At 44.6% G+C, this 141,225-nt stretch overlaps 4 protein-coding genes across 5 annotated transcripts; 2 read left to right on the forward strand and 2 right to left on the reverse strand.

Annotated features, from left to right (window-relative positions):
* Positions 1 to 11,380: 11,380 nt before the first annotated feature.
* LOC139407296 (MAX gene-associated protein-like) lies at positions 11,381 to 36,265 on the reverse strand. The gene is made up of 24 exons (XM_071150959.1): positions 36,179 to 36,265; positions 33,504 to 34,873; positions 32,600 to 33,344; positions 32,351 to 32,429; positions 32,009 to 32,143; positions 31,724 to 31,840; positions 29,971 to 30,547; positions 29,499 to 29,724; positions 29,181 to 29,409; positions 28,869 to 29,059; positions 26,876 to 27,037; positions 24,310 to 24,349; positions 23,948 to 24,189; positions 23,504 to 23,740; positions 22,970 to 23,261; positions 22,442 to 22,768; positions 21,455 to 22,356; positions 21,228 to 21,322; positions 21,087 to 21,126; positions 16,778 to 16,954; positions 16,461 to 16,572; positions 16,173 to 16,307; positions 14,898 to 15,050; positions 11,381 to 14,658 (listed from the first exon to the last, which is right to left on the reverse strand). Exons 2-24 carry the CDS (start codon positions 34,769 to 34,771, stop codon positions 13,076 to 13,078), a joined length of 8,064 nt encoding a protein of 2,687 aa, XP_071007060.1. The 5' UTR covers positions 34,772 to 34,873; positions 36,179 to 36,265; the 3' UTR covers positions 11,381 to 13,075.
* A 6,049-nt stretch (positions 36,266 to 42,314) lies between these two features.
* Positions 42,315 to 43,994, reverse strand: LOC139408053 (olfactory receptor class A related 6). Its single transcript, XM_071151877.1, is given in 7 exon segments — positions 42,315 to 42,488; positions 42,491 to 42,580; positions 42,838 to 43,094; positions 43,097 to 43,154; positions 43,197 to 43,224; positions 43,541 to 43,806; positions 43,977 to 43,994. Coding segments are annotated over 7 exon segments (891 nt in total).
* An 8,778-nt stretch (positions 43,995 to 52,772) lies between these two features.
* On the forward strand, positions 52,773 to 87,715 carry LOC139407297 (bromo adjacent homology domain-containing 1 protein-like). 2 transcript variants are annotated; one of them, XM_071150960.1, is made up of 7 exons: positions 52,773 to 53,171; positions 76,289 to 78,085; positions 79,173 to 79,531; positions 79,739 to 79,898; positions 80,999 to 81,078; positions 81,452 to 81,543; positions 83,256 to 87,715. In XM_071150960.1, the coding sequence occupies exons 2-7, from the start codon at positions 76,309 to 76,311 to the stop codon at positions 83,443 to 83,445; spliced, it is 2,658 nt and encodes an 885-aa protein (XP_071007061.1). In that variant the 5' UTR covers positions 52,773 to 53,171; positions 76,289 to 76,308; the 3' UTR covers positions 83,446 to 87,715. The 2 variants fall into 2 exon arrangements, with proteins under 2 accessions (XP_071007061.1, XP_071007062.1); XM_071150961.1 differs by lacking the exon at positions 52,773 to 53,171 and adding an exon at positions 63,587 to 63,703.
* Positions 87,716 to 91,364: 3,649 nt separating this feature from the next.
* On the forward strand, positions 91,365 to 107,087 carry LOC139407843 (echinoderm microtubule-associated protein-like 1). Its single transcript, XM_071151713.1, has 7 exons — positions 91,365 to 91,530; positions 96,912 to 97,097; positions 103,651 to 103,792; positions 103,953 to 104,066; positions 104,598 to 104,626; positions 105,483 to 105,509; positions 106,131 to 107,087. The coding sequence occupies exons 1-7, from the start codon at positions 91,380 to 91,382 to the stop codon at positions 106,421 to 106,423; spliced, it is 942 nt and encodes a 313-aa protein (XP_071007814.1). The 5' UTR covers positions 91,365 to 91,379; the 3' UTR covers positions 106,424 to 107,087.
* Positions 107,088 to 141,225: the final 34,138 nt, after the last annotated feature.

Genomic DNA, 141,225 nt, shown 5'->3' on the forward strand with positions numbered 1-141,225 from the left:
TGTGTGTTTGTTTCTCCGTCCTGGTCCACCCAGGCCGTAGGCGAGGTCAAGGATAGCAGGGTTTGGTACACGAATCGGGTTCTCGGTAGGTCCAGGTCCAAACGCCAACAGATAAGTCCAAAACAATCCAGCTCATACACGGTAAATCCAGCCAATCTCTATTGTCTACTTCTCTATTGTTCATAGATCCTTCCAGCACTCTCTCTCCCTCTTCCTGGTTTTTCTTGACCCTTTATCTGTGGGTCGGCTCCACCTTCTGAGGGTTCCCCTTGCTTCTGGGACTTGTAGTTTTGGCGGTCGGCCATTTTGTGATCTGTAGTTCTGACAGGGGTGGCCATTTTAGTGATCGGGCAGAGCACGTTTATTAGTTCTGCTCTCACATATCTGCCATTTATCACTCGACCCCCTTCTTTGCCACACATCTCTCCCCCTAGATCCGACCCCTAGGTCGGGCTACCGCAGCAAAATATGCGTGCATGCGGGATAACCCATCCACGTTTCCCATTTCCTTCCCTGCTCTGTGTTTCAAGTCAAAATGAAACGGTTGGAGACTCAAAAACCACCGCATCACCCGAGCGTTCTTCTCTTTAGCCCTATGCATCCAGGTGAGTGGGGCATGGTCACTGATGAGGGTGAAGTGGCGCCCGAGCAGGTAGTATTTCAGGCTTTCTAGAGCCCACTTTACTGCCAGCGCCTCTTTCTCAACGACTGAGTAGTTGGTTTCCCGTGGTTCCAGCTTCCTGCTTAAAAACAGGATGGGGTGTTCCACCCCTTCTACCTCTTGGGATAGCACTGCTCCCAAGCCGACCTTTGAGGCATCCGTCTGAACCACAAACTCTCTCTCAAAGTCTGGTACCACCAGCACTGGATTACAGCAGAGAGCCTCCTGTAATGTCCTAAATGCTTTGGTGGCCCTTTCATCCCATTTGACCATGTTTGGCCCTCTGGCTCTAGTCATGTCGGTAAGTGGGGCGGCCACTGTGGCATAACTTGGGATGAACTTTCGGTAGTAACCGGTCAGCCCTAGGAAGGCTCGAACCTGCTTCTTATTTACTGGTTTCGGCCATTCTCTAATTGCCTTCACCTTCTTACGTTGAGGTTTGATTAACCCTCTTCCCACAGTGTATCCCAGATACTCTGTTTCCTCTAACCCCACATAGCCCTGCCTTTCTAAGGGCGTCTAACACTGCCTGTACCCGGTGTAAGTGGGATTCCCAATCTGGGCTGTAGATCCCCACGTCATCTAAATAAGCTGCGGCGTATTCTTTGTACGGTTTTAGGACTTTGTCCATGAGCCGTTGAAAGGTGGCTGGGGCCCCGTGTAAGCCGAATGGCATGACGGTGTATTGAAACAAACCGTCAGGTGTTGCAAAGGCTGTCTTTTCTTTGGCCCTGGGGGTCAGAGGAATTTGCCAGTACCCTTTTGTCAGATCAAGGGTCGTAATGTACCGAGCATTACCAATTTTCTCCAGTAGTGCATCTACTCGGGGCATGGGGTAGGCATCAAACTTGGAGATTTCATTTACCTTCCAAAAGTCGTTACAGAACCGCAAAGACCCATCGGGCTTGGAGACCATCACAATTGGGCTAGACCACTCACTATGTGACTCTTCGATCACTCCAGCTGTCAACATTTTCTCTGTCTCTGCTCTAATTGCGGCCTGTCGAGCCTCGTGTACCCGATATGGCCTCATGCTCACTTTTCTCCCTGGTAGGGAAACGATATCATGAGCCATAACCTCAGTTCGGCCAGGTACCTCTGAAAACACATCTCTGTTTTTCTGGATCAGGGTCTTTACTTCCTGTACTTGTGCTGGAGACAGAGTGGGTGATATATTTACTTTGGCTGTCTCCTGAGTGTGTGTGGGGTATGTGACCATTAGTGTTTCTCTCTCTCTCCATGCTTTTAACAGGTTTATGTGATAAATCTGTTCCTGGGGCCGTCGACCTGGCTGTCGGATCCGATAATTGACTTCTCCTATTCTCTCCAGTACTTCATATGGTCCTTTCTATGTGGCTAGTAGTTTACACTCTACCGTGGTACTTAATGTTAGATCCTTTACTTCAAAGGCAATTATAGTCAATGAACTAATCACTGATCATAATCTTGATGTGATTGGCCTGACTGAAACATGGCTTAAGCCTGATGAATTTACTGTGTTAAATGAGGCCTCACCTCCTGGTTACACTAGTGACCATATCCCCCGAGCATCCCGCAAAGGCAGAGGTGTTGCTAACATTTACGATAGCAAATTTCAATTTACAAAAAAAAAAATGACATTTTCGTATTTTGAGCTTCTAGTCATGAAATCGATGCAGCCTACTCAATCACCTTTTATGGCTACTGTTTACAGGCCTCCTGGGCCATATACAGCATTCCTCATTGAGGTCCCTGAATTCCTATTGGACCTTGTAGTCATAGCAGATAATATTCAAATTTTTGGTGACTTTAATATTCACATGGAAAAGTCCACAGACCAACTCCAAAAGGCTTTCGGAGCCATCATCGACTCAGTGGGTATTTGTCCAACATGTCTCTGGACCTACTCAATGTGACCGTCACCGTCATACTCTGGACCTAGTTTTGTCCCATGGAATAAATATTGTGGATCTTAATGTTTTTCCTCATAATCCTATGAGGACCACCATTTTATTACTTTTGCAATTGCAACAAATACTCTGCTCAGACCCCAACCAAGGAGCATCAAAAGTCGTGCTAGAAATTCACAGACAACACAAAGATTCCTTGATGCCCTTTCAGACTCCCTTCGCCTATCCAAGGACGTCAGAGGACAAAAATCCGTTAACCACCTAACTGAGGAACTCAATTTAACCTTGCGCAATACCCTAGATGCAGTTGCACCTCTAAAAACTAAAAACATTTCTCATAAGAAACTAGCTCCCTGGTACACAGAAAATACCCGAGCTCTGAAGCAAGCTTCCAGAAAATTGGAACGGAAATGGCGCCAAACCAAACTGGCAGTCTTCCGACTAGCTTAGAAAGACAGTACCGTGCAGTATCGAAGAGCCCTCACTGCTGCTCGATCATCCTATTTTTTCCAAGGAAAATAAGAACAATCCGAAATTTATTTTTGATACTGTCACAAAGCTAACTAAAAAGCAGGATTCCCCAAGAGAGGATGGCTTTCACTTCAGCAGTAATAAATTCATGAACTTCTTTGAGAAAAAGATCATGATTATTAGAAAGCAAATTACGGACTCCTCTTTAAATCTGCGTATTCCTCCAAAGCTCAGTTGTCCTGAGTCTGCACAACTCTGCCAGGACCTAGGATTAAGAGAGACACTCAAGTGTTTTAGTACTATATCTCTTGACACAATGATGAAAATAATCATGGCCTCTAAACCTTCAAGCTGCATACTGGACCCTATTCCAACTAAACTACTGAAAGAGCTGCTTCCTGTGCTTGGCCCTCCTATGTTGAACATAATAAACTGCTCTCTATCCACCGGCTGTGTACCATACGCACTAAAAGTGGCAGTAGTAAAGCCTCTCTTGAAAAAGCCAAACCTTGACCCAGAAAATATAAAAAACTATCGGCCTATATCGAATCTTCCATTCCTCTCAAAAATTTTAGAAAAGGCTGTGGCACAGCAACTCACTGCCTTCCTGAAGACAAACAATGTATACAAAATGCTTCAGTCTGGTTTTAGACCCCATCATAGCACTGAGACTGCACTTGTGAAGGTGGTAAATGACCTTTTAATGGCATCAGACCAAGGCCCTGCATCTGTCCTCGTGCTCCTAGACCTTAGTGCTGCTTTTGATACCATTGATCCCCACATTATTTTGGAGAGATTGGAAACCCAAAATGGTCGACACGGACAAGTTCTGGCCTGGTTTAGATCTTATCTGTCGGAAAGATATCAGTTTGTCTCTGTGAATGGTTTGTCCTCTGACAAATCAACTGTACATTTCGGTGTTCCTCAAGGTTCCGTTTTAGGACCACTATTGTTTCCACTATATATTTTACCTCTTGGGGATGTCATTCGAAAACATCATGTTAACTTTCACTGCTATGCGGATGACACACAGCTGTACATTTCAATGAAACATGGTGAAGCCCCAAAATTGCCCTCGCTAGAAGCCTGTGTTTCAGACATAAGGAAGTGGATGGCTGCAAACTTTCTACTTTTAAACTCGGACAAAACAGAGATGCTTGTTCTAGGTCCCAAGAAACAAAGAGATCTTCTGTTGAATCTGACAATTAATCTTAATGGTTGTACAGTCGTCTCAAATAAAACTGTGAAGGACCTCGTCGTTACTCTAGACCCTGATCTCTCTTTTGACGAACATATCAAGACTGTTTCAAGGACAGCTTTTTTCCATCTACGTAACATTGCAAAAATCTGAAACTTTCTGTCCAAAAATGATGCAGAAAAATGAATCCATGCTTTTGTCACTTCTAGGTTAGACTACTGCAATGCTCTACTTTCCGGCTACCCGGATAAAGCACTAAATAAACGTCAGTTAGTGCTAAATACGGCTGCTAGAATCCTGACTAGAACAAAAAGATTTGATCATATTACTCCAGTGCTAGCCTCCCTACACTAGCTTCCTGTCAAGGCAAGGGCTGATTTCAAGGTTTTACTGCTAACCTACAAAGCATTACATGGGCTTGCTCCTACCTATCTCTCTGATTTGGTCCTGCCGTACATACCTACAATTAGACGCAGGCCTCCTAATTGTCCCTAGAATTTCTAAGCAAACAGCTGGAGGCAGGGCTTTCTCCTATAGAGCTCCATTTTTATGGAATGGTCTGCCTACCTATGTGAGAGACGCAAACTTGGTCTCAACCTTTAAGACTTTACTGAAGACTCATCTCTTCAGTGGGTCATATGATTGAGTGTGAAGGTGGCCCAGGAGTGTGAAGGTGAACGGAAAGGCTCTGGAGCAACGAACCGCCCTTGCTGTCTCTGCCTGGCCGGTTTCCCTCTTTCCACTGGGATTCTCTGCATCTAACCCTATTACAGGGGCTGAGTCACTGGCTTACTGGTGCTCTTTCATGCCGTCCCTAGGAGGGGTGCGTCACTTGAGTGGGTTGAGTCACTGATGTGATCTTTCTGTCTGGGTTGGCGCCCCCCCTTGGGTTGTGCCATGGTGGAGATCTTTGTGGGCACGTGACGGCCTTGTCTCAGGATGGTAAGTTGGTGGTTGAAGATATCCCTCTAGTGGTGTGGGGGCTGTGCTTTGGCAAAGTGGGTGGGGTTATATCCTTCCTGTTTGGCCCTGTCCGCGGGTATCATCGGATGGGGCCACAGTGTTTCCTGACCCCTCCTGTCTCAGCCTCCAGTATTTATGCTGCAGTAGTTTATATGTCTGGGGGCTAGGGTCCATTTGTTATATCTGGAGTACTTCTCCTGTCTTATCCGGTGTCCTGTGTGAATTTAAGTATGCTCTCTCTAATCCTCTCTTTCTTTCTCTCACTCGGAGACCCTGAGCCCTAGGACCATGCCTGGCATGATGACTCCCTGCTGTCCCCAGTCCACCTGGCCGTGCTGCTGCTCCAGTTTCAACTGTTCTGCCTGCGGCTATGGAATCCTGACCTGTTCACCAGACGTGCTACCTGTCCCAGACCTATTATTTGACCATGCTGGTCATTTATGAACATTTGAACATCTTGGCCATGTTCTGTTATAATCTCCACCCGGCACAGCCAGAAGAGGACTGGCCACCCCTCATAGCCTGGTTCCTCTCTAGGTTTCTTCCTAGGTTCTGGCCTTTCTAGGGAGTTTTTCCTAGCCAACGTGCTTCAACACCTGCATTGCTTGCTGTTTGGGGTTTTAGGCTGGTTTTCTGTACAGCACTTTGAGATATCAGCTGATGTACGAAGGGCTATATAAATACATTTGATTTTGATTTGATTTTGGAGTCGTCACTCCTCAACAAGCCAGGCTTGGTCCTGTTTGTGGGTGAGTCCCAGAAAGAGGGCCAATTATCTACAAATTCTATCTTTTGGGAGGGGCAGAAAACAGTTTTCAACCAGCGATTGAGTTGTGAGAATGCTGCAGAGCTCATCACTCTCCCTAACTGGGAGGGGGCCAGAGACAATTACTCGATGCCGACATCTTTCTATCTGATTTACAGGCTGAAGCTATGTTGCGCTTGGTGTCCTCCGACTATGTCATACGAACATCGTTGGTGGCGACGTGGATAACAATATCCCTATACTCGCCAGTTTTAGCTTTAGCCAGCACCATCTTCAGATTAGATTTAACGTCAGTAGCCCTGCCCCCTGGTAAACAGTGTACAGTTGTGGCCAAAAGTTTTGAGAATGACACAAATATTAATTTCCACAAAGTTTGCTGCTTCAGTGTCTTTAGATATTTTTGTCAGATGTTACTGTGGAATACTGAAGTATAATTACAAGCATTTCATAAGTTTCAAATAATTTTATTGACAATTACATGAAGTTGATGCAGAGTCAATATTTGCTTTGTTGACCCTTCTTTTTCAAGACCTCTACAATCCGCCCTGGCATGCTGTCAATTATCTTCTGGGTCACATCCTGATGGCAGCCAATTCTTGCATAATCAATGCTTGGAGTTTGTCAGAATGTATTTTTTGTTTGTTTGTCCACCCGCCTCTTGAGGATTGACCACAAGTTCTCAATGGGATTAAGGTCTTGGGAGTTTCCTGACCATGGACCCAAAATATCTGTTTTGTTCCCAGAGCCAAAAAAGTATGGCAAGGTGCTCCATCATGCTGGAAAAGGCATTGTTCATCACCAAACTGTTCCTGGATGGTTGGGAGAAGTTGCTCTAGGAGGATGTGTTGGTACCATTATTTATTCATGGCTGTGTTCTTTGGCAAAATTGTGAGTGAGCTCACTCCCTTGGCTGAGAAGCAACCCCACACATGAATGGTCTCAGGATGCTTTACTGTTGGCATGACACAGGACTGATGGTAGCGTGCACATTGTCTTCTCCGGACAAGCTTTATACCGGATGCCCCAAACAATCGGAAAGAGGATTCATCAGAGAAAATGACTTTACCCCAGTCCTCAGCAGTCCAATCCCTGTACCTTTTGCAGAATATCAGTCTGTCCCTGATGTTTTTCCTGGAGAGAAGTGGCTTCTTTACTGCCCTTCTTGACACCAGGCCATCCTCCAAAAGTCTTCGCCTCACTGTGCGTTCAGATGCACGCACACCTGCCTGCTGCCATTCCTGACCAAACTCTGTACTGGTGGTGCCCCGATTCCGCAGCTGAATCAACTTTAGGAGACGGTCGGTCCTGGCGCTTGCTGGACTTTCTTGAGTGCCCTGAAGCCTTCTTCACAACAATTGAACCGCTCTCCTTGAAGTTCTTGATGATCCGATAAATGGTTGATTTAGGTGAAATCTTACTGGCAACAATATCCTTGCCTGTGAAGCCCTTTTGGTGCAAAGCAATGATGACGGCACATGTTCCCTTGCAGGTAACCATGGTTGACAGAGGAAGAACAATGATTCCAAGCACCACCCTTCTTTTGAAGCTTCCAGTCTATTATTCGAACTCAATCAGTATGACAGAGTGATCTCCAGCCGTGTCCTCATCAACACTCACACCTGTGTTAACGAGAGAATCACTGACATGATGTCAGACAGTCCTTTTGTGGCAGGGCTGAAATGCAGTGGAAATGTTTTTTGGGGGATTCAGTTCATTTGCATGGCAAAGAGGGACTTTGCAATTAATTGCAATTCATCTGATCACTCTTCATAACATTCGGGAGTATATGCAAATTGCCATCATACAAACTGAGGCAGCAGACTTTGAAAATTAATATTTGTGTCATTCTCAAAACTTTTGGCCACGACTGTATGAGTGCTGGATGATTCGTGTTAAGTCTAATACTGCATGTAATGGAGTCGCCAATGACTAGTGTTTTCAATTTGTCAGAGCTACTGGTGGGAGGCTTCGGCATCTCAGACCCCGTAACGGGAGGAGTAGAGTCCAGAGAAGGCTCGGCCTCAGACTCGCTGCTTAATGAGGAAAACCGTTTGAAAGTTTCTGTCGGCTGAATCCTTCCAGAAGCCATGAGAAAATTGTCCGGCTGCGGTGACTGTGCGAGGTCATTTATACTACTATCTGTACTTACTGGTGGCACAGACGCTGTTTCATCCTTTCCTACTCTTAAATTACCCTTGCCTAAAGATAGTGTCTGAAGCTGAGCTATCCTCGCCGTAAGGCGATCGTTCTCCTGTATATTATGAGTACAGCGACTGCAATTAGAAGGCATCATGTTAATGTTACTACTTAGCTTCGGCTGTTGGAGGTCCTGACGAATCTAGAAGAAAAAGAAACGCACACCTATTTAGGCGAGGTGCTGGCTAGCGGAGTAGAAAACTTGAAAATAAAAGAGAGCCGCACACTCTAGGAGCTCAGATGCAAAAATGTAATTACCAACGTTTCGACAGCCAAGCTGTCTTCATCAGGGTATAATCACAAACACTGCGGGATGACTCGTTTTATATAGTGTCAAAAGACACAGGTGTCTGTAATCACGGCCAAGAGTGGCCTAATATCATTGGTTATTTATCAAATATTAAAATGGCATACAAAGAACAGCATACAAACAACAAATGGATAGCATACGATCATAAATTAATTTTCGACTACACAAGCTTACAAACAATTACAATGGCAAAGTCACAATAATCACAAGAATGGCTTCAGATCAAAGTCTACATTGAGACCGAAGGGAGCAAGGGTCTTTAAGTTAAAGATCCAGGCTGCCTCGCAGACCCCGTTTTGTAGGCCTGCGGACCAATTTCACTCAGGTCTCAATTTACTGTTGACTTAGAATAATAGAATACACATGGTGCAATTTCACTCAGTGGGGGTCTCAATTTACTGTTGACTTAAAATACACATGGTGCAATTTCACTCAGTGGGGGTCTCAATTTACTGTTGACTTAAAATACACATGGTGCAATTTCACTCAGTGGGGGTCTCAATTTACTGTTGACTTAAAATACACATGGTGCAATTTCACTCAGTGGGGGTCTCAATTTACTGTTGACTTAAAATACACATGGTGCAATTTCACTCAGTGGGGGTCTCAATTTACTGTTGACTTAAAATACACATGGTGCAATTTCACTCAGTGGGGGTCTCAATTTACTGTTGACTTAGAATACACATGGTGCAATTTCACTCAGTGGGGGTCTCAATTTACTGTTGACTTAGAATACACATGGTGCAATTTCACTCAGTGGGGGTCTCAATTTACTGTTGACTTAGAATACACATGGTGCAATTTCACTCAGTGGGGGTCTCAATTTACTGTTGACTTAAAATACACATGGTGCAATTTCACTCAGTGGGGGTCTCAATTTACTGTTGACTAAGAATACACATTGTGCAATTTCGACATTTGTTTGTTCAACAGTAGTCACTCAGTTAGCCCATGTCAGCAATTATTTTTAACATTTGATTGGTAAGTTAGTCTAGCGGCCAGCTATGTAAACTTTAGTAAAACCGACTGAATTGAGGCCCATTGATCATCAGTTATCATATTCAAAACTGCAAACATTTTCTTCCACCTTATGGCAATATGTGTAGAATTGCAATAAATGTTCTGTAAAACAGCACATTTGTCTTTCCTTTCCATAGCTAAATAAGTAGAATTGCAACATTCTCTATCCACCCCAAGGCAAAATGTGTAGAATTTCAGGAAATTAACTTTAAAACTCAAATGTTTTGTTCGCAAGTTGGGCATGGTGTGGGTACGCAGACCCACTGCGGCCCCCCATGATGAATTATGTTTTTTCGTGGCCCCCACCCCTATCAGTTGCCCGTCTCTGGCTTAGGCTGTTACGAGTGTACTGATATAAATAGGACACATGACAACTTTGAGAAAAACACTTTATACCCAAGTTGTGCACCCACGTATCTGACCTCTCATTAGACATTGTGTTAACTAACCTCCAGACGAGCTTCAATGCTATACAACTCTCCTTCCGTGGCCTCCAACTGCTCTTAAATGCAAGTAAAACTAAACGCATTCAACGGTTTGCTGCCCACCCACCTAGCATCACTACTCTGGATGGTTCTGACTTAGAATATGTGGGCAACTACAAATATCTAGGTGTCTGGTAAGACTGCAAACTCTCCTTCCAGACTCACATTAAGCATCTCCAATCCAAAATTAAATCTAGAATCGGCCTCCTATTTCACAACAAAGCATCCTTCACTAATGCTGCCAAACATCCCCTCGTAAAACTGACTATTCTACCGATCCTTGACTTCGGCGATGTCATTTACAAAATAGCCTCCAACACTCTACTCAGCAAATCGGATGCAGTCTATCACAGTGCCATCCATTTCGTCACCAAAGCCCCATATACTACCCACCACTGCGACCTGTATGCTCTCGTTGGCTGGCCCTTGCTTCATATTCGTCGCCAAACCCACTTGCTCCAGGTCATCTATAAGTCTTTGCTAGGTAAAGCTCTGCCTTTTCTCAGATCAATGGTCACCATAGCAGCACCCACCCGTAGCACGCGCTCCAGCAGGTATATTTCACTGGTCACCCCCAAAGCCAATTCCTCGTTTGGCAGCCTTTCCTTTTCTGCTGCCAATGACTGGAACGAATTTCAAAAATCACTGAAGCCTCATATCTCCCTCACTAACTGGAAGCATCAGCTATCATGGCAGCTTACAGATCATTGCACCTGTACATAGCCCATCTGTAAATAGCCCATCCAACTACCTCATCCCCATATTGTTATTTATTTTTTTGCTCCTTTGCACCCCAATATCTATACTTGCACATCTATCACTCCAGTGTTTATTTGCTAAATTGTAATTATTTCACCACTACGCTTATTTATTGCCTTACCTCCCTAATCTTACTTCATTTGCACACACTGTAGACTTTTCTATTGTGTTATTGACTGTACGTTTGTTTATTCCATGTGTAACTCCTTTTGTGTCGCACTGCTTTGCTTTATCTTGGCCCGGTCGCAGTTGTAAATTATAACTTTTTTTCAACTGGCCTACCTGGTTAAATAAAGGTGAAATAAAAAATTGGCTAGAATGGTCCCACCTGATCTTGCCTCCTCCTGACTGATTTTCATTTTTTAAGACATTACTTGTCATTGTTAGAGCCACTTGAGTATCTGGTCAATATAATGGATAATCTGTGCTATAATGCAATCATTACCCGTATTCGCCAGTGTAACATCAGTTTAAGCTTTGTGCCATTAGAACCAATAACAAAACCACAATAATTAATTCCTATGATAGCTGCAATAATTACTTGCCAATTACAGCTAGAATGACTAGTCAAATTATGATTCTTCTATAATATTCTACACCATCACATTGTGAATTGGTTGAGTTTCATGGAGGTTAAGACAACTGCCACAGCAAAGAAATGCATGTACAGGTTTATTTATTTTCAAGGCCACAGTATCTTGCCAGCACATCTGAGTGACTGAAGTAAAACGGTCATTTCTTTACAAAAAAGGAAAGAGGAACATTATACAACAAGACAGACTTATAAAAAATAAAACACATTTTACAAAGGTTATTTTCATAGATTACAGTATAGCTTAGATTGAGTCATGATGAGTCACACACGAGGTTGAAATACAAATGTCTCGACTACAAATAATGTTTTTTTTTGTGTGTTTTTTTTTACATGTTATGCATAAGTTCCTCAAAAATCAGACATAGGAATCATTGAAAAACAGATGGGGAAACAATCCATAAGGCAAACCTAAATATTCAACATGGTTGTGACAGTGTAGAAGTTACAGAAGATTTAAAGTGCTGATTCAGATGGTTTTTTAATTCATAGGCCTGGGAACCAAGAGTGTATTTGAAAGACTGGACGCACCAACCACAGCTAAAATACAAAAAGTCTTTACAGTGGCATAGAAAGAACATTTACAGTGTTTGACATGAACAAACATGAATGCTGTACATCTCAAATTAATGATTTTCAGGGCCTATTGATAATGTCTAATTGGGCCAGAAAGTAATTGATCAGTTTTGTTGTCATGTTCATGCATGTCCATTATTTTGTAGGTTAAATCGAAGACAACACACCCCTATATTAATAAAGACACAGGGAGTGAAGTCATGAACAAACCGTGAAAAAATACAGACCTTCCCTATACCGTAATCTTCAAAAAGTAGTGGTTTGATGATTAAATAACAAGAAATCAACTTTCTAGAACATAATAATAGTCTTCATCAAAAATGCATGACGTGTCACATTCACCCCAATATGGGGCTAACGTCCTATGTACCTGTACAACGGCTCAAACGGCAGTCAAACCTGCAGTACATTCATACAGTACATTCATTTAATGTTTTGCTCAAAGATTTAGGATGTTGGGAAAAGGGACTGTCCCTTAGGTGTAAGTTATTGTCTACTTTGTTGTGTTCCAGAGAAGGCAGATGAGTGCTAAAGCTAAGAGAGGGTCAACTCACACAGGCATAACTGTCCAGGGTCCTTTGGATTTGTGAACAGGCACATGCGGTGGTCTCAATGGGATTTCAGGACCTCTTTCCACAAATTAAAGCTTGAATCCTTAATTGAAACAATAACAAAGCGATTCCCCGCCTCTTTTTTTTTACAAAAACAAAACACAAAAAAGCAGCTGAGGGACAGGCCTGGAGAAATGTAACCACTCAAATTCTTTAAAAAAACTATGGATGTAATGACTAACCATCCAAGACATAAAAAATGTTAACCGTGTTGAGGCTATACAGGGTTTGTTTACATTTTACTTTGTTTACAAACATTGGAGTAAAACAAGCTTATATTTGGGGTTCTGATGAGGTACGACAGTTGAACTAAGCTCATGAGGCATTTAATTATAAAGTTATATTCTTCAAGAATCAATGGATGCAGCAACTAAGGATTCTAGCTTTAAATGACAGTTAATGGCACGTCTGTCAGGAGTACGATTCTCTTGATCCTCTGATTAGAGCTAGGCTGAAATGCAGCATCATTGGAGTAGAAGGAGAGAAAACAAGTTGTGGACGCCAATTTAGACTACTACAGTATTGAGATGCACCAATGGAAACAGTGTGGAAAAGCAGCCTTAGTCTCAGTTTCACTAGGCCTTATCAGACCTTGTTGTCCTCTTCCCACTGACAAGGCCCTTCACCGATACAGCGCGGGTCACATGTCGAGTTCCAGGCCGACCCACAGCCTGTGGCGTTTTACCTGGGCTTCCTTTAGTCGTCGCTCCAGGGCTAGTAACCTCAGCCCCTCCTCGTGGAGGTTTGGTTGGGTTGCCCTCAGTCTTCACCACAGGGATACCCCCCCCAGCACGAGTCCATCTCGCCGGGTTTAACCCAGCCCGAGTTACAGGGCTAGTAACCGCATCCCTAGTCACCTTGGCCGGACTAGAACTATCTCCAGCTCTCCGCACCTTTGGTGCCCTACCCCAAGTTGCAGGGCTACCGGCAGCACTCTTCACAGGCCTACCCCCAGCCAGAGTCACTGGGGTAGGGGTACTATCCCCAGCCTGAGTCACCCTGGCTGGGCTACCCCCAGGCCCAGTCGTCACCACAGGGCTAGTAGTAACCCCTACCTGTGATACTTTAGGCCTTCTACCCCGCCTCGTAGGGCTTAGGCTACGTTCCCTTGGTGTTAGTTGGATTTCACCACCCCCAGTATTAGTGTCTCGACCTGGGGGTATTCTTGTGACTAAGGTAGGGTTACAAGCACTACCTGCGGTTTGTGTCACGTTGGCCTGGTCGTTGCCACCGGTCGTTACCACAGGGATATTCACCCCAATCCGTGATACTTTACGGGGCCGACCCCGCGGCGCAGGGTTAGTAGTGGTATCTCCAGTTGGTGGTGTTTTGATGTCAGTTTGTGGTGTTTTTATGTCCAAGCGAGGCCTTCCACGTTTTCTCTTCAGTAGTTGAGCCTCTGAGCTGTCTGTCGAGCCTCCCTCTCCCTTTTGTGTCAACAAACAATCCTTTTCCTTTGATGTCACCAAGCCAACCTCTGCCTTTTCCTTTGGTGTGACTGAGCTATCCTCTCCTTTTTGTGGGACCAAGCTATCAGTTTCTTTCTGTGACACCGTGCTATCCTGTTCTTTTTGTAGTTCTGAGCTATCCTTGCCCTTTAGTGTCACAGAGCTCTTCTTTCCATTGTGTTGTACCAGGCTATCCTTGCCCTTCCGCCCCACTACTATGCCCTGGTGTTCAGAGAGCGCCTTCACCAGTATGGCTGCCTCTCCCTTGGTCAGAGACAGGCCCCAGCCTCCAGCATCACTCTCACCCCCCATCTGTGGTTCCTCCAACGGCCTCCAGATGGCACTGTTTAGGGGAGCGATCTCCACAAGGGGACACTTCATACCAGAAAGCCTCTTGATTGAGTTTTTATTGATTAGTGACTTCTTCTTTTTGGGAGATGAGCCGTTATCATTCTCTGTGGAAGTCTCTTCTTCCATGGATCCATTACAGACAGGGGCCTGTGGTTCCTCCTTACCTAGTTCTGGCCTCTCGGCTGCTGGGCTGTCGGAGGGCTGCTCAGCCTCCCCAGTCACTCTCTCCTGGTCCTTCTCAGGTCCAGAGGCAGCTCTCTCCTTCTCCACAACCTCCATGGCTGCTGAGGAGGTGGGGGTTAAGAGGGAGGTGACTGTTGGTCTCTTCATAACTTTCACTGTGTAGACCGATCTTCCTGCTGTGGATAAAGGAAATACTCAACCGTTAGAATGAGACTCACAACAACATATTCTAGTCAGAATGCCAGCCTAACGATCATAACCCGTGGCACATTTTACCCATATAGTGGACCTCAAGAGTTTTACGCTTTTCCAAATCAGCATCGTTGATATTTCATATCGAGATATAGAACTTGCATAACCAATTAAACAAGAGTGTGAGACCAAATATGGGTGTCCTGTTCCTGTATGAACTCACCTGGTTTGGAAGCACGAAACATGGAAGGGGGAAGCATGGAAGCAGGAAGTATAATCTTGCCGCTCTTGGTGCGTAAAACAGCAGCCACTGGTTTCACAGAGCCACTAGCTGCTCCTGCCTGACCCAGAGAGCTAGCTTGAGACACCTGGGACACTGGGATATACAGATAAATATACTCATGAATAAGAGCTGTATCTAAATGGTTTATCAAAGTTAGCTGGCTAACCCATTGATCCTGCTTAGTGTCCATACTCCCTTGGGACACTGGGACACAGAAAAAGGTGAATCAGGTGCATAGGTGTAGGGATGGTACAAAAGCATGCAGACTGGCATGGCCATACGTCATAGCCTTTCTTGCAGTCAAATGACCAAATTGCCCTCTAGTTGCCTCATGGGTGGAACATTATTAATCAACATTATTTTTAAAAATGTGCAGAAAATCTGGTGTTTCTATGTCAACCGGTTTTGTTATATTTTGTATTCTGTGATGTATAGAAAGTGTAATATTGGGCCTCCCGGGTGGCGCAGTGGTTAAGGGCGCTGTACTGCAGCGCCAGCTGTGCCATCAGAGTCCTGGGTTCGCGCCCAGGCTCTGTCGTAACCGGCCGCGACCGGGAGGTCCGTGGGGCGACGCACAATTGGCCTAGCGTCGCCCGGGTTAGGGAGGGCTTGGTCGGTAGGGGTGTCCTTGTCTCATCGCGCACCAGCGACTCCTGTGGCGGGCTGGGCGCAGTGTACGCTAGCCAAGGTGGCCAGGTGCACGGTGTTTCCTCCGGCGCATTGGTGCGGCTGGCTTCCGGGTTGGATGTGCGCTGTGTTAAAGAAGCAGCGGCTTGGTTGGTTGTGTATCGGAGGACGCATGACTTTCAACCTTCGTCTCTCCCGAGCCAGTACGGGAGTTGTAGCGATGAGACAAGATAGTAGCTACTACAACAATTGGATACTACGAAATTGGGGAGAAAAAGGGGTAAATTTTTTTTTAAAAAATAAATAAATAAAAAATAAAAAAAATAAAGTGTAATATTGGGATGAAACCTATAAAGGTGCCTTCTTTGTTTTAAGACCATTAAGTGTGTGTGTGATGTGTATACTTTAGTTTCAAAGTAGATTTGTTTAAGACTACCAAGAAGCACTCTGTGTGACCCTGATTTAGCCCACTGCAGTAAAAGGATCATTATTAAAAGGTGTCACATCTGAATGTTTATTTAAGTGAGCATTGATCCAGCTTAGTGCTATACCTCCTGTTGTCAGACATAAGAAGCAGGTTATAATTACCCGTCATGGTGTTGGGACTAGGGGTGGAAGTAGAGGAGGTGGGGCTAGAGGTAGGGGCTCTCCTCTGGGCAGCTAGAGTCCGTTTCTTCTCCCAGATCTCCTTCAGCTTGGCCTTGATCAGCTCCTCTGGCTTTCCTACAATACAAATTAAAAAACACACCAGAGTTCACATTAATATGCTTCTTGCAATCACATAATAAAAGTATCTCAAGTAAGTCCGTGTGAAGTAAGTAATGTTTAAGTAAGAAAGGGATTAAATAAGTGATAAGTAGCTACAGTCAGACACACCAGACATGTATGCGATCTCCTTGACATAGACAGTCTGGATCTCAGTCAGCATCCTCTTCTTCTCCTCCAGTGACTCAGAGTCCACCGACAGGGTACGAATCTCCTTCAGAGCCTGACGAAATAATACATGTTAAAATCCCTTTTATATACCTGTATTTTTAACCATCTATACCAAAAAATGTGACCATGAAAAAGTTGACTTCATTCATTAAAAGGATATGAAAATAACGTATAGTTCTTGTGTCTACCACAGTACAGCACAAAGTTAACCATAACATATAGCTGGTTACACAGCCACATAACATACTGTCCCATACCTGTGAGAGGAGGTGTAGCTTGGAGACCTTGGGGTCCAGTTCTTCCATGAACAGCACCTGTTTGAGTCTGGTGAAGAGCTTCTGGTGCTCGCCGCGACGCAGCCTCTCCGTCAGGGTGCGGTTCTTACGACCCCCTCCCTCACCAGACCCCTCCTCCTCTCTCATATCCCTCTGATGCTGCAGGGAACAGGAGTCAAAGGTTAAGGGTTGAGAGTTATTGAGCATTCTATTGGGTATTCCAAGGTATTCTTAGACCTCTTAAAGGGGAATGGAAACACTTTAGGAAGTAAAACTAAGAAAATAGATTTATTCCATCCACTAATATTAAACATGTGCATTTAACATATACACCTCTATTTTTAGCATTTAGATATTGAACAACATTTATTAGAGTTATGGGTAGCGCCATCTTGAATTGCCATAGTAGCGACTGATGCCAATGCGTCATTGGAGCAAATTGTGAGTTTTGGCATGGGACTGAAAGTGAATGTTGCCACCAGGAGGCGACTCGCCCCACTGGACCTGAAAGGTTTCTCACAACTTTTGACAGATTTGTCATTGAGATCAGGACAACAATATTAAGGTAAGAAACTATGTGATAATTTGTACATTTTAGATAATTTTTTCCCCAATTAATGAGTATGTGACTTGCCAACAAGCCAAGTAGACAGTCAGCTAAAATGAAGCAAGGTAGCAAGCTAGTTGATTTAGCTCCTATCTTGTCTTGTCGTTTTGATGTAACTGTACAAAATTAAATTATCATATTGACAATTTGTAACCACGCCAGCCCAGGACCTCCACATTCGGCTTTGTCACCTGTGGGATCGTGTGAGACCAGCCACCCGGACAGCTGATGAAACTGGGTTTGCACAAATGAAGAATTTCTGCACAAACTTTCAGAAACCGTCTCAGGGATGCTCACCAGGGTCTTGACCTGTAGTTTGGCGTTGTAACTGACTTCAGTGGGCAAATGCTTACCTGCGATGGCCACTGGCACGCTGGAGAAGTGTGTTCTTCACGGATTCATCCCTTTTTCAACAATACCAGGCTGAAAGCGTGTATGGTGTCGTGTGGGCGAGCGGTTTGCTGGTGTCAACGTTTTGAACAGAGTGCCCCATGGTGGCGGTGGGGTTATGGTATGGGCAGGCATAAGCTACGGACAACGAACACATCTGCATTTTATCAATGGCAATTTGAATGCACAGAGATACTGTGATGAGATCCTGAAGCCCATTGTCGTGCCATTCATCCACCACCATCACCTCATGTTTCAGCATGATAATGCATGGTCCCATGTCTACATCTGTACACAATTACTGGAAACTGAGAATGTCCCCAGTTCTTCCATAGCCTGCATACTCAGACATGTCACCCATTGAGCATGTTTGGGATGCTCTGGACCGACAGGTTATTCCAGTTCCCGCCAATATCCAGCAACTTCGCACAGCCATTGAAGAGTGGGACAGCATTCCACAGGCCACAATCAACAGCCTGATCAACTATGTGAAGGAGATGTGTTACGCTGCATGAGGCAAATGGTGGTCACACCAGATACTGACTGGTTTTCTGATCCACGTCTCTACTTTAACAAAAAAAGTTCTGTGACCAACAGATGCATATCTGTATTCCCGTTCATGTGAAATCCATAGATTAGGGCCTAATGAATATACACTGCTCCAAAACATAAAGGAAACACATCCTAGATCTGAATGAATGAAATATTCTTATTAAATACTTTTTTCTTTACATAGTTGAATGTGCTGACAACAAAATCACACAAAAATTATCAATGGAAATGACATTTATCAACCCATGGAGGTCTGGATTTGGAGTCACACTCAAAATTAAAGTGGAAAACCACACTACAGGCTGATCCAACTTTGATGTAATGTCCTGAAAACAAGTCAAAATGAGGCTCAGTAGTGTGTGTGGCCTCCACGTGCCTGTATGACCTCCCTACAACGCCTGGGCATGCTCCTGATGAGATGGCGGATGGTCTCCTGAGGGATCTCCTCCCAGACCTGGACTAAAGCATCCGCCAACTCCTGGACAGTCTGTGGTGCAACGTGGCGTTGGTGGATGGAGCGAGACATGATGTCCCAGATGTGCTCAATTGGATTCAGGTCTGGGGAACGGGCGGGCCAGTCCATAGCATCAATGCCTTCCTCTTGCAGGAACTGCTGACACACTCCAGCCACATGAGGTCTACCATTGTCTTGCATTAGGAGGAACCCAGGGCCAACCGCACCAGCATATGGTCTCACAAGGGGTCTGAGGATCTCATCTCATTACCTAACGGCAGTCAGGCTACCTCTGGCGAGCACACGGAGGGCTGTGCGGCCCCCCAAAGAAATGCCACCCCACACCATGACTGACCCACCGCAAAACCGGTCATGCTGGAGGATGTTGCAGGCAGCAGAACGTTCTCCACGGCGTCTCCAGACTGTCATGTCTGTCACATGTGCTCAGTGTGAACCTGCTTTCATCTGTGAAGAGCACAGGGCGCCAGTGGCGAATTTGCCAATCTTGGTGTTCTCTGGCAAATGCCAAACGTCCTGCACGGTGTTGGGCTGTAAGCACAACCCCCACCTGTGGACGTCGGGCCCTCATACCACCCTCATGGAGTCTGTTTCTGACCGTTTGAGCAGACACATGCACATTTGTGGCCTGCTGGAGGTCATTTTGCAGGGCTCTGGCAGTGCTCCTCCTTGCACAAAGGCGGAGGTAGCGGTCCTGCTGCTGGGTTGTTGCCCTCCTACGGCCTCCTCCATGTCTCCTGATGTACTGGCCTGTCACCTGGTAGCGCCTCCATGCTCTGGACACTACGCTGACAGACACAGCAAACCTTCTTGCCACAGCTCGCATTGATGTGCCATCCTGGATGAGCTGCACTACCTGAGCCACTTGTGTGGGTTGTAGACTCCGTCTCATGCTACCACTAGAGTGAAAGCATCGCCAGCATTCAAAAGTGACCAAAACATCAGCCAGGAAGCATAGGAACTGAGAAGTGGTCACCACCTGCAGAACCACTCCTTTATTGGGGGTGTCTTGCTAATTGCCTATAATTTCCACCTGTTGTCTATTCCATTTGCACAACAGCATGTGAAATTCATTGTCAATCAGTGTTGCTTCCTAAGTGGACAATTTGATTTCACAGAAGTGTGATTGACTTGGAGTTACATTGTGTTGTTTAAGTGTTCCCTTTATTTTTTTGAGCAGTGTATTTCAATTGACTGATTTCCTTATATGAACTGTAACTCAGTACAATCTTTGACACTGACATTCTTTTGTGAGCTGGCTGCTCGTTCTAAATAGTATAATCTAATCTCTTCAAAACCGTGGCAGCATGTGCAGCACTGGTCATTTGGTTTTCAACATGCAAAAGTGAAACAGGTGTATTTATGCTGTTAAACGGCAACTGCTCCGCCCACAACCGTAAGGCTCTCCAGAGGGTAGTGAGATCTGCACAACGCATCACCGGGGGAAAACTACCTGCCATCCGGGACACCTACACCACCCGATGTCACAGGAAGGCCACCCCGCTATCATCCAGAAGGTGAGGTCAGTACAGGTGCATCAAAGTGGGGACCAAGAGACTGAAAAACAGCTTCTATCTCAAGGCCATCAGACTGTTAAACAGCCACCACTAAAATTGAGTGGCTGCTGCCAACACACTGACTCAACTCCAGCCACTTTAATAATGGAAATGTATGTAATAAATGTATCACTATTCACTTTAAACAATGCCACTTGTTAGATTACTTGTTAGATATTACTGCATGGTTGGAACTAGAAGCACAAGCATTTCGCTACACACGCATTAACATCTGCTAACCATGTGTATGTGACCAATCATATTTGATTTGAAAAATGCACAGATTGCATTACATATCTTAAAGAAACTATCAGTAGTTTGAAAACTTGGCATCATATTTTCTGTCATGCTGCTTTGTTGACAACTCCAACCAACTTCCACCCCAGACATTCAGCCACCGTCGCTGTGATGTTTTCATTTATGGTTGGAAACCAGTCAATTTTGCTCATTAACGCACGCAGTGTTCATGGTCTTTCAGACAGTTTTGGGATTCAGCCATTTTAGGAAAATCCTGCCAGTGATGCAACAATGCCAATTTACAATTCCAGTTAGCTGGTGTTCTAAAGCCTAGTGCTTTCATTCCCTTTTAAACTATGTTTTTTGCAATACATGAGAGCTAAGACCTTAACTAGACAGCTCCGTAAGAGGGCCTAAGAACACTACAAAACAAGATGTTGCTCTGCAGTTATAATGGACAGATGGGAGAAGTCTTACCTTCTCTTTTGGTGCCGTTTCCCCATCCTGACTAGTTTTTCTGTTAGGACAAAATATTAATTTTATTAACCCCAGCTTCCTTGAGACAGTCATACAAAATCATACAGCTAAATAGCCTACACACACACACTCCAGTCTTACTGTGTGTGTTTGACAGCGGCCCTCATCTGAGCGATGGTGATTCCCTGTCTCCTCTCCTCCACCGTCTCGATGTCCACTGCTTCCTCCTCGTCCTCCTGGGGTGAGAGACAACAATCTGGCTTTACAAAACACTACACCACAACCCAACCATGTGCAACTGCAGTGAACGTTACACACAGAATACAAAAATTACTAAAATTAAACCATCAAAAATCAAGCTTGCTTACGTTGGCATATTCATCACTGTCGGAATCCGAGTCATCCGAGGAGTCGTCCGAGGAGTTGTCCGAATCAGAGTCCTCAACCTTAAAATCAGGATGTCCGTTCTCATGCATTCTTAGAGTGGTAAACCGACTGAACTCAGTGTCTTTCTTCCATGATTCTGGGCTCCATAGTCCCGAGCCCTCCCCCACCTCCCCTCTCTCTGCATCACTCTCGTCCGACAGCATCTTCTCATCACAGGTCAGCTCATTGGGCTCCACGGGACAAGAGGTGTTGGCTTTGGCTGATCTACGGTTAGATTTAAGGTATTTTGACTGAGTCTTAAGGTCCTTTTTCTGGGCTAGAGCTGATCTGGAGTCAGATGTATTGGTATTTAACCCTGGGGTGTAGGAGTGGTCTTCGGTTTTAACTGGTGTCAATGCCAGAGGCAAGGGAGAGGAAGAAGAGGTTCCTCTTGGGTTCTTCTGTGCCTTTACCTCTCCAGGTCCAGCAGAACCCACACCTGTGGTTCTGATTAGTTCAGGTAGCCTGGGAGCACCTCCCCCAGTACCTCCAGGCTTAGGGAGCTGGATGAGGGTGAAGCCCCCAGGCAAGGACACTCCAGCTGGGCCTCCCACGGTGCCCTGGCCTGGACCCCTAGAGCCCTGGTCCCCTGCAGTCGGAGGACAGATCCTGAAGGAGTAGGTCCCAGTCTGGCCCAGGAAGCTGGGGGTCTTCAGGGAGGAGGAGACAGTGAGAGACAAGGGGGAGGAAGAGGAAGAGGTCTGGGATGGGGTGATGGCACCCAACTGGCCCATGATGAATTTGATGAGGGGAGCGTGGGGAGGGGGGCTGCGAGGGGGGTGGATGGAGGTGAGAGGGGGGGGAGGTGGGAATGTCTTGGGAGTGGACGGCTTGGTAGCAAAACCTGTTGGGACAACACAAGACATTAGAGGGTGTTGAGGATGTGGTTGTGCATGTGCGTGTGTACATTCATCAGTACATGAACTCACGAGTGAGCTTGTCTTGATTCTTGGCCTTTATGTGACGCATACGATTCAGAGGTACCAGCTTGATCAACTGTCCGTTGGGCTGACGATACATTTTACAGCCCTGGGAGGAGGAGACTGTCTGTAGTAGCATCTTTCCAGCAGGGGGCGATACAGGGGGCGAGCCTTGGGAGGTGCCTGGGGCAGGAGGAGGGGCCATGGGTACCAGGAGCAGGGGAGAGACGACTGGGTCTTTAGGGTTTGTGGTGCTTTGACTGGTAGAGGTTTTGCCTTTAGATTTGGTGACACCTAGGGACCATGGTGGTCTGTACGGAGGAGGCCTGTTCTTCCCTGGAAACAGACCACAGTGACAGTGTAAGAAAGAGAGGCCTTTTCTGAGAGAATACAGAACTATCGCCATCCTTGAACCATCAGGCTTCGGTTACTCAACTGTCTAATTACATCATAACTAATACAGTACAACAAAATGTAAAGGTTAAGTTGATAACTTCTACTTCAAGCCTGTATTGAGGAGCAGTGAAAGGATCTTACCTGCTGGTGTCTGGAATACTTTCTGGGCCAAAGCTCCTTTCTTAGCCATAGCTGTAACGCTACTACTGCCTTGAGGAGCAACAGCAGTGACTGCGGTCTTCAAGTGCCCAGCACCCACAGATGTTTTCTTTGCCCTGGGGAAGCAGTTTAGAGGCTTCTGAGGGGCCTTCTGAGGGGCCTTGGCGACAGAGCGCAACCTGCCGGTGACGAACGCAGCTAGCCGATTGGCCGGGTGCAGAGCTCCCATCTGCCCCAGCAGCAATCTGGCCTGGGAGTAGGATTTACCGTTCACCTGGGGAGGAAGAAAAATAAAGAAGAGAAAGAATGGAGATATAGGCAGAACAGATTAACATAAAGAACAGGTTCCCTGTGGATGATAGAGCTTTTCACAAAATCTAGGTATAATTGTTAAATTAGAAATAACTCGGAGTTCCTCAATATAAAAAAAAACCCACTTTATGGCTAGGTCTCTTTTCAAAAATGGATTTTAAAAACATTTCCAAAATGGAGATAAAGTGAACCTAATAAACCCACCTGGATTAGTCCTACAGCTGGGCAGGTTGGTTGTTTCTTCCTGGCTTTTAGTCTGCCTGCTGGCACTACTCCTGTCAGGAAGGGAGTCACTCCAACCTGCATCTCTGGCTCCTCAGGCTTAGGGATGCCCTCTTCCTCCTCGTCTTCATCACTGTCGTCACTACTGTTGTCTGTGACTTCACTATCGGATTCATCACTATCATCGGTATCACCGTCTTCAGCCTTACTGATGCAGACCTTGAAGTAAGGAAGTGGATGATAATAAATCACACTCATGAGCATTCATTTGTCACTGATCAAGTTATGCATTTTAAATCTGAAACATGGAGCAATTCTGAACATTATGTATGACAGCATGAGTTGGTCCAAATAACTGCTTCTTTAAGACAGGAACGGAAATGGCATGTTTATTGCTTAATTCTAAATGGTTATTATCCCCCCTACCTTGAATATGATGATGGTGCTCTCAGCCTTGCGTTTGTGTGTGTTTGAGAGGAGGCGGATGTGGTAGGGGCCAATGTTGAAGGGTTCGGACAGACGGTTCTGGGTCATGCGTCGGCACAGAACCCCCAGGACCAGTTTCCGGTGCTGGTCCCAGTTACACTCTGACTGGATCTCCAGCTGCCTAGTGGGTTCAGGAACTTTAGGCTTCTTGGCCTGGGTGGAGGGACTTTTCACTCGTACTACTACAGGGGGAAAGGTCAGATGTCACAGGTTAAGGGTTTAGGGGTAAACAGATTAAAACATAACATATTGAACAGCCTCTTAAGAACTGTGGTGAGCAGTGATTCTATGTTCCATCTTACCTGGTTTATTTGGAGGTGACAGGATGGCAGCGATCATTTTCTGCAAAGACAAGAACATTTATAAATGACATTAACTGAGAGGGACTCAGTCTTACATCACCAAGATAGACTAGCTTGGTTACTCCTCTTCCATAGCCATTGAAAAATGTTTGTCTGCCCCTAGTGGCTAGATTAACTTCCTAAATCAGTGATCACCAACCTTTTCTGAGTCACGATAATTTTCGCAGTCAAAAAGCAAGCCGAGATCTACCGCTCAGAATTGATTTTATACATGACTTTAAAAAATGTAAGCCTGTGCAACATTAACCTAATAAAACACTTAGGTAGGAATGAGGTTTGTGCAGTAGGTCTAATACATTATCACAGCATATCAGCTTTATGCCTGGCCTGCCAATACTGTTCTTCTCAAACATATTATATTTCAAAACGCAAGCTTTGATAACAAAATAGATCGGTTGGTGAGGCACAGCGGAGCAAATAATACGCCTTTTTATTTTACTGGACTGATGGTACCTGCATCTGATGGTCAGTCTCAGTGGAGGTAGAGAGAGAGAGCAGTAGAGGGTCCACCTCTCACAGTCCCTGCTCTCCTCTTTCCTCCAGTGAGATTGACCAGACAGAGGGTCCACCTCTCACAGTCCCTGCTCTCCTCTTTCCTCCAGTGAGACTGACCAGACAGAGGGGACACCTCTCACGGTCCCTGCTCTCCTCTTTCCTCCAGTGAGACTGACCAGACAGAGGGTCCACCTCTCACAGTCCCTGCTCTCCTCTTTCCTCCAGTGAGACTGACCAGACAGAGGGTCCACCTCTCACGGTCCCTGCTCTCCTCTTTCCTCCAGTGAGACTGACCAGACAGAGGGGACACCTCTCACGGTCCCTGCTCTCCTCTTTCCTCCAGTGAGACTGACCAGACAGAGGGTCCACCTCTCACGGTCCCTGCTCTCCTCTTTCCTCCAGTGAGACTGACCAGACAGAGGGTCCACCTCTCACGGTCCCTGCTCTCCTCTTTCCTCCAGTGAGACTGACCAGACAGAGGGTCCACCTCTCAGTCCCTGCTCTCCTCTTTCCTCCAGTGAGACTGACCAGACAGAGTCACAGTCCCTGCTCTCCTCTTTCCTCCAGTGAGACTGACCAGACAGAGGGTCTACCTCTCACGGTCCCTGCTCTCCTCTTTCCTCCAGTGAGACTGACCAGACAGAGGGGACACCTCTCACGGTCCCTGCTCTCCTCTTTCCTCCAGTGAGACTGACCAGACAGAGGGGACACCTCTCACAGTCCCTGCTCTCCTCTTTCCTCCAGTGAGACTGACCAGACAGAGGGGACACCTCTCAGTCCCTGCTCTCCTCTTTCCTCCAGTGAGACTGACCAGACAGAGGGGACACCTCTCACGGTCCCTGCTCTCCTCTTTCCTCCAGTGAGACTGACCAGACAGAGGGTCCACCTCTCAGTCCCTGCTCTCCTCTTTCCTCCAGTGAGACTGACCAGACAGAGTCACAGTCCCTGCTCTCCTCTTTCCTCCAGTGAGACTGACCAGACAGAGGGTCTACCTCTCACGGTCCCTGCTCTCCTCTTTCCTCCAGTGAGACTGACCAGACAGAGGGGACACCTCTCACGGTCCCTGCTCTCCTCTTTCCTCCAGTGAGACTGACCAGACAGAGGGGACACCTCTCACAGTCCCTGCTCTCCTCTTTCCTCCAGTGAGACTGACCAGACAGAGGGGACACCTCTCAGTCCCTGCTCTCCTCTTTCCTCCAGTGAGACTGACCAGACAGAGGGTCCACCTCTCACGGTCCCTGCTCTCCTCTTTCCTCCAGTGAGACTGACCAGACAAGAGGGGATACCGTCTTCCACCTGATGATCGAGTCTCACGGCATCTGTCTCATGCACAAATTCATGTTGTTCCTATGACCAGAGAAAGTGAAATATTCCTCAATATTTAAATAGACACAACGAGCTGCTAATAATAAAAATGCAGTCCTATCGATACACTTGGCTGCAGCGCGAGTAGAAGTAGGGAGAAGCGCGTTTTATGTTTTATAATAGTGTTCAATAAAAACAGTGTTGACAGAGCTGAATAAAAACATGAACTCACACAAAAAACAGCAGCTGTTTGCTGTATTCTTTGACAATCTCTCTCTGGTCATGGTTTTACAAGTTCTGAAATCTCACGTAGGCTAGTATCAAACTTCGGTGTGGGGTCATGGAAGCTGTAGGCATGATGATTTGAGCTATATGATTGGCCAGCACAGTAGGCACACTTGAATTAGTCACAGTGCTCCTGGTCTGCCGGGTAGGCGGAGTTTGTTCCTTCAGACAAATTAAAATGGTTCACAATGGGAACACTTTGCCTACCCAGCTCACAGGGCTTCTGAATCAAGTCCACCTACGGCCAACAGCGCAAGACAGGAAAACAAATTATAGGAGCACAAGGCTTTATCATTGGCTTTTTCTACAGAAATGTTCGATGGCTGACTAGGAATGGCTTGAAGATTGACCAGTTGATCGCACTCCTTAATGCATCTACTCTGACAATAAATATTTAGTGTGTGTGTGTCCTGTGCCTCACCTTTCTGCTGCTGGGGATGATGGAACTATTATTGTCCTTAAAGAGGTGGACCTGTGGCGGCAGCACTTGGGGCGGCGGTTTACTGTTAAACTCTCTGACACGGGCGCACGTCATCATGCTCTCAAAGTACTTGTAGACTGGGTCCTTGTCCTCCTCTCGCAGCTGCACGCACACACGCACACACACAATCCCTCATAACTTTTTCATATACAATTTTTGTCAAATCGAGGTTTCCATCATATCACTACAGTTGAGTAATTTGGGGTGGTAGTTTGACAACATACAGTGCCTTGCGAAAGTATTCGGCCCCCTTGAACTTTGCGACCTTTTGCCACATTTCAGGCTTCAAACATAAAGATATAAAACTGTATTTTTTTGTGAAGAATCAACATCAAGTGGGACACAATCATGAAGTGGAACGACATTTATTGGATATTTCAAACTTTTTTAACAAATCAAAAACTGAAAAATTGGGCGTGCAAAATTATTCAGCCCCCTTAAGGTAATACTTTGTAGAGCCACCTTTTGCTGCGATTACATCTGTAAGTCGCTTGGGGTATGTCTCTATCAGTTTTGCACATCGAGAGACTGACATTTTTCCCATTCCTCCTTGCAAAACAGCTCGAGCTCAGTGAGGTTGGATGGAGAGCATTTGTGAACAGCAGTTTTCAGTTCTTTCCACAGATTCTCGATTGGATTCAGGTCTGGACTTTGACTTGGCCATTCTAACACCTGGATATGTTTATTTTTGAACCATTCCATTGTAGATTTTGCTTTATGTTTTGGATCATTGTCTTGTTGGAAGACAAATCTCCGTCCCAGTCTCAGGTCTTTTGCAGACTCCATCAGGTTTTCTTCCAGAATGGTCCTGTATTTGGCTCCATCCATCTTCCCATCAATTTTAACCATCTTCCCTGTCCCTGCTGAAGAAAAGCAGGCCCAAACCATGATGCTGCCACCACTATGTTTGACAGTGGGGATGGTGTGTTCAGTGTGATGAGCTGTGTTGCTTTTACGCCAAACATAACGTTTTGCATTGTTGCCAAAAAGTTCAATTTTGGTTTCATCTGACCAGAGCACCTTCTTCCACATGTTTGGTGTGTCTCCCAGGTGGCTTGTGGCAAACTTTAAACGACACTTTTTATGGATATCTTTAAGAAATGGCTTTCTTCTTGCCACTCTTCCATAAAGGCCAGATTTGTGCAATATACGACTGATTGTTGTCCTATGGACAGAGTCTCCCACCTCAGCTGTAGATCTCTGCAGTTCATCCAGAGTGATCATGGGCCTCTTGGCTGCATCTCTGATCAGTCTTCTCCTTGTATGAGCTGAAAGTTTAGAGGGACGGCCAGGTCTTGGTAGATTTGCAGTGGTCTGATACTCCTTCCATTTCAATATTATCGCTTGCACAGTGCTCCTTGGGATGTTTAAAGCTTGGGAAATCTTTTTGTATCCAAATCCGGCTTTAAACTTCTTCACAACAGTATCTCGGACCTGCCTGGTGTGTTCCTTGTTCTTCATGATGCTCTCTGCGCTTTTAACGGACCTCTGAGACTATCACAGTGCAGGTGCATTTATACGGAGACTTGATTACACACAGGTGGATTGTATTTATCATCATTAGTCATTTAGGTCAACATTGGATCATTCAGAGATCCTCACTGAACTTCTGGAGAGAGTTTGCTGCACTGAAAGTAAAGGGGCTGAATAATTTTGCACGCCCAATTTTTCAGTTTTTGATTTGTTAAAAAAGTTTGAAATATCCAATAAATGTTGTTCCACTTCATGATTGTGTCCCACTTGCTGTTGATTCTTCACAAAAAAATACAGTTTTATATCTTTATGTTTGAAGCCTGAAATGTGGCAAAAGGTCGCAAAGTTTAAGGGGGCCGAATACTTTCGCAAGGCACTGTAGGATGTGTCTCAAATGTTCCCCCATTCCCTGCATAGTGCACTACCAGGGCCCACAGTATACTATCACAGAGGAAATTACCTCGGGGGTGAGACGAGGTACGTAGCGCTTTGGACCAGGGTTGTAGATCCTGGTTAGCGGCTTGATGGGTATGTTTGGGGCAGGTTTCGGGCTGAAGAGGGGCTCGGGGTCCACCCCTGAGGTGCAGTCCCACAGGGTTGAGACACGGACTCCTCGATTGGGCTGAACCTCATGCTCCACGTTAGACACAGCTGGGCAGGGAGAGAAGACACGTTCATTAGCTTGTTCAAGTTGATGTGTCATTCATTTGGTCAATATAGAATATAATACAACTCTCACATGTACCCAAATGCACCCTGGGTATGAACTTACTGTAAACAGGCAGTGTCTGGTGCTGGCCGTTCTCTGCTGCTGTGGTCTGTTTGGTGATCCTGCGTTTAAAGCAGGAGCAGCCCAGCATACAGTCAGGCCTGTAACAGTGGAGCGGACCCCTGGACACCCGGGCCAAGCTGGAACACACACACCCCAGCCTGCAGAACTCAGAACCACACTCTGGACTGTCCACTGGACTGGCCTGGGGGGCACGGCTCTTAGGGAGACCCTGGAGGGCACAGACAACAGAGAAGAGATAGACCATCAGAAAATGTGTGTGCGCATTATGTGTGTGTGTGTCTATAATCTAAGTCCTACCTGCGCAGTGAGCAGTGCCATCAGGGCTCTCTCCACCCTCTCAGTAGTGATGTGTGTTCTATCGTGTCCTTGGTAGAAGGTGGCATCTTCCATCTCCATCATTCTCAGCTGGATCTTAGAGAGACCGACCAGTCTGAGCTGGTTCTTAGAGAGGCCAGTCAACCCGCTGGAGAGGCCTCTCCCTGGGCTGGAGTCCCTCCTCACGACCCCCTGGCCTGGAGGAGACCTGGAGGTACGAGTAAAATGTTTAATGAAAGGCTTTATTGTCCATTTTAGGGTAAAAAAAAGGAAACTTGTTGTAGGCTTGACAGGCTCAATCCCAAATATCTACATAACATCCAAACTATGAAAACAATTGACATTACTGGCATTTCAGACCCATTTCATATTGCTTTGGGACAACAACAAGTATAGATGTGTAAACTATATGCTTTGGCATGGGTATAGCATGTCTTTAGCAGCATTTCCTTACCGCTGTGCAGTAGGAGGGCTGGTGACTTTAACCCCAGCTGTAGCTTTAGCAGCAGTAGTTTTGTTACTGTTGGTGACCTGGATGGGCCGTAGCACAGAGGCAGATCTGGCTTTGCCCTGGGCTGGTGTTATATGGTGCTGTTTGCCCTGTGCTGGTGTGGGTTTGGGTTTGGCTGCTTTAGGAGGGGTCCTGTGGTTGTTGATGGGTGGAGGGGGTTTCTTTAGAGCTGCGTAGAGGAGGGGTTTCCGAGAGAGGGGGCAGGGTCTACAGAATGCGGGGGGCGGGGGGGCACGTGTCTTCAGAACACTGTCGAGGGTCCGCACATAGCTGGTGCTGGTCACAGGCAGCTGATAGGCCACTGAGCCCAGGGGGTTGTGGGAGAAGGCAGCCGCGCGGTCGCTGATTCGCTGGGCCTCGCTCTCCAGGTATTGGTCGAGCATTTCGCTGCAGAAGGCCGAGCGGTTGGGGTTGTGGTTCTTAGAGGTCTCTTTGGTCCTGATGAACTTGTCCCTCCAGCCCTTGATCTTGGTCAGGTCACTGGTCTTCCCCGTCCTGGAGACAAAGGACCTGCTTCCATCTGCACAGAGAAGAGACAAGGCCGTTTGAGAAGAGATACGGGCCCAATTCCAAATCAACCTCTAGACCCTTCAACTAGCCTCTACCTCTCTGTTGTTTGGAGACTAAGTAGAGCCATCATTATATTGCACTTATCCAGTCCCTTCAGATTTGCAAATACTGACAGGATTGGGGCTTATGGGTTATCATCAGACCAAATAATAACCTCGCCCATTACCACTCCCCCATTCTACCACAGTGGTGGGAGTCACATTACTAGGGCTAATTCTGAGTGTTTAAGTTGGTGTAAATCCCATAATTGCCTTGCCTTATTATCTGCCTGACTGACGAGGGGGTTCAATGTGGATGATGACAGTAAACTGGGTATGAAGTGCTCAGTGACTCTGATGTATTAAACTAGCTGAGCCATGCAATTGAAAAAGCGCTATCATCTTTCAAGTGTAATTAATTTACTACTAGGCAGTCACATTTCTCAATCAGGAAATAATAACATGTCTATTAATACGTCCCCTTGTTGGCAACCACGACAACATGCCTACGGCCGCCACGACAACATGCCTACGGCCGCCACGACAACATCCCTACGGCCTCCACGACAACATCCCTACGGCCTCCACGACAACATCCCTACGGCCGCCACGACAACATCCCTACGGCCTCCACGACAACATCCCTACGGCCTCCACGACAACATCCCTACGGCCTCCACGACAACATCCCTACGGCCGCCACGACAACATCCCTACGGCCTCCACGACAACATCCCTACGGCCTCCACGACAACATCCCTACGGCCGCCACGACAACATCCCTACGGCCTCCACGACAACATCCCTACGGCCTCCACGACAACATCCCTACGGCCTCCACGACAACATCCCTACGGCCTCCACGACAACATCCCTACGGCCTCCACGACAACATCCCTACGGCCTCCACGACAACATCCCTACGGCCTCTACCTATGGCTCTACTCAAAAACCAATAATAAAGCAGTGAAAGTAAAGAATACGTATTGTGTTGGTGTCCCATATAAGGATCACTGGAGAGCTTTGAGATATGAGTTTCAACCATTTTTAGAAACAACCAGTAATCTCACTGCTGTTTTGCTGGTCTTATTGCTACTGTATGTGGCCTACATTGCTAGTAAATTACCCATCACTTAAGTGTAACTCACCAGTGGAGGTAGCGCTGCCCAGCCCAGTGAACACAGGCGGAGACAGCGGTAGACGCACCCCCAGATACTGTAGATCGATGGCCAGGCCTTGGTCCAGGGAGCTCAACTTCAGCCCAACTATAGGTAGGGGAATAACACACACGTTAGGGTTATCAATGGTGAACATTACTGTGAAATATCTAACTCTCTTAGGGCAGAGACTGGTAGGTTTGTGTGGTGAGAGATGGAGAGGGAGGAAGAGAGAGAAATACAGAGAGTGCATGCGTGAGTGTGTTGTCCACTCACCCTCCTGTAGGACAGGGTGGATGACCTGTCTGTGTTTGAGTGTGTTCAGGTCTTGCAGTAAGATAGTCTGCAGACCTGCAATCTTCTCCTCAACACTCTCCAGTACTGCAATCTTCTCCTCAACACTCTCCAGTACTGCACACACACACACACACACTTAGGTTAGAAAATAATAGAATAGACCAGTGTCATCATTATTGGAGACTTTCAGAAATGCATGTGGTATTGTGAAAACACATAGTGGGTGTTGATGTTCTATTTTGTGTCTCCAGCAGGTCTTGTTGCCAAGTACACTGTAATTGACAAGCCCCAGTAGAATATAACTTCTTCGCTCCCACTTACCAGTTTTCTCTGGCTGTTCCTGAGTGACTGGTGATGTGTTATTGGATGGCATGTCCTCCACATGGACACCAAGAGCTTCCTGTGACACAGAGGAAGAGATAACCGTGTCAATACTGTCTGCACCTTCAGCAAAGTTAAACAAAGTTTCCCTCCTATATTTCAGACTCTGGGGTTTCTAAATGAACATTTCCGGATGTCTGAAATTCCTATTTCCCATAACTCTGACCGCACACAAGTGTCGTGCTTTACCTTGGAAGTGAAGGACACAAAAAGTAGACCTTCCACATCATCCAGTTCCGGTTGCATAGCAACCGGTATCGGGCTGCTAGTTGGAGTGACAGCCGCTGTCGCCGCCTTGGTACCCTTAGAGACTTTTCCGACACTGCCCCACCGATTGCCCCCCGGTTTACGCCCCTTCTTCCATGGCCTAGGAACGGCAAAAGGGGACGCAGTGGGGGTCAGAGGTGAGGGGGTAGGAGAAGGCTTGGGTGCAATCTTTTGAGGTTTGGATGTTTTAGGGGTTAAGCTCGCAGCCTTGTCCTCCTGAGTTTCTGTAAGCGAAATGGGTGCGGTCATGGTTGGCTCTACAAGCGGAACCTTCTGTGAAGGCGGAACCTCAGAGTCCATTGGTTCTACAGTGGAACGTTTTAAAGGCTTTGAACATCTGTTTGTGTATAACACAGTAGACTGTGTAGTATTCTGAGGGTTAGCAGTCAGGCTGGCCTGTCTGGAGTGGTCCATCCCAGCACCCAGTCTCTCCCCCCCAGCCCCCGGGCTGTTCTCTGGCCTGGAGGCTCCTGAGGGCAGGGCTAGCTGGGCTCGGAGGTACTGCCTGTGGAAGACATGGTCACTGTAGTCCAGATACATCCCCTCTTCACTGGCAGACACATCAGTCTGATTGGCGTCTGAATCTGCTGTACCAGGAGCTACTTTCCTCAACTTCCCTGAGACTTCCCCCACAGGGTGAGTTGTAGGGAGAGAACGTTTCTTCATGCTACAAGACAATGAGGGGTGCAGGTGAAAAAAAAAATATTAGCGGTGTATCAAGAACAAATGGAAAACTGAATAGCAACAGTAAAACACTAACATTCAGTGAATTGTAAGGAAAACACTGGAATTATAGTACAACACGATAACAGAAAGCTTCACTCACCTGATATCAGCCACAACATCGTTTACAGTAACAATATGCTCAGTCCCCTCACCACCATTGGACCTAGCAGTGCTACGACCAGGTGAGCGGATATCTCCCTTCCCCGCCTGAGGGTGCTCCGGCCTGGGCTTTGCGAGGCGCGGGCTGCCGCTGTCCTCCCGGAAGCCCTTAGCAAAGGGGTTATAATCTATCTTCAGCTGGGTGATCCTGGTGTTCTGGTACGACGTCACTGCATAGAACTCGGTCTGCGGGAACGTGAAGGTCATGACCTCCGGGCCGAGGAGCTGGAGGTCAAGCAGCTTAGGGTCAAAGCCAAGGTCGTCTCCATCTGCGACGGGGATCACGTGTAAACTGGGCCTGTAGCGGTGCATGGAGTGCAGCAACACATGTCCCTCCTGGTCCAGGCAGTGGTTAGTCAGTTTGAGTTTATAGAAGGAGACCAGGCTGGCCATCCAGACCTTCCCCAGGGCTGATGAGTCCTGGTGGGGAAAGAGTCGGCATGAGGCCTGGGTGTGTGGTTCTCCAGGACCACTGGGTTCCCACTCCTTCAGGTTCCAGCGATGGCGGTACGTGTCGACGGGGGTGATTGACAGGACCAAGCAGTAACGACGTGTTGGTTCCAAACCCGTCAGGCGGTAGCGGCAGTAGGGAAACATGCGCCGGCCCTGTTTGGTGAGGATCATCTCGGTTCCACAGCAGTGGAACTCCCTCCAGACATTGCTGTTCTCCAGAGTGACCCCCACACTACCACATGAGCTTATCGCTGAGAGGCCTTCCTCCTCGGGATGCAGGCCTCCGGGGGCTGGGCCACTGGCAGCAGATGATGAAAATGGTGAGGGGAGGGCTGGGTTGGCACCAGTGTTTGTCACAGTGGCAGCTGGTGATAAAGATGCTGATACTATGGGTGTGTTAGCTGGCTTAGCATCAGAGTTTATCCCACTATCCATGGGTACGGCTATGGTTCCACTCGCTTCTTTGTTTGTAATGACATCAGTGGATAAAGCTATCGCTAAGTTCACTTCACTGTGTGTGGATGATGCCATAGCTAGGTTGACTTCAGTGTTTGTTATGGTGTCAGTGGATGAAGCCATGGCTCTGATGGTTAAGCTTGCATCCTTGTCTGTCATGGCTACAGCTTGGTCCTCCACCACATCCTTGTTGGCCAGGCCTGGCTCCATGGTGACGCTGTCAAATGGGATTGATGTGGTGATAGAGGTAGTAATGGCCGAGTCCTCTACCCTCTCCTCCATTACAGTAGGATCCTCCATAGATGGGACAGAGTAAACGTTGTATACTATTCTTCTTCACTTAAAAAAAATAAAAATAAAAAAAGCACCTCAAGTTGAACTATGGTTATTTCCGTTGACATCCTGGAATAATGAAAAAATAATGTTATGTTAGAAAAATGTCTCATGTGAATGGCCAGATAGTGAACCAACTAACAACATGTAAGGACATGTCTAAATGACTTATTACAGCATAATATATACATTGTGAAAATTGTAAGAAAAACATGGAGATTAAATAAGATTTTAATTTATCAAAAATACATTGCTTTCAGATGTGTGACCTTTCATGTGAAGTTTAGTGTCACCCAAAAGCAGTAGGCAGATCCCTAAAGCTTGGACTTTATCGGAGACAACACGTTACATCAATTTTATGTTTATCAGCTCTTAGTTGTTTTTGGAATTTTCTTGAACAATGGCATTGTATTCATGTAATGTGTCATTCAAGTGTAGCAGATGAGGTTGGTCAGCTCACTAGGCTCTCTTTATTGGTAAGTTGCCATAAGGCTTTAGTTCAGATGGATAACACAATCTTGAGTTGGGTCCTATGGAACTAAATTGATTAGCCTAGTTACTAGCTTAAGTTACATAGATGCTAGGCCTATTTTACAAAACCTTAACTGATTAGGTTAAATTAGCCTAGCTAAACGTTTAGGCTAACGTTACAACAATATTTTCCTGTGCAGGTTAAAATGCAATTATGACATTAACTGGAATGTCCTTGTCAATTTAAGTTCAGAAACAATACAAATACCACGACTTCCTTTCATGTAGCCTATAGAAGTGCTTATTGGAGGTGTTACCGTTATTATTTGTTAAATATGGTTATTCCAAATTATATTTCCATCTCAACTATCAAACCAGTATTATTTTTCCATGAGCTTTAAATCGTGTATTTCTTCAAAAACACATGCCAGTGTCGAGTATAAAAGTTGCTTGACAACACCCCTCGTCCTCTCCTCCCCAAGCCTTGTTGTAGGCCTCCAGATATTTAGCCAGCAAGTTAAAAAGTTGGACATTCACTGACGCCTACCTTCCACCACCGTATGGCGTGTTGCGCTTTTTGGAGAGCAATAATAACAGAGCAAACTCCAACTGTTGCGTGCCGTCGTCGAAACAAAAGGCCTCGAAATAATCTTCGAGCGTGCACATAAATTCGCAAATGGAGGCCGCCGAAGCCACGCAATGTAGCCTAGCATCGACCATGCACACAGGCTACCAAGGCGCATGCACAACATCAACCCTCAATGGCGCGTGATTTCCCACGCCAGCGCGAGGAAAAGCGGGAGTCCATCCCGGGGATCTCTGCCACCTCGAGTCTAATTCGTGGCCTCGAACAACTCCGGCGAAAAGTCTGCAATAAATAACAAATACACAAATTGACTCTACCTTTGTGAATCGTGCAGGAATCGGATAGCGAACTGTCTGTTGTGACTCTCTTCGAATCTTGTGCATGTCCGTCCACTTCCAGGCTATCTCTCACTCCTTTCGAACATCTATCTACACATTCTCACTCCACGGAGACACACACACACATCCGTGCTCGGGGTGTGACGTAAGTCACCATGGCGGCACACACACTCAGGTTCGGTCGGTGTGTGTTGCGCAGGCTCCCTCCAGAGGTTTAGCGGGCAGTTATTTCTTCCGTGCTGCTGCCACAAAAAAAGCATAAAATACGATTCAATCTTTAGTACGGCTGATAACGCGGAAAAAAACGTTTAGCCTATCTGCTCTGTTTGAACACCTCCATTGGGGAAATGGAAATGTTAGCCTGTATTCCTGCTGTAGCCTATCTGTGTGTGAAATGTGCGTTTATCTGCCTGTCTTTCTGATGGTTGGACGTCTGCCTGAGTTTTGGTCTGCCTGTCTGACTTATGATCTCTGTCTTGATCTGTCTGTCTGATGATGGTATGTCTGTCTGTCAACAGCTGAGTTACAAGTTATATTTTCACTAACAGTAGTACGCTATAGTCTGTCTGTCTGTCAACAGCTGAGTTACAAGTTATATTTTCACTAACAGTAGTACGCTATAGTCTGTCTGTCTGTCAACAGCTGAGTTACAAGTTATATTTTCACTAACAGTAGTACGCTATAGTCTACCCACAACTTGATAGGCCTATAGGCTGTAGTTATAACCATAAACCATAGACTATGCCATCAATACACTGAATAATACATATAAACATATTTACCATATGGGACAGGAGCCAATAGACAGCCTATGCTATTATTTTCCCATGTAAAAGTGTTTAAGTTGTTACATTGTTGCAGCCAAACTGCAATGTCAGAAAGTTCCAAATGTAGCCAAATACAATGTTACAGTAGGCTAGGCAAGTGTGATAGAAATGATGCGATTTGTAAAATAGCCTAGTTATTAAAAGTCAATATTGACCATCCAGTCTATCAATCATGTCCATGGTTACTGCTGTGAAATATAAAAGCTCACAGCGCAAATTGTTACAACTTAAACCACCCAAACTGTTGTAGCCCAATTGTAGCCCTATGTAAACGCGTTAGTCTGCATGGTTTATATCAGTACCATATAGGACATTTTGTTAATGTTATTTCAGCGCGAGTGACAATTGTTCATATTTTGTGTTCAATTTGTAACTTCTGTCCTATAAATGGCCAAATTTCCTATGCTCTTATATGCGCCATTGTTGTCATTTTTTCGCACTGGAATAACATCAGCAACGTGATTCCTGACTCCTCAGCCCACCTCGGGGGGAGAGTGAAGGACAAGGAGCCCAGATACAGGACTCCAGGGCCAGCAGAGTATTGCAACCTATTGCCGCCTTCGACAGGCTGTGAGGGCCGCAACAATTTTCTTTCTAGGTTAGAACACTAAAATGAATTAGAGACAAAATCCTGCCACAAACATCTACATCCCGTCATCCTAAAATAAATAGCCGGCAAACACTTTTCGGGCTATTTTGTGAATGCTTCGAATAGTCAATCGTTTATAACATTTCGAGTGTCGGTATAAGCATGCTTAAACACTTCCCTAATGATGTTCCGTTGTCTCGCTGTTTCTACCCAGTCAGGAGTTAGACTCACATACAGGCCTCACCCGCACGTTTGATTAATGTTTTAAAAGACAAAAACGACATTTCAGATCTACGAAATATCAAAATAATATTTGCATCTAAATTATATCGTGAATGAGTAATCATGAGAAGCAAAAACGAATGAGTGGTCTTATAATAGTGGCGACTTGTGTATGGCATAAATCTCACAACAACAATAACAGCATCAAGACGCATTTGGGAAATACAAGTAGACTAGGCTAGTCTATTCTATTGTAATTCGGCATTGAACTAATTACATTTGTCAATTGAAATCCATCGTTCATGATTATCAATCAATAATCATCACTACTATTGATGATTAATCACTGATTATTTCAACAGGATTTGACCAGTTATTTTGAGTTAAAACGAGTCTGAAGCCGACATGCGTTTTTTTTTGTTAATTAAAATTCCCTGTCTGACAATAGATCTTATATGACTGTGATGTGGTTTAGATTATCATGTTGAGTTGAACACCTATTGTGAGTGGAGTGAGAAATTAGATGACTTGAGCCTTTACCATTTCTGCACATTGCAACCTGTAACTATTGACAGATCAATGAATCTAAATCACTCTATTCCTTATTTATTTGAGATGCAATTCAATACCAGTTGCTTAGAATGTAACAACATGCATGTCAAATATTTATATTTACACAATGAGTATGGTCAGTTGTTCCTCCAAGTGTGCTACTGATCAGATTTGGTTTCAAACAAACATAAAAATGTGTTGCTAGTAAGCTATCCTCTTACAAACATTTTGACCCTGGTTTCCACACAAACAATTTGAAAGATCCATTTCCTAAATACTTGAAAATGTTTTAGAGAAGTATAGAATATTCCCTATTCCATACAGTTATTGTACTCCTAACACACCATGGTGGATAGTTCCCAGTATGATTTTATTTGACAATTTAAAATACACAAAATGTTGCACCAGGCAATAGATACATATACCAAACCTGTTGAGGTTACATAAACAAAAAGTCAAGACTTATTTTCATTGTTGTCAAGTGTCATGGGCACATTCAATCATAGACAGAGTTCAATGTTATATATACAGTTGAAGTCGGAAGTTTACATACACTTAGGTTGGAGTCATTAAAACTCATTTTTCAACCACTCCATAAATTTCTTGTTAAGAAACTATAGTTTTGGCAAGTCGGTTAGGACATCTACTTTGTGCATGACACAAGTCACTTTTCTAACAATTGTTTACAGACAGATTATTTCACTTATAATTCACTGTATCACAATTCCAGTGAGTCAGAAGTTTACATACACGAAGTTGACTGTGCTTATAAACAGCTTGGAAAATTCCTGAAAATTATGTCATGGCTTTAGAAGCTTCTGATAGGCTAATTGACATCATTTGAGTCAATTGGAGGTGTACCTGTGGATGTATTTCAAGGCCTACCTTCAAACTCAGTGCCTCTTTGCTTGACATCATGGGAAAATAAAAACAAATCAGCTAAATTGTGGACCTCCACAAGTCTGGTTCATCCTTGGGAGAAATTTCCAAACGCCTGAAGGTACCACGTTCATCTGTACAAACAATAGTATGCAAGTATAAACACCATGGGGCCACGCAGCCGTTATACCACTCAGGAAGGAGACGCGTTCTGTCTCCTAGAGATTAACGTACTTTGGTGCGAAAGGTACAAATCAATCCCGGAACAACAGCAAAGGACCTTGTGAAGATGCTGGAGGAAACAGGTACAAAAGTATCTATATCCACAGTAAAACGAGTCCTATATCGACATAACCTGAAAGGCCGCTCAACAAGGAAGAAGCCACTGCTCCAAAACCTCCATAGAAAAAGCCAGACTACGGTTTGCAGCTGCACATGGGGACAAAGATTGTACCTATGGAGAAATGTCCTCTGGTCTGATGAAACAAAAATAGAACTGTTTGGCCACAATGACCATCGTTATGTTTGGAGGAAAAAAGGGGAGGCTTGCCAGCCGAAGAACACCATCCCAACCATGAAGCACAGGGGTGGCAGCATCATGTTGTGGGCGTGTTTTGCTGCAGGAAGTTCTGGAGCCCTTCACAAAATAGATAGCTGCATGAGGAAGGAAAATTATGTGGATATATTCAAGCAACATATCTAGACATCAGTCAGGAAGTTAACGCTTAGATCTTCCAAATGGACAATGACCCCAAGCATACTTCCAAAGTTGTGGCAAAATGGCTTAAGGACAACAAAGTCAAGGTATTGGAGTGGCCATCACAAAGCCCTGACCCTATAGAACATTTGTGGGCAAAACTGAAAAAGCGTGTGCGAGCAAGGAGGACTACAAACCTGACTCAGTTACACCAGCTCTGTCAGGAGGAATGGGCCAAAATTAATCAAATTTATGGTGGGAAACTTGTGGAAGGCTACCCAAAACGTTTGACCCAAGTTAAACAATTTAAAGGCAATGCTACCAAATACTAATTGAGTGTATGTAAACTTCAGACCAACTAGGAATGTGATGAATGAAATAAAAGCTGAATTAAAATCATTCTCTCTACTATTATTCTGACATTTCACATTCTTAAAATAAAGTGGTGATCCTAACTGACCTAAGACAAGGAATTTTTACTAGGATTAAATGTCAGGAATTGCAAAAAACAGAATTTAAATGTATTTGGATGAGGTGTATGTAAACTTAAGACTTCAACTGTACACACACACACACACACAGTACCAGTCAAAAGTTTGGACACACCTACTCATTCAAGGGTTTTTTATTTATTTTCACTATTTTCTACATTGTAGAATAATAGTGGAGACATCAAAACTATGAAATAACACATACGGAATCATGTAGTAACAAAAAAATGTGTTAAACAAATCAAAATATATTTTAGATTCTTCAAAGTAGCCACCTTTTGCCTTGATGACAGCTTTGCACACTCTTGGCATTCTCTCAACCAACTTCATGAGGAATGCTTTTCCAGCAGTTTTGAAGGAGTTCTCACATATGCGGAGTACTTGTTGGCTGCTTTTCTTTCACTCTGTGGTCCAACTCATCCCAAACCATCTCAATTGGGTTGAGGTCAGATGATTGTGGAGGCCAGGTCATCTGATGCAGCACTCCATCACTCTCCATCTTGGTCAAATAGCCCTTACACACCCCCCGGATGTTTGTTTTGGGTCATTGTTCTTTTGGAGAAAAAAAATGATAGTCCCACTAAGCGCAAACCAGATGGGATGACGTATCACTGCAGAATGCTGTGGTAGCCATGCTGGTTAAGTGTGCCTTGAATAAATCACAGGCAGTGTCACCAGCAAAGCACCTCCACACCATCACACCTCCTCCTCCATGCTTCACACATGCGGAGATCATCCGTTCACTCTGTGTCTCAAAAGACACAGCGGTTTGAACCAAAAATCTCCAATTTGGATTCATCAGACCAAAAGACAGATTTCCACTGGTCTAATGTCCATTGCTCGTGTTTCTTGACCCAAGCAAGTCTTTTCTTCTTATTGTTGTCCTTTAGTCGTTGTTTCTTTGCAGTAATTCGACCATGAGGACAGGATTCATGCAGTCTCCTCTGAACAGTTAATGTTGAGATGTGTCTGTTACTTGAACTCTGCAAACCATTTATTTGGGCTGCCATTTCTGAGGCTGGTAACTCTAATGAACTTATCCTCTGCCACAGAGGTAACTCTGGGTCTTCCTTTCCTGTGGCAGTCCTCGTGAGAGCCAGTTTCATCAAAGCGCTTGATGATTTTTGCAACAGCACTTTAAGACATTTTAAAAGTTCTTGAAAGTTTCCGGATTGACTGATCTTCCTGTCTTAAATTAACGGACTGTCGTTTCTCTGCTTATTTCAGCTGTTCTTGCAATATTATGGACTTGGTATTTTACCAAATAGGGTTATCTTCTGTATACCACCCCTACCTCACAACACAATTGATTGGCTCAAATGCATTAAGAAGGAAATACATTTCACAAATTCACTTTTAAGGCACACCTGTTAATTGAAATACATTCAATGTAACTGTTACCTCATGAAGCTGGTTGAGAATGCCAAGAGTTTGCAAAGCTTTCATCAAGGCAAAGGGTGGCTATTTGAAGAATCTCAAATATAAAATACATTTTGATTTGTTTAACACTTTTGGTTACTACATTATTCCATATGTTTTATTTAATAGTTTTGATGTCTTCACTATTATTCCACAATGTAGAAAATAGTAAAAAATAAAGAAAAACCCTGGAATCAGTAGGATTTCTAAAACTTTTGACCGGTAGTTTACGTCTAAAAACCGTGCTTTGACTTCTTAAAATTACTTCTGAGAAAATAGAGAATCACCTACATCTAACACAGAGGGTTTATAAATATACCACAATTACTTCGTTACATGTTTCAGAGAAGAGGTATCCTTATCCCATAATCATACTGCACAGAAAATTGCAGAAAATTGCTTACACCTGACACCTAAGGCCTAGGAATTATTTATTCTATTACTTCTTAAAGTGTTTCACAGAAAATAGGTTACTCCCTATCCCATACACATAAGGGCTGATTGTGGTATAGGACGTTGTGATGAAGAACTCCACCTCAGTCCAAAAGGGGATCCATTCCACCTGGAACACCCCCATGGCAGCCAGGATGCCCACTGTGTTCCTTTCGATCCCCAGGTAGAGACCTTCTTCCTGGGAGGCTGCTCCACTGGCGCCCCTGCTGTACTCAGCGCTGGCACCACCACCCTCCTCTGAACCAGCAGCACCTGGTTCACCAACATTTTAGTCATTCAGTAAAACTTCTATACATAATGAGTTATAATACGGTAGGTATGTTCAACTAATGTTGTTGACAATGTGTCTGTCAACTGGACAACCCTAAGCAAACAAGTGGTCACAGACAGAGCATTGCCACTATCCACAGATCTAGAATCCGATCACTCCACCCTCAAATATAACCTTATTAACTATTAGAGGGATGTGGTTAGGGGCAACCTCTACCGACTCCAAGGTGGTTACAGACCTTTACAATGAGACAGCTGGTGACGATGACGATGAATAGAGGCAGCAGGTTGCAGAGCAGGATGAAAATATACCTCAAGACACAGTTAATGGTCGGGCAGTTCTCCTTGGGACACTAGATGAAGTCTGGAGGGCAGCCTCCGTCTTGCGTATAGTTATCCATATGACCATCTACGTTCATGAGATAGGTAGGAGCTCCCAGGAACATGGCTAGCATCACACACAGCCCACTCACAGCCCAGGCCAACCAGATGTTGTCTGGTACCAGAAGATGCTGATGAGGAATGTGAAGAGGATGCTGCCGATTTCGCCGAACACCTACATTCCAAACAAATAGATCAATACATTATCACATTATACAATTATCTCAGCTGCTGTCAACTTGTTTCTGACAGGAATGATTTATAAGTACATTTGTACTTATGAGACTGTGTAAATTCCGCCTGACCATTGCACAAACTCATATAACCCTCCACACTGTAACACAACAAAAAGCACTGTCAATAGCCTACCACTGAGCCAGAAAAGCAATTTCGAGATCCAGGGTGACAGTATTTCTAGGTCTTTGGAAGGCAGTAGCACTTTAGCCATCCACTGCTACATATACTGTACTCTACTTTACTCTCACCATGAAGAACTTGAGCGTCCGGCAGGACAAGGGGGTGAGGACAGATACAGAACATGATGATGTTGCAGATGTTTACGACAAGGGCTCTTACAGGTTGGAGGCAGCGAGGCCCAGGAGAAACACCACAAAGGTTTTCAGATGGGAGATCTGGTTCTTTATTAAAGACAGGATCAGGACTACATTACCCATAATGCCCAAGATGGTGATCTGTTGGAAACTTGGCCAATGTGCTTGTAAGAACCCCTTGCCTTGGCAAGCCAGAAGAAGATGGACTGCCTCTCGAGCCTGGTGCCTCTGCAGGTTTTTCCTTGCCACTGTCGCCTCTGCTTGCTTGTTGGGAATCTATAGGCTCAGATTATTTGCAAAAATAAATATACACATCACATTTGATTGATTGAAGAACCATTGTTCTGTCCTTCTCCACACACCAATACACTTCTTGTGCGTGTGTGTGTGTGTGAGCTTATAGTTGATCTGTTCTCCATTTCTTTCTACTTTTCCGCCTCAGTGACCTCAAGCTCTGTTGTCATGCCTTCAAAGGCATCTGAACCCAGACTGCTGATTGGTTGAGCTCATTAGGTGACAAGGAAGCAGAGGATGCTGGAAAAGCGGAGGCCTGGGACTGGGAGTCTCTTAAATTGCACCTTGGAGCTTCGTTTGGACAGCCTCAACTTTCAACATTTATACCACTGCATGGCACAAATAAATTAGCTGGCATAATTAAATTGGGTTGTTGCGGAAGGAGGTAGAGGTTGATTTCTACCCATTGAACTCAACTCACACAATCTTCCTCTGAGTTATTACTTCCATTGCAAACATGTGTCACCTAAAATCACATGGAAGCAAAAAATCAGTACCTCTAAGAATTTAATTTAATTCAATTCTGACGATCATAATATGGGTTTAATTCAGACATAGGATGTAAAAGTGCCTAAACAAAACCTCTCCTCCCACTTAGAATTACTCCGAAGTCAGACAAGTTCCATATAAGGCCCTTCCTGTAAGGACAACAAATAGAAAATTGGTTACATTTCTAGGTTGTCAGCGGTTACACAGTGTGGATTAGTAGAGAGATTAACAGGAAATGGAGCGAGAGCATAAAATGTAGGTACAATTATAATTAGTACAGCATACAGGTATTTGGTGCACGTAAAGCACACCTATTTCAAAATCACTGAACGTTCACTCATCCTTTCACACTCTTCCGCGTTCCTCTCATCAATCTTTCAATCCCTCAAACTCTCACCCTTTCTATCTCACCATCTCTCTTTATTCTTTCCTTTAATACCTCATGCTCACTCCCTCAAGTCTTTGTCCTCAATCTCTCATCCCTTCATTCCATCTCCCTGTCCTAATTCTCATTCCCTTACTTTCACTCTCTTACTGTAATACTCTCTCCATCTTTCACTCCTCTAACCCCTCACCCTCTCTATCTCATCTCTTCACCCCCTCTCTCATTTCTCTTGTTTGTAAGGAAGCCTTCATGAAGCAAGACACACTCAGCAAAATAGGACAGCGAGTAAAGATGTGGGGATTGATTCTCAGTGGATAGTACAGAGTGCGGAAATCTGTAATAACACAATATCACTACACTGGTGGATTGTGAGGGAGGAGTGTAAAATCGTGATGAAAAGCTTTTGCCAATTTCAGCAGGCAGTCTATGATTCACAGGTAGACAGTGTTATTTCACGGCACATCTCTTTTCCTCCATCAGCACTGACAAGTCTGTCTTTAACACTTACCCGGTCTCATTTGAGATCTGCAAAGGGGAGTGAACGAGAGCAGAAGGGAAGGGTCAATTTACTAGAATGAGATTGAGATGCAGTCAGACCAGAGAGAGAGAAAAAGAGAGAAAGAGAGAGAGAGAGAGAGAGAGAGAGAGAGAGAGTGCCTAGTGGTTATGAGTGTGGACAAGGGCCAAGGAGAGGAAACAATTTGTGGATTGAGATGCATACAGAGAGTGAGCGAGTGCCTGGTGGTGAGGACAGGAGATGATGGGAGGAATGCCTGCTGTAATTTCTGTATTTTGAAAGTTATAAACTGTATCTTGAATACTTGATTTCTGTCATGCAAAGCATTTTGGGACTATATCAACAATGGACTAATCCCAAACAAATACCAAAAGATAGTTTTTTGGTGGAGTTTTCCTTTAAGTGGCCTTAAAATGTAACTGAGGAAAAGAAGACAAGGAAAGGAAACCACTTTAGACTATTGAGATGTATCCCCAGCAATCCAGAATGGTAAGTGAGTGTCTGCTGGTGCGTGAGTGAAGAGATAAAATGTCCTCAGCCCTGCTGTTCTAACACCATAGCACATTAGATCATGTCCCATCTTGTCTGTTTGTTCCAACAGTCTCCAAACGAGGTCTCCAGCTACCACCACACAGCCTTGTTTAAACCCGTTACTTCTCCTCTACTCTCTTACAAACAGACCCACTTCCCTCCTGCATCAGCTTTTAATCATCAATTGCATTATGTGTCTACTGTGGAAACCATGTCAAAATGGAATAGAAATGTTTATCCTGAAATGGACAATAACGCTTTGGAACATTGAATTCCCCCTTCGTCCTCCAAGTGTGTGCTTTTATTTTATCTGAATAAAACTGGTTGCTTCCAAGGGGCTTTTAATGCCTTCAAATACAGTACCTCAAACAAGAATCATAAAGACGAGTCATTCGTTGCGTAATAGAGACTACTATGCTATGCTTCTTGTGCCCTCGCTGTTGGCCATTTGCCATTATCTTTTTTGACCTAAACAGGACAAAATGGCCACTTGACTGACCGCCACATATAGTAAGTGTTCTAACAGTAGCACGCCAGACTGCATGGGCCAAAAATCTGAACATGCTCCAGTGGCTTTACCTAATGCTGCTGTTAGAACTGAATGTTTTAATAGAGATATGATATGGCTTCATACAAATTCTACAAAGGATTTTGGTTAGCTTTTTACAGTGCCTTCAGAGAGTATGAAAACCCTTGACTTTTCCCACATTTAGTTGTGTTACAAAGTGGGATTAAAATGAATTTAATTGTCAGTTTTTTTGTCAACAATCTACAAAAAATACTCTGTCAAAGTGGAAGAAAAAGTATTACATTTGAAAAATGTATGAAAAATACAACATATCATAAAACATAACATAATATATCTTGATTAGATAAGTATTCACTCCATCAATATGTTAGAATCACCTTTGGCAGAGATTACAGCTGTGAGTCTTTCTGGGTAAGAAAGACTTTTCCACACCTGGATTGTGCAACATTTGCCCATGATTCTTTTAAAATGTCTTCAAGCTCTGTCAAATTGGTTGATGATCATTGCTAGACAACCATTTGCAGGTCTTGATATAGATTTTCAAGAAAAACTGTAACTCTGCCACTCAGGAACATTTACTGTCTTCATGCTAAGCAACTCCAGTGTAGATTAAGCCTTGCGTTTTAGATTTTGCCTGTGCTTAGTTTCATTTAGTTTATTTATTTTTTATCCTGAAAAGCTCCCCAGTCCTTGATGATTACAAGCATACCTATAACATGATGCAGCCACCACTATGCTTGGAAATATTGAGAGTGGTACTCAGTATTGTGTTGTATTGGATTTGCCCCAAACATAACACTTTGTATTCAGGCCAAAACGTGAATTTTTTCAGTATTACTTCAGTGCCTTATTGCAAACAGGATGCATGTTTTGGAATATTTTTATTCTGTAAAGGCTTCCTTCTTTTCACTCTGTCAATTATGTTAGTATTGTGGAGTAACTAAAATGTTGTTGATCGATCCTCAGTTTTCTCCTATCATAGCAATTAAATTCAGTAACTGATTTAAAGTCACAATTGGCCTCATGGTGAAATCCCTGAGCTGTTTCCAACTGAGTTAGGAAGGACACCTGTATCTTTTTAGTGACTGGGTGTATTGATACACCATCCAAAGTATAGTTAATAATTTCACCATGCTCAAAGGGATATTCAATGTCTGCTTTTACATTTGTATCCATTTACCAATAGGTGCCTTTCTTTGCGAGGCATTGCAAAACCTCCCTGGTCTTTGTGTTTGAAATTCACTGCTCGACTGAGGGATCTTACAAATAATTGTATGTTAGTGGTACAGAGATGAGGTAGTCATTGAAAAATCATGCTAAACACTATTATTGCACACAGAGTGAGTCAATGCAACTTATTGTCCGACTTGTTAAGCAAATGTTTACTCCTGAATTTATTTAGGCTTGCCATAACAAAGGGGTTAAATACTTATTGACTCAAGAAATTTTGGATTTACATTTTTTATTAATTTGTCAAATAAAATAAAAACTGACATTATGGGGTATTGTGTGTAGGCCAGTGACAAACATCTCAATTTAATCTAATTTAAATGCAGGCTGTAACACAACAACATTTGGTGTGAATGCTTTCTGAAGGCACTGTATGTATAAAGTCATCGTGGAATGCTATGCCACCAGAGATTACTAAGGCAAAAAGCAAGTTTAGCTTTAAAAAAAAACATTGGCCCAAGGCAACTTCCTTGAGGGATACCGTAAACACAATTTTCACCATCAGTTTACGAAGAACAGGCAGCAAACTGATTGGGTGGCTGTTTGATCCAGGAAAGGGTGCTTTACTATTTTTAGGAAGTGGAATTACTTTAGCTTCCTTCCACACCTGTGGACATACACACTCCTTTAGGCTTTGGTTAAAGACATGGCAAATAGGGGTGGCAATACAGTCTGCTACCATTCTCAATAGTTTCCCATCTAGGTTGTCTATACTTGTTGGTAAATCATTGGATTTGATTAATTCATTTGCAATTGCATCTTTGAGAACTACAATTTAGTATCTATTTGAAATGTTATGGTTATTTTTCAAAAACGTATTTGGTTGCAAATGGAACTGGGGCCATGTAAATAATTGTAAGGCTACTCATTTTGAATCCACAGATGGCACCTTGTGTGACCATAAAAGCCTGTGTGCGATTGGACAAAGTAATATAATTTGGTTGCAAAGGTCACTGGCCTGCCATACAGCATATAAATATAATTAGTATTGTGACACATAATTGCCATGATAATTGGAATTACAATGGAATGTTAAGTCAATAAGCATTATGAGTAATTAAGTAATTTTCCATCATATGCATTGTGACATTGTTGTTGCTCTGGTTACCAAGATAAAAAAAATAAAACGGACAAATAAACAAAAATACAAAACATAGTGGAATATAAAGTGGCCTATGGCATGTATCCGGACAATGCACTTCTTATGAGCCTTAGATAAAGAAAATCAACCATTACAGATGGTAAATAATTGGAAATGTATCATTTGATTCCCTCAAAAATATGTTGATCTGTTAAGTTTTTTGGTCTCTGAATATGATGCTAATATTCTTAAATCTGGAGCATTTAAAAAAACTCCCATATTTCATGTGGGATCATGGCACTTGCATTTGAAAGAAAAAGTAACGTTTCTAATCAATTTTCCACCAGTTTATGTTTGTGGCTTATGTTTTTGGCCTAGTGCTTATTTGACTCATTATGAACATGGCTTTATTCGTAGGATTTGATTTCCTGTGTTTTGTATAATATTGTACAAAAGTGGAAAACAATAGATCAGCGTTATTTCCTGATAGTTGCTGGTTGAAAATACAATCTACACAGGACCTTCTAATCAGCAGGTTTGGCATGGTTTAAGTGGGATATGCAGTTGTTGATATAGGAGTGGAAACCTTTTCCCTCCAACACCTGTTTTGCAGAGTCATACAGTTTGGTCATTGAGGTTTTTACCAAAGCATTAGGATGCATCCACTATGATGCATTTAAATGACATCACATAATGACATGGAAGCAGATGGAATTGTGGGTAATGTAGACATTCTACAGTTTCCAAATTGGCCTACAAAGGCCTACATCATATGCATTGTGACATTGTTGTTGCTCCGGGTAAAGAGGATACCGAAAACACGAAAAAATTGAAAATAAACCAACATTAAAATCACAGCAGAATATAAAGTGACCAGGGGCTTGTCACTGTGTAACGAAGACAAGGTCTTTTCGGGTCCAAAAGTTGGTCCGAACAGACCCGAGGACAATCAGACCCGGATATGAACGGACCCGATATTTTTTATTAAATGGGGACCCAAACCCGAATGGACTGGAGGACAACCAGACCTAGACCTAACCCGTACCCTAATTGGTCTGTGTCTAGATCAAAACCGATTGGACCCGAGTGACAAAAAAATTATGTTTATCAACCAAGTTGCTCTTCTGATAAACAAATAGGTCTTTATATGTGTGCTCGGCCTTCTATAAGTCAGTAAATTCACCTTATTAGAAAATAAATATGCTATAGGCTATGCAGAGCCGTGGTCAGGTCCATTCGAGTCCACTCAGGTCTATCAGCTTAGGTTACATAGACCTGATGACAATAAAACAGGACCCGACCCAGACCTGAGGGAAAAGTTTGAGTTTTGGACTCAAACCCAATGGGGTCCGGGTCGGGTCCCGGGTAATTACATCCCACCAGGACCCGTGAAAAGCTCTACTCCACAGCTAGCTGGAAATGTTGCCAATGTAGCGGCTGAATTGGATCCTTTTCCATAGCTCAACTGGTTAGTATGTTGTCAAGGAGGGCAGTCACCTGTTTTAGTGAGGGAGAGGGCACTGGGTTTGAACTGTGGTACAGACCGTTTACCCCAAGTTGTATTCGTGGAGAGGGAGGAAGCTAATACTGCTAAGCTAGCACACTGATATTGATTTCATTCTATAATATAGAATGCATCATAACTCCACCTATTAAATCAAATGCTGCTGGAGAGTAACACATTTAGGCTACAGTCTCACGCTCCTTACTGCTAGGGAAAGAAAGCATTTTCTTGTATTCAGGGAGGTTTGTGCCACTTTGCTGAGTTAAGGGTCACTAATGATTTTTCAATACCCAATCTTGATTTAGGTGATTAGGGTTGGTTAGGGGTGGTTGAAAACCATGGCAACCAATGCATTTCACATTCTCACATTCTGCAACAACAGTTGCTGACTAAGGGCGCTCAACACCCGTTGAATATGGTGGGTGTTGTAAAAATCGGCAAAAAAGCTTAATTAAATTGTTGCCGGCAGCACAGTTACAGTCACCAACGCTCTGGATAACATGAAAACTTATAAACAGCTCTGTTAGGGCGAGTAAAATGGTCAGAGTGAGGAGTTCTCTCGTTAATATCTGGAAATAGCTAGCAAGCTAGTTAACTTTAGCCAGTTAGCTTGGGTGCTTGACTGCCATTGTGAGAAACGCTCTGAATTTACGAACGTCCAGAGCTCACTCTGAGCGCTCTCTGGCACTCCAGATTGAATTTACGAACGCACCCAATATCAAAGGCAATATTAGAGCGAAGTCCAGCCTCTATTTGCCCCAAAAAGGATTGTGAAGACAATTGAGTAGGTAGCCGAGCATGAATTAACTAATTGAAATGCTGTTGGGCCATTTAAATCAAATCAAATTTTATTTGTCACATACACATGGTTAGCAGATGTTAATGCGAGTGTAGCGAAATGCTTGTGCTTCTAGTTCCGACAATGCAGTAATAACCAACAAGTAATCTAACTAACAATTCCAAAACTACTGTCTTGTACACAGTGTGAGGGGATAAAGAATATGTACATAAGGATATATGAATGAGTGATGGTACAGAGCAGCATAGGCAAGATACAGTAGATTGTATCGAGTACAGTATATACATATGAGATGAGTATGTAAACAAAGTGGCATAGTTAAAGTGGCTAGTGATACATGTATTACATAAGGATACAGTCGATGATATAGAGTAGAGTATATACGTATGCATATGAGATGAATAATGTAGGGTAAGTAACATATAAGGTAGCATTGTTTAAAGTGGCTAGTGATATATTTACATCATTTCCCATCAATTCCCATTATTAAAGTGGCTGGAGTTGAGTCAGTGTCAGTGTGTTGGCAGCAGCCACTCAATGTTAGTGGTGGCTGTTTAACAGTCTGATAGCCTTGAGATAGAAGCTGTTTTTCAGTCTCTCGGTCCCAGCTTTGATGCACCTGTACTGACCTCGCCTTCTGGATGATAGCGGGGTGAACAGGCAGTGGCTCGGGTGGTTGATGTCCTTGATGATCTTTATGGCCTTCCTGTGACATCGGGTGGTGTAGGTGTCCTGGAGGGCAGGTAGTTTGCCCCCGGTGATGCGTTGTGCAGACCTCACTACCCTCTGGAGAGCCTTACGGTTGAGGGCGGAGCAGTTGCCGTACCAGGCGGTGATACAGCCCGCCAGGATGCTCTCGATTGTGCATCTGTAGAAGTTTGTGAGTGCTTTTGGTGACAAGCCGAATTTCTTCAGCCTCCTGAGGTTGAAGAGGCGCTGCTGCGCCTTCTTCACAATGCTGTCTGTGTGAGTGGACCAATTCAGTTTGTCTGTGATGTGTATGCCGAGGAACTTAAAACTTGCTACCCTCTCCACTACTGTTCCATCGATGTGGATAGGGGGGTGTTCCCTCTGCTGTTTCCTGAAGTCCACAATCATCTCCTTAGTTTTGTTGACGTTGAGTGTGAGGTTATTTTCCTGACACCACACTCCGAGGGCCCTCACCTCCTCCCTGTAGGCCGTCTCGTCGTTGTTGGTAATCAAGCCTACCACTGTTGTGTCTTCCGCAAACTTGATGATTTACTATGTCGTCTGCAGTGGTAGTCTCCAGATCTCATATACAAAGATGCTCAGATCCGTGGTTATTTAGGCCTGGGATTCCTCAAATATGCTAAATAATAGAAACATTTGCAGGAGGATAGCCTGTGTTTGAGTGTCTCCACCTGTTAATTTTGTGGTAGCCTTGTCTAAAATGGATGCATGTTCATGAACTCAAGTTTAGGCTATGCTAAATAAAGTTGCATCCTGGAGGAAGAACCCGTAAAGGCCCAATACATATATATTGCTGTTGAAAGATTGCCGACCAAGAGCTGGATGCCCCTTTTAAAAGCATCTCCATGTTGTCCTCAAATGTGATCGGACAAACACCCCTCCTGGGTGATGCTGTTATGTAAAATACGCTACACTGCCAAAAAATGTATATATATATTTATTTATTTTTACATGCGAAGAAAACAGTTCTGAGATGTTTTACCTGCTTTGAAGCCCGGGTCTGCTGAGGATTGGTACACTTTTCACAGCCAGTGCAACAGAGTAGCTTAGCTACAGCACTTGGGTTTCTGGCGAGCAGCCTTATTTGTCACTGGTGCGCAACTGAAACTGCCACACAGTGCAGTTAGGTTGTACAGTGCCATAACGGATAAAGCGACGTGTATCTCTACACTTTAGCCCGCCCCAATCAACGGTATCAACTCGTGTGTGGAAATAGGTCCGTGTTTGAGTTGAATGTAGCTAACACTAGGGAGTACCTTTCGGCGAATAGGATGATGCTTGGAGTTGTTTACTTCTTTCGTCGATTGTTTTTGGGGGGTCCTCGAAAAGAGTGTGGAAAGGCTAGAGGAAGCCACATCTAATTCGGCGACATTGACGTTCGCTGAGACAAGCACTTCAAGTAAAGAGCAGAATCCAGCAGCCCCAGCATCGGACAACTAGCTAGCTAGATAGTTCGTAGTTGTTAGCTATCCACCTCTGTTAAACAACACGGTGTCCTGGAGAGTATTATACCAAGATTGCAGATTGTTAGCGTGCCAATTAGGACAGGAGTGCCACGGAGACCCATACGGGTGAGTAGCTTGCGTTGCTGCCTCTTTTCTCATGGGTTCGTTCGTGGAGTAGCTAGGTAGCTAGCTAGCTAGATAATGCCACTAAACTAGCCCACACTATTTCTCTGTTCTTCCAGTGATGGTGATTGCGTTTGCTGTGTTTGTTTCGAGTCGTGTGTGTGTGCATTAATGAGTCAAGTAGCCATGAAAATAGGAAATTGTTTAGGGGAGTGGTACTTGGCTGTGCTGCTAGCCTAAAAGCATGCGCAATGTATAGTGGTCATCCACTCCAGCCCGTGTATGCTACTGCAGTGGTTCCCAACCCTTTTCGGTTACTGAACTTTGCTCTGCTCGGAGTACCCCTGAAGTAACCACTCATGTGCATTTTACCAGTAAGTCTATGGTCTCATGAGTCTACTCAAGTACCCCCTGTGGCTAGGCCAAGTACCCCCAGGAGTCCTAGTACCCCTGGTTGGAGACCACTATGCTACTGTGTCACTGCTACTCGTGCTAGCCAAGAAGTGAGCATTCGGAGCAATAGAGTCGATGTTGTGATTCAAAAGCGTGCAATTAGTTCTGAAATCTGGTGTAGTTACCAATAAATTGATGTTTAGCCTTCAATAAATACAACAATTAGGCAATGTTACAGCCTAATATATTATTTTATATGGTGACAGGTAGACTAGCAGTTAGAGCGTTGGGCCAGTAAACGAAATGTCGCTAGTTCGAATCCCCGATCCGACAAGGTGAAAAATGTCGACGTGCGCTTGAGCAAGGCACTAAACCCTAATTGCTCCAGGGTCGTCATTGATAGAACCTGGCCGTGACCCCACTCTGGCTAGGGAGAGTGGGATATGCACAAAGACATATTTCAAATTCATCACATGCTTGTGAATACAAACATGCACATATGTGCTTATTTGTCCTATTTCACACATCAAATTATTATTAGCTTGCTAAGCCACCTAGATGCATGACTCAACAACGAGCATAACATTTAGTTTTGTTTAAAACTATATCCTTCTTACGATCCCTTATAACACATGTATTAAGCTTTGTGCTTCTTTAACTTATATTGTTATTATGTTCTTTGTTGCATGTTTCTCTCAGAGTCAGTATCATGGTGTGTGTGCATATGACACCGAACATCTCATTTCAAAATCATGGGCATTAATATGGAGTTGGTCCCTCCTTTGCAGCTATAACTGCCTCCACTCTTCTGGGAAGGCTTTCCACTAGATGTTGGAACATTGTTGCAGGGGAATTACTTCCATTCAGCCACAAGAGCATTAGTGAGGGAGGGCACTGATGTTGTGTGATTAGGCCTGGCTCGCAGTTGGTGTTCCAATTCATCCCAAAGATGTTCGATGGGGTTGAGGTTAGTGCTCTGTGCAGGACAGTCAAGTTCCTCCACACTGATCTCGACAAACAATTTCTGTATGGACCTCGCTGTGTGCATGGGGGCATTGTCATTATGAAACAGGAAAGCGCCTTCCCCAAACTGTTGCCAGAAAGTTGGAAGCACAGAATCGTCTACAATGTCATTGTATGTTGTAGCGTTAAGATTTCCCTTCACTGGAACTAAGGGGCCTTGCCCGAACCATGAAAAACAGCCCCAGACCATTATTCCTCCTCCACCAAACTTTAGTTGGCACTATGCATTTGGGTAGGTAGTGTTCCCCTAACATCCGCCAAACCCACATTCATCTGTCGGACTGCCAGATGGTGAAGCGTGATTCATCACTCCAGAGAATGCATTTCCACTGTTCCAGAGTCCAATGGTGGCAAGCTTTATACCACTCCAGTCGACGCTTGGCATTGCGCATGGTGATCTTAGGCTTGTGTGCGGCTGCTCGGCCGTGGAAACCCATTTCATGAGGATCCTGACGAACAGTTCTTGTGCTGACGTTGCTTCCAGAGCCCGTTTGAAACTTGGTAGTGAGTGTTGCAACCGAGAACAGACGATATTTATGCGCTACGCGTTTCAGCACTCTGTGGTCCTGTTCTGTGAACTTGTGTGGCCTACCACTTCGTGGCTGAGAGGTTGTTGCTCCTAGACATTTCCACTTCACAATAACAGCACTTACAGTTGACCGGGGCAGCTCTAGCAGGGCAAACATTTGATGAACTGACTTGTTAGAAAGGTGGCATCCTATGACGGTGCAACGTTGAAAGTCACTGAGCTCTTGAGTAAGACCATTCTACTGCCCATGTTTCTCTATGGAGATTACACCTGTCAGCAATGGGTGTGGCTGAAATATCTGAATCCACTCCTTTGAAGGGTTGTCCGCATACTTTTGTGTGTATATATAGTGCATATCATATAGGCCTTACATGTGCCTATACTGCCAATCTGCTTTAATAGACACTGGATAAAGTCATTATATTTTGGGGGACTTTCATTTGAAAAATACTCCAGAGGCCTAATTTATCAACTGTGTCAATTTTTCACAAAATTCTTGCATATTTGGAGATTCTTGGATTTGCGTGCGCAATAAATTATTGGGATTTATCAAACTGTCACATGCGCATGTGTTCATTAATAGATCAGAGCCATAGTATATTTCTACACTCGTGAACAAGCGTAACAACCAATGATATAAACCCTGGATGGCTGCTGCTGTGTTTTGGCCAGTGAGAGGCTTTGAAGCCACCGATAGGCCTTACTGGCGCTCCCCAGAAGGAGCAGTCCTCCATAAGAATGAATTGAATTCTACAGTATTTCAATTAAATGTTTCAAGGACAAAATGACATGTATTTCTGTTGTTGTGGTGGGGGAAGGTAACATTAGAACTTTTAAAAAAAAGTACAATTCAAGGAAAATGTTTTATACGTTTATATTTTTTCTTTGTATGTTTAGCTCACATAATTTAAAAGTATGCATTTAAGGTTTCTGTAATAGAATAAACGTGGCAAAAACAAATGTAGATATTCATAATAAAGCGCCCCCTGTCAGTGATCTAGTGTATATTTAAATCATTGGTTACAACCCAGCCTGGAAAACGCCCTCTATTCACCTTGCATGCTAACAACAACGCTCTCATTTGCTGTATGATTTTGGATGTTGGAACTGGGCCATGATGGTTTCTAAAGCGCAATGGCAAAAATGTATTACAGTTCTGTAGTGGTATTTTGCAGTGACTTTTTCCAATTTAAAATGCATGCCGCCTATAGCGAGTGCTAAAACCTGGCCGGGCATTCTGCAAGATTGTCTTTTCAACTATTTAAAAGTAAATGCTTCAGCCCACACTTCTATGCAAAAGACAAATTGTTGTTAAATATTTTGTTTCAGGACATGATTGTGTTTCTATCTCCTGCCTTTGGGCGGCAGGTAGCCTAGTGGTTAGAGTGTTGGACTAGCAACTGTAAGGTTGCAAGATCAAATCCCTGAGCTGACAAGATAAAAATCTGTCGTTCTGCCCCTGAACAAGGCAGGTAACCCATTGTTCCTAGGCCATCATTGAAAATAAGAACGAGTTCTTAACTGACTTGCCTAGTTAAATAACGGTCAAATAAAATAAAAATAGGCTCTGAGATTAAATAGGCTATGATTTCGTGCTCCTACCACACAGCAATACTAGCCTATACTGTCAAAAGGCTACCGGTTTATTTACTTTCGCGCATACTTGGCTATTGAATGAGCAATGGATAAATAGTAGCCTAATATTTGTTGTGCCCAGTCATGTCAGAAAATGAGAGACGTGCTGCAGCATATGATTTAGGCCTATAAATTAAAATAAGCACATTAGGCTACATGCTGCTACTGTTTTATCATGCTTTTCCCATGTTTTGAAGTTTTTGTTAGCCTACCGTAATTATAATTCCTGTGCATCAAACACTTCAAATTCCCCGTAAGAACAATATTTGCTTGCAATACAACTGATCAACTACCAGAAATTGTGTACGCGTGGTCTGAGCTGTACCTTGAGGTATGCGCATGCACCTTTGATAAATGCATTTCGGCATACATTTGACAAAAGAATCTTAGCTAGAACACAATGTTAGAGATATCGGCAATTGCATAATGACAAAGAAAAAACAAGTTTGTAGACATTTTTGCAAATGTATACACTACCGTTCAAAAGTTAGTGGTCACTTAGAAATGTCCTTGTGTTTGAAATTTAAAAAAAGTGTCCATTAAAATAACATTAAATTGATCAGAAATATAGTGTAGACATTGTTAATGTTGTAAATGACTAGCGTAGCTGGAAACGGCATAGATGTACAGAGGCCCATTATCAGCAACAATCACTCCTGTGTTCCAATTGCAGTTGTGTTAGATTAGCTAAGTTTATAATTTTAAAAGGCTAATTGATCATTACAAAAACTCTTTTGCAATTGTTAGCACAGCTGAAAACTGTTGTTCTGATTAAAGAAGCAATAAAACTGGCTTTCTTTAGACTAGTTGAGTATCTGGAGCATCAACATTTGTGGGTTCGATTACAGGCTCAAAATGGCCAGAAACAAGAAACTTTCTGAAACTTGTCAGTCTATTCTTGCTCTGAGAAATGAAGGCTATTCCATGCAATAAATTGCCAAGAAACTGAAGATCTCGTACAATGCTGTGCACTAGTCCCTTCACAGAACAGCGCAAACTGCCTCTAACCAGAATAGAAAGAGTGGGAGGCCCCGGTGCACAACTGAGCAAGAGGACAGGTATATTAGTGTCTACTTTGAGAAACAGAAGCTTCACAAGTCCTCAACTAGCAGCTTCATTAAATCGTACCCGCAAAACACCAATCTCAAAGTCAACAGTGAAGAGGCGACTCCGGGATGCTGGCCTTCTAGGCAGATTTGCAAAGAAAAAGCCATATCGCAGACTGCCCAATAAAAATAAAATATTTAGATGGGCAAAATAACACAGATTGGAAAAAAGTGCTATGGTCAGACAAATCTAAGTTTGAGGTGTTTGGATCACAAAGAAGAACATTTGTGAGACGCAGAAAAAATGAAAAGATGCTGGAGGAGTGCTTGACGCCATCTGTCAAGTATGGTGGAGGCAATGTGATGGTCTGGGGGGGGCTTTGGTGGTGGTAAAGTGGGAGATTTGTACAGGGTTAAAGGGATCTTGAAGAAGGAAGGCTATCACTCAATTTTGCAACTCCATGCCATACCCTGTGAACGGCACTTAATTTGAGCCAATTTCCTCCAACAACAGGACAATGACCCTAAGCACAGCTCTAAACTATGCAAGAACTATTTAGGTAAGAAGCAGTCAGCTGGTATTCTGTCTACAATGGAGTGGCCAGCACAGTCACAGGATCTTAACCCTATTGAGCTGTTGTGGGAGCAGCTTGACCGTATGGTATGTAAGAAGTGCCCATCAAGCCAATCCAACTTGTGGGAGGTGCTTCAGGAAGCATGGGGTGAAATCTCTTCAGATTACCTCAAAAAATGGACAACTAGAATGCTAAAGGTCTACAAGGTTGAAATTGCTGCAAATGGAGGATTATTTGACGTAAGCAAAGTTTGAAGGACACAATTATTATTTAAATTACAAATCATTATTTATAACCTTGTCAACATTTTTACTATATTTCCAATTATTTTGCAACTAATTACATGCATGTTTTTCATGGAAAACAAGGACATTTCTAAGTGAACAACTTTTGAATGGTAGTGTGTATATAAAAAACAGAAATATTACATTTACATAAGTATTCAGACCCTTTACTCAGTTCTTTGTTGAAGCACCTTTGGCAGTGATTACAGCCTCAAGTCTTCATGGGTATGATGCTACAAGCTTGGCACACTTGTATTTGGGGAGTTTCTCCCATTCTTCTCTTCTGATCCTCTCAAGCTCTGTCAGGTTAAATGAGGAGCGTCTCTGCACAGCTATTTTCAGGTCTCTCCAGAGATGTTTGATTGGGTTCAAGTCCGGGCTCTGGCTGGGCCACTCAAGGACATTCAGAGACTTGTCCCGAAGCCACTTCTGCATTGTTGGCTGTGTGCTTAGGGTTGTTGTCCTTCGCCCCAGTCTGAAGTCCTGAGCACTCTAGAGCAGGTTTTCATCAAGGATATCTCTGTACTTAGCTCTGTTCATCTTTCCCTCGATCCTGACTAGTCTTCCAGTCCCTGCCACTGAAAAACATCCCCACAGCATGATGCTGCCACCACTATGCTTCACCGTAGGGATGGTGCCAGTTTTCCTCCAGACGTGACACTTGGCATTCAGGCCAAAGAGTTCAATCTTGGTTTCATCAGACCAGATAATCTTGTTTCTCATGGTCTGAGTCTTTAGGTGCCTTTTGGCAAACTCCAAGTGGGCTGTCATGTGCCTTCTACTGAGGAGTGGCGTCCGTCTGGCTTCTCTACCATAAAGACCTGATTGGTGGAGTGCTGCAGAGATGGTTGTCCTTCTGGTTGTCCTTCCTTCCAAAAGGCACTTAAAGGAATTTCAGACCATTCAGAAACAATATTGAACTTTTTGGCTGGAATACCAAGCGTCACGTCTGGAGGAAACCTGGCACCATCCCTACGGTGAAGCATGGTGGTGGTAGCATCATGCTGTGGGGATGTTTTTCAGTGGCAGGGACTGATTTACTAATCAGGATCAAGGGAAAGATGAATGAAGCTAAGTACAGAGATCCTTGATGAAAACCTGCTCCAGAGCGCTCAGGACCTCAGAACGGGGTGAAGGTTCACCTTCCAACAGGACAATGACACAAAGCACATAGCTAAGACAACGCAGAAGTGGCTTCGGGACAAGTCTCTGGATGTCCTTCAGTGGCCAAGCCAGAGCCCGTACTTGAACCCGATCTAACATCTCTGGAGAGACCTGAAAATAGCTGTGCAGCGACGCTCCCCATCCAACCTGACAGAGTTTGAGAGGATCTGCAAAGAAGAATGGGAGAAACTCCCCAAATACAGGTGTGCCAAGCTTGCAGCGTCATACCCAAGAAGACTCGAGGCTGTAATCGCTGCCAAAGGTGTTTCAACAAAGTACTGAGTAAAGGGTCTGAATACTTACGTTTTTTTATTTTTAATAAATTAGCAAAAAATGCAAAACCTGTTTTTGCTATGTCATTATGGGGTATTGTGTGTAGATTGATTAAATTGCTTTTTCCCCCATCAATTTTAGAATAGGGTTGTAACGCAACAAAATGTGGAAAAGGTCAAGGGGTCTGAATACTTTCCGAATGCACTGTGTGTATGATATGTGTGTAATATATGTATCTCAATAGCCATCACATCCACAGCTGTTACGGGTGTTACAGATATCAACATGCTGAAAAAGGATACTGACAATGAAAAGGGAGTAACCAATTATAGACCATATATAACCTTGACGAAAGTTAGCTTCACAGAGAACATTTCAAGATCTGATGTAAGGTGCATGTTTTACCCCAAAAAATCATACAAATGTTTTGTAACATTGCCTGTCCCAGTCACCTGCTATCTTTATAAGACTAGAATGCACAAAAAAACTCAAGACACTTCAATTTGGTTTGTATTGCTTCATTAACATCTCATCTTCATAACTAACACTGGGGGGCAGCTGTGAGTGGAAAAACAAGCTATTTGAGCCCATTCTAATAGCCTTGGACACCTACTCTGTAATGGTTAAAATTTAGTAAAATTCATCCTTTTCAAATAAAGCCTGAACTCCAACATATACAGTAGACCTTAAGGATAATTAAAGCCTGAACTCCTACATATACTGTAGACCTTAAGGATAATTATGGAAATTACTAACTTTAATGTGCATGTGTAAAAGACGTCACACTTCTTGCTTAGTCAGTACCGCTTCCTCCTGATTCGGCTCAAAACGAGGCTCGGACCCAGGACCCCTGCCTTGCTAGCACACGTAGCCGCCCTCCTGAAGCATGTTACCAGTCGGCGCCACACAAAAAGCTAGCTATTTGCTGGCGCAGGTGGCGACACATGCTCAGGTTGACTTTTACACAAAACCGCCCTTCTACAGATGTTCCCCTCACACAGTAGAGCCCATCTCTCACAGGTGTAGATGAAGTTTGGGGTGCAACATCATTACAACAAGTCCAGTCAGATCTGTATGGAGGACAGGAGAATGGGAAGTATTTGTCATTCTAAACTAAAGGGTGTCACTGACTGTGATAAAACTCCCCTGGAAACAACATCACATAAATGTTCCCTTGCCATTAGGTGGGGAAGATGGTACAGCATGGAAGTGTCATCAGATAAATGGTTTGGGAAATTACCACTTTGTATTAGTCACTCTGCTCTTTCTCTCCTTCCTGCTACATATTACCATAGCTGAAAAACAATTCCATGACTTTATGTTGTTTGTGAACAGCCCACGGATAGAGTTTGTGATTAATATATCACCTTAAAACAGTGTAGTTTAAATTTAGTCAATGCAAGGATTTTTGGTTCTATGTTTTTGTTTGAATATTATTAAAGTGATGTTTGTCTCCATTTTGCAGGATTATAAGGCTTTGGGTGAACAGATAAAGTTACTCTTTGACATCCTGGTTTGTTGCCGATTAGACATTAATCTCTGGGGTAGAGGGTACTGTAGTTGGCTATAGTATATAAAAGTTATTCAGTCACTAGCTGTAGTTTTGTAGGGAAGCAGCCGGTATCCTAGTGGTTAAGGTGAAAAATCAAATAACCCTAATTTGCTCCAGGGTTGCAGTACTACTATGACTGACCCTGTAAAACAACACATTTCACTGCATCTCTCTGTGTATGTGACAATAAGATATTTGTTCTTGTTTGCATTATACTTAATTTGGTTGTGTCACAGAGGTGTCATCAGCCTATAATGCAGTGGACTCCCGATAGGCTACTGGCTTGGGACTGTTGTGACAGTGCAGTGTGAAACTGAAAAACGGTAGTGCGTTTAGCTTAGCTGAAGTGACTACTGATTGTGCCCTCAGTTATTGACATATCATTGAAATATGTCAAATTGTCAGTCATATGAGCGGCTGTGTAAAATGTTTATGAACTGGTTATTATTATCCATGTATGGCTGCTGTGTAATTTAAAGTTACATTTTTAACTTGTATATAGGACAGATGTTGCACATATCGAGATGGCTCTATCTATAGAAATGGCATACAGAAACAATGTCAGTTGTCTCAGTTGAAGCCTTCAAGTCATCTGATAATTTACATTCTGTTCAGTCTGCAGCCCAAATCCTTTTCCTCAACCGATTTTCTGACCGAAATGATGCAATTGACAGACATTCAACTACATTTTTTAACAAAGATTACCATGGCTTCGATATGGATAGTCTGGAAACAGCCTACATCTGAAAGAGCGAACATTGGTGGTCGCGTGGCCAGATGTCTCGGCCTTGAAATCACACATTTTTCACCTTAATGCACATGGTGTTGTGGGGGATTTAAAATCGTATAGAGTTAATCTTAATAGTGTTCAACAGCTTCCTCTACTTGTCTCCTCTCCTTAATCTCGATAGTCTAAAGGAGCTTCCTCTCATTCATCTGCTTATATCTGAAAACCCATACCAAGGAAAAGCAATATGGTGGATACCCACTGGGGATTTGCTTTCAGCTGTCCAGTTCCTTCATATCTGTGCTGCTGAAGGAAAGGAGACAATGAGAGGAAGCAACTCCAGACTATTGAGAATGGCTGCCTATGCATTATTACATTGTAATCACCTGACACCTACACAAAACTAGGACCTGATAACTATAATTTATCATATTAATTTGCCCGTTGTTACACGGAGTGTGGAGGCCCGCATATTATTAATGCGCTCGATTCATTTCCTCTGCAATGTGACTGAGTGGTGTTTGCATGTACCTATAATACAGCAATAGATACTGTAATAAAGCGATTCATAAAACCGGTAATAGCGGTAGCCTAATGCACATGAAACAGCTTATGCCTGGTCCAAAGGTTCAATCATTTGGACCCTATACTAGTGAGAGGTTTGTAATATATTGATTGAAATTATAATTATTTCCATATCCAATTAACTGTTTGGGCACGCTAAGAAATCAATTAGGCCAATGAAATGGAGGGTTATTATTTGAAAAGCATTCTCATTTTATTCCACCACAGGCAATGAGAATGAACTGGTGTTTCCCTGCATGTTTTACATTCTCTTGGGTGTACATTACAATGTTGTGATAGCTGTACACACCAGAAGACGTGTGGAAATATAGCTATTGGTTTACTCAATGTGGTCTGGTCACGACAAAATGACAGGGTGAGGCTGGCGTTGAGGGCGGACAACATCGCTCCATAGCCGGTGCAATTAACCGAGTTGAATCAAGTTAATCCGAGACACTTCGCAGGGGGACGCATATTCGACAAATATTTTGGGTTTTAGTCTTGAAATTAACCGCCAGGCCTTTTCGCTATTGGAAGACTGGGATGTCAGCGAGGCTTGTCTGTATAGCAATTGGTTAAAATGAAGTTTTCTGCAAATCCGTGAAGCCGAACCAGGAAGAGCAAAGCACATCGCGCAGGCAGCCACCGTCCTCTCGCTCTCCACTCCCCAGCTCTCCCCCAGTCAGTACAGAGATCAGTTCAGCCATCACACCAGTCCAGCACTATTTCGACGCTTCTCCAGACATAGTATGACGGAGTCGTCGGAGTGTGTAAGTTAATATCTCTCAAATATTTCTTCCGAAACGATTTTCGAGTGCCGAGTGTTGAAGTTGCGTTCGGAGCCCGTCCAAAAAGGAGTGCAGAACCGATTTTCGCTTCGGAGAACGAAACCCCTTCTGCCATGCAAAATCGATAGCTGTAGCTTGCTAGCATACGATATCCTTGGGGTTTCAGACTAAGTAATGGTATAAAAGCTAATTATTTCGATGTTAATTTCATAAATAGCATGGAAAAAGTGTTTGTGGCACCATTATTTTGGCTGCGGTTTGTGTTCGGGTCGCCCACAGCCCCGTAGATAGCAGTTACTTCAGATGGCAGGCTACTCACAGACGTCTAGCGAGCGAGGCGCAGCCTGCCTACTGTAACGTTATGTCGGCCCCGATGTCCTCAAGTAGGCTATAGGACGTTGTGTATGTTTGAGCAAGTCAAATAGGTCACCAGGGCGAAACTCAGGTGTTACATGTAGCGCTTGAATCGATTTAGATGGATTGTAGAGTAGACCCTCTGAAAACCATTTCATGACAAACAAGCCGACGCCTCGTGTTTATTGTTTTTGTTCGGGCATCGAAAGTGTTCAAAATACCCCCCTGTATCAGTTCAAAACACCTTACCCTGTGGGTTATTTTGGGGAAGTTCTCGGTCCCCTTGTCATTGTCCCCATATCTCACACGGTGTTAAGGTGTAATTACATAGATTAATGTCAGCGTGAATGCCTGGTTATGGAAATAATTGTGTCTAAATGTGGAGTAGCTTGCACTGAGAAATGGTAGGCAAGATAGATACATACTTATTAGGTGTCTGTATAGCCTGTAGGCTAGGCAACACAGGACATGACTGTTTGTTTTCTAACTTGTTTACCGAATGAAACCAGTGGCTCTACAGTCATGTAACAATTATTTCATACAAATAATATGTAATTGCCTAATTGGTTTCTGCTGATTTCAGAATGTTTGCTGAAATGTAATGTCTGCTGGATTAGAATGTCTGGTGAATTTCATTCTGTTTAAAATGCCCAGATGTGTCAGATTGTCTTCATGCATATGGAAATCTCCCCGACCTCTCACGTACTCGATAACGGTCCAATCATGTTTTGACTATTTTCATCTCTTCAATATTGTTTGCTTTGAGTGCGTCGGCATGCGCTTCGATTTTGCTGCAATCCTTTTATTAAGTATTGTTTAGCATCTCCGCATTTTCATTTTAACAGAGAATCAGAAATTCCAGAACGTTCTTTCAGAAGAAGCATATGGAATAGACTACATTGTGGAAAGTTTACTGCTTCTTGGTAGTAAATGAAAAAGAAACCCACCAAGAGCAACATTTTCTCAAGCGGGTGTGAAGTGCAGTTCGACCCAATTATACATGATCGTGCTGTGGAAGGGTCAATGATCTCTGCTGAAGATGTAAAGTGAATTTCAAGGAATCCTTTTTTTATGACTACTTAAGGCCAAATTGATATCATTCGCAGCTCAGCATAAATAGATTAGTCATATTTTGACACACCTCTATTTTCATGATTTATTGGATTATTTTGTAGATTAGTGTTGATGTTATTGACTAAAATATACATTTGTGAATTAAAAGGTAGTGCTGTGACAGTCATGGAACATTGGTCTTGGCCGTGGTCTCGGTCATAACCGTTTTGAATCACATTGGTTATCTACATTTTTAAAAATGAACACATTTAAAAATAAATGCATGTACTGCCATAGAAATATAATGAATAGAACAGGAATCCTCATTCAAATGAATGATGGCATAATGGGTGGCGGCCATTGTGAGTGTTCCCAGTTTAAGCAGGAAGTGTACCCATCAATATTAAAAAAAAAAATAAAAAAAAAAAAAAATGTTTATTTTTTTAACCTTTATCTAACTAGGCAAGTCAGTTATGAACAAATTCTTATTTTCAATGACGGCCTAGGAACAGTGGGTTAACTGCCTGTTCAAGGGCAGAAGGACAGATTTGTACCTTGTCAGCTCAGGGGTTTGAACTTGCAACCTTCCGGTTACTCTAACCACTAGGCTACCCTGCCGCCCCAATATGGGCTGTGATTAGTTGATTCAGCTCAATTGGCATAAAAAAAATACATTCCATTGCATGAGCTACATCAGTTAACATAATTTAAATGAACATTCTACATTATGGTGGCAAGTAGCCTAGTGGTTAGAGTGTTGGGCCAGTAACCGAAAGGTTGCTAAATCGATTCCCCGAGCTGACAAAGTAAAAATCTGTTGTTCTGTCCCTGAACAAGGCAGTAAACCCACTGTTCCTAGGCTGTCATTGTAAATAAGAATGTGTTCCTAACTGACTTGCCTAGTTAAATAAAGGTTACACACACACTGACCAAAGTTATTTTGTTGGCATGTATGTATGTCCCCATTACCAGTAAAATATAATCGGAACCTATTTTCCATTTACTTGCTGTTTCATTGTTAATTTGTTCAGTTGTTTCATTCTCAACCAGGATTTCATCATACATGTCAAGCAGTGAAGTTTCAACTCTGTCTGTCCGTGGCCTCTCTTCCTCGGAGCTTCACTGTCACTGTGTCCGTTTCCATCTTGTCCAGCTGTGTCTAACATTTCACGTAAACCCTGTTTCTTGTCTGTATCGAAGTAGCGGTCCTTGTACCTAGCATCGACCATGGTGGAGACACAGTATAGAGGCTCAGAGAAAATGGCCCTAGGAGTGTGTTCATGTTTCCAAGTTTCAAACATGTTCTCAAGTGCCATTGAAATGGAAGCAGTGGTATGAGAACCGGCACATTCTTGAGCATGCAATACGGCTTTCCTCAGTACAAATTCCTTGTTGACCCACTGTACTGTCAGACAGCATGCTCATGGGGCTGACATCGTTGGTCCAAATGTCAGTCGTGAAGCTAATAGCAGTGACGCCCATAGCAAGTAGCTCATGGATGTGTTTCAACAATACTATGTAACTCCAGTAGGGCAACATCTGAAAAAGAGTGCCTTCTTGGTTGACAAAAGCCAACATCACCCACGACAGAGAACGGTTGATTGTCAAGGGCAATGAATTCCATTATCTTGGTGTTAATGGATTTCACCTTTGAGTTGTCTCGCTGAAATGTTCTTACTCTTTCAAATGACTGCTCGACTTGAACTTGTTTAGTTGTTGGAAGTGTGCACTTAGTATTTTTCTGCTTTTGTTCTGTGTAACGCTGTATTTTTTGTGGCGTCATTACGTCATCTGCCTACGTTATATAGGTATGCACGTCATCTGCCTACGTTATATAGGTATGCACGTCATCTGCCTACGTTATATAGGTATGTACGTCATCTACCTACGTTATATAGGTATGCACGTCATCTACCTACGTTATATAGGTATGCACGTCATCTACCTACGTTATATAGGTATGCACGTCATCTGCCTACGTTATATAGGTATGCACGTCATCTGCCTACGTTATATAGGTATGCACGTCATCTGCTTACGTTATAGGTTTACACGTCAGCTTTGACATCGGTTTTGGACATCAGCGCTAAACTAGACATCATGCCGATGTTGGCATTTTAGCTAATATCGGCCGATTCCGATATACTCACCGATGTATATTGTGCATACCTACAAATTATAGGGTATTTAATTGTGTTGCTCATAATGTCAACACAATGACTACCTTTTTCAGCTTCAGTATAAAATTCCAAACACTTAAGACAGTGTCAATAACCATCAATTGCCATACTGTTGGAGGTTAAGAATAATGGCTGTTTGGATTCTTCGTAAAGCACATTGCATTTTATTCATCCCTTTTAGTGAGTTTGCTTATAAAAAATAATACTCCTGATTCTACCAGACTATTGGTTGATACATATTTGTTTGACGTTAAGTGAAGGTAATGGATAAGAGAAGGTAATGGATAAGAGAAGGTAATGGATAAGAGAAGGTAATGGATAAGAGAAGGTAATGGATAAGATGGTAGAATTCATTTTTGGAAACTTTTGAATACACAGTTCTTTCTGTGAGAAATGTCTTGTGGATATAGATACCCACCTTCTTTCTGTGAGAAATGTCTTGTGGATATAGATACCCACCTTCTTTCTGTGAGAAATGTCTTGTGGATATAGATACCCACCTTCTTTCTGTGAGAAATGTCTTGTGGATATAGATACCCACCTTCTTTCTGTGAGAAATGTCTTGTGGATATAGGTACCCACCTTCTTTCTGTGAGAAATGTCTTGTGGATATAGGTACCCACCTTCTTTCTGTGAGAAATGTCTTGTGGATATAGGTACCCAACTTCTTTCTGTGAGAAATGTCTTGTGGATATAGGTACCCACCTTCTTTCTGTGAGAAATGTCTTGTGGATATAGGTACCCACCTTCTTTCTGTGAGAAATGTCTTGTGGATATAGGTACCCACCTTCTTTCTGTGAGAAATGTCTTGTGGATATAGGTACCCACCTTCTTTGTGGTATGTGGCTCCTGTTGGCATGGTTTAATTTCGGCCCCTAAGCCCTTCCCCTAGGGCCCCTACCACTTCACTGTAAGAAATGGATAGCAGAGAATGAGTAATCAGTATACAGTGCATTCGAAAAGTATCCAGACCACTTTTTATTAGTTTTGTTATGTTACAGCCTTATTCTAAAATCGTTTCCCCCCAACATCAATCTACATGCAATACCCAATAATGACAAAGCAAAAACAGGTTTTTAGGAATTTTTGCATATTCATAAAAACTTAAATTGAAATATCACATTTACATAAGTCTTCAGACCCTTTGTTGAAGTACCTTTTGGCAGCGATTACAGCCTTGAATCTTGTATGACGCTACAATATTTGGCACACCTGTATTTGGGGAGTTTCTCACATTCTTCTCTGCAGATCCTCTCAAGCTCTGTCAGGTTGGATGGGGAGCGTCGCTTCACAGATATTTTCAGGTCTCTCCAGAGATGTTAGATCTGGTTCAAGTCCAGGCTCTGGCTTGGCCACTCAAGGACATTGAGACTTGTCCCGAAGCCACTCCTGTGTTGTCTTGGCTGTGTGCTTAGGGTCGGTGTCCGGTTGGAAGGTGAATCTTTGCCCCATTCTGAGGTCCTGAGCGCTATGGAGCAGGTTTTCATCAAGGATCTCTCTGTACTTTGCTCTGTTTTTCTTTCCCTCGATCCTGACAAGTCTCACAGTCCCTGCCCCTGAAAAAACATCCCCACAGCTTGATGTAGCCACCACCATGCTTCACCGTAGGGATGATGCCAGGTTTCATCTAGACGTGACGCTTGGCATTCAGGCCAAAGAGTTCAATATTGGTTTCATCAGACTAGAGAATCTTTAGGTGCTTTTTGGCAAACTCCAAGTGGGCTGTCATGTGCCTTTTACTGAGGAGTGGCTTCTGTCTAGCCATTCTACCATAAAGGCCTTATTGGTGGAGTGCTGCAGAGATGGTTCTCCTTCTGGAAGGTTCTCCCATATCCACAGAGGAACTCTGGACCTCTATCAGAGTGACCATTTGGGTTCTTGGTCATCTCACGGACCAATGCCCTTCTAACCGATTTCTCAGTTTTGCCGGGCGGCCAGCTCTAGGAAGAGTCTTGGTGGTTCCAAACTTCTTCCCTTTAAGAATGATGGAGGCCAGTGTGTTCTTGGTGACCTTCAATGCGGCAGACATGTTTTGGTACCCTTCCCCAGATCTGTCCCTTAACACAATCCTGTTCCGGACAATTCCTTCTACCTCATGGATGTACCTGATCCCAATTTCCAGAGTCTCATAGCAAAGGGTCTGAATAATTATGTAGATAAGGTATTTTCTAAAAACCTGTTTTCACTTTGTCATTATGGGGTATTTTGTTTTAGATTGATGAGCAAAACAATTAATTAAATCCATTTTAGGATAAGTCTGTAATGTAACAAAATGTGGAAAAAGTGAAGGGGTCTGAATACCTCCCCAAATACACTGTAATGATGTTCCATCTAGCTCTTCAAGATCCTTAGCTCCATAAGTGGAGCTTCTATAGGGCTTTCATCTGTCCAGTATTTTCAAATGGGTAGGAGGAGGGCTAGGATAAGGGACTAGAGATCAAAATGGAACCAGGCAGTACTTTTATATCAGTGAAAACTTCAAGTATATGTGTATACAGAATATATGTGGAAGGGTTTATGCCAGTGGTCGCCAACCGGTCAATCAACTAGGAATGCCTTGAAAATGGCGTTGACGTTATGTGCACTTGATTCAGAAGCCTTGTGCACCAGGTAAGCAAAGTTTTCCCATTTGTAACCATTTCATTTGTCTGAAAAGACCAACTCTGCCTACCTGGTGGACCGGGAAATCTGTGGCTAAATCGAGGCTTACTGCACTGGCCAATCGGATAGTTCAAAACCCGCTCCTACAGCGCTTCCTTGACCCCTGCCACAGCAAAGTTTGATTCTGGCCTACGTGAGATCGAATAACTTTTAAAACCATGACTAGAGAGAGACTGTCAAAGAGTACAGCAAAGAGCTGCTGTCCGACTGGGAAAAAATAGCTTTGAATGGTCATCCAACTCAGAATTCTATTTTTCTAGACCTCCGACTTTCCGACCTGAGGATCACTGACATCATGATTTGACCTAGTTTTTTTCAGAGTTCCCAGTTGTCCTGTTCAGTACCATGACCATTAGGTGCAGGTATCATCAGTCCAGTAAAAATAAAATAAAAAAGCGAATTATTTCAGTTTATGCTCAGCTGTGCCTAGGACTGTGGCGGTCACACAATGTCTTCAGCCGGTGATTGTCAAGCAAATAACTGTCGGTCTCACAGTAATTGACCGTTAACTAACACAAACACATTTAGCATCTCCTGGCTTCCACACAGCCTGCAAGCCATTTTAAAAAGTATAATAAATCCATGTAATATGGCCTACACCTTCACAATAAGTACATTATTTATTTTAGACATGTCTAAAGAAGCATGATATGAAGAAAATGTAGTCTATTTCAGAAGAAAATAATAGCGTACTCTGAGTTGTCCTGATGTGGCTATGCAAAATGGCTGTGGGCTACACTAGTTCATTTAGCAGACAAGATGTGCTTATAATTTGGTGGTATTATTTTATAGTATGAAGAATACAATTGAACAAAGCTGAATTAAAATATAAATATTTTCTCAACGATTGGAAGGACTGCGCACATGCGGCTATTCTGCGTTGAGCGGTTAACAAAGAAATAGGTACTCCTATTTGCTTAATTTAGAGTTATTAATGTAACTTTAGTTGTTCTACAAACATTGGGCTATATGTTTTGATTTTTAATACATTGTAAGGCTTGGGTAGGTTACTTTATAAATGTAATCCGTTACAGTTACTATTTACCTGTCCAAAATTGTAATCAGTAACGTAACTTTTGGATAACCCAAACTCAGTAATGTAAACTAATTACATTCAGTTACTTTTAGATTACTTTCCCCTTAAGAGGCATTAGATGAAGACAAAAAATGGATGTTACCAATTGAACAACATCTATTGCAGGATAAATCAATGTTAAACTACATAGCTGGCCATATGGATGTTAAATTTTACTTTATGGGTTGGTTATGTATACTTCTTCTAACCCATCGCTTTCTGCTACATATAATAATACAATTAAATTATATCTTTACATTAAAACCCAAAGTATCAGAATTCCAGTTATTCCAATATTCCAATAAATACACCTTGATCTTCAAGAATAGGACTTGAAAGTATGGAAGTATAGACTAGCCAAATGGTTTTACCTGAGCGTAACCCCAGAACTAATGATTTCTTAGCCAGCCCTACTCTGTTGTTTATGATTTAGTTGTCATGGAGGACTGATTGGGCTCATTGATTTGAGTTAAAATGAAAATTAAATGCTGCGCTCATTGAATGGCATGCTTTGAGCACTATTGAAAAGTGCTATTTACATGTGAAAAATGAATGCCATATGCTGCATTTGCTATGGGCCTATTGTTTACCTTTTTGTTGGTGACACTTTGATATCTTGATAATATACAGATATTTAAAGGGCAAATCTGCGTATGAAATAATAACAAAAGGGCCTTCCTGCCTCTGTTTTGGTAAAAAGCTGAGGACTGGGCCTGGAGAAGTATAACCACTCAGATGAATAGACAGCTATGGATGCAAGGACTTACCATCACTGATATCAATTATAGTTTTAACCATGTTATAAGGTTACACAGTGTTTTTTTTACAATGTTTACCCACATTGGTGATAAACAAGTGGGACAGTTGAACGAAGCTCATGAGGCATTTATACAGTTGAAGTCGGAAGTTTACATGCACTTAGGTTGAAGTCATTAAAACTCGTTTTTCAACCACTCCACACATTTCTTGTTAACAAACTATAGTTTTGGCAAGTTGTTTAGGACATCTCCTTTGTGCATGACACGAGTCATTTTTCCCAACAATTGTTTACAGACAGATTATTTCACTCATAATTCACTGTGTCACAATTCCAGTGGGTCAGAAGTTTACATACACTAAGTTGACTGTGCCTTTTAAACAGCTTGGAACATTCCAGAAAATGCTGCCATGGCTTTAAAAGCTTCTGATAGGCTAATTGACATAATTTGAGTCAATTGGAGGTGTACCTGTGGATGTATTTCAAGGCCTACCTTAAAACGCAGTGCCTCTTTGCTTGACATTATGGGAAAATCAAAAGAAATCAGCCAAGACCTCAGAAAAAAGATTGTAGACCTCCACAAGTCTGGTTCATCCTTGGGAGCAATTTCCAAATGCCTGAAGGTACCACGTTCATCTGTACAAACAATAGTACGCAAGTATAAACACCATGGGACCACGCAGCCGTCATACCACTTAGGAAGGAGACGCCTTCTGTCACCTAGAGATGAACGTACTTTGGTGCGAAAAGTGCAAATCAATCCCAGAACAACAGCAAACGATCTTGTGAAGATGCGGGTGGAAACAGGTACAAAAGTATCTATATCCACAGTAAATTGAGTCCTATATCGACATAACCTGAAAGGCCGCTCAGCAAGGAAGAAGTCACTGCTCCAAAACCGTCATAAGAAAGCCAGACCAAGGTTTGCAACTGCACATAGGGACAAAGATGGTACTTTTTGGAGAAATGTCCTCTAGTCTGATGAAACAAAAATAGAACTGTTTGGCCATAATGTTTGGAGGAAAAAGGGGGAGGCTTGCAAGCCGAAGAACACCATCCCAACTGTGAAGCCCGGGGGTGGCAGCATCATGTTGTGGAGGGTGCTTTGCTGCAGGAGGGACTGGTGCACTTCACAAAATAGAGGGTGGAAAAATGAGGGGGGGAAATTATGTGGATATATTGAAGCTACATCTCAAGACATCAGTCAGGAAGGTTAAGCTTGGTTGCAATTGGGTCTTCCAAATGGACAATGACCCCAAGCATACTTCCAAAGTTGTGGCAAAATGGCTGAAGGACTACAAAGTCAAGGTATTGGAGTGGCCATCACAAAGCCCTGACCTCAATCCTATAGGAGATTTGTGGGCAGAACTGAAAAAGCGTGTGCGAGCAAGGAGGCCTACAAACCTGACTCAGTTACACCAGCTCTGTCAGGAGGAATGGGCCAAAATTCACCCAACTTATTGTGGGAAGCTTGTGGAAGGCTACCCGAAACGTTTGACCCAAGTTCAACCATTTCAAGGCAATGCTACCAAATACTAATTGAGTGCATGTAAACTTCTGACCCACTGGGGATGTGATGAAAGAAATACAAGCTGAAATAAATCATTCTCTCTACTATTATTCTGACATTTCACATTCTTAAAATAAAGTGGAGATCCTAACTGACCTAAGACAGGGAATTTTTACGAGGATTAAATGTCAGGAATTTTTTAAAAACAGAGTTTTTAAATGTATTTGATTAAGGTGTATGTAAACTTCCGACTTCAACTGTATGCATTACATTAATGTTACATTATGTTACATTACATTCATGTTATGGTATGTATGTGGCAACCACAGATTTCCCCTTTAAGTCTATCAAAAGTGTGCGAGTTTGAGCATGTGTCCATTAGGACTATGGATTGTTTTTTTTTAATCAGCAGGAATTAGATTGATCAATTAAAGCTCCGCTTTTATTACATAGGCTGGGATCCGCATTATGCAGCTGTTACAAGAGCGCATTTTTCACTGGCTGTCCACTGGTTTCAAAAACAATGATTGATAGACAGCTTCTCAAATTCAACCATTATTGCGTTCAAATACACAGTTTCTGAACAGCCATCCACAACAACCACAATCCTTATGGTGCAAATATATAAATGAGAGAGCAGCAGTGTGATTCAAATCAATGCGCTATGTAGATATCAATAATAAGTCATGTCCGTATCGCCATAGACTACACCACTGCTTTCATCCTTACCTCCTAGGGTTTATCAAGTTGGATAATCTTTAGATGCCGACAGTAGTCGCACCATTGGATGACATAGCTTGGACGGTAGCCCACAAAAGTCTATTCCTGCCCTTTTCCCGCGCTCCATCAAACACATTTGGTGTGTCATCGTAGTGGTCTCTGACTTGTGGTCAGACTCGCTCAGGTGGAACAAACTTAAACTTGTGCCTTTTTTCAATGCTGATTTTGAATGTCATTGAGAAAAAAGAAGTGTCAAAGATCCCTGAGTGTGCTGCGCAATCCAAAGCGCCTCTCACCCACAGGTTACAAGTGAAGACAGACACATCAGGGATGCAACTGCGCGCATCCTTATCCAATTCCGAGATGCATATTGAAGATATTGGAAGAACTGTCCACATTTGCTTTCCTTCAGCCAACAAGATCAGTAGGCCTAACGAACAGCAAAAGTACTAGACTATGTCAATTTATTATCCCCCATAGTACAAAGTCGACCTATTCTGTACAATAAATAAATATTCCGAACATGTTGTGGGATGCGTTAGATCCCAAATTAATAAAATCAGTAGCATCAAACTTTTTTTATGCAATGTGGCTCACACAACAGATCAGAATGTTTATAAACTATAGGCTATTTCTTCACATTATAGGTGCAGCAATGTTCACAATGCATGTCCCATTAGCGGAAAACACCATTATCAACAGTGACTGCAAATGCAATTGTGCATTTTATTATAAAGGTGCATTTTTACGGTGAAAATTAAGCTCACGCACTGCTTAGTTAGTTAGGCTCTACACTCCTTGTAAAGCGGATTAATGTACTTAATTTTAAGAAGTTATTGGCCTCCCGAGTGATATAGTGGTCTAAGGCACTGCATCACAATGTTAGCTGTGCCACTTGAGATCCTGGTTCGAGTCCAGGCTCTGTCACAGCCAGCCACAACCGGGAGACCCATGTGGCGGCGCACAATTGGCCCAGCGTTGTCCGGGTTAGGGGAGGGTTTGGCCGGCAGGGATATTCTTGTCCCATCTCGCTCTAGCGACTCCTGTGGTGGGCCGGGCACAATGCACGCAGACACGGTTGCCAGGTGTTTCCTTCGACACATTGGTGCTTCTGGGTTAAGCGGAGCAGTGCTGCTTGGCTGGGTTGTGTTTCGGAGTTGCAGCGATTGGACCAGACTGTAACTTCAAGTGATGATATATAATTCACAAGTGATAATATTGTCACCCATCAGACTGTTCTTAATTTAAACTTGTCTTTACATACAGTAAATAATATATGTGTGACATTTGTTTTGATTTAGAATGGACCATTATGCACCTGTCTCAAAACCGAGGCAGGGGAAAAATACATGTCATCTATGCACTTAAATAGCGAATGGAGGACGCTTTTCCCTGTGGTTTATTTTCATGCCAGTCAGGTAGGATATACTCCTGTTGTAAATATAAGCAATGTGCTTAGTATTAGGAGAGTTGAGAAATAAATACAGTAGGTCTAGCCTACAGAAAGATGATGGGATCCTCGTCTTTTTATTAGCAGCCATCACTCCGTTTTCTCCTGCAATTGCATAGCCTATAGAAATGTTGTGCAACATGAGCTCATGGGCTCTCATGAAGTGTTTGATTAGATTATCCAATATGTTTGCATTGATGTTAGTGATTAGTGGGAATAGAATGCTGAGTACCAGGCAGTTAACATGTTTGGTAGGTTACTAATGATCAGCAGCACTATCAGAGCTTGGAGAAGCCTAATTACCGTCACTAAATGGTCATGTATAATTTGACTGCCTTCATGACTCGTGACCGCTGGTGTGGCGGTAATACGGTCACCGCAACAGCGCGAGCTGTGCCTCGGAAGTGCGCACCAAATGATATATTTTGTAATCAAAGCTCAAGTTTTGAAATATAATATGGTCGAGAAGAACAATATTGGCAGGCCAGTTACAGAACTGTTTTTTTTTAGGTTAATGGTATGTTCTTTAAGTCTGGTTTAAAAACAAATTGAGCGGTAGATCTCGGCACTGGTTTAGGTGATAAGCTAGAGATTAAAGAGATACCAGGGTTGTATTCTTTAGGACACAGTGTAGCAAAATGGAAACGATGAGAAATACGAAAATAAACCATATTTTTTTTATTGGACAAATTCAGAGAGTCCCTCCCTGCTTGTCTGTTTCCTTCCGTTTGGTGCCTAATGAATATGTCCCGTGCCATATTACCCTGTTTTTAGGAGTGACATTAACAGTGCGTCTCTCCTCCCCAGGCCTAGTGGTGCAGCATGTGATGACCCACGCCCAGAACAAAGGTTCTCTTAGCCAGAGTCGTAGCACAGTGACGCAGGAACACTGCCCCGATAGGCCACATGGTGAGACCATGGGCGGAGCCTGGCCTGAGCGCACGCTGCGATTCGGCAGGACCATGAAGAAGGGCGGAACTAAGCGAGGAAGGGGCGGGGTTAAAGAGATGATGGACAGGAGGGAGAAGACTCCGGAGCGGAATAGGAGGCGGAGCAGGAAATCTTATCCCTTACGAGGAAGGGGAGGTGCTCCGGAGGAGGAGGGACTTAGCTGTCACGTTTTGCTCACCCGACTGGAGAAGGACATCCAGGAGCAGGAGGACACCAGTGAGAGGGGGAATGATTTGCCTACTCAACCGTCCGTCAAACCTGAATCCCGGAGCAAGAAACTGGACAAAGGAAAAGACAAAGCCACGGGGAAAGTCCTGGCAAAGAAGATGATACCAAAAACTAAATCAAAAAGCACCAGTGATGAGCAGGGGTCGCCATTTCCAGAGCCGCGTAAGCGACGGCTAGCTTCTCTCAACGCTGAGGCCGTGAACAGTCTGCTGTTGGAGAGACCTAATGAGACCCAGCCGGCTTCTAAACAGGCCAGGAGACAGCAGGATGAGCCTACCAGCGGTGAGTCGTTCCTGGGGACAGATGCAGCCAGGCGCGGGGTGACCGGAGGTCCTAATGCTCCAAGAGCCAGCAGCAAGGCCTCCGCATCGCACAAGCCTGACCCGTGCCAAAGCTCCAGGAAGACTAAGAAGGTCTCCAAGAAACCGGCCAAACCAGACAGAGGACAGAAGAAAGAGATGATGACTTTACAAATGTTACACACCCCTGCTCCCCGACGGCTAGCTGGACTCAATGCTGCCGCGCTGCTAAAGTTAACGAGCACCTCGGCGACTAGCAAACAGCGAGTGAAAACGACATCAACGACTACGACGATGGACTGCAAGGCTACGAGCACCGCATCAGTTGACGTGAAGCAGAAGCAACCGCAACGGCGACCGAATCTTAAAACGTGCAGCCGCCAGCCTAAGCAGAAGGGAAGGCAGTTGATTCCAGAAGAGGTAGGCTGTTCTGCCTGCAAGAAGTCCAACTTCAAGAAGCCCAAAGTGGAGTGGGAGTCTGGCGGTTGCACCCACCGGCTAACCAAACCAGGCTACCAGTCGCGCAGCATGCTAGCCTACCCGTTGAAGCCCGTCGTCAAAGAGGAGCAGGTGGAGGCAGAGCTGAGCCCATACTACTGCTGTCCTCCGGAGGGCTCTGTGGAGTACTGCCATCGCCTGGCCTTGTTCCTGGGTCAGCAGGCCTACGCCGACTCTGAAGAACGACCTTTAAACTCTGCCCTAACCTCTGTGAAACGGGAGTGCCTAGTGACATCACCCTCCCATCCCCACTCCCACGCAGCCCTGACCCTCAGCCCCCACCCCTGCCTCTGCACCGCCGACCCCGCCTGCTTCTCCAGCTACTACGTCCACATCGCCCATCCTACACACCCTGGAGCTCCATCAGCCAACCTCAGCTCGCGACCTCTGAACTTTGGTCCCTCGACACTGTGTCCCGGCAGGGTGTCTGGCTCCAAGCTGCTGGGTCCTCCGGTGTCCCATTCCTCGACGCTGGCCCATCCTGCCTTCTGTGGCTCAGTGGGCACTCCCTGCTACAGCGAGGCCTGTCGGGTCAGCGGCTACACATACAGAGCCATGCAGCCGGTCAACAGCAGGGGTTGCTCTTTCTCCACAGGCTGCTCCGGGTGTACACACAGCATCAAGACAGGTAAGAGGAGGACACATGGAATGTAGGCCTACTGACTAGGCCTCTATATGCTGATTTAAAAAGTAGTGGTAGTTTGGAATTATGTAGTGCATGTACTGTAAATATAATTTATAAGGGAATTCTAACTCAGGCACATCCATTGTTTATGCTTCTCAGATTGCAAATGAGGATGTGTTATTATCACCTGTGTGTTCTCGCCATTTGGCGTGATCATGACTGAATTATGTTTATTTTCTTACAAGAGGAAGACATCTTTGTCTCTCTGTCCCAGACATTGAGTACATTGCAGTAAACAAACAGTATCTACAGGGAATCAGAGAAAAGCATGACATAGGACTCGAGTTAGGCCTATGTAGCATAACATCTAGTGAGGCCTATGTAGCATAATATCTAGTGAGGCCTATGTAGCATAACATCTAGTGAGGCCTATGTAGCATTACATCTAGTGAGGGCTATGTAGCATTACATCTAGTGAGGGCTATGTAGCATTACATCTAGTGAGGGCTATGTAGCATTACATCTAGTGAGGGCTATGTAGCATTACATCTAGTGAGGCCTATGTAGCATTACATCTAGTGAGGCCTATGTAGCATTACATCTAGTGAGGCCTATGTAGCATAACATCTAGTGAGGCCTATGTAGCATTACATCTAGTGAGGCCTATGTAGCATAACATCTAGTGAGGCCTATGTAGCATAACATCTAGTGAGGCCTATGTAGCATAACATCTAGTGAGGCCTATGTAGCATTACATCTAGTGAGGCCTATGTAGCATTACATCTAGTGAGGCCTATGTAGCATTACATCTAGTGAGGCCTATGTAGCATTACATCTAGTGAGGCCTATGTAGCATAACATCTAGTGAGGCCTATGTAGCATTACATCTAGTGAGGCCTATGTAGCATAACATCTAGTGAGGCCTATGTAGCATAACATCTAGTGAGGCCTATGTAGCATTACATCTAGTGAGGCCTATGTAGCATTACATCTAGTGAGGCCTATGTAGCATTACATCTAGTGAGGCCTATGTAGCATTGTTTATGGAGTAAACACTTGTCTATTCTTCCTCCCTTCGCTCTCTCTCCAGAGGGTTACTCCTCCCCCCAGGGTGACCACAACCCCTCCCTTCTGGTTTCTCCCTCACTCCCCCTCTCAGGCTGTCCCCTCCCTACCACCCCTTCCTCCACCCAGGCCAAGCCCCGCCTCCTCACCCCCCTGTCTGACCGCAGTGTGCCCCAGGCCAGGCTGAAGCTGGCCAGGGAGTGCCCTCAGGGCTCCAAGCCCCCTAACGGCTCTCTGTCCATGGGGAGAACCAGGCTGTCCCAGAAACAGCCAGTTCCGACACACAACCTATCTCCCGCCAAGCAGAAGCGGGTCAGCCACCGACGGGCCACCAACGGGTGGCTGCCTGTAGGGGTGCCCACAGAGAAAGAAGTGTTCATTGCGGTATGTGGGATCAAGTTTGTGTGTGTTGAGGTACTGAGAGTTTACTTCCCTCATACTATCATGGTAACCTAACCATCCCTAGCTTTCAATTGGCCCATTGTTGTTAATGAGAATGTGTTCCGAGACCTTTCTGATAAAATACTGCTGATGTCGCCAGTGACTGGAGAATAAAGATAAGTGTGTTTTGACTGTGTGTGTGTGTATCAGGGGGAGGACGAGACGGCCTTACGGCAGTGTTATGAAGGAGTACAGAGAGACGGCGAAGTGATACGTGTCCGAGACACAGTGCTGCTGCGCGCCGGTCCCCGGAAGAAGTCACTGCCCTACGTCGCCAAGATATCAGCGCTATGGGAGGACCCCAAATCTGGTGAGAGAGACAGCAGGATATCTGAACCTGTTGTTGGGGTATAATAATTGTGTGTGTCAGGGTTTCCGGCGCTGAACAACGTGGTAGGGAAGATTGAATACTTTCTAAACACTGTTCTAAACAGCGTACCTGATAGTGGTTCCATATGTGACAGAGATGAACATCTCTGTTAGAAACTTAGAAAGAGGGGGAATCTAAAGATGCAGCAGGATGGGTTGCTAATATAACTAGGGGATTGTGCCTTTGGCTTCTGGGCAACAAAATAAATTCTATACAGAATACTTCTCCAGAAAGCATGACTTAGCTACAGAGGAATTGGGAATCATTAGGTTATTTAAATAAATAGCTGTGGATTGTTTCAAATCACAAGCTCGTAGGCCTATGCCTATTTGGGAATGGCCTGCACGCTTCAATTACCATTTGAAAAATAAAAATAGTAGCTCTTTAATTGTGCACCAAAACGTTTTTTAACACGCGATTGCATTTAGAATTGTTGCGCAATGAATGGGCTTGTAAAAGCCCAAGTTTTACTCCAGCAGCACCCAGCTGAGGCTCTGCAGGAGAAATCCTGTTCAGAATAGGCTCTGCATGCTGTGCGTGTGTGATAGTTGTGTTGAATGAATAAGATACATGATGACTAACCAAAATAAACACAGGCCAATTTAATTCCAATAAATTATGCAAATTAAACTATAGACCGATAAGCATGACGGTCAAATTAATTTACATCGACTGGTATTTCCATAAATTTAAATTTAAAACAATTTTGCCAATGGGAATTTGTTTTCTTCTACCAGTCATTTTGGCCTGCAACAGTTTTATTTATCAGTTTAAATTTTTTGCGGTGCCAAAAAACGTGTATTTCCGGCTAAGGGAATCCCTGGTGTGTGTGTCTGTGTGCTGTGAATGGTTGTTTATGTCTGAAATGCTGCTTATGTCTGGCTGGTTAAAGACCTGGCTGGTCCTTTGATCCTCTGAAGTTGTATCACTGTCTGCTGTGTGTGCACGTGGGTGTGAGTGTTTGTTTGTGTTTGTGCACGTGTGAATGCGTGTCTGCCTGTCTGGTGTTTTGACCGTGTGGGTGTGTGTCTCCTCCTCAGGAGAGCTGATGATGAGCCTGTTCTGGTACTATCGACCTGAACACACACAGGGAGTCCGAGACCCCAGCATGCACTGTGAGGTGAGGACAACTCTCTGACTCCACAGAACAACTCGGGATAACTCTACTCTACTCAGCTCTGGCTGCATCTCAGTAGTCTAAAGAGGCCTCCCCTTGTCTTCTCTCTTCGTCTCCTTTCCTTTCTCTCAATAGTATAGAGCCCTCTCCTTGTCTCATTTCCTTCATCTGCACTGATGTGTGCTGACATAACTGGTGGAAGCAGGTTTCCAGTAGGCTTCCACCATATTGCTTTCACCTGTCTTCAGTTTCTCCATCAGTGCAGATGCAAGACATGAGAAGAAGAATGAGATTCCGTGCCTCTCATCCATCTTGTCTCTGTACCCTTTTGATTGTGTGGTGATTGATATTTCTATGTCTGTTTCTCTCTTTTCAGAATGAGATTTTTGCATCTCGGCATCAAGACGAGAACAGTGTGGCCTGCATCGAAGACCGATGCTATGTTCTCCCATTAGCGCAGTACTGTCGGTAAGAAACAAAATATATATAGACACACACACACACACACACTGAGAAAGACCGTATATCCATCATTAACACACACCATTGGACAGTTGAAGTTGGAAGTTTACATACACTTAGGTTGGAGTCATTAAAACTTATTTTTCAACCACTCCACAAATTTTGTTAACGTCATTTAGGACATCTACTTTGTGTATGACAGAAGTCATTTTTCCAGCAATTGTTTACAGACGGATTATTTCACTTATAATTCACTGTATCACAATTCCAGTGGGTCAGAAGTTTACATACACTAAGTTGACTGTGTCTTTAAACAGCTTGGAAAATTCCAGAAAATGATGTTATGGCTTTAGAAGCTTCTAATTGACATCACTAGAGTCCATTGGAGGTGTGTCTGTGGATGTATTTCAAGGCCTACCTTCAAATTCAGTGCCTCTTTGCTTGACATTATGGGAAAACCAAAATAAATCAGCCAAGACCTCCACAAGTCTGTAGAGTACAAGGACCTTGTAGACCTCCACAAGTCTGGTTCATCCTTGGGAGCAATTTCCAAACGCCTGAAGGTACCACGTTCATCTGTACAAACAATAGTATGCAAGTATAAACACCATGGGCCCACACAGCCGTCATACCGCTCAGGAAGAAGACACGTTCTGTCTCCTAGAGATGAACGTACTTTGGTGAGAAAAGTTTGAATCAATCCCAGAACAACAGCAAAGGACCTTGTGAAGATGCTGGAGGAAACTGGTACAAAAGTATCTATATCAACAGTAAAACGAGTCCTATATCGACATAACCTGAAAGGCCGCTCAGCAAGGAAGAAGTCACTGCTCCAAACCCGCATAAAAAAGCCAGACTCCGGTTTGCATCTGCACATGGGGACAAAGATTGTACCTTTTGGAGAAATGTCCTCTGGTCTGATGAAACACAAATAGAACTGTTTGGCCATAATGATCATCATTATGTTTGGAGGAAAACGGGGGAGGCTTGCAAGCTGAAGAACACCATTCCAACCGTAAAGAACGGGGGTGGCAGCATCATGTTGTGGGGGTGCTTTGCTGCAGGAGGCGCTGGAGCACTTCACAAAATAGATGGCATCATGAGGATAGAAAATTATGTGGATGTATTGAAGCAACATCTCAAGACATCAGTCAGGAAGGTAAAGCTTGGTCGCAATGGGTCCTCAAATAGACAATGACCCCAAGCATACTTCCAAAGTTGTGGCAAAATGGCTTAATGACAACAAAATCAATGTATTGGAGTGGCCATCACAAAGCCCTAACCAAAATCAAGTAGAAGATTTGTGGGCAGAACTGAAAATGCGTGTGTGAGCAAGGAGGCCTACAAACCTGACTCAGTTACACCAGCTCTGTCAGGAGGAATGGGCCAAAATTCACCCAACTTATTGAGGGAAGCTTGTGGAAGGCTACCCGAAATGTTTGACCCAAGTTAAATAATTTCAAGGCAATGCTACCAAATACTAATTGAGTGTATGTAAACTTCTGACCCACTGGGAATGTGATGAAAGAAATGGCTGAACTAAATCATTCTCTCTATTATTATTCTGACATTTCACATTCTTAAAATAAAGTGGTGATCCTAACTGACCTAAGACAGGGAATTTTTACGAGGATTAAATGTCTGGAGGTAGGAATGTAAAGTAGGGGGAAGAAAAGGTGCGACTGCATTCAAAATTCACTTTGATTTTCCATCTATAGATTTTGTGCCTTGGTGAAGCGGCGTGCAGAGGGTGTGCCCCCTGGCGCTGCCAGAGTGGTCCCCTGCCCCTCAGACTTCGACCCCCCCGACCACCGCCAGGTGCCCGCCGACATAGACCCTGAACTGGTGTACCTCTGCCGCCACGTCTACGACTTCCGCTACGGACGCATCCTGAAGAACCTGCAGTAGGGGACAGCAGAGGACAGGCAGACAGACCAACCGTAGTGGAGCACACGCACTCCTTCACATGGGGCTGAAGGATGAGAGGGGGAACCCCTGAAGGGTTTTGGGGGTCCCCTGAACTGGAGGGAGGGCTGCTGAAGGATCAAGTATTGGAGGGGGACCACTGATATCTGAATCCCCAGAATTGCGTTGAAGGAGTGGGTACTGAAGTACCTTACCCCCTTTTACAACTGTTACTAGGGAGGTGAAGTTTTGACCCCCTCAACTGGAACTAGAACTGTACTGGCTTGGACAGAAGGGAGAGATCTGCTAGCTGTCCTGCTATACCAGGGCTCATCACCATGTGCATGGACAGCCATGTTGGTGACCTAACAAGAGGAAGAACTGCGCTACCAGAGCCATACAGGGCTCGTCATGACGTTGATGTTAGAGCCTGATGTGATGACAACGTTCTTCTTCATTTGTGTTTGTCTCTGAGGCAGCTGTGATCGAGAGGGCACTTGCAGCTTGAACACACACACAATGTGTGTGTGTGTGTGTGTGTGTGTGTGTGTGTGTGTGTGTGTGTGTGTGTGTTCAGTCTGTTGGCTACAGTGAAACCACAGGTGCAGGTTCACAAAGGAAGTGGAAGTCTCACCTTCCCTTTCTGCATTGTCCGAACAGAACACAACACACTATTCTGAAGTACCCTCAGCGCTGGCTGAGTCTCTAATCATACCCTATTCCCCATAAAGTGCATTACTTAGCAGATAAATGTTACTGTATAGCAGGGTTCCCCAATAGGCAGCCCCCCAAGTTTTCTGAACAAAATTATTTTTAAATACGGATTGTTGTGGGACATAAAAAAACTGTAAAATCAGCTCGAAGTGATTCTAATTTAGGAAATCTGTCCTCAAGTATTCCCACTCATAAATGGAGATGATCATATCCCAGTGTAATCAAGGTTTGAAATTATGTTTTTGTCAAATACTATATCTGTTTGGAATACTTGTGGTCAATTTGCAGGGTACAAATAATTTATAACCATCTACTGGCTCCCCGACCATCCGCTCAAGAAGAAATTGTCCCCGGCTGAATGTAATTGGGAACCCCTGCTATATCGGGCTTTGGTCAAAGACAGGGCACTATATGAAGAATAGGGTCATGTGAGATGAATTCCCCCCCTGACCCCCTTTTTCTGTTCCTAAGAACAGGACTGTCGTCATGCTTTTGTCCAACGGTCCAATGGAGAGCCCCCTTACTGTGGAGGGCTAACCTCTCCCATGCTCTGCATTGGCCTATCAGATGGAGGGTTGTTGATGTCAGTGCCCACATCTTTGGAGTGTTCAGAAGTCTGAAACATTCCAGAACGTTCAAATGGAAATGTAACGTATTGCAGAGACCATTGCTTACTATACATGTCTATCTTAACTTTCTGTAATGTTGCACTCTCCTGAACGCGACCCTGTTGTTCCCATGACTTGCCTTATGACTTGCAGGTAGAGCTTTAGGCAGCTAGTCCCACCCAATTAGAAATTGGATGAGTAGAATGGAAAAAGTACAAAACCACAGACAAAATCCACATAGATTTCACCCCGGTCAACACTTTGCCATTGTTGTTTGAGTATAACACTGAGAAAGGCTTGGTTACCTCAGTGATTCCCGAGTGATAAGCATTTTATTCAACATTACAACATGGTACATCCAATATGGCTGCTGGTCCACATGTTGTGGATCTTTGTCCATTCTACTCATTCTACTTCTATCCCCCCATCCCTTTCCATCCTTCGAAGCTCCGCCCTCTCCAAGATAAACCAAAGGATGTCACGAAGCAGAGCACCACCACTCCTCTCCTTCTTCTCTTGTCCTCTTCCCGCCTCTCGTCTCCTCCCTCCCTTGTTAGATTGCACTAATCCATTACTGAATTACAACGTCTATGATTGTGTTCTGATTTATGTTAAGCTACTAATATGTTATATTATAACTGGGGACAATACTGTGTATTATCACTGTCTGTGCGCTTAGTAGAGAATGGAAACTAAGGCTGTGTCATGGCAACTTTTATCAATGCATAACTACTTTATGTGTTTTACTATTAGAGACATCCGCCAGCATACTATCTATGTGTTACTTCAGGGGTGGATGACCTTACTCCTAGTGAGCTACTGGGTATGCAGGCTTTCGCTCCAGCCCTGAAGGTGTGTTAGTTGGAGCAGGGCTGGAGCAAAAACCTGCATATTCAGTAGATCTCCAGGAGGAGTGTTGGTCACCTCTGGTTTATATGTTACCTGCTATCCAACCAACCTGTCATATCATCTAATGAAATAATATGTACAATGAAAAATCATTCCTGTAGATTGTGGATCCACACTGGTATTATTGTTGTTCATCCACGCTGTCCAGGGGGTTCAGGTGAGTTGGCATCTTGGTGTAACTCGCTGTGCAGAATGACGTAATGTGATGTTCCGGAGGTTTGGCTTGGAATCTCTGAAAAATGTCCTTTTGACACGCGTTATTGAGATGTGTTGGTTTTTAACCACAATCATTCAACATTGCCTTGTAACCTTCTGCAGAAGTGTCTGTCCGTCACGTGTAGTCCTAGACAAGCGCCAGTGTCTGACTGAGTTAGTACTTCTTAAAACACTACCTTGGATTGCTTTCTTACTGTGCAAATGTTCTATTGCTGGACTTTGTGCCTAATCTGCAAAGTTTTGAATAATACCCAAAAGCCATCTGAAACATTTTCCATTATAACAGTTTGAATCATACCCCAAAATAGCGACTAAACAAAGCTTGTATCGGATAAATCATATAAAGGTTTAAATTTAAATATTATCAATAGGTATTTTGTTGCTAGTGGTGCCCAGATTCTTTGAAAAAAATAATATATATTCTCCTACTTTACAATTTTTCCTTATCGAAAATATTTTATTATGTCAATTTCTTAAGATGGCATATGCAATATATTTTTCAGAGGGACTATTTTTGACAAATGTATGTGTAAATCGAGGAAGTAAAACTTTTTCATTTTATTTTAGCTTAGTTTTGAATTTGAATCACAAGTCATAAATTGAGATTTGACCAAAAACCTGGAAGACGAGAAATGGGAAGGGTTAGGTTATGTTTTGGTTAATTTCTGACTATAAGGGTTGGTGCAAGATCTGAGGTCCCTACCTAAAACATGTTGCTGTTTATTTTACAGTCCAGTATTCACTTTGGCCCAGATTCACAAAACACTTCATAAGATTGTCATAAGTACAATTCCTCAACAATATCTTAAGATTGAATGATTTTCTTACAAACTTCTCAAATATCTTCTTATAAATCATCTTCAAATGTTTGTTGCTAGGCAACCGTTTTAACTAGCTATCTAGCTTGTATGCCAATGATGTTAGCATATTTCTTCCTGAGATTGTTCTAAAACATGTTTTGGGGTTTAAAATAATAAGTTTGTGTGATTTAAACATGTTCAATTGCTTTCATGAGCTTTTTCTCTCACTGCCCTGAGTTTAAGACGAGGGTTTAGCTATCTTGGAATTTAACTTTTCCAGGAACTTTATTTAAGAATCTAATTTCTTAACTTTTTTTTTCCAATAACCTTTTTGAGGAAAAGCAACTTTGCTTAACTTTCTTCTTAAGTCTATAGTTAAGGAAAAAATGTCAGTTAAGAAGAAATGTCTTCTTAAGATGGTTTTGTGAATCTGAGCCCTGGTATTTACTTTGAATTTGCATGGTTAAATGGCAGTTAGTTACCTAATATTTACTTAGTAATTACATTTGAGTTTCTTAAGGATTCATTGGAAAAAGTATAACTTGGTACCAAGTAGTTACCAACCTGAGTTGAATTGTTTGAAATAATGACCAGAAGACAGAAGGTGCCATTTGAGACGTGACCTACTCTGTACTCTGTTGTGGTGTTACCACTTAATATCGTTCTGAATACTATATAAATACCAGCTAAAAGAGGACTGTAAATAGAGTTTTATGAAATTATTAAGTGTACATATTTGAACCCTGACTCTGTGACCCCTGACCCTCTGTAGACAGCAATTGCACAGTGCAGTAGTAGTATTTTTTTGCAAGACCTGTAGCTGATGATTATATTTAAAAATGAATACATAAATATTTAAATGGAGTAAACCAATACAATATATAAAGATTTCAATTTAACTTATTTGGATAATGTGTTTTAATTGAAAAAAGTCCTCTTGCTAAGACTTTCGTGGTCAATAATGAAAAACAATTGGTTTCTTGTTATTAGTAATTTCTGAGTTTGGATATTAAATGATTGAATGGAGATTCACAGAGGTTGTAGTAGTTTGTACTTATATAGCTAGCGGTGTAGAAGGTTGTTTCTGTAACAAGGCTATATTCCTGCCCAGCCAGACAATGGCCAGGCCCGGTTGGCTGCAGCAGAAACAGACCGGCACCAGAGCTGGTTTCTATCTAGAGGTGCCACTTGGCATCAGGGGTAAAGAAGACCAAAGCACATTCTGGCACAAAGTTAGGGGAGGTAGACGTTACACTCTAACCACTGATCCAGGATCAGATATGTCCTCATCCCCCTGTTTGTTAAGGTTAGAATTGTGGTTGGAGGGTGAATCTAAGCTGATCCTAGATCTGTGGTTTAGGGAGTGAAGTGTCTACATGTCTGACCTTAGGGTTTGATGTCTGGGAGGTTGCCATGGTAATGGGTGTCACCTGAGCCCTCCCCTCATCGATCTATCCAATTAGAGGACAGAGTCACTCTACACCTTTGACGGCCTGGCTATAGGATGATAAACTTTATCTTTCTGCGGTGTTCTGTCTAGTGGGGTTTTGCTGCTGATATTTTTTGTGACGTGGTAAATTGTCATTTTGGATTTTGACTTAGTCATATTGTTTCATGGGTAGATTCACATGAGAGAATTGAAGATACACTCTTGACCTGATCAGCTGTTCTGCACCATCAGCACACAGACAGACCCCCCATGGCTTTACTCCCAGACATGGATTTACAGCATTGAGCCCGTAGAGGGCACTACATGAACAGAAATTGGGTGTCCCACTGACAACTTTAGAATAGAACACCCTGGCTATGTCCCAAAGCTCTTTAACATTTACTTTCCTCATCTCCTTTCATTTATGTCACTGAGGAGGGGGGAATGATATAGTATAGGTGTTGTGTGATATTTAACTGTCAAACATTTTAAAGTCCTATGGCAAGAGAAGTGAGGAAAGGAGATGGTATATTATGTTTGGGCTATTGGGACATGGTCATGATATGTCATGTGTACCTATGGTTTCCATGGTAACATAGGTCAAATGTTCCTGACCTCTGATCTCCACCATTCCACTTCTCACTTACCCAGGAGGTGTTTTTATCTCTGCACCAATCGAAACTAATCACCCGACCAATGCCTGAAACTCTGCTTTTTGTGGTCTTCTGTATTACTGCTAAGTGTCAGCATATATTTTGATATATTTAACAATGAGGGATCTAAAAGTCTAGATATTTTTGGAGTAGATAAAGGATGTGTGTATCAGATAACTGTCACTTTGTCATGCTCTCTGAAAATCTCTTGGGTTTTTGGTAAGAATTCTAGAATCCCTGCTGATGTAATGTTCCATTGAAAGACTATTTATAAAGTTTAAGTCCTTTGTGAAAAAAATCTTTGGCGTGTTCTTTATTGTGATTCTGCCATATGTTGCTTTGAAAGTTGAATGCAAAACTAACAATCAGATGGCCACGTGTGTGTGAGAGTGTGTCATCATGGCTTTCGGAAGGCATACTGGTATGTAAGTTGCAACCAACGACCACAAGGTGTCGGTAGATATACTACAGGTTCAGGACACCGACTTTGGCCTCCTCTTCAGAGACATATTTCCCTTGGCCCATCTTTGTACAATGCTTAATCCGGCTCAGGGCACTAGGAATGTGCAGTGCTCTATGTGGCCGGACACAAGCACAGCATAGCTACTGGTGTCCATCCCACAGACGTAGACACACAGAGAGTGCAGAGCTGGATCACTGAACACTACAGTGGAGGATCTGACAACTCAACAGCTCCAGCAGGCTTTCACGATTTGATTTCAAACTTCAAACATTTAGTAGCAGTAAGGATGGACTGGGACCAGAAATCCTCCTGGGTATTTCTGAAACACTGGCCCATTTTTTTTCTTCTGGGCCAGTGTTTATGAAATGGGACAGCAACCAATTATCTAAATTATGGTCATTCTGCTCCAAAATCATTATAATATTTCTTAACAGGTCCATGGGCACATTTTTTCTCTTTTTTTTCAACCAAAAAGTTTTTCTCCCATGAGCTCAGCTCACTGGCCTAAAGGTGGACCAGCCCACTGGCCTAAAGGTGGACCAGCCCAGTGGGCATTTGCCTGAACTGCCCTACGGCCAGTCTGTTTCTGAGTAGCACCCAGCTCATAAACCTAATGTCTTGGCATAACGCACCAGCAATCCTCACTCCCATCAGTACTGTAGGCCGCGAGCACCCACAATGTGCACCCACAATGTACTCCCATCAGTACTGTAGGCCTCGAGCACCCACAATGTACTCCCATCAGTACTGTAGGCCTCGAGCACCCACAATGTACTCCCATCAGTACTGTAGGCCTCGAGCACCCACAATCCACTCCCATCAGTACTGTAGGCCTCGAGCACCCACAATGCACTCCCATCAGTACTGTAGGCCTCGAGCACCCACAATGCACTCTCATCAGTACTGTAGGCCTCGAGCACCCACAATGCACTCCCATCAGTACTGTAGGCCTCGAGCACCCAGAAAGCACTGCCATCAGTACTGTAGGCCTGCTATTAGAAAAGGAAAGGCTGGGTGGCTTCTATGGGGGACAGTTACGTAGTTATGAGGGTGACCGGTACCGGTGGTATCACAGGTCTTATGGAAGGAAGGTGATGCCACTACTTGTGTGTGTGTGTGCAATACTAGCTGAAACTACGCTGCATCAGCAGTGGGCAGTGCAAACATACTGATACTGTGCAGTGCAGCACACTTGGGATGGCAGACCATCTGCTTGAATACCAATCTAGTAAAGTGCCAAATAGACAAAGGAAGAAGCTTACTCTAGGTCTTATTTGTGAGATCCTTGCTGTACCCTTAATGCCCTTTCATCTGTTGTTCAACTCTTCCGTTTCTGCATAGTAGGATATACTTACATAACATAAGGTATGTTTGAGTGTTTCCACCCTAATGATTAAGGATAGGATTGGGGAGGGTTGATCTGATCTGAGCTGATCGTAGATCAGTGGGTAACTTTTATCCGGAGCTGCCTTCCCCATAATTATAATTAACATGGTCAGCTTATTGTCCCTGTGATGCCTTTAATTAATGAATCACGTTTTCCTCCTAATCTTCTGTAGCTTATCAGCCCTACGATGCAACAGCCCGACCAGCTGGCAGTCTGATGCAAGCACTTTGCTTTAGTGTGGGTGGATGGATACATATTTTGAAAACATCAGCAGTTCAGTATCCGTACAAGACCAATACATCTTTGTTGAGGAATATGAATTGTGTGATAACTATTCTCACTTTGGCTCTGAGAGTTGTTACACAAACCCAGGTAGCCATAGCAACCCCTGCCCACATCTCTGGTGGAAGCTGAAAAGTGCCCTTTCACCTCTTCCCCCCCTCTCTCCCTTCCAGCACTCCACCCCTCTACCTTCCTCCCCCTCTTCCATCACTCCACTGTCCTGTCGTTCTTGGCTGAGGGCTTGAGATGGCTTACCAGGGCCTTTTAATCTCTTCTTAATGACATCATCTTCCCACCCATCTCCCTCTAGGCTCCATCTACTCTCCTCTATGGCTCTGGAAGCAGGGATGAAAGAGGGAGGGAGGGGAGCGGATAAGGGAAGGTGATTGACTGAGCTCAGTGGAAGAGGAGGAGTGTAAGCAACCCTTTTGTAGGATCACACCCTCACACACTCGCACACACAGAGGTGGGTAGGCATGGCGTCTGGGACGTTGATGGAGGACAGTCCCATGGAGGAGTTGGTGGACCAGGGGTTGGGGATGGAGGAGATGGGACTGAGGAGGCCCTCTCTTAGGGAGATCTACCACCATGACTCCCTGCTGGCTTCAGACACATTCTTCATGACCGGTACTGTATATGTGGGTGGGGTACAATTCATATAGGTAAAGTGACGAAAGGGAAGATTCCTCTGAACATACATCATTTTTGGGGGGGAGGGGGCAATTCCAATCGCTACAAAGTGTCACTTTACCTCTAGTATTTGGGGGCCTGATTGTGTGATGGGGGCGTATTGGTGTCTGTCAGAGGGTTTGCGTGGGTATGCAAGGAGTGTGGTGAATTTGGGATATGAATAGACACATGTCCATTCTCAAAGCACACCATCTTGGAAAGGAGAATACCAAATTACTGCCCTCTACATCAACATAATTGCTATAGGCCTATGGTTTTCTAAATGTTTTTTGGGGGGTTGTTTCTATGTTGTGTAGTGTGGTTCTATTACATAATCCTGTTAGCTTGAGCGTGTGTGTGTGTGTGTGTGTGTAGGCTGTGCGTGCGTGTGTGTGTGAGTAGGCTGTGTGTGTGTGTGTGTGTGTGTGTGTAGGCTGTGCGTGTGTGTGTGTAGGCTGTGCGTGTGTGTGTGTGTGTGTGTGTGTGTGTAGGCTGTGCGTGTGTGTGTGTGTGTAGGCTGTGCGTGTGTGTGTGTGTGTGTAGGCTGTGCGTGTGTGTGTGTGTGTAGGCTGTGCGTGTGTGTGTGTGTAGGCTGTGTGTGTGTGTGTGTGTGTGTGTGTAGGCTGTGTGTGTGTGTGTAGGCGTGTGTGTGTGTGTGTGTGTGTAGGCGTGTGTGTGTGTGTGTAGGCTGTGTGTGTGTGTGTGTAGGCTGTGTATGCTGTGTGTGTGTGTGTGTGTAGGCTGTGTGTGTGTGTGTAGGCTGTGCGTGTGTGTGTTGTGTGTAGGCTGCGCGCGTGTGTGTGTGTGTGTATGTGTATGCTGCGCGCACATGTGTGTGAATGCTGCGCGCACATGTGTGTGAATGCTGCGCGCACATGTGTGTGAATGCTGCGCGCGTATGTGTGTGAATGCTGCGCGCGTGTGTGTGAATGCTGCGCGCGCGTGTGTGAATGCTGCGCGCGTGTGTGTGAATGCTGCGCGCGCGTGTGTGTGAATGCTGCGCGCGCGTGTGTGTGAATGCTGCGCGCGCGTGTGTGTGAATGCTGCGCGCGCGTGTGTGTGAATGCTGCGCGCGCGTGTGTGTGAATGCTGCGCGCGTGTGTGTATGCTGCGCGCGCGTGTGTGAAGGCTGCGGGTATGTGTGTGTAGGTTGCGCGCGCGTGTGCGTAGGCTGCGCGTGTGTGTGTGTGTGTGTGTGCGCGTGTGTGTGAAGGCTGTGCGCGTGTGTGTGAAGGCTGTGTGCGCGTGTGTGTAGGCTGTGCGTGTGTTTGTAGGCTGCGCGTGTGTGTGTGTGTGTGTGTGTGTGTGTGTGTGTGTGTGTGTGTGTGTGTGTGTATATGTATGTGTGTGTAGGCTGCGCGCGTGTGTATAGGCTGCTCGCGTGTGCGTGTGTGTGGTGTGTGTGTGTGTGTAGGCTGTGCGCATGTGTGTAGGCTGCTCACGTCTGTGTGTGTGTGTGTGTGTGTGTGTGTGTGTGTGTGCGTATGTGTGTGTGCGTATGTGTGTAGGCTGTGCGTGTGTTTGTAGGCTGTGCTTGTGTGAAGGCTGGGTTTGTGGTTTGTATAGTTGAGTTAGTGCAGCAATAGAGATTTGAGCTGGGTGCTACTAATTCCCTTTTCCAGGGCTGGGATTACAGGCTATTCTAATCCCAATCCCACATTAGGTTTCTGGAGGTGGCACAGGCCTGATGTCACAGCCAAAAACAGGAAGAGAAACACTAAATCAGAGAGTACACTGGGTCACAATGCCAAATATAGCAGACTACACTTATCTGCATATAGACTATGCCTAAAACAACCTGTATTCGCTAAGTGCTATGGTATATCCTCACATATTCACTCTCCTAAATAAATGAGATGTGTTGACACTTGGCATAGTTTGTCAGTCACTGCTGGTGTATTAGCATGTGTTGTGTGTCACGTTCAGCCTCCATCAGTCAGTGGCCTGCACTATTGTAAATAAAAGACTGGAAGAGTGGATGATCAATGAGCTGGACAAGCTTCTTACAAGAGAACAATACAAGGCCATGCAACCTGTTTCTCGCTCTCTCTGTTCTTACTTTACATCTCTATTTGTGTCTAACTCTCACTCTCTCCATCTGTATTATTTTCTCTCTCTTTCTGTCTCTCTCTCTCTCTCTCTCTCTTCCTCTCCTCCTCTTTCTGTCTCTCTCTCTCTCTTCCTCTCATCCTCTTTCTGTCTCTCTCTCTCCTCTCCTCCTCTTTCTGTCTCTCTCTCCTCTCCTCCTCTTTGTCTCTCTCTTCCTCTCCTCCTCCTGTCTCTCTCATTCTTCCTCTCCTCTTCTTTCTGTCTCTCTCTCTCTCTCTTCCTCTCCTCTTCTTTCTGTCTCTCTCTCTCATTCTTCCTCTCCTCCTCTTTCTGTCTCTCTCTCTTTTCCTCTCCTCCTCTTTCTCTCGCTCTTCCTCTCCTCCTCTTTCTGTCTCTCTCTCATTCTTCCTCTCCTCCTCTTTCTGTCTCTCTCTCTCTCTCTTCCTCTCCTCCTCTTTCTGTCTCTCTTCCTCTCCTCTTTATGTCTCTCTCTCTCTCTTCCTCTCCTCCTCCTGTCTCTCTCATTCTTCCTCTCCTCTTCTTTCTGTCTCTCTCTCTCTCTCTTCATCTCCTCCTCTTTCTGTCTCTCTCTCTCTCTTCCTCTCCTCCTCTTTCTGTCTCTCTCTCATTCTTCCTCTCCTCCTCTTTCTGTCTCTCTCTCTTTTCCTCTCCTCCTCTTTCTCTCTCTCTTCCTCTCCTCCTCTTTCTGTCTCTCTCTCATTCTTCCTCTCCTCCTCTTTCTGTCTCTCTCTCTCTCTCTTCCTCTCCTCCTCTTTCTGTCTCTCTTCCTCTCCTCTTTATGTCTCTCTCTCGCTCTTCCTCTCCTCCTCTCTCTTTCTGCCCACCTCTCCCTCTATCACTTCCTCTTTCTGTCTGTCAGTCTGACAGAAGGTTAATCAGGGTGGGGGTGGGGTTTCTCATGCCAAAGAGGCTCAGTCTGAGGGATTATCATTGTGCTATTGTATAACACACACACACACCAAACCCCTCACTTTAGGCCAAATTGGAGAGGATAGGAGTGTATAGGCATGATCACTAACACACACCCCTACACACACACACATGCACACGCAATCTCAGATCAAGGCTTGAAGCAATGTTGTAAACATCAGCATGCCCCACAACAGCAGACACTACCCAGAGAGAGAGGGAGCGTGATAAAGGAGAGACCGAGAGAAAAAACCCTTAATAATGTTTCATAACCTCACCATGGACTCAGTCTTTGTGACCTGAATTTGATGCTGTTACAGAGGAAAACAGGACAGGAAGAGAGGAGAGGACAGTTGTTGTGATATACATTTTGTGATCTTGGTGTGAGGCTGGTTGGAGCGGAGAGGAAGGGAGAAGAGCTCCGTGTGTGTTCTACTGTGTGACAGAACTGGAACAGAGGATGGAACAGTGGAGATGAGAACACCAGCCAGTGGAACACAAAGAGAGAGAGCGAGAGAGAGCTGGCAATCACTAGGATGGAGGAAGATATTGTCTGTCAGACAGTGGAAGAGAGGAGGAGGAGGAGTTCTAGAGTGGAGGAAGGGTTACCCAGTATGAGGAATCTTTATGACATCTCCTCACTAGACAGGGTTTCCAAAGGTATTCGACAGCTTCTGATCTTTACCATTACACCAGGCACTTACGAGCATCACTCTCATAGGGATTAGAGTCTACTAAAAGGACACGGATGGAGCCTATTGTCTTGGTTCTTGTAGTAGCAGATGTATTTCATTTGATCTCTGTGGTCGTATTTTCATATCGTTTAGTGAACATTTTTTATATATATACAAAATTATGCAATTTATTAGGAGTGTTCCTCCTATTGATGTAATTTATAGAAAATTGTCTCTTGGTTTTAATCCGAGTGATGTGTGTGTCTGTTGTCTGTGGCGTGTGTGTGGTGTTTGCTATATGTGAATTATAGTGCATGTGCTATTGTTTGTTTCAGCTTTTATGTCTACAGTATTTATGTTACTGTGTAAGGTGTCTGTGTGATATGTGAAGAATTCTGTTTGAGTCTGTGACTGGTCAGTCTGTTTGATGAATCTGTGTGAATATTCAGTCTGTTTGAGTCTGTGACTCTGTTCAGTCTTCTTTAATGAATCTGTGACTCTATTCACAGTCTATTTGAGTCTATATCAATCACCTGGAAGCATAAGTAACTCTGTGTGTGTGTGTGTGTGTGTGTGTGTGTGTGTGTGTGTGTGTGTGTGTGTGTGTTAACATGGTCTTGAATTGCCCAATGGCCAGTGACTTTAGCTCAGTGGACTAAGACAGTGTTAGTGGCGCTGGTTGGGTACAAATGCCTTTAGCTGTCTGTTACCGTAGCTTGGTGGCATGCGGGATGGATATAGTGGACCATCTGACGTACCTGAAGCAGTGGCTTTAGCTCAGTGGGCTAACTCTGTGTGTGGTTGTGCTACCCAGATGACCGCAGCTCTGCAGCGAGCGGGATAGATGTAGCAGACCGCCTGACATACCTGGAGCAGTGGCTTTAGCTCAGTGGGCTAACTCTGTGTGTGGTTGTGCTCCCCAGATGACCGCAGCTCTGCAGCGAGCGGGATAGATGTAGCAGACCGCCTGACATACCTGGAGCAGTGGCTTTAGCTCAGTGGGCTAACTCTGTGTGTGGTTGTGCTCCCCAGATGACCGCAGCTCTGCAGCGAGCGGGATAGATGTAGCAGACCGCCTGACATACCTGGAGCAGTGGCTTTAGCTCAGTGGGCTAACTCTGTGTGTGGTTGTGCTCCCCAGATGACCGCAGCTCTGCAGCGAGCGGGATAGATGTAGCAGACCGCCTGACATACCTGGAGCAGTGGCTTTAGCTCAGTAGGCTAACTCTGTGTGTGGTTGTGCTCCCCAGATGACCGCAGCTCTGCAGCGAGCGGAATAGATGTAGCAGACCGCCTGACATACCTGGAGCAGTGGCTTTAGCTCAGTGGGCTAACTCTGTGTGTGGTTGTGCTCCCCAGATGACCGCAGCTCTGCAGCGAGCGGGATAGATGTAGCAGACCGCCTGACATACCTGGAGCAGTGGCTTTAGCTCAGTGGGCTAACTCTGTGTGTGGTTGTGCTCCCCAGATGACCGCAGCTCTGCAGCGAGCGGGATAGATGTAGCAGACCGCCTGACATACCTGGAGCAGTGGCTTTAGCTCAGTAGGCTAACTCTGTGTGTGGTTGTGCTCCCCAGATGACCGCAGCTCTGCAGCGAGCGGAATAGATGTAGCAGACCGCCTGACATACCTGGAGCAGTGGCTTTAGCTCAGTGGGCTAACTCTGTGTGTGGTTGTGCTCCCCAGATGACCGCAGCTCTGCAGCGAGCGGGATAGATGTAGCAGACCGCCTGACATACCTGGAGCAGCGGATGCAGATGCAGGATGATGAGATCCAGCTTCTGAAGATGGCCCTGGCAGACGTCCTCAAGAGACTCAACATCTCAGAGGAACACCAGGCCACCAACGCCAAGAAAGGACCTGCTGAGAAAGGTACACACACATAGTGGGGTCCGAAATGATTGACACCCTCGATAAAGATGAGCAATAATGACTGTATAAAATAAATAATTCAAATAATGAGCTATATTGTATGCAAAAAGAATTTGGGAAATTATATTATTTTATACTAATGCAATTGCTCAGAGAAAGAGATTATGTTTACCAAGTAATCTTTTTTTCCCCTCAAAATGGTAGGAGTCAAAATGATTGACACCCCTAAGGATTCTTTATAAAGAAAGTAGTCAAAAGTTTAGTATTTGAGGCCTCCCGGGTGTCGCGGTAGTTAATGGCGCTGTACCACCAGAGACCCTGGGTTCGCACCCAGGCTTTGTCGTAACCGGCCGTGACCGGGAGGTCCGTGGGGCGACGCACAATTGGCCTACTGTCGTCCGGGTTAGGGAGGGTTTGGCCGGTAGGGATATCCTTGTCTCATCGCGCACCAGCGACTCCTGTGGCCGGGCGCAGTGCGCTCTAACCAAGGTTGCCAGGTGCACGGTGTTTCCTCTGACACATTGGTGCGGCTGGCTTCCGGGTTGGATGCACGCTGTGTTAAGAAGCAGTGCGGCTTGGTTGGGTTGTGTATCGGAGGACGCATGACTTTCAACCTTCGTCTCTCCCGAGCCCGTACGGGAGTTGTAGCGATGAGACAAGATAGTAGCTACTAACAATTGCATACCACGAAATTGGGGAGAAAAATGGGTAAACATTTTAAAATTTAAAAAGTTTAGTATTTGGTCCCATATTCCTAGCAAGCAATGACTACATCAAGCTCGTGACTCTACAAACTTGTTGAATGTATTTGCAGTTTGTTTTGGTTGTGTTTCAGATTATTTTGTGCCCACTTAGTAAGTCATGTATTGTGTCATTTTGGATTCACTTTTACTATAAATCAGAATAGAATGTGTTTCTGAAGACATCTACATGAATGTAGATGCTACCATGATTACTGGTCATCCTTAATGAATCGTGAATAAGGATGAGTGAGAAAGTTACAGAGCGTCAAAGATCATACTCCCAAGACATGCTAACATTTCACCATTACCAATAACAGAGGAGGTTAGCATGTCTTGGGAGTATGATCTTTGATGCTCTGTAACTTTCTCACTCATCCTTATTCATGATTAATTCATGATTAGCCATAATTATTTTAGCATCCACATTAATGTAGAAGTGTTTAGAAAGATATTCTACTCTTATTTACAATCGTCTGAGACCAGCCACCCGGACAGCTGAGTATTTCTGTTTGTAAGAAAGCCATCTTGTGGGGAAAAACAAATTCTGATTGGCTAGGCCTTGCTCCCCAATGGATGGCCCCTGCCTGATCATGTGAAATCCATAGACTAGGGTTTAATGAATTCATTTCAATTGACTGACTTCCTTATATGAACTGTAACTCAGTAAAATCGTTTGAATTGTTGAATGTTGTGTTTATATTTTTGTAAATGCTACATGGTTGGGCATACTGACAAATTCTCTAAAACAGCGTTGGAGGTCGCTTATAGTAGAGAAATTAACATAAAATGATCTGGCGAATGCTCTAGTGGACATTCCTGCAGTCAGCAAGCCAGTTACACGCTCCCTCAAGACTTGAGAAATCTGTGGCATTGTGTTATGTGACAAAACTGCACATTTTGGAGTGGCCTTTTATTGTCCACAGCACAAGGTGCATCTGTATAATGATCATGCTGTTTAATCAGCTTCTTGATATGCCACACCTGTCAGGTGGATGGATTATCTTGGCAAAGGAGAAATGTTCACTAACAGGGATGTAACCAAATTTCTGCACCAAATTTGGACAAATAAGCTTTTTGTGCATATGGAACATTTTTGGGATCTTTTTTTTCAGCTCATGAAACATGGGACCAACACTTTACATGTTGCGTTTATATTTTTGTTCAGTATAGACAGGGCCATCGGAAATGATTCAGACTCCTTGACTTTTTCCACATTTTGTTAGGTTACAGCCTTATTCTAAAATGTATCAAATAGTTTTTTCCCTCAACAATCTACACACAATACCTCATTACTATAATATCCCATTTCTTCTCTGCAGATCATCTCAAGCTCTGTCAGGTTAGATGAGGAGCGTCTCTGCACAGCTATTTTCAGGTCTCTCCAAAGATGTTTGATCGGGTTCAAGTCTGGGCCACTCAAGGACATTCAGAGACTTGTCCCGAAGCCACTCCTGCGTTGTTTTGGCTGTGTGCTTAGAGTTGTTGTCCTTCGCCCCAGTCTGAGGTCCTGAGTGCTCTAGAGCAGGTTTTCATCAAGGATCTCTCTGTACTTTATTCAGTTCATCTTTCCCTCGATCCTGACTAGTCTACCAGTCCCTGCCACTGAAAAACATCCCCACAGCATGATGCTGCCACTATGCTTCACCGTAGGGATGGTGCCAGCTTTCCTCCGGACGTGACGCTTGGCATTTAGGCCAAAGAGTTCAATCTTGGTTTCATCAGACCAGAGAATCTTTGTATTATTCTGTATGTAACTCTGTGACACTCCACATAGTCTCTATGGGGGTGCCACAGGGTTCAATTATATATATATACATCAATAATGTCGCTCTTGCTGCTGGTGATTCTCTGATCCACCTCTACGCAGACGACACCATTCTGTATACTTCTGGCCCTTCTTTGGACACTGTGTTAACTAACCTCCAGACAAGCTTCAATGCCATACAACTCTCCTTCCGTGGGGGTCTCAATTTACTGTCGACTTAAAATACACATGGTGCAATTTTAACATTTGTTTGTTCAACAGTAGTCACTCAGTTAGCCCATGTCAGCAATTATTTTTAACATTTGATTGATAAGTTAGTCTAGCGGCCAGCTATGTAAACTTTTAGTAAAACCGACTGAATTGGGGCCTATTGATCATCAGTTATCATATTAAAACTATGGCAAAATGTGTGGAATTGTAAGAAATTAGCTGTAAAACAGCACATTTTTATTTACTTCCCATAGTAAAATAAGTAGAATTGCATGAAATTAGTTATAAAATTGCAACATTTTCTCTCCACCCCAAGGCAAAATGTGTAGAATTTCAGGAAATTAACTTTAAAACTCAAATGTTTTGTTCGCAAGTTGGGCATGGTGTGGGTACGCAAGTTTTTTTGTGGCCCCCACCCCTATCAGTTGCCCATCTCTGGCTTAGGTTGTTACGAGTGTACTGATATAAATAGGACACGTGACAACTTTGAGAAAATCACTATATACCCAAGTTGTGCACACACGTATCTGACCTCTCATTGGACAAAACGCATTCAACAGATCGCTGCCCGCACCTGCCCGCCTGACTAGCATCACTACTCTGGATGGTTCTGACTTAGAATATGTGGACAACTACAAATATCTAAGTGTCTGGTAAGACTGCAAACTCTCCTTCCAGACTCATATTTAGCATCTCCAATCCAAAATTAAATCTAGAATCGACTTCCTATTTCGTAACAAAGCATCCTTCACTCATGCTGCCAAACATACCCTCGTAAAACTGACTATGCTACCGATCCTTGACTTCGGCGATGTCATTTACAAAATAGCCTCCAACACTCTACTCAGCAAATTGGATGCAGTCTATCACAGTGCCATCCGTGTTGTCACCAAAGCCCCATATACTACCCACCACTGCGACCTGTATGCTCTCGTTGGCTGGCCCTCGCATCATACTCATCGCCAAACCCACGGGCTCCAGGTCATCTACAAGTCTCTGCTAGGTAATGCCCCGCCTTATCTCAGCTCACTGGTCACCATAGCAGCACCCACCCGTAGCACGCGCTCCAGCAGGTATATCTCACTGGTCACCCCCAAAGCCAATTCTTCCTTTGGCCGCCTTTGCTTCCAGTTCTCTGCTGCCAAGGACTGGAACAAACTGCAAAAATCACTGAAGCTGGAGACTCATCTCCCTCACTAGCTTTAAGCACCAGCTGTCAAAGCAGCTCACAGATAACTGCACCTGTACATAGCCCATCTGTAAATAACCCATCCAACTACCTCATCCCCATACTGTATTTATTTATTTATCTTTCTCCTTTGCACACTAGTATCTCTACTTGCACATTCATCTTCTGCACATATACCATTCCAGTGCTTAATTGCTATATTGTAATTACTTCGCCACCATGGCCTATTTATTGCCATACCTCCCTTATCCTACCTCATTTGCACACACTGTATATATATTTTTTTCTACTATATTATTGACTGTATGTTTGTTTATTCCATGTGTAACTCTGTGTTGTTGTATGTGTGTCACGTCCTGACCATAGAAAACCTGTATTTTCTATGATAGAGTAGGTCAGGGCGTGACTAGGGTTTTTTGATCTAGTTTATATTTTCTATGTGGAGTTCTAGGTTTGATTTTCGATGTTGGTGATTTGTATGATTCCCAATTAGAGGCAGCTGGTTATCGTTGTCTCTAATTGGGGATCATAATTAAGTAGCATTTTTTCCACCTGTGGGTTATGGACCAAGCAGCGTGCCCGGGAGGTAATGGCATCCTGGTCTTTGGAGGAGATCAGGGAGAGAACATCCTGGACTTGGGACGACATAATGGCAGGAGACAAGAGCCTGCCATGGAAGCAGGCGGAAGCAGCGAAGGAGGGACAGTGACGAAGTCAGGGAGGAAGCCCACAGAAATCCCAACAAAACATTTTTGGGGGGCTCATGGAGCAGTCGGCGGAGCCGAGGAGTGAACCAGAGCCAGTCTGGGAGAAGAGTGAGAATTTGGAGGAGAGAGAAATGGGGGGTAGTTGAGTTGGTGGAGGATGCACGGATTTTGCCCAAAGGAACGTGTTGTCAGTTTGGTGCCACCTGAGTCAGCTCCCCGTACTCATCCTGAGAAGTGTGTTAAAGTTCCGGAACAATTGATGCCGGCTATACGCACCAGGTCTCCAGTGCACCTTCCCAACCCAGTACGTCCTGTGCCAGCTCCTCGTACTCAACGCGTGAAGAGTGTCATCGTTCCGATACAATGTGTGCCGGTTCTACGTACCGTGTCTTCAGTGCGCCACCACAGCCCGGTACGTCCTGTGCCGCTCCATGCACCTTCTGTGCGAAGTGTGTTATCCAACCGGTACCATTGATGCCGGCAATACGCACCCAGGTCTCCAGTACGTTTCCACTGTCCAGTGCGTCCTGTTCCTGCTCCTCGCACTCTCCCTCAAGTGTGCTTTCCCAGTCCGGTGCGTCCTGTTCCTGCTTCCCGCGCTTGCCCTGAGGTGCGTGTCACCAGCCCGGTACCACCAGTACCGGCCCCACGCACCAGGCTTCCTGCGATGATCCCCGGTCCGGAGCTTCCGGCAACAGTTCCCGGTCCGGAGCTTCCGGCGACAGTTCCCGGTCCGGAGCCTCCGGCAACATTCCACGGTCCGGAACCTCCGACGACGGTCCTAGGTCCGGAACTTCAAGGTCCATGGCTGGATCCGCAGGATGAGCGGGTACTTCGTCCCGCACCAGAGCTGCCCCCGATGCTGGCGGATGAGCGGGTACTTCACCCCGCACCAGAGCCGCCACCGCCACTAGACACCCACCCTAACCCTCCCTTTTTGATTCAGGTTTTGCGGTTGGAGTCCGCACCTTTGGGGGGGGTACTGTCACGTCCTGACCATAGAAAACCTGTATTTTCTATGGTAGAGGTGGTCAGGGCGTGACTAGTGTTTTTTGTTCTAGTTTATATTTTCTATGTGGGGTTCTAGGTTTGATTTTCTACCTCGGTGATTTGTATGATTCCCAATTAGAGGCAGCTGGTTATCGTTGTCTCTAATTGGGGATCATTCTTAAGTAGCATTTTTTCCACCTGTGGGTTATGGGATATTGTTTGTGTTAGTGTGTTTGAGCACTACGTAGTCACGGGTCTTTGTAAGTTTAATTATTTGTTTCCAGTTTCACTTTGTAATTAAAGATGTGGAACTATACTCACGCTGAGCCTTGGTCCGATCATTATTACGAACAACGTGACAATGTGTTGAACTGCTTTGCTTTATCTTGGCCAGGTCGCAGTTGTAAATGAGAACTTGTTCTCATCTAGCCTACCTAGTTAAATAAAGGTGAAATAAAAAATAAATAAATAGTATGATACTGTATGTTACATTGTTAGGTTACATTATGAATGGAATAGGGGTCACACAATCGCATATGAATTTAGAGGAAATACAGTATCATGCGTCTTACCCAGTTGTACAATAGCACGAATTGGATGAGGTAACTTACATAGATCTTGGAGGATGTATAGTATTATGCGTCTTTCTCTGAGACCGAGTTAGAATAAGGGTTAGCTAAAATGCTACAGTTGTCCCCAACACGACTCGAACACACAACCTTTGGATTGATAGACAGTCGTTGATTACACCCGCCCATCCTTCACGACCAACCACCCTACTTTTGTTTCTGTCTAAAGTAACAAAATCATTAGTACATCAGTATCCTACGTCTTGGAGGTGCTCAGAAATGTGTATAGTATGTTTTGTATAGCTCTGAGGCAATGCTACACACACACACACACACACACACACACCCTCCTCACCCACATTTCCCCTATGCACCAGCAGCTAGGCCTGTGTCTCTTGCCCTGCCATCCAGACCATCAATGAACAGCCTTGCCTCTCTGAAGAAAAGCTCCACAAGCTCTACAATGCCCTCTACTTCCACCGCACGGAACTACAGTCCCTTACCAGGAGCATCAGCCAAGAGGTACAGTACACAATCACTAACAGTCACCTGCAAACACAGAGAGGTACAGTATGATTACTAAACCTCTACTGTTACTCTAGCTAGATACATTTCAACAAATTAATCATACACTTGCTGTTGTCCCACTCTCTCTAACGTCCCCCCCCCCCTTCTCCCTCAGTGGTGTGAAGAGTTCAGCAGGCAGTCTGAAGGACTGTACCTCTAAGACTCGGCCAGGCCCCCGACCTGGCCCCTCAGGATCAACAGTGGCCCCCGGCAGTAAGAAAGGCGATAGGTAGGTTAGTAGGCATATACTGCACTGGAACTTAGACGTCTGTGTCAGTAAGAGGGAAGGGGTGTTTAAATGTGTTCTGAACATAGCCACGGAAAGTAAGGGTGATGAAGGGGCTGTAGCATGCCCTGAAACAAATCACATTTTTGTTGGGATTTCTCACAACAGTAGTGCACTGTTTATAAGTCCTGCATTAGCGGCAGCCCCATGCCCAAACATCTTCCTGTGGCTATAACTGTTCTGTACTGAGTCTATAAGGCCTTTACGTAGTTTCAAATACATCTCTAGAGCAGGAGTCACAACTCTGGTCCTTGAAGGTCTGCTGGTTTCCATCCTTGTTCGTCAATCTGGTTTATATCTGTGTCTGGGAAACCTGGTGTAAAAACTACAAGCATCAGAACTGTGGACCTCGTGGACTGGAGTTGTCCATCCTTGATCTAGACGAGCGTGAGATTGAGAATAGATGAGATTGAGAATCATTTCCATGCTTGTGGGATGGGGCCTAACTTCTCCTTCCTCACTCTCTGCTTGCAGCAAAACCAAGGAGTCTGCAGCCAGTGTAGGTAAGACATTGATTTAATGTCTACTGTCCACTAGCAGGGAGCAGCACTAAGATGGACAACAGGGCTTGGGTAGAGTAATGGCCAGGTTTAATAAAAAAATGATTGAACCTTTATTTAAGGTTAATGAAATGGGAAACAAGCTGTTGGTTAGATTGATCCTACTGAAACATACCATTGATAAATGACAGTGGTGGAAAAAGTACCCAAATGTCATACTTGAGTAAAAGTAAAGATACCTTAATAGAAAATGACAAAGTCATTACTAGGTAAAAGTGGAAGTCACCCAGTAAAATATTACTTGAGTAAAAGTATTTGGTTTTAAATATACTTAAGTATCAAAAGTAAATGTAATTGCTAATATATACTTAAGTATTAAAAGTAAAAAATAATTTAAAATTCTTTATGTTAAGTAAACCAGAGAGCACAATTTTCTTGTTTTTCATTTACGTATAGCCAGGGGAACACTCCAACGGTCAGACATCATTTACAAACGAAGCATTGTGTTTTGTGAGGCCGCCAGATCAGAGGCAGTAGGGATGACCAGGGATGTTCTCTTGATAAGTGCATGAATTGGACCATTTTCCTCTCCTGCTAAGCATTGAAAATGTAATGTACTTTTGGGTGTCAGGGGAAATGTATGGAGAAAAAGTAAATTATTTTCTTTAGGAATGTAGTGAAGTAAAAGTTGACAAAAATAAATATATAAATAGTGAAGTACAGATACCCCCAAAAACGACTTAACTAGTACTTTAAAGTACTTTTACTTAAGTAATTTACACCACTGACAAATGGTTAGAGTGGCTATAACTCCCACATCGAGTGACCTGCTCTCTGTTTCTGTGTTTGTTTTCTACAGGGTCGAGGCGTGTGACGCACTGTAAAGGTAGGCCTCAGTCCAACATCCTGGAATAACATTCTTAACTTCAACTGGATATGTCTTAGTCTAGCTCTCCTAGTAATGGCTTGAATGGAGTAAATGGAATGCTGTCAAGCATATGGTTTCCATGGTGTTGATTCCATTCCATTGACTTCATTCCAGCCATTACTTTGAGCCGTCCTCCCTCAGCGGCCTCCACTGAGTTCTACATACTATGACTGTTTTCTCCACCACCTGTTACTGATCCCATGCATTATCTATCTCAGAAGAGACAACGTCTGTCAAGTTTGTCAAGTTTATGGAATAATATCTACTAAAAGCTCAAATCTAATCTGTGGCAAATACATCTTCTGGTTTCTAAAGTACAAGTAAGCACTGTATTTGAACACTTGTTTTATCCTTGTCTCTCATTTTCTCACCATGTATCATCATGACTTCTCTTCCCTTCCCTCTCCACGACACATCCACACCTTTTCCTCCCACCTCAACACTTCAACCCTTGACCATCTCCTCACACCCCAACACTTCACCAACTCAACCCCTCACCATCTGCTCACACTAACATACCTCACTTCGTCCCCTACTTTCACCCTCAACCTTTACCCCTCATTTCACCTCTTCACTTAGTGACTATGCAGATCTATCTGAGCCCCCAAACAAAAAGGACTGGGTCTTCTGAAGTGGCCAAATCAGCCCCCACGGTCCCCAACTCCAGACCAACCAGAACCCCCACCTCCCCTCAGACCAAAGGAGTCCCCCCGACCTCCGACCGGACCAAGCCCAAGACACGCAAAACACACCCTGCCTTCACCCTCCCCCTGCAGAAAAGCACCAATCAGAATACGTATTCTCCTCTGGACACGTTCAATTACAAAAGCCCCCTCAAATCACCAAGCCATTACTTCCAAATCTGTTACTAGGCAATAGAGTAGGCTATGAGGATGTAGAAGTTGCTCCTAAACACAGGTCTAGGGTCAGATATTGTTCTAATCCTCATAATGGTTAGGGTTGGGTAATCTAATCCTAGATCTGTAGTTAAGGGCAATTTATATTTGGGCTATTACAAGTGTAGGCCTGTAAGAGAAATCTGTTTTCCAGATGTTTGAAAATGTATAGCAGCGTGGTATTTACTGTAGAAGTGGAGGTTGTCTTTAGTAATGTTTGAGATGGACTGATAGGTACAAAGTTTGGGTTTTGAGGTTTTTGTTTGACCAGAAAAGAGAATAGTGAGTTTATTTGATTGTTTTGTTGAATTTCCTAGCACCATCAGTGACCATAGTCCTCTTCACGTTGTTCTCTGTAATTTCTTACATATTTATGTCAACTTGAAGCCTCTATTTCTTTCTGCTGTTTCTTTCTGTCTTAATGTCTCATTTATGTTTTACATTTTAGTAATTTAGCAGACACTCATATCCAGTTTAGTTTATTTGTAGCTTTATGTCAGTAAAATATGGATGTATGAGTTTTCATTGAAATCTCCCTGACTTTGAGGGGGATGTACAGTATGAGTGAATTCTCTTATTCGATGTCTGTGTGTATCTCCGTCTCTGTTGACAGCCATTAATAAACATTTGTGATCACCTGCTTCGACTACTTTTTCTTTCTCCTTTCTCTTACAACACAAATGTTAAAAGTAATTTAGCAGACACTCTTATCCAGAGCGACTTACAGGAGAAATTAGGGTTTAGTGCCTTGCTCAAGGGCACATTGTCAGATTTTTTACCTAGTCGGCTCAGGGATTCAAACCAGTGACATTTCGGTTACTGGCCCAACACTCTTAACCGTTAGGCTACCTGGCGCCCCCTATGGCCTGCTGTAATAATAACAATGTAATAACAAATGATTACAAGATATGTCCATATCTTATCTTGTTTGGAGTTCTACTATGTGTGAGTGAATGTGTGTATGTGTTTAGTACATAGTATCATAGCTCTGTTAGAAACCTCTGCATAGTAGGGCAGAAATCTCTGCATTCGGCTCACAGAAACTGTAGGCCTCAGCGTACGTGAGCGTCAGAAGGCTAGATGTATGCTATCCAACTCTGTGACAACATGACATTGGGTGGGCTAGTTTCAGTAGTTATCGAAATAGTGTATGCACCCCCTTGAACTTAGTGTGTTGTCTTCACACTTGCAACATGGGGTTCAAGTGGGTAAGGGATGCTCTCTGCTGGCCAGAAGATAATTGGGCCTCTGTTTCCTTTCCCAGACACTTCAAAGCCCCCATGCAATCTTTGTAATTGTATTTTTAAATCTTCACTGTATGTCTTAATAAAACTACTTAATTTCCCTGAGCCTCCTTGGCCCTTGAAACGCTCGGTCTGATAGTATAGGCATTACGAAACAAAATAGAAAATATTTACATGCACAGACCTGATTGGCTGATAGGACGGTCTAGAGCCCATCCCTTTTCCCAGATGAACAGTCATTGGCCTATTATAAACAGATCACATTGTGAATGTCATGATGTGGGACAAAAGTTCCCTTCCACCTGAACAGGATGAAATTCCAGGCTCTTAAACAAAAAAGGCATTATCATAATTTTCACAATTTCAGTGTTATTTCGACCTCATAGTGTGGAAACATAATTTAAGAAAAAAACTGTAAAATCACAATTTAATTGGAATGCCCCTTTAAGTTGGCTCAACTTCAAGGATATTTATTCTTTAATGGTATCTGAAGAATATGTGGCTTGAAAATTAAGGCTAGACAGTGGAAGTGAAAGTCTGTGACCACACCAACATCTTAGTTGGGTACAGATCATTCACACTTGCCATCTTGCAGGCTATGTTCAATGATTCTGTCGATGCCCCATTGACGTTATGTCCTTGGCCCTGTACTTTGTCTGCATGCAGGTCAGAAGATCTTAGTCCTGTAAAATAAAGGTTCAATTAATAAATACAATAAAAATAGGTTTTAGGTGTCCTAACCCAAAACCTAGCCTACAAAAGTGCAATAACTTTTGACCTTACAATCCCATCTGTTTACCTGCCGAGGGGAACCGGCAAACCGCTGACCATCACACCTGTAGTGTAGCCAACTACGATGGGTTCAACAAAGATGGATATCACATTGACATCCAATTCCTCTCATCATGGATTTAAGTAGGCCTACTACTGTCTTTCGTTAAGTGATAGACATGTTACATTATTACCTGGTGGTGTTGTCAGGGTCACAGGCTTAGTGGTCACACTTCAAAAAAGAAACCTGAGTTTGAACCCGACGACCATTGAATATCATTGGTTTGGAGAGGAAACAGAAGGGTGGTATAGACTTAGCCTACAGTAGCTGCAGCAGCCACCGTGACTGCCCCCACCTCTATATCCCTCCCTTCCGTTCTCCCTCCCGCACGTCCACTCTCCGTGTGCTGGACGAAGGGAAGATGGCACCCCAGAAGCCGCTGTCGGCACAGACCGGTCTCTCGCCAGGACAGTTCTCCGTAGCGTTCTGAAATGGCACCGAAAACACTGGCAGGACCTCGAGAGGGACTGGTTAGAGATTCACTTTAAAAGAGACTAAAACTGTGGCATCGTTTTGTGGCATTTACCCCACCCTGTCGCCTTTCTAGCATCTGCCTTGCTCTGCATATCGCCGGCAGGCTTCGTAGCCTAGGCTATAGCTAGATAATACATATTATAATATTAACATCGACTATATTCTGGACTGAGAGAATCGTCCAGAAAGGGTGACATATTGAATACAGGTCAATCTTCATTTATCATTACGGTGGAGAGAAGAAGATGAGGTAAGCAAAGCATGCTCTGGCTTTTTGATACAGCCCGTCCGCGTTATTAATGCACAATGAACGACACACACACAGACTGCCGCTGCTACTACTGCAAGGCTGGATGAGATTCGAGGACGGATTTTATGGGATTGTAAGGGATCGAGTCGGATAAACGGAAAATATCAAATTCATAGTATAACATTTTATTCGTGCTGTCGAGGACGCACTTAGCAAATATGCCGCTCTTAAAGCCAGGCTTTTATTACAGTCAAATTTTGTTTTTAGGATGACCGGCGACTCTACCTTTATTTGAGCCTATGAGGTGGGGCTGTGAATTCTCCATGTGAATAGGGGAAAATGAATCTGCTTCAGTGTCAAAAAGCAACGAGCATGGCCATAGACACAGGAGAGAAAGCATTGATTAAACACACAAGCAGCAAACGTCTCAACCCAGCTCTTGCTCGTGCTCCCATACAATCTTTGTGATGTGTCACCAACACGGAGGGAGTAGTCTGCAGATGGATCTGTTGTCATAGAAACCAGACTACACGTGCGTCATGTGTAACATGGTTGGTTATAAGTGGTGGCTCTAACATAGAAATATAATTCAATCCATTCTAATTCTATTCTGGGTTGTAAATGGTTCCAGAATGCCATGAAATTGGAATTTTGATTCTATGGTTTTGATTCTATGGGCCTTTTTGGATTGTAGTGCACTCATTAACTCATAACCCATAGGATTTCTCATCACCAAAAATAACCTACAAATGTAATTTTATCAGGCCATCAGATTCTGCATCATTCTCAGGTGAACACACGTACAAGACACATAGACCCAGGTTAACTGGTCTGTGATCAGTGTTTACTTCCAATAGAGGGAATGCTTTCCCCTCTGTGTCTTGTGACCAGCAGCTCCTACTGGTTCAAAAGAATTGACCATGTTCCAGTACTTTCTCACTGAGCCAGTTCCAGTATTATCTCACTGAGGCAGTTCCAGTATTATCTCACTGAGCCATTTCCAGTATTATCTCACTGAGCCTCCAGTATTATCTCACTGAGACATTTCCAGTATTATCTCACTGAGCCATTTCCAGTATTATCTCACTGAGCCAGTTCCAGTATTATCTCGCTGAGCCATTTCCAGTATTATCTCACTGAGCCTCTAGTATTATCTCACTGAGCCAGTTCCAGTATTATCTCACTGAGCCAGTTCCAGTATTATCTCACTGAGCCAGTTCCAATATTATCTCACTGAGCCAGTTCCAATATTATCTCACTGAGCCATTTCCAGTATTATCTCACTGTGCCAGTTCCAGTATTATCTCGCTGAGCCATTTCCAGTATTATCTCACTGAGCCTCTAGTATTATCTCACTGAGCCAGTTCCAGTATTATCTCACTGAGCCATTTCCAGTATTATCTCACTGAGCCAGTTCCAGTATTATCTCACTGAGCCAGTTCCAGTATTTTCTCACTGAGGCAGTTCCAGTATTATCTCACTGAGCCATTTCCAGTATTATCTCACTGAGCCTCCAGTATTATCTCACTGAGACATTTCCAGTATTATCTCACTGAGCCATTTCCAGTATTATCTCACTGAGCCAGTTCCAGTATTATCTCGCTGAGCCATTTCCAGTATTATCTCACTGAGCCTCTAGTATTATCTCACTGAGCCAGTTCCAGTATTATCTCACTGAGCCAGTTCCAGTATTATCTCACTGAGCCAGTTCCAATATTATCTCACTGAGCCAGTTCCAGTATTATCTCACTGAGCCAGTTCCAATATTATCTCACTGAGCCATTTCCAGTATTATCTCACTGAGCCAGTTCCAGTATTATCTCGCTGAGCCAGTTCCAGTATTATCTCACTTAGCCATTTCCAGTATTTTCTCACTGAGCCAGTTCCTCTATTATCTCACTGAGCCAGTTCCAGTATTATCTCACTGAGCCAGTTCCAATATTATCTCACTGAGCCATTTCCAGTATTATCTCACTGAGCCAGTTCCAGTATTATCTCGCTGAGCCAGTTCCAGTATTATCTCACTGAGCCATTTCCAGTATTATCTCACTGAGCCAGTTCCAGTATTATCTCACTGAGCCAGTTCCAATATTATCTCACTGAGCCATTTCCAGTATTATCTCACTGAGCCAGTTCCAGTATTATCTCGCTGAGCCAGTTCCAGTATTATCTCACTGAGCCATTTCCAGTATTATCTCACTGAGCCAGTTCCAGTATTATCTCACTGAGCCAGTTCCAATATTATCTCACTGAGCCATTTCCAGTATTATCTCACTGAGCCAGTTCCAGTATTATCTCGCTGAGCCAGTTCCAGTATTATCTCACTTAGCCATTTCCAGTATTTTCTCACTGAGCCAGTTCCTCTATTATCTCACTGAGCCAGTTCCAGTATTATCTCACTGCGCCATTTCCAGTATTATCTCACTGAGCCAGTTCCAGTATTATCTCACTGAGCCTGTTCCAGTATTATCTCACTGAGCCTCCAGTATTATCTCACTGAGCCAGTTCCAGTATTATCTCACTGAGCCTGTTTCAGTATTATCTCACTGAGCCTCTAGTATTATCTCACTGAGCATACCCAGAACTCAGTTGTTCTATCAAATCTCACACCGAACACAGCCACCCTAACCAATAGGGACAGTTCTGCCTGCGAATCAGATCACCAACCCAATCAGAACCGGCCTTACTGTAGTGCAGCACTGAATCGTGGCCAATCCACCAAGGTTTTACTGTCGCTCTGTGGTGACTGCCATCCTTTGGCACAGGTCTGCTGCAGGCAGAGGTACCCCAGGTTGAGGCTAATTGTTGTTGGCAGTGTTTGGCCAGCCAGTCTCTCTCTTTCTGTGTGTGTGTGTGTGTGTGTGTGTGTGTGTGTGTGTGTCTAGGCTGTATCTCCCAAGGTCAGAGTGGGAGTGTGCCAAGAATGCCCACAGTCAGACAGTGCCCTCTATGCCCACAGGGCAGTATTCCCTGTCCCCTCCTCACCTCTCCTTCTGTCTCCCCTTCTTTCACCTAGGCCTCCAGCCTACTCTTTCCCCCTCCATTATCACACTGCTCCCTCATCCCCATCTCCACCCCTTTCTCCCATGCACTCTGTTTCTCCTTTACCCTCTCCCCTTCCCTGCCACCCTGGCATTGAGCATAGCATATACTCTACCTAAGACACTTTTCATCAACTGTTTTTCTATGCTCGAACCCTGTAGGCTTACTGTGCCATGAGCTAACCCAAGCTGACCCTAACAAACTGACTGACTTCAATGGTTATATAATGTCTGTGACCGTCATATACAGTATGTCTGGCTGCGGATGTAAACTCATGTAGCCTACACTGTTATAGAGCTGTACAGTAGGTGGCAACATTGACTGTGGTTCAACCATTCTTCATCTGTAGTAATGTGTATGGGTGTTTTAGGGTGTGAGTGTGTGTTTGCGTGGTTGTTTGCGCGTGTCAGTGTGCATGCACTTTCATGTATGCTCTTGATTGATTGTGTCTGTGTGTGTTTGTGTATTGTGACAAATGTTCAACACGTGACCCTCTCCATGCTATGTGTGTAGGCCAGTAAGTGATTGTTGGTCTCTCTAACAGTGACTTAATGGCCATTGATTTTAACCAGATGAAGTAATCTCTACAGGTCAAACATACATTAGTCAAGGTTACAGACTCAGAACCTCACTGGTTGCATCACAATACCACCCTATTCCCTATAAAGTGCACTACATAGGGAATAGGGTGGTATTTGGAATGTAGACACTGTTTCCATTCAGAGTTAACCTACAGTATACTGGACTAAAAGCTTTTCTCACTGTTGGTTCACACACACTGACCTGCATTCAGTCACATTCATGATGAATTTCACATCACTAATAGAGTATTTTTTTTTATCAGACTAACCCCAAGTGTATGGGGTTTTGCTTAAATGGAACAAATAAATTAATTATCTGAATTAAACTTCCCACAGGGTGTGTTGAGGGGGTGGGGCGATTATATTAAAATAAGGCATGATAATATTTAAGTCTGTGCCCCAGTCATGCAACCTGGTCTCAGAGAATTTCGTATTATTCAGAATATGAATCCGAGACACTCCATTTAGTATATGTTACGTTTTGTATGGTATGTATTAATTTGTAGATGTCCATCACCCATTTCGTAAAATATGTTACGAATTACAATTCATATTATACATTACGAATTTGCAAAACGTATGATATGTTACAAATTCTAACTAGGTGGCTAACGTATGCTAGCTGGCTAACGCATGCTAGCTGGCTAATGTTAGCTAGGCTAGGGGTTAGGATTAGGGGTTAGTGTTAAAGTTAGGGTTAAGTTTAGGAGTTAGGTTAAAGGGTTAGGGTTAGGCGAAGGGTTAGCTAAAATGGTTAAGGAAAGGGTAGCTATCATGCTAAATACAGTCGTGGCCAAAAGTTTTGAGAATGACACAAATATTAAATTCCACAAAGTTTGCTGCTTCAGTGTCTTTAGATGTTTTTGTCAGATGTTACTATGGAATGCTGAAGTATAAATACAAACATTTCATAAGTGTCAAAGGCTTTTAATGACAATTACATGAAGTTGATGCAAATAGTCAATATTTGCAGTGTTGACCCTTCTTTTTCAAGACCTCTGCAATCTGCCCTGGCATGCTGTCAATTAACTTCTGGGCCACATCCTGACTGATGGCAGCCCATTCTTGCATAATCAATGCTTGGAATTTGTCAGAATTTGTGGGTTTTTGTTTGTCCCCCCGCCTCTTGAGGATTGACCACAAGCTCTCAATGGGATAAAGGTCTGGGGAGTTTCCTGGCCATGGACCCAAAATATTGATGTTTTGTTCCCAGAGCCACTTAGTTATCACTTTTGCCTTATGGAAAGGTGCTCCATCATGCTGTAAAAGGCATTGTTCGTCACCAAACTGTTCCTGGATGGTTGGGAGAAGTTGCTCTCGGAGGATGTGTTGGTACCATTCTTTATTCATGGCTGTGTTCTTAGGCAAAATTGTGAGTGAGCCCACACCCTTGGCTGAGAAGCAACCCCACACATGAATGGTCTCAGGATGCTTTACTGTTGGCATGACACAGGACTGATGGTAGCGCTCACCTTGTCTTCTCTGGACAAGCTTTTTTCCGGATGCCCCAAACATATCATACTAAATAAACTTTATTGGATTTACGTACAGAATAATACGAAATTCTCTGCGACCAGATTGAGGCATGTTATTACATGTTAAGTTTATTAGCAGGTTATCAGTTATAGTAATAATATTATGTGTATTACGGTGAGATGTGAACGTGTTGAAGAAGGTGGCTCTCTCAGGACGTGTGTGTGGATATGTGGTGGACAGTTTTGTGTGTTGACGTTTTGTGTGTCACGGTTTCAGCCTGTTGGCTTGTCATGGTGTGTATGTGTAGGTTTTTTTGTGTTCCAATTCATGTTTCAAGTGAACTTTCTTTTGTATTAGATAGTATTCTCTTATTGCTATGAATATAGAGGCCCCACCTCTTCTCCCTCCCTCGCTCTCTCTCTCTGTCTCTCTCTCTCTTTGTCTCTCTCTCTCTGTGATGTTATTATTGTCTCCTGTTAGTTGCTGATTGATAGTAGATGTCGACCGATTATGATTTTTCAACGCCAAAACCGATACCGATTATTGGAGGACCAAAGGAAGCCGATACGATATAATCGGACGATCAATTAATTAATTAATTTGTAATAATGACGATTACAACAATACTGAATGAACACTTACTTAATCTCAATAAAGTCAATTTAGCCTCAAATAAATAATGAAACATGTTCAATTTGGTTTAAATAATGCAAAAACAAAGTGTTGGAGAAGAAAGTAAGTGCAAAATGTGCCATGTAAAAAAGCTAACGTTTACAGTGCCTTGCGAAAGTATTCGGCCCCCTTTGAACTTTGCGACCTTTTGCCACATTTCAGGCTTCAAACATAAAGATATAAAACTGTATTTTTTTGTGAAGAATCAACAACAAGTGGGACACAATCATGAAGTGGAACAACATTTATTGGATATTTCAAACTTTTTTAACAAATCAAAAACTGAAAAATTGGGCGTGCAAAATTAGTCAGCCCCCTTAAGTTAATACTTTGTAGCGCCACCTTTTGCTGCGATTACAGCTGTAAGTCGCTTGGGGTATGTCTCTATCAGTTTTGCACATCGAGAGACTGAAATTTTTTCCCATTCCTCCTTGCAAAACAGCTCGAGCTCAGTGAGGTTGGATGGAGAGCATTTGTGAACAGCAGTTTTCAGTTCTTTCCACAGATTCTCGATTGGATTCAGGTCTGGACTTTGACTTGGCCATTCTAACACCTGGATATGTTTATTTTTGAACCATTCCATTGTAGATTTTGCTTTATGTTTTGGATCATTGTCTTGTTGGAAGACAAATCTCCGTCCCAGTCTCAGGTCTTTTGCAGACTCCATCAGGTTTTCTTCCAGAATGGTCCTGTATTTGGCTCCATCCATCTTCCCATCAATTTTAACCATCTTCCCTGTCCCTGCTGAAGAAAAGCAGGCCCAAACCATGATGCTGCCACCACCATGTTTGACAGTGGGGATGGTGTGTTCAGCTGTGTTGCTTTTACGCCAAACATAACGTTTTGCATTGTTGCCAAAAAGTTCAATTTTGGTTTCATCTGACCAGAGCACCTTCTTCCACATGTTTGGTGTGTCTCCCAGGTGGCTTGTGGCAAACTTTAAACAACACTTTTTATGGATATCTTTAAGAAATGGCTTTCTTCTTGCCACTCTTCCATGAAGGCCAGATTTGTGCAATATACGACTGATTGTTGTCCTATGGACAGAGTCTCCCACCTCAGCTGTAGATCTCTGCAGTTCATCCAGAGTGATCATGGGCCTCTTGGCTGCATCTCTGATCAGTCTTCTCCTTGTATGAGCTGAAAGTTTAGAGGGACGGCCAGGTCTTGGTAGATTTGCAGTGGTCTGATACTCCTTCCATTTCAATATTATCGCTTGCACAGTGCTCCTTGGGATGTTTAAAGCTTGGGAAATCTGTTTGTATCCAAATCCAGCTTTAAACTTCTTCACAACAGTATCTCGGACCTGCCTGGTGTGTTCCTTGTTCTTCATGATGCTCTCTGCGCTTTTAACGGACCTCTGAGACTATCACAGTGCAGGTGCATTTATACGGAGACTTGATTACACACAGGTGGATTGTATTTATCATCATTAGTCATTTAGGTCAACATTGGATCATTCAGAGATCCTCACTGAACTTCTGGAGAGAGTTTGCTGCACTGAAAGTAAAGGGGCTGAATAATTTTGCACGCCCAATTTTTCAGTTTTTGATTTGTTAAAAAAGTTTGAAATATCCAATAAATGTCGTTCCACTTAATGATTGTGTCCCACTTGTTGTTGATTCTTCACAAAAAAATACAGTTTTATATCTTTATGTTTGAAGCCTGAAATGTGGCAAAAGGTCGCAAAGTTCAAGGTGGCGGAATACTTTCGCAAGGCACTGTAAGTTCCTTGCTCAGAACATGAGAACATATGAAAAGCAGGTGGTTCCTTTTAACATGAGTCTTCAATATTCCCAGGTAAGAACTTTTAGGTTGTAGTTATTATAGGGATTATAGGACTATTTCCCTCTATACCATTTGTATTTCATATACCTTTGACTATTGGATGTTCTTATAGGAACTATAGTATTGCCAGTGTAACAGTATAGCTTCCATACCTCTCCTCGCTCCTACCTGGGCTCGAACCAGGGACACATCGACAACAGCCACCCTCGAAGCATCGATACCCATGCAGAGCAAGGGGAACAACTACTCCAAGGTCTCAGAGCGAGTGATGTCACCAATTGAAACGCTATTAGCGCGCACCCTGCTAACTAGCTAGCCATTTCACATCGGTTACACCAGCCTAATCTCGGGAGTTTATAGGCTTGAAGTCATAAACAGCTCAATGCTTGAAGTACAGCGAAGAGCTGCTGGCAAATGCAGGAAAGTGCTGTTTGAATGAATGCTTACGAGCATGCCGCCACCTACCACCGGTCATTCAGCCTGCTCTATCAAATATCAAATCATATACTTAATTATAATAAAACACAGAAATACGAGCCGTTGGTCATTAATATGGTCAAATCCGGAAACTATCATTTCGAAAACAAAACATTTATTCTTAAAGTTAAATACGAAACCGTTCCGTATTTTATCTAAAAGGTGGCATCCCTAAGTCTAACTATTGCTGTTACATTACACAACCTTCAATGTTATGTCATAATTATGTACAATTCTGGCAAATAAATGACGGTCTTTGTTAGGAAGAAATGTTCTTCACACAGTTCACAACGAGCCAGACGGCCCAAACTGATGCATATACCCTGACTCTGTTGCACAGAACGCAAGAGAAGTGACACAATTTCCCTAGTTAAAAGAAAGTCATGTTAGCAGGCAATATTAACTAAATAAATATTAACTAACTAAATATGCAGGTTTAAATATATATACTTGTGTATTGATTTTAAAGAAAGGCATTGATGTTTATGGTTAGGTACACATTGGTGCAACGACAGTGATTTTTCCGTATGCGCTTGTTAAATCATCACCCGTTTGGCGAAGTAGGCTGTGATTCGATGAGAAATTAACAGGCACCGCATCGATTATATGCAACGCAGGACAAGCTAGATAAACTAGTAATATCATCAACCATGTGTAGTTAACTAGTTAAGATTGATTGTTTTTTATAATATAAATTTAATGCTAGCTAGCAACTTACCTTGGCTCCTTGCTGCACTCGCGTAACAGGTAGTCAGCCTGCCATGCAGTCTCCTCGTGGAGTGCAATGTAATCGGCCACAAAAATGCAGATTACCGATTGTTATGAATACTTGAAATCGGCCCTAACTAATCGGCCATTCCGATTAATCGGTCGACTTCTAATTGATAGTCTTTACTGTGACTGTGATCAGACAGCAGCAGTGTCGTCTCAAATTAATCTGCTGTTGTCACACTGGTGAGTTAAACCCTTTAACGAGTAACAACCATTAACAACAGACTAACGTGAGAATAGACTCACTCATTACTGCTGGGAAGTATAGAAGGGAGTATAGAAGAGACATATTTTAGGTAGTGTTGGTGTCCGTATATATACTATGAAAAAGACAGGTTTAGGTAGTGTTGGTGTCCGTATACATACTATGAAAAAGACAGGTTTAGGTCATTTCTCTGTCTCCAGCAGGTCCCATTAATCGCTTAACGCTTCTAGCCAGCTGTAGTTGATTTATATATATATATAGCTGATGCACTTAAACCTCCCTGTGAGAGAATTCTGAAATGTAATTTAGCACTGAAAGCATGCAGGCCATCGATCTAGCCCGAAGCGTAATGGTTTGGGTTGATGTGTATTGGAGTGTGCGGTTAGTGGTGTGTGTGTGCTAGGGGTGACTACTAAGTATAATTCAAGTGACTGTAACTCCAGTACCATGGCAGCCCCCTCACTACTCGATGCACCACAGAGACCCTGAAACTATGGGGCTGGACCTAGCCTTATATTCCCTGCTTCTGGAATATCCTTTGCTTATGAGGGTACCATGATGCTACCTTTCAAGCCTTTACCCCTAGCCTGAGCAACCCTGTAACTCAACCCCTGCGGCTGAATTATATGGATCTTCTTGGTCCTTTGAGGTTTACTGTAAGGCTTGGTTCCAGGTGGAATCCATTCACTGTGCACTTTGAACTGGCACAGGTGAGTGCTTTGTAGTTCCACAGCTGCGTGCTTTGAAGTAAACTATAATTAATTGTTGGAAAATCCTAACTCCTAGAAATGAGGCAGAGGCATGGCTGAGAGATACAGTACACTTCCAAGCTGTGGAATTTGTATCTTTCGAATTCAGGCAGTAAAACTGTTTTTTTGATGGGCATTTTGATGTTTGCAGCATTTTTCTCCGATAGTTTGATGGTTGAACACGTGAAACGAAAAATGAATGTATGAGAGTTTCTGTGGTTGCACAGAATGAATTTGATTTTGGTGGCAAACATTTCTTTGCGGCCCCACAAGATACTCTATACAACGACAAAGTCATCTTGTTTAAGAATCATCTCTTCAGGTAATTGAAATGTAAAGGGGTGCTTTGTTTTTCCTTGTAATTGTAGAGGTGTTCATCACGTTGCCTGGTAGGAGATTGTGACTGCAAACAGGGGTACATTTGAGAGCGCAATGTTTTTCTCTGTGTTGTTGGTCCCAGGGGGAAGATCATTGATAAATTGAACATTGAAATGTGTAACATAAGGCATGGTTTAGCACATTGATTGATCAAAGAATATCTTACTGGTAAATGTGTGTTGGCCTATATTTATTGAATGAATATGTTTATATTGTCATTCGTGCCCTTTATGTTAATTGATCATTTATCTATGGAATGCTTCCATGGTGAAATGCATTGTGGGTAGGCCTAAACACCTAATTTCCTGTTGTGGCCAGGAAGGGAAGGTTTGTCAACACTTTCTGAAGCTCATGTAATTGCTATCAGCTATGCCTGAATTTCAAGTCTGGGTTAGGTCAGTGCTCTGGCCAGTTTATGTTGATTTTCGTCCTGTTTATTATTTTGTAAATATGTTAAGTACTTTTTTCTCCTAGTTATTCTCCACTTTGCAAATGAAGTACTCACACATTGGTTGCATAATGAAATGGAAGCTGTGTTAACATTAGTTGTAAAGCTGTGATAAGGTAGGACAGAGAGCAAGGAGGGAGGGCTCTTGAGCTGTACTGCATCATCATCAAGCGTCATAAATGACTGTTTTCCTAAATGCTCATTTATGCGTGCTCTGAAAATGGGATCCGTAAGCTGCTTAATTAAGGACGGTGTGATGCAATTGCGGAGCCTCTGGAGGCTTGCGGAGGCCAAATTGAGCTACGTACCACATCGCTGTAGCGCTCCGCATTGACATGATTGGTTGACGGTAGGTGGCCGTGGGAGGTCCGGTATAAATACAAACTCCCTTCCTTGACAACTTCCTTCACAACAGCTCTTCTCAGCTCCGAAAAGCGCAAAAAGTATGTTTGCTCTGACTTCTGCGGAGGCTGCATCACAGTAAATGCTGTACAGCCACTGCAGATGTAGGATTGACCATGCAGAGCCTTTAATGGCTGTTGCAGTGTATTGTGTCAGAATAATCCACAGAGAAGAGAGCCAGAGGTAATCAAGTCTTTTGAATTAGATTTTAAAAAGGTGCCCTCTTTTACTCTACACCCCCCCATATCTCTCTCTGTCTCTTACACACACACACACACACACACACACACACACACACACACACACACACACACACACAGACGCACGCACGCACGCACGCACGCACACACACACACACACACACACACACACACACACACACACACACACACACACACACACACACACACACACACACACACACACACACACACACACACACACACACACACACAATGTTTGTTTTACTATCCTTGTGGGGACCTAACAATTGATTCTCATTTAAAATCCTATTTTCCTTAACTGACTAACCCTATCCCTTCATCCAACCCTAACCCTAAACTTAACTGACTAACCCTATCCCTTCATCCAACCCTAACCCTAAACTTAACTGACTAACCCTATCCCTTCATCCAACCCTAACCCTAAACTTAACTGACTAACCCTATCCCTTCAACCAACCCTAACCCTAAACTTAACTGACTAACCCTATCCCTTCAACCAACCCTAACCCTAAACTTAACTGACTAACCCTATCCCTTCATCCAACCCTAACCCTAAACTTAACTGACTAACCCTATCCCTTCAACCAACCCTAACCCTAAACCTAACTGCCCACCTAACCTTAGCCCCTAACCCTAAACCTAACCCCTAAGCCACAGATGACACAATCTTTATTGCACTCCACACTGCCCTCTCCCACTTGGACAAGAGGAACACCTAGCTGAGAATGTTGTTCATTGACTACAGACAAGACAACTTGCCAAAATTATAGTTTGTTATCATGAAATTTGTGGAGTGGTTGAAAAACAAGTTTTAATGACTCCAACCTAAGTGTATGTAAACTTCAACTGTATTAATGTACAGCTTCTACCCCTAAGCCATACATACGGCTGCTAAATAGTTAACCAAATAGCTACCCAGACTTGATTTGAAAAAGCCTTTTTCCTTGTGGGGACCAGCAAAATGTCCCCACTTGTCCGAATTGTCCTTGTTTTACTATCCTTGTGAGGACTTCTGGTCCCCAAAAGGATTGTAAAACCAAGAACACACACACCCTTTTCCTACATACCCTCTGCCAGCTCCCTGCAGTGAGTGGTAATTAAAAAGATCAGCATGTGTGATTCAGCCTCTACTGTATGCCTATGTGTCAGAGAGAGAGAGTGTGTGTGTGTTTCAGCCTCTACTGTATGCCTATGTGTCAGAGAGAGAGAGTGTGTGTGTGTGTTTCAGCCTCTACTGTATGCCTATGTGTCAGAGAGAGAGAGTGTGTGTGTGTTTCAGCCTCTACTGTATGCCTATGTGTCAGAGAGAGAGTGTGTGTGTTTCAGCCTCTACTGTATGCCTATGTGTCAGAGAGAGAGAGTGTGTGTGTGTTTCAGCCTCTACTGTATGCCTATGTGTCAGAGAGAGAGAGTGTGTGTGTGTTTCAGCCTCTACTGTATGCCTATGTGTCAGAGAGAGAGAGTGTGTGTGTGTGTTTCAGCCTCTACTGTATGCCTATGTGTCAGAGAGAGAGAGTGTGTGTGTGTGTTTCAGCCTCTACTGTATGCCTATGTGTCAGAGAGAGAGAGTGTGTGTGTGTTTCAGCCTCTACTGTATGCCTATGTGTCAGAGAGAGAGAGTGTGTGTGTGTGTTTCAGCCTCTACTGTATGCCTATGTGTCAGAGAGAGAGTGTGTGTGTGTGTTTCAGCCTCTACTGTATGCCTATGTGTCAGAGAGAGAGAGTGTGTGTGTGTTTCAGCCTCTACTGTATGCCTATGTGTCAGAGAGAGAGAGTGTGTGTGTGTTTCAGCCTCTACTGTATGCCTATGTGTCAGAGAGAGAGAGTGTGTGTGTGTTTCAGCCTCTACTGTATGCCTATGTGTCAGAGAGAGAGAGTGTGTGTGTGTGTGTGTTTCAGCCTCTACTGTATGCCTATGTGTCAGAGAGAGAGAGTGTGTGTGTGTGTGTGTTTCAGCCTCTACTGTATGCCTATGTGTCAGAGAGAGAGAGTGTGTGTGTGTGTGTGTTTCAGCCTCTACTGTATGCCTATGTGTCAGAGAGAGAGAGTGTGTGTGTGTTTCAGCCTCTACTGTATGCCTATGTGTCAGAGAGAGAGAGTGTGTGTGTGTGTTTCAGCCTCTACTGTATGCCTATGTGTCAGAGAGAGAGAGTGTGTGTGTGTTTCAGCCTCTACTGTATGCCTATGTGTCAGAGAGAGAGAGTGTGTGTGTGTTTCAGCCTCTACTGTATGCCTATGTGTCAGAGAGAGAGAGAGTGTGTGTGTGTTTCAGCCTCTACTGTATGCCTATGTGTCAGAGAGAGAGAGAGTGTGTGTGTGTTTCAGCCTATACTGTATGCCTATGTGTCAGAGAGAGAGAGTGTGTGTGTTTCAGTTTGTGTGTGTGCCACTTCCGTTCAATCCCCTGAGAGCTTGTCTGAGTTACCCAAGAAGACAGGGGACGTCACAGATCTTTGGACTCCCTCCTTCACACTCTCTCTCTCTCTCTCTCTCTCTGTATGTGTCAGGGGTGCGAGGAGCAGCATGTGCCTCCTGTTTGACAGTCATCAGATCCGTATCCCTCTTCTCTCTCTCTCTCTCTCTCTCTCTCTCTCTCTCTCTCTCTCTCTCTCTCTCTCTCTCTCTCTCTCTCTCTCTCTCTTTGTCTCTCCTCTCGCTCTCTCTCTCTCTCTCTCTCTTTGTCTCTCCTCTCTCTCTCTCTCTCTCTCAATTCAATTCAATTCAATTCAAGGGGCTTTATTGGCATGGGAAACGTGTTAACATTGCCAAAGCAAGTGAGGTAGATATAATACAAAAGTGAAATAAACAATAAAAATGAACAGTTAACATTACACATACAATTTCAAAACAATAAAGACATTACAAATGTCATATTACATATATATACAGTGTTGTAACAATGTAGAAATGGTTAAAGTACAAAAGGGAAAATAAATAAACATAAATATGGGTTGTATTTACAATGGTGTTTGTTCTTCACTGGTTGCCCTTTTCTCGTGGCAACAGGTTACAAATCTTGCTGCTGTGATGTCACACTGTGGAATTTCACCCAGTAGATATGGGAGTTTATCAAAATTGGATTTGTTTTCGAATTATTTGTGGATCTGTGTAATCTGAGGGAAATATGTCTCTCTAATATGGTCATACGTTGGACAGGAGGTTAGGAAGTGCAGCTCAGTTTCCACCTCATTTTGTGGGCAGTGTGCGCACATAGCCTGTCTTCTCTTGAGGGCCATGTCTGCCTACGGCGGCCTTTCTCAATAGCAAGGCTATGCTCACTGAGTCTGTACATAGTCAAAGCTTTCCTTAAGTTTGGGTCAGTCACAGTGGTCAGGTATTCTGCCGCTGTGTACTCTCTGTTTAGGGCCAAATAGCATTCTAGTTTGCTCTGTTTTTTTGTTAATTCTTTCCAATGTGTCAAGTAATTATCTTTTTGTTTTCTCATGATTTGGTTGGGTCTAATTGTTCTGCTGTCCTGGGGCTCTGTTGGGTGTGTTTGTGAACAGAGCCCCAGGACCAGCTTGCTTAGGGGACTCTTCTCCAGGTTCATCTCTCTGTAGGTGATGGCTTTGTTATGGAAGGTTTGGGAATCGCTTCCTTTTAGGTGGTTATAGAATTTAACGTCTCTTTTCTGGATTTTGATAATTAGTGGGTATCGGCCTAATTCTGCTCTGCATGCATTATTTGGTGTTTTACGTTGAACACGGAGGATATTTTTGCAGAATTCGGTATGCAGAGTCTCAATATGGTGTTTGTCCCATTTTGTGAAGTCTTGGTTGGTGAGCGGACCCCAGACCTCACAACCATAAAGGGCAATGGGCTCTATGACTGATTCAAGTATTTTTAGCCAGATCCTAATTGGTATGTTGAAATTTATGTTCCTTTTGATGGCATAGAATGCCCTTCTTGCCTTGTCTCTCAGATCGTTCACAGCTTTGTGGAAGTTACCTCTCTCTCTCTCTCTCTCTCTCTCTCTCTCTCTCTCTCTCTCACTCTCTGTATGTGTCAGGGGTGCGAGGAGCAGCATGTGCCTCCTGTTTGACAGTCGTGAGATCCGTATCCCTCTTCTCTCTCTCTCTCTCTCTCTCTCTCTCTCTCTCTCTCCCTTACTCTCTGTATGTGTCAGGGGTGCGAGGAGCATCATTTGCCTCCTGTTTGACAGTCGTCAGATCCGTACCCCTCGTCCTCCTCTTCTTCCTCTCTATCCTCTCCTCCCTCTTTGCATCTCTCCTCTTTCTCTCCAAGGCCATGTACTCGTTGGACGATTATGGGTAAGGCTGCCATTTCTCCTCCTTTCCCACTCTGCCCATTCGTTGTCATTGTATAGTGCTTTGAGACAGTAGTAGTTTTAGTTGAACAGCCTTGATAACAAACAGTTTGTACACTCTTGGGAAAAAATGGTGCTATCTAGAACCTTTAAACGGTTTCCCTGGCCGTCCCCATAGGAGAACCCTTTGAAGAACCCCTTTTGGTTTCAGATAGAACCGAGTGGTGCAGCGCTCTAAGGCATCTCAGTGCTTGAGGCGTCACTACAGACCCGGGTTCAATCCCAGGCTGTGTCACAGCCGGCCGTGCCCGGGAGATCCATGAGGCTGCGCACAATTGGCCCAGCGTCGTTCGGGTTGAGGAAGGGTTTGGCCGGCCGGGACTTCCTTGTCCCATCTACCGATTCTTTGTGGAGACCTGGCGCCTGCAAGCTGACCTCAGTCGCCAGCTGGATGGTGTTTCCTCTGACACATTGGTGTGACTGTCTTCCAGTTTAAGCGAGCAGTGTGTCAACAAGCAGTGAGGCTTTGCAGGATTGTGTTTCGTCTATCCTCAGTTTGTAGGTGAGTTGCAGTGATGTGACAAGACTGCAACTACCAATTGGGGAGAAAAAGGGGTAGAAGTTCAACAACAACAAAAAGAACCCTTTCCACAGAGGGTGGAACCTAAAAGGGTTCTCCTATGACGACAGCCGCGGAACCATTTTGGAACCGTTTTTGTAGACTTTGTAGACTTTATGTCTTCTGTAAAGTGAGGCTATCATTTAATGATGAATTTCTCAAACTGTATATATGTGTGTCCGTAATTCTGCGCCTGTGATGACTGCGTCTTCATTAGCGATGTGACTGACAGTGACAGAGTAATTGATGCTGTGTGTGTGAGCCATTCACAGCAGTGATGGTGTGTGTGTGTGTGTGTGTATGACAAGGAGTGTGGCTCACCATGACTCCACATAGTCACATGGGCTCATCTTGCTACACACTCCTACACTCTTAGAAAAAAAGGTTCCAAAAGGGTTCTTCGGCTGTCCCCATAGGAGAACCCTCTGGGTTCCAGTGAGTGTAGAACCAGGCCATTAATATAGTGGTGAGAGAATGAATGTAGCAGTTAGGAATGAAGGTTACTGTATGTGGATTTAACAGCACAAGCAAAAGGCGTCTGCTCTAAATCTGATGTTGTCCCTCCCCCATATGAGAGCTCTTAAAATCAGCTGTGGCAGGGGTTTGACTGGCGACAGAAGCAATGGATCTGTCACTCCTGCCCAATTCCACAGCTCCCTGGTCTCTGACCTTGGAGAGCGCCGTTGAACCTGACCAGAGATCAGCTTAGAGACAGCTGCGAGGACACACACACACACACACACACTTCCCTCCCTCCCGATCACTTCCCTGGCCCTTACACTCTCACCCTCTGTCACCCTATCTATACTCTTCCCTCTCTCTTCTTACTCTCCCCCCGCTGTCTCTCCTGTGTACTGACTCACTTCATCTCTCTCTCTCCCTATCCTCCCTCTCTCTTTCCCTGTCTCTCTCTCTCTCTCCCAATCCTCCCTCTCTCTTTCCCTGTCTCTCTCTCTCTCTCTCTCTCCCTATCCTCCCTCTCTCTTTCCCTGTCTCCCTCTCCCTCTCTCTCTCTCCCTATCCTCCCTCTCTCTTTCCCTGTCTCTCTCTCTCTCTCTCTCCCTATCCCCCCTCTCTCTTTCCCTGTCTCTCTCTCTCTCTCTCCCTATCCTCCCTTTCTCTTTCCCTGTCTCCCTCTCTCTCTCTCTCTCCCTATCCTCCCTCTCTCTTGCCCTGTCTCCCTCTCCCTCTCTCTCTGTCTCTTTCCCTGTCTCCCTCTCTCTCTCTCTCTCTCTCCCTATCCTCCCTATCTCTTTCCCTGTCTCCCCCCCCTCTCTCTCTCTCTTTCCCTGTCTCCCTCTCTCTCTCCCTATCCCCCTATCTCTTTCCCGTCTCCCTCTCCCTCTCTCTCTCCCTATCCTCCATGTCTCCCTCCCCCCTCTCTCTCTCTCTCTCTCTCGCTCCCTATCCCTCTCTCTTTCCCTGTCTCTCTCTCTCTCTCCCTATCCTCCCTCTCTTTTTCCCTGTCTCCCTCTCCCTCTCTCTCTCTCTCTCCCTATCCTCCCTCTCTCTTTCCCTGTCTCTCTCTCTCTCCCTATCCCCCCTCTCTCTTTCCCTGTCTCTCTCTCTCTCTCCCTATCCTCCCTCTCTCTTTCCCTGTCTCCCTCTCTCTCTCTCTCTCCCTATCCTCCCTCTCTCTTTCCCTGTCTCCCTCTCCCTCTCTCTCTGTCTCTTTCCCTGTCTCCCTCTCCCTCTCTCTCTGTCTCTTTCCCTGTCTCCCTCTCTCTCTCTCTCTCTCCCTATCCTCCCTCTCTCTCTCCCTGTCTCCCCCCCCTCTCTCTCTCTTTCCCTGTCTCCCTCTCTCTCTCCCTATCCCCCTATCTCTTTCCCGTCTCCCTCTCCCTCTCTCTCTCCCTATCCTCCCTGTCTCCCTCCCCCCCTCTCTCTCTCTCTCTCTCGCTCCCTATCCTCCTCTCTTTCCCTGTCTCTCTCTCTCTCTCTCTCTCTCTCCCCCCCGTCCTCCCTATCTCTTTCCCGTCTCCCTCTCCCTCTCTCTCTCCCTATCCTCCCTGTCTCTCTCTCTCTCTCTCTCTCTCTCTCTCTCTCTCTCACCCTATCCTCTCTCTCTCTCTCTCTCACCCTATCCTCCCTATCTCTTTCCCTATCTTCCTCCCCCCCCCTCTCTCTCTCTCTCTCTCTCTCCCTATCCTCCCTATCTCTTTCCCTCTCTCTCTCTCTCTCTCTCTCTCTCTCTCCCTATCCTCCCTATCTCTTTCCCTCTCTTTCTCTCTGTCTCGCTATCCCCCCTATCTCTTTCATCTCTCTCCCTATCCTCCCTATCTCCCCCCCCTCTCTCTCTCCCTATCCTCCCTATCTCTCTCTCTCTCTCTCTCTCTCTCTCTATCTCTCTCCCTCTCTTTCTCTCTCTCCCTATCTACTCTCTACCTCTTTCTCTCCCTCCATCTCATGGTATGTGTCAGACAGAAGGCTATTCCCCTGCAGTATTTTAATGGACTGGCTGTTAGCACTCCGACACACACACATACGGACACACACGCACACGGACACACACATACGGACACACACGCACACGCACACACACGCACACGGACACGGACACACACACACGGACACACGCACACGGACATACACACACAGACACACACACACACGCACATGGACACACACTCACACGCACACGGACACACACACACACGCACACGGACACACACGGACACACACACACGCACACGGACACACACTCACACGGACACACGCACAAATACAGACTCTCTCGCTCACACACACAAATGAAGGTGTGTCTCTTTAAGGATTAGAATGAGAGAGAGAATGTAAAAGAGAGAGAGGTGGGGGGAGGGGCTCAGTATGCAACCAAACCATGGCAGGGTTTCTTTTCTCTCTCACTCTCTCTCTTTCTCGATTTCCCCTCATTCCTATGTTTTATTTCTTTCCCCCTGCCCCCACGTCTATCCTGGCTTTCCCCTCTCTCTACCTGCCCCCACGTCTATCCTGGCTTTCCCCTCTCTCCCCCTGCCCCCACGTCTATCCTGGCTTTCCCCTCTCTCTACCTGCCCCCACGTCTATCCTGGCTTTCCCCTCTCTCTACCTGGTCCCACGTCTATCCTGGCTTTCCCCTCTCTCCCCCTGCCCCCACGTCTATCCTGGCTTTCCCCTCTCTCTACCTGCCCCCACGTCTATCCTGGCTTTCCCCTCTCTCTACCTGCCCCCACGTCTATCCTGGCTTTCCCCTCTCTCTACCTGCCCCCACGTCTATCCTGGCTTTCCCCTCTCTCCCCCTGCCCCCACGTCTATCCTGGCTTTCCCCTCTCTCTACCTGGTCCCACGTCTATCCTGGCTTTCCCCTCTCTTCCCTGCCCCCACGTCTATCCTGGCTTTCCCCTCTCTCTACCTGCCCCCACGTCTATCCTGGCTTTCCCCTCTCTCTCCCTGGTCCCACGTCTATCCTGGCTTTCCCCTCTCTCTACCTGCCCCCACGTCTATCCTGGCTTTCCCCTCTCTCTACCTGCCCCCATGTCTATCCTGGCTTTCCCCTCTCTCTACCTGCCCCCACGTCTATCCTGGCTTTCCCCTCTCTCCCCCTGCCCCCACGTCTATCCTTGCTTTCCCCTCTCTCTACCTGCCCCCACGTCTATCCTGGCTTTCCCCTCTCTCCCCCTGCCCCCACGTCTATCCTGGCTTTCCCCTCTCTCTCCCTGGTCCCACGTCTATCCTGGCTTTCCCCTCTCTCTACCTGCCCCCACGTCTATCCTGGCTTTACCCTCTCTCTCCCTGGTCCCACGTCTATCCTGGCTTTCCCCTCTCTCCCCCTGCCCCCACGTCTATACTGGCTTTCCCCTCTCTCCCCCTGCCCCCACGTCTATCCTGGCTTTCCCCTCTCTCCCCCTGCCCCCACGTCTATCCTGGCTTTCCCCTCTCTCCCCCTGCCCCCACGTCTATCCTGGCTTTCCCCTCTCTCCCCCTGCCCCCACGTCTATCCTGGCTTTCCCCTCTCTCCCCCTGCCCCCACGTCTATCCTGGCTTTCCCCTCTCTCCCCCTGCCCCCACGTCTATCCTGGCTTTCCCCTCTCTCCCCCTGCCCCCACGTCTATCCTGGCTTTCCCCTCTCTCTACCTGGTCCCACGTCTATCCTGGCTTTCCCCTCTCTCTACCTGGTCCCACGTCTATCCTGGCTTTCCCCTCTCTCCCCCTGCCCCCACGTCTATCCTGGCTTTCCCCTCTCTCCCCCTGCCCCCACGTCTATCCTGGCTTTCCCCTCTCTCCCCCTGCCCCCACGTCTATCCTGGCTTTCCCCTCTCTCCCCCTGCCCCCACGTCTATCCTGGCTTTCCCCTCTCTCCCCCTGCCCCCACGTCTATCCTGGCTTTCCCCTCTCTCCCCCTGCCCCCACGTCTATCCTGGCTTTCCCCTCTCTCCCCCTGCCCCTACGTCTATCCTGGCTTTCCTCTCTCTCCCCCTGCCCCCACGTCTATCCTGGCTTTCCCCTCTCTCCCCCTGCCCCCACGTCTATCCTGGCTTTCCCCTCTCTCCCCCTGCCCCCACGTCTATCCTGGCTTTCCCCTCTCTCCCCCTGCCCCCACGTCTATCCTGGCTTTCCCCTCTCTGCCCCTGCCCCCACGTCTATCCTGGCTTTCCCCTCTCTCCCCCTGCCCCCACGTCTATCCTGGCTTTCCCCTCTCTCCCCCTGCCCCCACGTCTATCCTGGCTTTCCCCTCTCTCCCCCTGCCCCCACGTCTATCCTGGCTTTCCCCTCTCTCCCCCTGCCCCCACGTCTATCCTGGCTTTCCCCTCTCTCCCCCTGCCCCCACGTCTATCCTGGCTTTCCCCTCTCTCCCCCTGCCCCCACGTCTATCCTGGCTTTCCCCTCTCTCCCCCTGCCCCCACGTCTATCCTGGCTTTCCCCTCTCTCTACCTGGTCCCACGTCTATCCTGGCTTTCCCCTCTCTCTACCTGGTCCCACGTCTATCCTGGCTTTCCCCTCTCTCCCCCTGCCCCCACGTCTATCCTGGCTTTCCCCTCTCTCCCCCTGCCCCCACGTCTATCCTGGCTTTCCCCTCTCTCCCCCTGCCCCCACGTCTATCCTGGCTTTCCCCTCTCTCTCCCTGCCCCCACGTCTATCCTGGCTTTCCCCTCTCTCCCCCTGCCCCCACGTCTATCCTGGCTTTCCCCTCTCTCTACCTGCCCCCACGTCTATCCTGGCTTTCCCCTCTCTCTACCTGCCCCCACGTCTATCCTGGCTTTCCCCTCTCTCTACCTGCCCCCACGTCTATCCTGGCTTTCCCCTCTCTCCCCCTGCCCCCACGTCTATCCTGGCTTTCCCCTCTCTCTACCTGGTCCCACGTCTATCCTGGCTTTCCCCTCTCTTCCCTGCCCCCACGTCTATCCTGGCTTTCCCCTCTCTCTACCTGCCCCCACGTCTATCCTGGCTTTCCCCTCTCTCTCCCTGGTCCCACGTCTATCCTGGCTTTCCCCTCTCTCTACCTGCCCCCACGTCTATCCTGGCTTTCCCCTCTCTCTACCTGCCCCCATGTCTATCCTGGCTTTCCCCTCTCTCTACCTGGTCCCACGTCTATCCTGGCTTTCCCCTCTCTCCCCCTGCCCCCACGTCTATCCTTGCTTTCCCCTCTCTCTACCTGCCCCCACGTCTATCCTGGCTTTCCCCTCTCTCCCCCTGCCCCCACGTCTATCCTGGCTTTCCCCTCTCTCTCCCTGGTCCCACGTCTATCCTGGCTTTCCCCTCTCTCTACCTGCCCCCACGTCTATCCTGGCTTTACCCTCTCTCTCCCTGGTCCTACGTCTATCCTGGCTTTCCCCTCTCTCCCCCTGCCCCCACGTCTATACTGGCTTTCCCCTCTCTCCCCCTGCCCCCACGTCTATCCTGGCTTTCCCCTCTCTCCCCCTGCCCCCACGTCTATCCTGGCTTTCCCCTCTCTCCCCCTGCCCCCACGTCTATCCTGGCTTTCCCCTCTCTCCCCCTGCCCCCACGTCTATCCTGGCTTTCCCCTCTCTCCCCCTGCCCCCACGTCTATCCTGGCTTTCCCCTCTCTCCCCCTGCCCCCACGTCTATCCTGGCTTTCCCCTCTCTCCCCCTGCCCCCACGTCTATCCTGGCTTTCCCCTCTCTCTACCTGGTCCCACGTCTATCCTGGCTTTCCCCTCTCTCTACCTGGTCCCACGTCTATCCTGGCTTTCCCCTCTCTCCCCCTGCCCCCACGTCTATCCTGGCTTTCCCCTCTCTCCCCCTGCCCCCACGTCTATCCTGGCTTTCCCCTCTCTCCCCCTGCCCCCACGTCTATCCTGGCTTTCCCCTCTCTCCCCCTGCCCCCACGTCTATCCTGGCTTTCCCCTCTCTCCCCCTGCCCCCACGTCTATCCTGGCTTTCCCCTCTCTCCCCCTGCCCCCACGTCTATCCTGGCTTTCCCCTCTCTCCCCCTGCCCCTACGTCTATCCTGGCTTTCCTCTCTCTCCCCCTGCCCCCACGTCTATCCTGGCTTTCCCCTCTCTCCCCCTGCCCCCACGTCTATCCTGGCTTTCCCCTCTCTCCCCCTGCCCCCACGTCTATCCTGGCTTTCCCCTCTCTCCCCCTGCCCCCACGTCTATCCTGGCTTTCCCCTCTCTCCCCCTGCCCCCACGTCTATCCTGGCTTTCCCCTCTCTCCCCCTGCCCCCACGTCTATCCTGGCTTTCCCCTCTCTCCCCCTGCCCCCACGTCTATCCTGGCTTTCCCCTCTCTCCCCCTGCCCCCACGTCTATCCTGGCTTTCCCCTCTCTCCCCCTGCCCCCACGTCTATCCTGGCTTTCCCCTCTCTCCCCCTGCCCCCACGTCTATCCTGGCTTTCCCCTCTCTCTACCTGGTCCCACGTCTATCCTGGCTTTCCCCTCTCTCTACCTGGTCCCACGTCTATCCTGGCTTTCCCCTCTCCCCCTGCCCCCACGTCTATCCTGGCTTTCCCCTCTCTCCCCCTGCCCCCACGTCTATCCTGGCTTTCCCCTCTCTCCCCCTGCCCCCACGTCTATCCTGGCTTTCCCCTCTCTCTCCCTGCCCCCACGTCTATCCTGGCTTTCCCCTCTCTCCCCCTGCCCCCACGTCTATCCTGGCTTTCCCCTCTCTCTACCTGCCCCCACGTCTATCCTGGCTTTCCCCTCTCTCCCCCTGCCCCCACGTCTATCCTGGCTTTCCCCTCTCTCCCCTTGCCCCCACGTCTATCCTGGCTTTCCCCTCTCTCCCCCTGCCCCCACGTCTATCCTGGCTTTCCCCTCTCTCCCCCTGCCCCCACGTCTATCCTGGCTTTCCCCTCTCTCCCCCTGCCCCCACGTCTATCCTGGCTTTCCCCTCTCTCCCCCTGCCCCCACGTCTATCCTGGCTTTCCCCTCTCTCCCCCTGCCCCCACGTCTATCCTGGCTTTCCCCTCTCTCCCCCTGCCCCCACGTCTATCCTGGCTTTCCCCTCTCTCCCCCTGCCCCCACGTCTATCCTGGCTTTCCCCTCTCTCCCCCTGCCCCCACGTCTATCCTGGCTTTCCCCTCTCTCTACCTGGTCCCACGTCTATCCTGGCTTTCCCCTCTCTCTACCTGGTCCCACGTCTATCCTGGCTTTCCCCTCTCTCCCCCTGCCCCCACGTCTATCCTGGCTTTCCCCTCTCTCCCCCTGCCCCCACGTCTATCCTGGCTTTCCCCTCTCTCCCCCTGCCCCCACGTCTATCCTGGCTTTCCCCTCTCTCTCCCTGCCCCCACGTCTATCCTGGCTTTCCCCTCTCTCCCCCTGCCCCCACGTCTATCCTGGCTTTCCCCTCTCTCTACCTGCCCCCACGTCTATCCTGGCTTTCCCCTCTCTCCCCCTGCCCCCACGTCTATCCTGGCTTTCCCCTCTCTCCCCTTGCCCCCACGTCTATCCTGGCTTTCCCCTCTCTCTACCTGGTCCCACGTCTATCCTGGCTTTCCCCTCTCTCTACCTGGTCCCACGTCTATCCTGGCTTTCCCCTCTCTCCCCCTGCCCCCACGTCTATCCTGGCTTTCCCCTCTCTCCCCCTGCCCCCACGTCTATCCTGGCTTTCCCCTCTCTCTCCCTGCCCCCACGTCTATCCTGGCTTTCCCCTCTCTCCCCCTGCCCCCACGTCTATCCTGGCTTTCCCCTCTCTCTACCTGCCCCCACGTCTATCCTGGCTTTCCCCTCTCTCTACCTGGTCCCACGTCTATCCTGGCTTTCCCCTCTCTCCCCCTGCCCCCACGTCTATCCTGGCTTTCCCCTCTCTCCCCCTGCCCCCACGTCTATCCTGGCTTTCCCCTCTCTCCCCCTGCCCCCACGTCTATCCTGGCTTTCCCCTCTCTCCCCCTGCCCCCACGTCTATCCTGGCTTTCCCCTCTCTCTACCTGCCCCCACGTCTATCCTGGCTTTCCCCTCTCTCCCCCTGCCCCCACGTCTATCCTGGCTTTCCCCTCTCTCCCCCTGCCCCCACGTCTATCCTGGCTTTCCCCTCTCTCCCCCTGCCCCCACGTCTATCCTGGCTTTCCCCTCTCTCTACCTGCCCCCACGTCTATCCTGGCTTTCCCCTCTCTCTCCCTGTTTCTCCATCTGTCTGTTTGTCTGTGTCTTTCCCTTTCTAACCTGCTCTCTTGCCCTCTCTTTCAATTCATAAGTCATAAATAAAAGTGAGAAGAAACTAATTTAATAACATCAACCAAAAACTATTAGAAATGACCAGTAAACTTTGCACTCAAAACGGTTTAAAAAAGATAAAGGCATTTCAAGCTTTATATTATCAGCTACAGTATGTACACTGTTTTAGCAATGTGAAAATAGTTACAGCACGAACAGTGTGGGAAGAAAAATATACGGACAAATATTAGTGGTATTTACAACGTTGTTTGAGCTCCAGTTATTGACCTTTTCTCATGGCAACAGGCCACAAATCTTGCTGCTGTGAACATTGTGTTATTTCGACTAACGGATATGGTAGTTTATCGATGTTTGATTTGTTTTCTAATTCTTTGTGTCTGTGTGATCTGTGGAAGCTACAGTACCAGCCAAAAGTTTGGACACACATTTTCATTCATTCTCACTCATTCTCATATTTATTTTGGACTATTTTCTACATTGTAGAATAATAGTGAAGACATCAAAACTATGAAATAACACATGGAATCATGTAGTAACCAAAAAAGTGTTCATCAAATCAAAATATATATTATATTGGAGATTCTTCAAAGTAGCCACCCTTTGTGCCAGCCTTGGTGGTATAGAGAAGATAGCCCTATTTGGTAAAAGACCAAGTCCATATTATGGCAAGAACAGCTCAAATAAGCAAAGAGAAACAACAGTCCATCATTACTTTAAGACATGAAGGTCAGTCAATATGGAAAATGTCAAGAACTTTGAAAGTTTCCTTAAGTGCAGTCGCAAAAACCATCAAGCGCTATGATGAAACTGGCTCTCATGAGGACCACCACAGGAAAGGAAGACCCAGAGTTACGTACCTCTGCTGCAGAGGATAAGTTCATTAGAGTTAACTGCACCTGGGATTGCAGCCCAAATAAATTATTCAAAGAGTTCAAGTAACAGACACATCTTAGCATCAACTGTTCAGAGGAGACCACGTGAATCAGGCCTTCATGGTCAATTTGCTGCAAAGAAACCACTACTTAAAACCTTTTTGGGATAGGGGGCAGCATTTTCACTTTTGGATGAATAGCGTGCTCAGAGTGAACTGCCTCCTACTCTGTCCCAGATGCTGATATATGCATATTATTATTAGTATTGGATAGAAAACACTCTGAAGTTTCTAAAACTGTTTGAATGATGTCTGTGAGTATAACAGCACTCATATGGCAGGTGAAAACCTGAGAAAAATCCAACCAGGAAGTGGGACATCTGAGGTTTGTAGTTTTTCAAAGCTTGGCCTACCGAATACACATTGAGATATGGATAAAGTTGCACTTCCTACGGCTTCCACTAGATGTCAACCGTCTTTAGAAACTTGAATGAGGATTCTACTATAAAGGAGGAGGCTCATGAGATCTCTTTGAGTCAGTGGTCTGGCAGAGTGCCTTGGTCTCATGACGCACGCTCCCGACAGAGTTACTTCTAGTTCCAGTGCTTTTCTTCAGACAAAGGAATTCTCCGGTTGGAACATTATTGATGTTTTATGTTAAAAACATCCTAAAGATTGATTCCATACATCGTTTGACATGTTTCTAAAGGACTGTAACAGAACTTTTCAAGTTTTTGTCTGGATGAAGTGCCTGCGCCTCATGAAGATGGATTACTGGGCTGAACACACTAACAACAAGTGGCTATTTGGACATAAATGATGGACTTTCTGGAACAAATCAGTCATTTATTGTCGAACTGGGATTCCTGGGATTTCCTTCTGAGGAAGATCATCAAAGGTAAGTAAATATTTATGGTGTTGTTTCTAACTTCTGTTGACTTATTCTGTGAATAACAGTTGTATCTTTTATCAATGTTTATTATGAGTATTTCTACAAAATCACCGGATGTTTTGGAATCAAAACATTACTGCATGTAACGCGCCAATGTAAACTGAGATTTTTGGATATAAGTATGCACATTATCGAACAAAACATACATGTATTGTGCAACATGATGTCCTATGAGTGTCATCTGATGAAGGTCATCAAAGGTTAGTGATTAATTTGATCTATATTTCTGCTTTTTGTGACTCCTCTCTTTTCCTGGAAAAATGGCTGTGTGTTTTTTTTGACTTGGCTATGACCTAACATAATCATATGTTGTGCTTTCGCTGTAAAGCATTTTTGAAATCGGACACGATGGGTAGATTAAGAACGTTTATATTTCATTTGCTGTATTGGACTTGTTAATGTGTGAAAGTTAAATATTTCAAAAAAATATCTTTGAATTTCAGCGGAAGGTTGTGGAGGGGTTCCGCTAGCGGAACGCCTGCCCTAGAAAGGTTAAGGACACCAATACTAAGAAGAGACTTGCTTGGGCCAAGAAACACGAGCAACGGACATTAAACCGGTGCAAATATGTCCTTTGGTCTGATGAGTCCAAATTGGTTTGATGAGTCGAAATAGGAGACTCATCAAACTGCCGTGTCTTTGTGAGACGCAGAGTAGGTGAACGGATGATCTCAGCATGTGTGGTTCCTACCGTGAAACATGGAAGTGTTATGGTGTAGGATGCTTTGCTGGTGACACTGTCTGTGTTTTATTTAGAATTGAAGGCACACTTATCCAGCATGGCAACCACAGTATTCTGCAGCAATACACCATCCTTTCTGGTTTGCACTTAGTGGGACTATCATTGTTTTCTCAACAGGACAATGACCCAAAACACACCCCCAGGCTGTGTAAGGGCTATTTCACCAAGAAGGAGAGTGATGGAGTGCTGAATCAGATGACCTGGCCTCCACAATCACCTGACCTCAACCCAATTGAGATGGTCTACGATGAGTTGAACCGCAGAGTGAAGGAAAAGCAGCCAACAAGTGCTCAGCATATGTGGGAACCCCTTCAAGACTGTTGGAAAAGCATTCCTCATGAAGCTGGTTGAGAGAATGCCAAGAGTAATTAATAATTTGATTTGTTTAACACTTTTTTGCTTACTACATGATTCCATATGTGTTATTTCATAGTTTTGATGTATTCACTATTATTCTACCCTTGAATGAGTAGGTGTGTCCAATCTTTCGACTGGTATTGTATGCAGTTGAAGTTGTACGTTTACATACACTTTAGCCAAATACATTTAAACTCAGTGATTCACAATTCCTGACATTTAATCCTCGTAAAAAGTACTTGTCTTAGGTCAGTTAGGATCACCACTTTATTTTAAGAATGTGAAATGTCAGAATAATAGTAGAGAGAATGATTTATTTCAGCTTTTATTGCTTTCATCACATTCCCAGTGGGTCAGAAGACCCATTGCCTTCACATAGAGAGTTCACTGTGTCAGCAGTCACACATCACTTGGTTCTGATTGGACACATACTCCCCTCTGACAAAAGGTTAGGATGCTCAGTGATCATGTTGTATTACTACTAGCTCAATAAAGAGAAAGGATGGCAGACTGACAGAGGGATTGTCTGCTCAGCTTGGATACGAGACTGCTAGCTCAATAAAGAGAAAGGATGGCAGACTGACAGAGGGATTCTCTGCTCAGCTTGGATACAAGACTGCCTGACCAGTATGGTTGAAATGTTGTTGTACTGCTGCTAGCTCAATAAAGAGAAGGCTGGACTGAAGTATTGGCTCGGCTTGGACCAATATAGTTGAAAGGTTGTATTTCTAGCTGATCCCTAGCTGCTGTAGTGTGTCTGTATGTGTGTGGCTTGAGACCAAGACGTTTATTACAGGAGCCTTCTATTGTCAGGGGAGCAGTTTGGTGAGGGAGAAACCTCTCTAAAATATTAACCCGAGCTTCTCCTCATCACACAACAACACACTCAGTACCTCATCACTCAACAACAGACTGAGTACCTCATCACACAACAACAGACTCAGTACCTCATCACACAACAACAGACTCAGTACCTCATCACACAACAACAGACTCAGTACCTCATCACACAACAACACACTCAGTACCTCATCACTCAACAACAGACTGAGTACCTCATCACACAACAACAGACTCAGTACCTCATCACACAACAACAGACTCAGTACCTCATCACACAACAACAGACTCAGTACCTCATCACACAACAACACACTTAGTACCTCATCACTCAACAACAGACTCAGTACCTCATCACACAACAATACTCAGTACCTCATCACTCAACAACACACTCAGTACCTCATCACACAACAAGACTCAGTACCTCATCACACAACAACACACTCAGTACCTCATCACTCAACAACAGACTCAGTACCTCATCACACAACAAGACTCAGTACCTCATCACTCAACAACAGACTCAGTACCTCATCACACAACAACACACTCAGTACCTCATCACACAACAACACACTCAGTACCTCATCACTCAACAACAGACTCAGTACCTCATCACTCAACAACAGACTCAGTACCTCATCACACAACAACAGACTCAGTACCTCATCACACAACAACACTCTCAGTACCTCATCACTCAACAACAGACTCAGTACCTCATCACTCAACAACAGACTCAGTACCTCATCACACAACAACACACTCAGTACCTCATCACTCAACAACAGACTGAGTACCTCATCACACAACAACAGACTCAGTACCTCATCACACAACAACAGACTCAGTACCTCATCACACAACAACAGACTCAGTACCTCATCACACAACAACACACTTAGTACCTCATCACTCAACAACAGACTCAGTACCTCATCACACAACAATACTCAGTACCTCATCACTCAACAACACACTCAGTACCTCATCACACAACAAGACTCAGTACCTCATCACACAACAACACACTCAGTACCTCATCACTCAACAACAGACTCAGTACCTCATCACACAACAAGACTCAGTACCTCATCACTCAACAACAGACTCAGTACCTCATCACACAACAACACACTCAGTACCTCATCACACAACAACACACTCAGTACCTCATCACTCAACAACAGACTCAGTACCTCATCACTCAACAACAGACTCAGTACCTCATCACACAACAACAGACTCAGTACCTCATCACACAACAACACTCTCAGTACCTCATCACTCAACAACAGACTCAGTACCTCATCACTCAACAACAGACTCTGTACCTCATCACACAACAACACACTCAGTACCTCATCACTCAACAACAGACTCAGTACCTCGTCACACAACAACAGAGTCAATACCTCATCACACACAACAATACACTCAGTACCTATTCACACAACAACAGACTCAGTACCTCATCACACACAACAACAGAGTAGTCCCTCATCACACACAACAGACTCAATCCCTCATCACACACAACAACAGAGTCAGTCCCTCATCACTCACAATAATAGAGTCAGTCCCTCGTCAAACACAACAACAGAGTCAGTCCCTCGTCACACACAGCAACAGACTCAGTCCCTCATCACACAACAACAGTCAGTACCTCATCACATACAACAACAGTCAGTCCCTCATCACACACAACAGGGTCACTGTCCCACTGTACTGTCGCTATGTGTGTGTTGTAAAGAGGACACTGTATCTAACCTCTACAGTGTATCTAACCTCTACAGTGTATTTAGACCTCATCAGTTATCTAGGGAGTGACTACTGTACTGTCTATGTGTGGGTGTTGGAAAGAGGACACTGTATCTAACCTCTACAGTGTATTTAGACCTCATCAGTTAGCTAGGGAGTGACTACTGTACTGTCTCTGTGTGGGTGTTGGAAAGAGGACACTGTATCTAACCTCTACACTGTATCTAACCTCTACACTGTATCTAACCTCTACACTGTATCTAACCTCTACACTGTATCTAACCTCTACACTGTATCTAACCTCTACACTGTATCTAACCTCTACACTGTATCTAACCTCTACACTGTATCTAACCTCTACACTGTATCTAACCTCTACACCGTATCTAACCTCTACACTGTATCTAACCTCTACACTGTATCTAACCTCTACACTGTATCTAACCTCTACACTGTATCTAACCTCTACAGTAATTTGGACACTTATTTATAGAATTGATCAGTGCTTTTACTGCAGGTTTTGATGTAGATTCTTCTTTCAATCACATTGACTGAAACATGTTTTTAATAGTAGTATGCAGTGAAATAATATAATGGGTGTGTGTCTTAGAAAAATGCAGGGTGTTCTGTATAGATGTAGGATCTTAATTTGATCACTCGTTTATTGCTCAGCAGGAAATGCAAACTAGTAGTGTATTTGAGTTTTAAAAAGGCTTTTAAAGTTTGTAATTTCCACTTTGAAATTTCAGACTTGATTTGCGCTAATGGAAAATGTATCATTGGGGTGCCATTTAGCCTAGTGGTAAGAGCGTTGGACTAGTAACCGAAAAGTTGCAAGATCAAATCCCCGAGCTGACAAGGTACAAATCGGTTGTTCTGCCCCTGAACAGGCAGTTAACCCACTGTGTAACGGTTTTCCTCCTCTTCTGGCGAGGAGTATGAAGGATTGGACCAATGCCCAGTGTGGTAAGTGTTCATGTTATATTTATTAAACTGAACACAAAAATAACAAAGGAGAAAATACAACAAAAACAAAACAGTCCTATTGGTCACAAAACACAAAACAGGAAACAACTACCCACAACCCATAGAGGGAAAACAGGCTGCCTAAGTATGGTTCTCAATCAGGGACAACGATAAACAGCTGCCTCTGATTGGGAACCATACCAGGCCAAAACATAGAACAACACATAGAATGCCCACCCCAACTCACGCCCTGACCAAACTAAAATAGAGACATAAAAAGGGAACTAAGGTCAGGACGTGACACACTGTTCCTAGGCCGTCATTGTAAATAAGAATTTGTTCTTAACTGACTTGCCTAGTTAAATAAATAAAAAAATAAACCCCTACAAAAATATTCATTCATAATAATTCAAATTTCCTGTTGCTGCAGGATTCTTTTATTGCTGTAGAAAACTGGCTCAAGTTAAGATCCTACATCTGTATTTGTGGTGGTAATGTGGCAATGGGAGGTCCCATCGTGTATTCTCAGTACTTTCATATCTGTTCATTTACCCACGTGTGTGTGTGTGTGTGTGTGTGTGTGTGTGTGTGTGTGTGTGTGTGTGTGTGTGTGTGTGTGTGTGTGTGTGTGTGTGTGTGTGTGTGTGTGTGTGTGTGTGTGTGTGTGTGTGTGTGTGTGTGTGTGTGTGTGTGTGTGTGTGTGTGAGTGAGAGAGAGACAGAGCAGTAATGTAGCTCCACCCCACCCTGGCATGCCACCTTGAATCAGGTGCGAGAAAGATGGGAGCAATCAGAT

Source organism: Oncorhynchus clarkii, chromosome 4 (genome assembly GCF_045791955.1).
Source record: "Oncorhynchus clarkii lewisi isolate Uvic-CL-2024 chromosome 4, UVic_Ocla_1.0, whole genome shotgun sequence".
In the NCBI taxonomy this organism is placed as follows: domain Eukaryota; kingdom Metazoa; phylum Chordata; class Actinopteri; order Salmoniformes; family Salmonidae; genus Oncorhynchus; species Oncorhynchus clarkii.

What these genes read in the sequence shown, in the direction of transcription:
- LOC139407296 (XM_071150959.1), bottom strand. Translation starts at nt 34,771, where the DNA reads ATGGAGGATCCTACTGTAATGGAGGAGAGGGTAGAGGACTCGGCCATT. An exon ending in AGCCCTCCTACTGCACAGCG is followed by an intron (nt 29,725 to 29,970) that starts GTAAGGAAATGC and finishes TCGTACCTCCAG; the next exon opens with GTCTCCTCCAGGCCAGGGGG. An exon ending in TGGCACTGCTCACTGCGCAG is followed by an intron (nt 29,410 to 29,498) that starts GTAGGACTTAGA and finishes TGTGCCCTCCAG; the next exon opens with GGTCTCCCTAAGAGCCGTGC.
- LOC139407843 (XM_071151713.1), top strand. Translation starts at nt 91,380, where the DNA reads ATGGCGTCTGGGACGTTGATGGAGGACAGTCCCATGGAGGAGTTGGTG. An exon ending in AGACACATTCTTCATGACCG is followed by an intron (nt 91,531 to 96,911) that starts GTACTGTATATG and finishes TGTGCTCCCCAG; the next exon opens with ATGACCGCAGCTCTGCAGCG. An exon ending in CCAGGAGCATCAGCCAAGAG is followed by an intron (nt 103,793 to 103,952) that starts GTACAGTACACA and finishes CTTCTCCCTCAG; the next exon opens with TGGTGTGAAGAGTTCAGCAG.
- LOC139407297 (XM_071150960.1), top strand. Translation starts at nt 76,309, where the DNA reads ATGACCCACGCCCAGAACAAAGGTTCTCTTAGCCAGAGTCGTAGCACA. An exon ending in TACACACAGCATCAAGACAG is followed by an intron (nt 78,086 to 79,172) that starts GTAAGAGGAGGA and finishes CTCTCTCTCCAG; the next exon opens with AGGGTTACTCCTCCCCCCAG. An exon ending in CCATTAGCGCAGTACTGTCG is followed by an intron (nt 81,544 to 83,255) that starts GTAAGAAACAAA and finishes TTCCATCTATAG; the next exon opens with ATTTTGTGCCTTGGTGAAGC.